The sequence below is a fragment of the Ochotona princeps genome, chromosome 7 (genome assembly GCF_030435755.1).
Source record: "Ochotona princeps isolate mOchPri1 chromosome 7, mOchPri1.hap1, whole genome shotgun sequence".
NCBI classification, from domain to species: Eukaryota; Metazoa; Chordata; class Mammalia; order Lagomorpha; family Ochotonidae; genus Ochotona; species Ochotona princeps.
The window spans coordinates 85,736,000-85,880,178 of NC_080838.1; the positions used below are offsets into that span (position 1 = coordinate 85,736,000).

The following is a 144,179-nucleotide window of genomic DNA, read 5'->3' on the forward strand; positions in this document are numbered from 1 at the left end:
AGTCTTGGAGTTAAGTGGGGTCCTGCAATGCACAGAGGAGAGTAGGTGGCCTGTCAACTCTCCAAAGCTAGGAGCATGTGGGTGTCTACCCCACAAGCCCAGGAGAGTGTGGCCTGCCTACGCTGAGAAGCTCGGGTGTGTGGGTCCCCAAGAAGTTGGGAGAGTGTGGCCTGTCTACTCTGAAGGTAGGACAGCTGCCTTTGCAAGGTGTTGGGTCCGTACTGTCTCCAGGTGCTGAAGCAAGGTGTTAAGATCATACAAGCCTCTGCATTCATCCTCAGCCGTCTGACAGCAGAGCTGGTTGCTGCAACACTCTCCAGTGATACATCTCTAGCATCAGCTTAGTGTGGCAAGAGGATGAAACCCCACGAGCTTTGACAGGTATTTCATGAGCCAGGAAGTCACAGCCACAAGAAATGAAACTATTGACATAAATCTCCATGCTTCAGGATGCCTCTGCAAGTCAGATAGTCATATGGATGATACTATTTCTCTATTTGCAGTCTCATAATACATTTAACTAAAATGGGATTTCTCTGAAAGAATTCATGTTTTTTCAGAAAACACAGTTCTTCTGAAATCTGTCCCGATATTACCTTCTAGAACGTTCCTTTTAGGCCTACACCCTCTTGACAGTCTCCACTCTGTGGCTTTCTTGGTCTTTTCTCGCTTGTGCATTCTGTGCTCTTGCCTGGTTTTCAGAGCCTCTCTCACAGAACAGGTTCTGGGGGACACAGAAGCCTCCCTCTGTGAGCAACTCAGAGGGACAGCTCTGGATGTGTTCATGGGCATTCTCATCCAGTATGAACAACTTCAGACACTTTTCTATACCAGATGTACCATGAATAGGTACCCATTGAGTGACACCAGTGGGTGAATCGTAGAACTGTTCCTGTTCTCCAGTTGCCTCAGGAGAGAGGCCAGGAGGAAACAGCTAATGGAAAAATTTGGTGAATTGACCACAGGTAAAATAGCAATATCAAGTATCTTTGACCTGCTGGGCCCAGTGCCTGCATTTTTGTATATGACACAGAGGTTGAGATTTCTAAGGACCCGGGTGATGAAGTGTTTTATTGAGACAGGGACTGTGGGAGGAGAATGGAGCTAAGGAATCACTGTGCCGTTTTCCCCAGGTTGGGCTGTTCCACGTTCTTCTGCAGCTTGTCTCTCAAAGGCAGGTGTCTCCAGCCCACGCCCCCTTCCCTCTGTCTCCCAGTCAAGCTTCCCTCTCACTGGATTATCTCCTTGGTCTGTGCAACTGCCCCAAGCTATGTTCTAGCTACAGAAATGATTATTGCTTCCCTCTGTCATGGGCATCAACCAGGAAACAGTGACGTGAGTCTGCTATGATGTAACCACCTGTGCCTTCCTGACAGCAAGGACATCACAAACAGCACTGTCCATCTTCTGATGCTGGCTTGGATGACTGCATTGCCTAGAGCAATGGCAAAGTCTGTTTTCCATGAATCCATTGTGGCTTTGCTGTCAGGATTTTTAAAGATTTATTTTTCTTATCTTATTTTATCTTATCTTATGTTACTTTATTTTTGTTGGGAACTCAGATATACAAAGAAGAGGAGAAACAGAGAGGAAGAACTTCAATCCAATGATTCACTCCCCAAGAGGCAGCAAAGGTTAGAACTGAGCCTATCTGGAGCCAGGAGCCAGGAGCTTCTCCTCGGTGTGCAGGGTCATTGAATGCTTTCCCAGGCCACAAGCAGGGAGCTGGATGGGAAGCTGGGCCACCAGGACATGAAGCTGAGCCCATATAGGATCCTGGCAAGTTCAAGGTGAAGACTTTAGCCACTAGGCTACTATGTCGGGCCCTGCTTTTCGGTTTTAAATTATTGATATGTTTATTTTTAAAGGTAGAGTTACACGGAGAGATAGATAGAGAAAGCAATTTTCTACCAGTTAGTTCACTCCCCAAACACAACGGTTTGGGCCTGGCCAAAGCCAAGTGTCTCGAACTACATCTGTACCTTTTTTGCAGATAGTAGGGGTACAAGAAGTTCCTCTCCTTTCCAGTAGAATTATTAAAAAGCTACATTAGAAGCTTGGCCAATGAGAATCAAGATGGTGGAACAGGGTATGGGCACACTTAAACAGACAAAGAAACATTTAATCAGGATGAAGCAGAGAGAGCACATTCCAGGAAATAAGAGTACAGAACAACAGCAGAGACATCTGGAGACTGACAGACACAGGAAAGCTGCAAAAACAATGGAGTGTTGTTGCAGTGACTGATACAGCGGATGGTGATCTGAATTGCAGCGGCAGCTGGAATTCCACCAGCAACCAGGTGGGAAGAGACTTTTACTGCGGCCACAGCAGGTGACAACAGACAAAGAACTACCCATCCTGCTGGTCTGTTTGATTTGACCAGGAACAGAGACAAAGTGGCAGATCCCAGATGGGCAGTGCAGAAACAAGGTGGATTTCACAGCTCAGTCCACCCTCTTGGGACCGAATCAGGTATCATCTTGTCAAAGGAAGAAAAGGCAAGAGAAAGGACTGAGCATACACTGAGCTGGGAGTGAACCTTTTGCTGAATTAGTGAACTACAACAATGTGGCATTCTACAGGTTCCACCCAAGACAGGTCCAGGTAGCACACAGACCTGACAGCCAGCAGATCAAGAATTCTAGTAGTGGCACATCAGGTGCCATTTTGTACACTGTGGCAAAAGCTTTAGGACTGCAGGGGACAACAGTGAACTGTGCAGGTGCTGATCTGGCAAGAACTCACTGAGCTCAGTGCATTGCCCTGGTCCCACAGGAAAATAACAGACATGTCAAAATAGGTCCATGTGGCCCACAGACCTAATGATCAAAATGTTCCTGCAAGATTACCAGCACCAACAACCAGGCTATATAGGACACCTGGTGTCTCCCTAAACCTGGGACCTGCTCCAAGCAGAAGTGAGAGGAAGGTGATACAGACAACAGTGCAGCCTCAGCAGTGTCACAGGAGGTGGAGACTGGTGAGCCAGGAACTGGAGCTATGGATTCCATGGTGGAAATCTAACATAAAAACCCAGACCTGGAACTCTTTGGAGGGAGTGGCACAATTGGCTGCAAACAAAGAGCTGTATACCAACTGTAATAAGTAAAATCTAACTGTAGAGTTGTAGGTGACACAGCTTAGAAAACCTGCCCCAAGGAGAAGATTCTGTTAACCAGAAGTGCAATGACCAAGAGCAAAAGAAGAGACACAGTTAAAATGAATATGACTGAAGACTCCCCTGCAAAGGAGTAAAACCCATTGCCAACCTCAGAGTTAACTGAGGAAGACATCGAAAAAATGGGAGATACAGAATTCAAAATACTTGCTATAAAGGTTCTTATTAATGACGAGAAGCACGTAAAGCAGGCATTCAAGGAGTTTCAGGAATATGTCACACTGGAAATGAATCAAATGAAAGCTGATACATTAGAAATGAAGAACACAGTGGAACAAATTGAAAGTACAGTGGAGAGTCTCCAAAATAGAATGAAGGAGGCAGAAGAAAGAATCTCATAATTGGAAGATATTTCCTGTCACCAGGGGGAGACAAAAAGCTGGAAGTAGAGCTGGATCAGCCCCCCCCCCCCCAAAAAAAAGAAAAACTATTCAAGAATTGAAAGACACTATTAAGCGGTCTGATACAAGAGTTATGGGAGTCTCAGAAGCTGCAGAAAGAGATATTGGGATTAAAGGTATATTCAATGAAATAATAGGGGAGGACCTGGAGTGGTGGCCTAGTGGCTAAAGTCCTCACATTGAACGCGTCAGGATCCCATATGCTCGTGGGTTCTAATCCCTGTGGCCCCGCTTCCCATGCAGCTCCCTGCTTGTGGCATGGGAAAGCAGTCAAGGATGGCCCAAAGCCTTGTGACCCTGCACCCTCATGGGAGACGTGGAAGAGCTCCTAGCTCCCGGCTTCACATTGGCGCAGTACCAGGTGTTATAGTCACTTGGGGAATGAATCGTTGGACAGAAGTTCTTCTTCTCTATCTCTCCTCCTCCCTGTATATCTGACTTTGCAATAAAAATAAATAGATCTTAAAAAAAGAAATAATAAGGGAAAATTTTCTTAATCTAGAGAAACAATTGGGAAACAACATCCAGGAGGGGCACAGAACTCCAAACAGGGTTGATCAAAAGTGATCTTCACCAAGACACATGATAATTGAGCTCTTTTCAATCCAACATAAGGAAAAGAACCTTAAGTGTGTATGTGAAAAAAAATCAATTAACATATAAAGCAATGCCAATTAAACTCACTGGAGACCTCTCACAGGAAACTCAACAGGCCAGAAGAGAATGGAGCAACATATTCCAGATTCTAAAAGAAAAAAAAAAGTTGTTGGCCCAGGATAACATATCCAGCAATGCTTTCCTTGGTCTTTGAAAATGAACTAAAATTCTTCCACAGCAAAGAAAAGTTAAAAGAATTTGCCTCTTTCAAACTGCCCTACAAATGATACTTAAAGATATTTTCTTGACAGAGAAGAGAAATAGCACCCAATAAAAGCATAGAAAAATATGAAAAACATCCCAGTTAAATGGCAACAGAAGACTAAATCAATGAACAACCTATTGCTAAAGTGACAGGACCAAATTACAACCCATACATATTAACCCTGAATGTAAATGACTTAAACTCATTCAAACATCATAGATTAGCAGACTAGATTAAAAAAAAAAAAAGAAAACCCATCTGTTGCTTACAAGAGACATATGCCACAAACAAAAATCAATGGAATCTATATCTCATGGATTTTTCTTTTCTTGTTGTTACTTTGATCTCTTCAAAACAGTTTCTTGTGGTCAAATTCTTCAGTGACTCATACATAATACAGTAATATTTTCTTCAAGAAGGTTCTTCATTTTCTTTTTCATTTCTTCAGCAACACATTAGTCATTCAGTAGCATGTTATTTAACTTCGTGGTGTTTTTGTTTTTTTTCCTTTTTTGAGGGGGGAGGTTTGTTTCTTTTGTTGCAGGGTCAGATGTATGCAGAGAGGAGGAGAGACAGAGAGAGATATATTCAGTCAGATGATTCACTCCCCAGGCAACTGCTGTGGCAGGTGCTGTGTGGGTCCAAAGCCAGGAGTCCAGATCCTCTTCTGGGTCTCCCACATGGTGAGGGGTCCTAGGGCTTTAGGCCATTCTCGAGTGCTTTCCAAGGTTGCAGGAAGGAAGCTGGATGGGATGCGGAGCTGCCAGGATTGGAGCCAGTGCCCTATGGGATCCCAGCATGTCTGGGGCCAGGACTTTAGCCCCTAGGCCAAGGTGCCAGACCCCATGGTGTTGTTAATTTCTTTGTTCTTTCTGTTGTTGATTTTGTCTTTTGGCTTTTCATTTAAGGGAATGTATAGTAGTTGTGTAATGGAGGCTCTCATATCTAGTAACATTTAACTTCATGATGTTGTAGATTTCTGGTTTTTTTCCTATTATTGATTTCATATTGTGGCTCTTCATTAAAGGGGATGTACAGTAACTGTGAAATGGAGACTAACACATCAAGCTGTGAGGATATAATGCAGTGTGCATCTCTACTTCCAGACTAAAGATGGACTCCCAATGAAACTGTTTACTATATGATAATAGGAGGATGAACTCTCTGCATTGTCCCATCCCACAGTAATGGACACATAACTGTGTATGAAGAACTATACTGTAGTAATGGTATAGGGCAACTCGGTGGCAAGGTGGTTGGGGAGAGGATAAAGGAAATCCCAGGAGCCTATGGAACTGTATCATAAAATGATGATGATAATAATAATAATAATAGAAGATTAAAAAACAAGAAGTTTGGCTAACATGACTCCAAATGCTGGTTATCACAAATAGAGGCTTAACCCACAGATCTCCAATGCCAACCTGAGGTCTTTGTAAGTAATTAGACTCATCCAGGGCATAAAGCAAACAGAAGGCTTAAAACCAAGTAAATATTTGGGTATTTCCCATCTCCTCCTGGTTAAACCTTTCTGAACATTGTTGCAATAATTACACTCGTGGGCCCGGCGGCATGGCCTAGCGGGTAAAGTCCTCACCTTGAAAGCCCCGGGATCCCATATGGGCGCTGGTTCTACTCCCGGCAGCTCCACTTCCCATCCAGCTCCCTGCTTGTGGCCTGGGAAAGCAGTCGAGGACGGCGCAAAGCTTTGGGACCCTGCACCCGCATGGGAGACCTGGAAGAGGTTCCTGATTCCCAGCATCGGATAGGCGCGCACTGGCCCGTTGCGGCTCACTTGGGGAGTGAAACATCGGATGGAAGATCTTCCTCTCTGTCTCTCCTCCTCTCTGTATATCCGACTTTCCAATAATAATAAATCTTTAAAAAAATAATAATTCCACTCATGTCTAAGACACTATACTCTGTTTCAGGAGACACTGTAACAGCTTTTACCTAGTCAAAATCAAAACATTTGGCAAATGTGTGTTAGCAGGAGTCAGCAGGAAGATCTGTTGACTGCAAGATCAGAAGAGATTCAGCAGCCAGTGGTGTTTTTAGGAGATTCATCAGGCAGTGATATCTTGGGAAGCTTATCAGCCAGCAGTGTTCTTGGGAGACGCATCAGCCAGCAGTTTCTCAGGAGACTCTAACCAGTGGTTCTTTACCCAGTGGTATCTCGGGCTGTTTCTGTTAACTGCTTTGTACTCAGAGCTCCTACAGGAGTACAGTGTAAATTAATTACAATGTATTTTATGTGCAGTGTAAATTAAGTACAGTGTATACAAAGAGGAAATGACACTGGTTTAGCATCCAGAGGAGAAAGAAAGGAAGCCGGTAACTTGTCGGTGACTTTTACATTATATGGATATGCTTATCCATATTAATTTATATGCATATGTTTACTGGGTAAATAAAATAATGGGGACCACCTCAGAAAAGACATGTAGAAATTTAACTTTATAGTGCTATAGCTATTGGCTTATATAAACTCTGTTGTCATTCAGAGATAACAGGCTCTCAGCATCCTAAATGGAGTTGCCAGTTGTCACTCGTGACAGAAATGCAGGCGGCAAAATAAGATGGAGTGAATATTACATGTGTCAAAAACTATTATGTTACATTTTGCATTTATGGGACAGGTCAACAATCAGCACATGCTGGTGGGAAGATTTAAACTTCAAACAATGTCAGATCAATTACTCTTTTATGGCTGTTGCAAATTGAATAAGGATTTGGGACTTGAAAATCCCAAACACGCAAAAGGAAACTTTTCAAGGCGAACACAGGGAAGGGAGTGCAGATTAGAGTAGCATAAATATGGCTTGTACACGTCTGAGCACTCTACATACACTCTACATACACACCCTTATTCTTAATTGATGTTGGCCATTTAGAGCTTTTTCTAGGAAACAATGTGATAATTCAGTTACAAACACTGTGCAGTGATCAACTTTGTTTTTAAAATATCCTAAATTCTCTCTACTAGCTGTTTTGAAACACACAATCACTATAGAGCATTAGCAGTTACCCCTGCTCTGTGCCTGCTCCCTGAACCCATCCACATCCCCTCCAACCTGCCAGCACTCATGCATATCACCATGCTACTCTCCAATTGTTTCTCATATTTTATACTCCATGTGTGAGATTGCGCAGGACTTCTTCGGTAGTGACTAATTTCACTCAACATAATGATGGACAAGCTTAGCCAAGTTGTTCCCAATGACAGGATGCGCTGTTTTTATGTTAAGCACTGTTGCTGTGTGTGTGTGTGTGTGTACGGTGGTAGAGAGGGAGATTTTTCTTTCTCCAGCAGTGGGGAGGTTCTCTGCGGCTCAGGGAGCTCACACTGCTATCCACTGTGGCCCTCCACATCGGCATGCTCAAGTGCAGGACCCGTGATGCCCTGTTTCCCCACGCCCTGGCCACTGGCCATGGCCGGCGCTTGGTAGTTTTTTGCCTCTTTGATGATATCATTCTCATTTAAGTGACATGGTATCTCACTGTGGAGCTGATTTGCTTTTCTCTGATTATTGATGATGCTGAATATTTTCCATGCATTTCTTGGCCATTTATGTTATCATTTTGAGATATCTTGGGTTAGGAATCTAATTTTTTTAAATAACATAAATTATAATTTGCTATTGGAAAAAAAAAAAACTCCCAAGTGAAATGTTCTCCAAGATGATGATGGGACCAAGAGACACAGGCATACTGGACACACATGCTTTCAGGAATTCTGTAGAAAAAAAATCTACACTGGAAAAATGGCAGAGGGGAAAAGAGGGGGAAATGAAGGGGAGAGGGAGGGAGGAACACCCATACTTATACAACTGTATTATGGGAAATGCAAGTAAACTCTCCCATATTGTCCAGTAAATTTTTCATTTTTGTGTTTTAAACTATATGTGGAAATGTTCTACTAAGTAGGCGTCTCTCAGTATTTTACCTAAGTAAGGAGAAGTAAAATTTTTAAATTATGTTTTTGAAACAAAAATAGAAAAACAGACACAGAAAAGAAAAAGAAAAAGAAAAAAAAGACGAGGAAGACAAGGCAGAGGGAAGAGGGGAAGAAGTGACAGAGAAAGGGAAGTCTTATTTTCTTAAAATTGTGTCTATGAATTATACTGACACTAATTTCTTTGCAGTAGTATTTCATTGGCATGAAACTTGTGCTGTAATAGTTAGGCCTCTGCCATTACCCTGAGCAGCTCTGTGTTAATAGAGTCCTTACAGCTGTACAAGTGAACATCACAACTCCTCACATGTCTTCATCTGTTGCCTGGCTCGGACTGTCAGGGTAGGAGAGAGGAAGCAGAGACCTGGGGGCGTGTCCCTGGACCGGCCAGCATGCCAGGGAGGTGGGCGTGTCCCTGGACCAGCCAGCATGACAGGGAGGTGGGCGTGTCCCTGGACCGGCCAGCATGCCAGGGAGGTGGGCATGTCCCTGGACTGGCCAGCATGCCAGGGAGGTGGAGCTCTCTGATGGGTGATGCTTTTGGCTTGTATCTGCAGTCACTGCCAAGCATGTCCAAAGTGACCCGCTGGGTACGTTCAATAGCCTTGAAGATAATCTGCTAGAACTTATTTCAGAATGACTGAAGAGGAAATGTCACTTTTAGTCAGGCCTTTTCTGGTTTTGTTGTTTGTTTTTTGTTTTTTAATCTTACACTTCAAACTAGAAATGTTGAGATGTCCCTGTTAGTCCACTTTGTTCCTTTTGATGTAAAACTTCATGCCGAATCTCCAGGAAGATTCTCACATCTTAATGTTCAAGTCTAATTCTGATTCTTTGACATTGGGTGGAGATTCCAAAGCAAAAGGCAAAGTGGAACTTGAAAACCATTGCTTTGTTCTTGTAAACTGGATCCTTAAGATGGGCTGAGGAGTTGCCCAGCCTGGTGCCAGGGTGCTCTCTGTGGATACAGACAACAAAGGGGCTGTGCAGCTTCCTGGTGGACACAGGGTCTGAATTCCTGCCTCTCACAGGCAACTTCTGAGCTTAGGAAGAATGGTCCCGTTATGATTCTCGTCCTACCGTCAGGTCAAAAATAAAATCAAAAAAAAAAAAAAAAAAAAAAAAAGATCTATTGTTACCTATTTCATGCGCCTTTCCCAAGAAATCAAGAAGGTAAAAGGATTTCATTTTGTATTTTCACTTTTTCTGGCTTTGCTAATGTCTTCAGCATACCTCCCCACCTGCTATTGTCACAGTGGTCATCTGCTATCTCATCTTATCTCACTTAATAAGTTAGATAAGGTTGTGAGCACTTAACTTCCCATGGTTGCAAGTCCCCTGTCTGTAAAATCGGGACCCTGATGAGGAATCAGAAATGCACTAAGATTTTATCTTGAATATTCTAAGTTGTGCATGGAAAGTACTACAGTGCTGTGTTAACTGTTGTAGGGTTCCAGACTTGACATGTTTGCTGCGTTTACCACTGTTTCCCAACCTGGGGCTCTTCCTATTCTAAGAGCTTTTGTTCTGAAAGAACCTGAAAAAAAAATATGCCTATTGGGCTCGGCATGCTGTCCTAGCAGCTAAAGTCCTAGCCTTGAACATGCTGGCATCCATACTGGCACCAGTTCTAAACACGGCAGCCCTGCCACCCATTCAGCTCTCTGCTTGTGGCCTGGGAAAGCAGTTGAGGATGGCCCAAAACCTTGGGATCCTGCACCTGTGTGGGAGGTTTGGAAGAAATTCCTGGCTCCTGGTTTCAGATTGGCTCAGCTCTGGCCGTTGCAGTCACTTGGGAGTGAATCAAAGGATGGAAGATTTTTCTGTTTCTCCTCCTCTCAGTATATCTGACATTTCAATTAAAATAAAAATAAATCTTTTAAAAAAATATGCCTGTGGAAAAAGGACAATTCCTTGGTTCCATTTTTATTTTGAAATGGATTTCTCAGTCTTACATCTAGGTATGCAATTTTTTTTTTTTTTACAATATTGAAAAGGTTGCTTCTTGCAGAAAATCTGGGTTCTCAACTGGTGGGATATTTTTCCTTTGCCTATTTTCTAGACTTGATGCAGGCAGAGGATACTGCCATTTTGGGAACCTAGGTCAGATTCCATTATCAAACCCAACCTGACATGCACAGTCCCTGAACATGCTGACTGCCGGGGGCCAGGCACCTTTCTCTGTGGCTGCCTCTACTTCGTCTCTTTCCGCATGTCTCTACAACAGGCTTGGACTGAATCTCTGAATGTCTCAAAACAGGCAGTGAATTTAGGTTTCCCATTTTTAATATCCGTAAGTTATTTGGGATGTGTTTGCATGGTTTCTTGAAATGAGCTCTCTGCATTCTTTATTTTTGCATGGCACTTGTAGCTTGATGCCTCGAATAGAAATTTCTCCCAAAACAACAATGATGACTATAGTGGCTTTAGTAAACAGAGGTCCTGTGTCCGTACGCTGAATTCATTGTAGCTGTGAACATGTGCTTCTTCATTGAGGAATCTGAATAGCAGCCGCTTATTCTGATTTGGTGAAATGACTTATATTCTGCAAGTTGGCCATTTGAAAGCCAAGCCAATGAAGTATAAAATTGACTTTATGAAAGCAAAGATGTCGGCATGCTTAAGTAATGCACCAGAGAGTACAAATCTCCAAAGAATATTTAGTCCGGTAAGAAATAATATTAGGAAAATATTATCCAGAGAGAGAAATGTTCAGCTTCTCAAAAAGGGAGGCATTAAGGAAAATCCGTTATGCACTTCTGAGGTTTGATTTAATGAGTCAATCATGATTCAAAGAATCTCATAGATGAGGACAGATAAAAACGTAGCTAGAAGGACTGAGTGAAGAATTGTGTTCAAATCACAAAGTCAGCAGTCTTAACCTGAAATCTGAACAAAAAGAAAGCCATATGTGGGCTCTTTTTGCTTCCTGCACCTTTGGCCACACTTGAAACAATGCCACATGCACTGAACAGGCATGCCCTTCCTTTTTCCTGGCTTGTAGAAGTGACACAAAAGCATGCATTCTGCCGCTAAATGTGCAGAGGCCTCGACAGAAGCACACTTTTCACTCTAGCATCTGGAAGTCAGAAGCCTGAGACTAGGAAATGCTGTATCCTCATGCCATGGAAACAGCACAGCTTACAAGTTGATCAGTGAAAGAGCTAACCCGCCAGACCTGGGAAGGATCCATGTCCGCACTATGAGTTCCTTTGGCAAAACTTAGAGAGCTGTAGATTGTCATTTGTACCTGAAATAGAGCTGGCCAGCACAAGGACCCATGAGTCTGTGGAGTGACACATCTTCAGTGCTGTCAGAGAAAAGCAAACTCTAGCTCCTGGCAGCCTCTCACAAGTGCCCGTTTAGTGGGACTTTAACTTCGTCTTTGTATCTGCATGTCGTAACAAACACAATATTAATCAGAACCACGCTGTGCAAGCAATTGTGCATTGTGCAGTGTGTTCTATATTTCTGGTTCAGGACCTCAATTAATTCTGGCAGAACCCCTTAAAGACTGGCATTGCCACTGCTCTGCTTCTCCTGTGAGTAGGCGTTTTTGCAAACACAGGTGACAAGGCACTCCTGCCTCTGTGCTTTATTCCTAGTGTAGATCTAAGTGCTATCCCCACGGAGTATGCACTCAGCATTCCCTACTATAGCGGTCCACATCTGTTTCAAAAGCAAGAACTTCATCACGCTCCCCAAATCTTATCACACTCATCTTCACCAATACATGCTTTCTGTGTGTTTTTGCCTCCTGTGGCCACCGTTCTTGTCACATACTTGTATACTTGTTCTTCATAGCCTAGCACCAAAACCTGAGCACAGATTTTCAGGTCCTAGTACAATCCCCAATTGGTTGGTACCTACTGAGTCATTATCATAGAAGGGTTTTTCTTAACACACATCAACGTCTTGGTAAAGATAGGACATGTTTTTCATCAACAAATTGAAAAAATAAGTCAAGTGATCATCTCAATAAATAGAGAGAAGGTATTTGATAAAATCTAACACCACTTCATGCTGAAAATCCTAAGCAAGCTAGGCATAGAGAAACCTGCTACAACACAATCAAAGCAATTTACAAAACAAAACAAAACAAAAACAAAAGCAGAAAAACAGTGCCAGCATCATACTAAACTGAAAAAGATTGGAAGACTTCCTACTAAAATCTGGAACTGGACAGGGATGTCCATCATCACCACCACTCTTGAATATAGTATTGGAATTCAGGCTCAGAGTTATTGGGCAAGAAAAGGAAATTAAAGGAATATAAATTGGAAATGAAGAACTGAAATTATCTATTTGAAGACAACATGATTCTCCACATAGGAGAACCAAAGGACTCAGTTAATAGACTATTGGAATTTATAAGAAACTTTGGCAGGGTAACAGGATACAAAATTAGTAAACACAAATCCATGGCACTAACATACACAAATAATTCCATGGCTGAGAAAGAAATTGTAAGTACAGTCCCCTTTAAAATAGTGGAGACGAATCATAAATACGTAAGAATTAAGCTAACTATGTGGAAGACCTCTATGATGAGAACTATAAAACATTAAGAAGGAAATAGAAGATATTGAAAAATGAAGTAACTTACCATGTTTCTGGATTGGCAGGATCGACATCATCAAAATCTTCACATTACCAAAAGCAACATACAGATTCCACACAATCCCAATCAAAATGTCAACAACATTCTTCTCTGAAATAGAAAAGAAGATACAAAAGTTCTTCGGGGAACACAAGAGACTAGAAACAGCCAAAGCTGTCTTATAAAAATCAATCACAATTCCAGACCTCAAGACATACTACAGAGCAATGATTATCAAAACAGTCTGGTACTGGTACGGAAACAGAAAATATCAATGGAACAGAACAGAAACACCAGAAGGGAGCCCACACATGTGTAGCCAACTAATCTTTGAAAAAAAAAAAACTGAAAACAATCCAGGGGAAAAGGTTGGTCTATTCAACAAATGCTGTTGGGATAACTGGATAGGACAGTGGCTTACAGAATTAAGAAGCAAGACCCAAACCTGTCACGTTATACAAAAATCAGCTCTAAATGGTTCAAGGACATAAGTCTACACCCAGAAACATCAAACTATTAAGGGAAAACCTAGGAAGCACTCTCCAAGAAATGGGACCTAGGAAAGACTTCTTAGAAAAGATGCCAAAAGCACAGGCATTTAAAGCCCAAATAAACAAATAGAACAACATCAAACTAAAAAGCCTCTGTACAAAAAAAAAAAAAAAAAAAAAGGAAGCAATTAACAAAGTGAAGAAGCAAACAACAGAATGGGAGAAAAAATTTGTACACTACACAAGTGATATGGGACTAATATCCAGGATTTACAAAGAGGTTCAGAAACCCAGCGACAATAAAACAAACAAAATAAAACAAAAACTGTGAAAACATGTGCAAAGGAGATGAAGAGGCACTTTTCAAAAGAACAGATTCAATTAGTAGACATATGAAAAAATGCTCAGGCTCCCTAGCCGACATGGAGATACAACTGAGAGCCACATTGAGGTTCCACCTAACTCCAGTGAGGTTGGCCTACATTCAGGACTCAACTAACAACACTTGCTCATGTGGATGTGGGGAGATAGGCACCTTCCTTCACTGCTGGTGGGAGTGCAGGCTAGTACAACCAATATAGAAATCAGTATGGAGAGTGCTTAGAGACTTGCAAATAAACCTGCCATACAATCCAGCTATCCTGCTGCTAGGAATATACCCAAAGGAAATTAAAACTGAATATGAGAAGGGGACCTGTAATCCTATATTTGAAGCAGCACAATCTGCAATAGCAAAGACATGGAAGCAACACAGGTGTATGTCCAAAGAGGAATGGATAAAGAAACTGTGGTACATCTACTCCATGGAATATTATTCAGTCATTAAAAAGAATGAAATTATACAATTTGCAACTACATGATCCCAACTAAAGACCGTTATGCTCAACGAAATAAGTCAATCCCAAAAGGACAATACCGCATGTTCTCTCTAAGATACTGTAACCTCATGCAAATTAGGCCTTTGTGTTTTCATCCATGCACTGGCTATTCAGTTGCATATCTCTTCAACTCCATGGTTCTTTAATTTGTTGTTCTAATTCATACTGGTTATTGACCTTATTTCATGGCTTCTCATCTAAGGGAATGTATAGTGATATAGTGATTGAAACTACCATATTTAGATGTGAAGATACATTGTAATATACATCCATGCTTCAAATCAAAGATGAACTCCCAATGAAACTGTTTGACACACGTAGGAGGACATTGTGACCACAGAAGGTCAGTGAGCACAGGACTACAGTTGGTTGGATGATATTTGGAGAATAACCAAATGGCTATCTTTTGTATACCTTATTGGATATCATTTGCATAAGAACAGTGGAGTGGAGAGTATGTGTATGAGAACACCTGGTGGGATATACAAGACAAAAGAGTTCCAAACGAAAGCATTGATGGTTTTGTTGATGAGCTCAGTACTTCCTCCCTTATCCTGTATGGCCCTCAGTGTATAAAGTTTGATGCCACTAATAAACTACGGCTTTTGACCATCAGTCAGGGTCCGTGTGTTATTATCGGCTGCGTGCACCAAGTCCATCGCTGCGGGACAGCGACAGACACATCTAGAAAACAGGATGCTGGACTGTCTGTACCAGCAATATTGGGGCACATGTAAATAACATTGATGGAGTTATAACACATGAAGGAGGACTATACTATTTTCACAATATGGGGTTAGGGGAGCGTGGATGGGGGGCATTGTACCATAGCATTCAAAATTCAAAATAAAAATAAAGGATATATTTGTAGTTTAAGAAAACTGTGCCCTTATTTTGGGTCAATTTTCTGACTTCTGAGGAACATAGAATTTCTTCTTTCCCCAAGTGACCACATTGGTCACAGCTGAGATGATCTGAAGTCAGCAGCCTGGAACATCCTCCAGGTCTCCTGTGCAGGTGCAGAGTCCCAGGGTTTGGGACTTTCCCAGGCCGCAACCAGGGAGCTGGGTGGGAAGCGGGGCCGCAGGGACATGAATCAGCTTCCATATGGGATCCCCACGCATGAAAATGAGGACTTTAGCAGCTAGGCTACTGCACTAAACCTGCAAGTAGGTAGATCTAAAAAAATAACTTCATATACATTTATTTCCATTTTGATTTCAACAGATTTTTTGAAGTATCCTTATGTATAACCTAAATTATTATAAACAACTGAAAAGCAGCTGACGGTTTCCCACATTTGTTAGATGTGTGCAGTACTAACACTTCGTATTGAGGAACAATTATCAATAACATTTCCGTGTTAGTTGAAAACTGACAAACATGTTAATTATGCCGATTGAGTAACCCTTATCTGAAATGCTGAGACTTAAAATGTTTCAGGCATTAGACTTAAGTTTTGGCTTTGAGGATATTTGCATACCCATTGAACTATGTTTTAGGAATGAGTCATAAGTTAAAATATAAAATTAACTCATATTTCATATATGCCATATGTACATACTATAAAGGTAATTTTATAAAATATGTTTAGTGCCCCTACATTTTTTCTGAGAGCAGCATGCGTTCAGAAATGGAACTGTCCACATATGGTCCAATGCCAGTGCTCATTCTGTGTTTTGGAGCTTTTAGGGAGTTTGGATTTTTAGATGAGAGTGGTTCAACCTGTTGTCCCCTCACAATGGAGTGAAAGAAAAGCACCTCAGGTATTATTTCAGCTTTAGAATTGAATCAAGAAATTGATCATTGATTATTTGTCCTGTAATTAAGTACACACTTCCGATATTTAATGATGCTGGCTTCAGAGAATATACTCATTGAGCAATTGAATTCTCAGTGGCATCAATTAAGAGAAATCCAACCAAGTAATACAAATATTTATTCATGAGCCTACAGCTGTTTAAAAGGCTAGCTTCTATTTTTCTAATCACTTGGAAGAAGAGCAGGGGAAAAAAAAGAGCCCTACAAACCAGTGTGTTTAGTTGCATCTGTTTACAATTGCTCTTCTAGGTAAATTGATGTGAGGGATTATGTCTTAACAAATGTACATGTATGGAACCAACAAATGAGTTCTTCAGCACGGAGCACAGATGCTTGTCTGTACAGGGTTCTGAAAACCTCATTCGCTCCCCTGTTTTCACTCAGCAGAGTGTGAGATGGGAGTGGATTTTGAAAGAGATTACAGCAAAAGCATTTCTTTCCTCACCTGTTAAACTTTAATATTAATCTAGTTTCCAAGATAAAAACAGAAATAGCAAGTCCCTCTTGCAAAGTGTGCTGAGAAGTCACCCTGGCTATGATGATGCCATGCCCTGCAGGGAAGGCTTGTCCGGGACGGTGGTCCTTGTTCCCTCCAGAGGAGCACACGCAGCAGCTCAAGGGGCCTAGTGGGGCCAGCGGATGACCTGGAGTTCAGTCCATGTGGGTCCCCAGGTCAAACTGGCAAATTTGGAAACAGCACGCTTCTTCAGAGCCTCTTCAAGAAAGGGTTCTACAGAAATGAATCACAGAACACTTGCTTTTGTTCTACTCACCATTTGGTTCTTGGTTGTGAAACTCTTGCTATTGAGTTTGTCTCCACAATGATTGTGTAAGAAAGGTTAAAACAAGATTTATATTTTTTCCAAATTGTAAAGAAATAAAGTGAGTCAGAAATTTATGCTTGCTTTTATGTTTGCTAATAAGTTTTATTAGACACTTCACAAGATTTGATTGAATATTACATTTTGGTATAGCCTCTGATATACCTGAGTAGTCAGTGAAATGGGTTGAAATTTGATATTCGAATAAACCATTCTAGTTTTCTCCTATACCTCAAATATTTTAATTAGCGTCTTAAAACATAAAAATCATTAAGAGGGCCCGGCTGCGTGGCCTAGTGGCTAAAGTCCTGGCCTTGAACGCCACGGGATCTCATATGAGTGCCGGTCCTAATCCCGGCAGCTCCACTTCCCATCCAGCTCCCTTCTTGTGGCCTGGGAAGGCAGTTGAGGACGGCCCAAAGCTTTGCGACCCTGCACCCATGCGAGAGACCTGGAAGAGTTTCCTGGTTCCCGGCTCAGGATCGGTGCAGCACCGGCTGTTGGGGTCACTTGGGGAGTGAATCATTGGATGGAAGATCTTCTTCTCTGTCTCTCCTCTGTGTAGATCCGCCTTTCCAATAAAAATAAAAAAAATCATTAAGAATTTCAACAACATTATCAAGCGTATTAAGCACACAAAGTTCACATAAGCTCCAAATCAGTTGACATTGCTTTGTCTCGCTGTCCACCTACGGACTTGCGATACCCTTATCCCACAGCAGAGTGTCGGTCCCTGTTGGAGTCCAGATTTCTGTGAAGGCACAGCCTGGGTGAGAGGTCGTGATGTTTCGGAACGCCCTCCCCACCCCAACATCCGCCTGCGACACCAGGATTGAGTTCCTGCTCCGGGCATCAGTGCGGCCCCTTCGTGATTGTTAGGAATATCTGAGCTGTCAGCCAGTTCAGGGTGTGTGTGCTAATCTCTTTCTGTTCCTGTCTCTGCCTTTATAACAAATGAAAGAAGCAAATAAGAAATATTGAAACATTGTATATGTTAGAATTAAAATTAGATGCATTATTCCAATAGAAATATCAATAACGCAAAGATATGTGTAGTCTGAAATTGTTTTTTACCTTCTGTGTCATGTTGCACAATTGCTCTCTCTGAAACTAAGTTCCTTTGATATCTTCCAAAACCATTTGCAGACACGAGGACCATAGGTGTGTGCCTTTGGATACAGCTCTTTGAGAGACACAGGCACAAGCGTTGCCGAGGTGCACTTCTGTATGCCAAGAATAAGCTGCATGCTGATTTGCTGTTGGGGAACCAATGATAGCATGCATGTCCAGGTGCTGTGTGTCCACCCTGTGAGTGCTGTGTCTCTGCTCTCGGCATGTGCAATGCTCCTTCGTGGTTTTCCCTTGTGCTGCTGTGTAGTGTGCTACAGGATTTCACATTTATTCCAACTTTGCAGATATTAGCACTGCTGTGAATCTTCTAAATAAAAGGCATTATCAATGTAGAAGCGCTTCTAGATACATCAGGAGAATTCTAGAAGTTAATTTTCTGGGTCGAGAATTTCAGCATTTTTAATCTTGAGAGATGTGTCCAAATTGGCCAAAAAAAAAAAAAAAAAAAAAAAAAGCTGGTGAAGTAGTACTTCTAATAGAGTGCACGTTTCCTTTCCAGTGGTTTCATCAGAGCTGTTTTATTTAGATGTTTATATGGCTATTTTAAATGTATTATTTTCATGCTAAGCAGACCCATAAAGGCTCATATTATACAGTTCATGTTTTGTGTGGACAATATATGATTTGGCATTTATAAAGCTAGTGAGTCATACTATGTAAATGGCAATACTAGTGTCCTTTCCATGCATTACAAAGCGGAGAAGGGGACAGTGAGAGCTTAGGGGTACTAGTGTTTTGTTCTTAATATGAATGCTCTCCATGAGTGGGCCCAGAGGAGCGAAACTGATTCATTCATGGACTGATGTTCATTTCATGACGTGCTTACTGTATTTTATTGACATGCATTTCTTTTATATTGGACATGTTAATAAAAGTAAATCTTTATTCAAATCATCTTCAGAGTGAGCTACGCAGCAAATTCAAGTGTATGTGTTACATGCAAGAGGTCCATCAAAAGGGAAAGGTCAGAGAACTGAGCTCAGAGTAAAGACCATTGCAATACAAACTCAAGGAGATCAGTAAAGACACATGGCTGCCATGAAGGGGAGACAGAGTGCATGTCATTTGCGTGCGACGGGGACAACTCAAGGCCACTTCCATTCCTGCTGGTAAACCCGCTGTGCCTTCAGCACACTTTTCTATTATGCTGCTTTCACATACAGGAGAAACATGTGGCATTGTTGTGTCTGGCTTATTCCACTCACCTGGCACTCTACACTTCACCCAGTGTGTGCCGAGGTTGGGTTTCACCCTTTGCGACCCGGCAGCATCTCCTCCACTGTGTATTTCTTTGATCACTTCACTGATGCTAGAGGTTGGATTGCTCTGCTTTCTTTGCTGCAACAAGCAGAAACACAGACATCTTCAAATGCTGGCTTCATTTCCTTCGGATGTATTTCCAGAAGTACAATATTTGGATCATGTGATATATCTGGTATTGGTTTTTCGAGGAATCCCAAACTGTTTTTCAGAATAGCTATACCAATTTGTCTTTGTACAGAGCATTAGAGTTGCCTTTACCTCACAGCCTTACTCATTAGTCATTTTTTGTCTTTTTTTTAATAAGAGGTGCTCTGGTTGTAGGTAGAGGATTCCTCTTACGGCATTTCGCTGATGAGAAGCGGCGCTCAGCATCTCATCATGTCGCTATGAGCTGTTCATGTTTCTTAAAAAAATAAAATCCACATTCTTGTACTGTTTCTTCACGGAATTGTTATTTTTTGTTGATGAATGGTTCATTGTTTTATAGATCCTGGCTGTTAATCCATTCTTAGATGAATAGTTTACAAACATTTTGTCTCGTTTTTATCAGTTGTTTTTCCTTGTTGGTTATTTTCTGTGCAGAAGCTTCTTTGTTTGCTCAAATTCCAACCGTCTGTGATTTTTTTTATTGTGTCAGTTGGATCTTATTGAAAGACCATGACTTGAAATTTTTCCTTTTTGTTTTTCTGTAGTAATTTATTAGTTTCAGGTCTTTCAGTCATGTTTTTGATCCCTGTGAAATGATTTGTTTCTGGTGTAAAAGGTGAGCGAACATGCTTCCAACTTCTGCACATGGAGGTCCAGTTTCTCAGCACTATTTATTGAAAACTCTCCCTGTTTCAGACAGTGTTAGCAGCTGTGTTTCAGGGAAGTTGGTTGTGGAGACACAGGTTTATTTATAGAGTTGCTATTCCGATTGGGATGTCTATTTTTCTGTCAGTACTCTTCTGTCTTAGTTACAGTAGTCCTGAAGTGCATCTTAAAATCTAGTGGTATTATGCATTAAGCTTGCCTTCACAAAAAATATTTATTTGAAAATCAGAGTTCAGAGTGAAAGAGAGTGAGGGAGGGAGTGAGGGAAGTAGGCAGGAAGGAAGGAAAAGAGAGAGAGAGAATGAGAATCTTCTATCTGCTCATTTTCTCCCCCAGCTGGCTGCAATAACCAGTAGTGAGATGGGCTGAGGCCAGGAGCCAGGAGTTTGTTCTGGGTCTCCCACATGGGACAGGGGCCCAGGGTCTTGGGTCATCCTCAACTATTCCCTAGGTGCATTAGCCAGGAACTGACTTGGAAGTGGAATAGGTTGCACACAAACCAATGACCACACAAGATGCCAGCAATGCAGGCAGCAGCTTGACCTGGTATGCCATAATGTGGGCTCCACAATCTGATTTCATTGTGAATGACAGTATTGGTTCTTTGGAGCTTTTTCGTTTTCATGTTAATGCTATTCTACTGTTTACATTTCATTTTATTTATTTCAAGAATGGCTCCTCAGTGAATAAGAAGGAGGGGGAAGGAAAGAGGGAAGAGGAATTGAAGGAGAGGGAGAGAGAGAGTTGACTGATTAATGATTGATTTTCCATCTTCTGATTCACTTACCAATGGCCCACATGCCAAGAGACAGAACACCGCCTGTGTCCTACGAAGGGGGCAGAGTCCTTTTTCCTGAGCCATCTCCTCCACTTGCCAGGATGCCTTAGGATGGGGCTGGATTGTAAGCAGGAGTGGCTGGGACTCAAACCAGATACTCCTGAACAGCACATGCATGTCCCAGGTGTCAACTTAATATGGACATTTTGGTAACATTGATTTTTGAGGTCCATAAAATGGGGAAGTCTTGCTTTTTTTCATTATGGAATAGTTGCTAATGTTTAACAATACTCCTGATTTTTATATGTTGATTCTGTATATTGTAGCATTATTGAATTTACTTATTTGGCACCTTTCTATATGATTAATGTTACTTGCAAAGAGGGATTATGTGACTCCCTCCTTTGCCATTGCATTTATGAATTATATTTCTTCTTGTTGCCTAATGGCTTTGGTAGACACTTCTGAACTCTATTCAATAGTGACAGGTGGAGTGGAAATCCTCGCTTGTGTCAAGATGCTAAGGTGGCTATTCCACTGTTTCCCATTCCGTGTGATGATACGGTCAGCTCGTGATGTAAAAGCTTTACTGAGTTGTGGCATGTTCCACCTGTACATAATTGGTTCAAGGAAGGTTTCTTCCTCATGTCACTAACTGATTCTTATGACTTATTTACTTTTATTTGAAAGGCAGTTTTACAGAGAAAGATGGGGGGAAGAGAGAGAGGGAGAGAGAGAGAGAGAGAGAGAGAGAGAGAGAGAGAGAGAGAATATGAATGAGAATCATCCACCCCATGCTTCATTCCCAGAATTGGTGCAATAACTAGAGCTTGCCCCAAGCTTGGGTGATGCAGTCAGGAACCTTGAACCTTCTCTAGTCTTGCCACTTGGGTGTAGCAGCCTGAGGATTGGGTTTAATCCAGTATTCCACAAGGCCTCACCCTATTAACTAATTTTTTTTTTAAAAGAGATAGGTTGAGTTTTAATGTTTTTCTTTTGTTGAAAAAATAAACTTTCTTTATCCAATGTGCTGGACTCTATGCTTGGTATATGTTTGCAAGGAAAGAATCTTGATTGAATTTGAACTGTAATACTGCATCAAGGTGGAGGAATCCACCAGGGGGGAGGGGAGGGGGAGGAGGAGGGGGATTCCCAGAGCCTATGAAACTGTCACATAATGCAAAATAATTAATAAAAACAAGAAAAAATTGAATAGAGTTTAGAAAAAAAAGGTAAAGTGGGATTAATTTCTAATTAAGACTAAGTTAGGTTTATCTGGTCATCAAATTTGCTATTAACTAATTTTTAAGCCCTTCCCCTATTCCTTCCATTCTTTTGGGAACTCCAAAAGCTCAGATATTGAGTTTGTGTTCTGGCATTCAAGAAATCATGGAGGTTGTGGTAACTCCTCTTTCCATTTATCTTTCTGCTTTTTTTTTTCTTCTCTTTTATTTCTTTTTTCTCCTCTTCTTCCTCTTTCTTTTCTTGGTTTTGCAAGATTGAGCTATTTCATAATTCCTGTCTTCAGAATAAGACAAAACGAGATTTTGTTTTCTGGGATCTGATCTGTTGTTGAGACATGGTACTATTTTTTTTCATTTATGCAGTTTTTTGCTTCTAATACTCATATTTTTATTAAAGATGTCTGTCTTCACTGAAGTTCTCATTAATATCATGCAGTCATTTCCTATTTTTCAGCAGTATAGATTATTTGATATTTCTTTGAGTAGTCTGATCATTCTTTTCAATTATTTATCAGGCATTTTGCTAATGTCCCCTTTTCCAAGGCATGATGCTAAGATGTCATTGTGTTTCCCAGCACCACTGTATTCACATTTCTTGTGTTTCTGGTTTGATATTTGTGCACCTAAAAGAGCACCAGCTTTTGAGACCTGGGGAGGACAGTTTTCATGAACTGAGGATTTTTTTTTTATTTATTTTTCCCTAAATATGTACCTTTGGGTGTTGACTTGACAGTTACTTTGTCTTTCATCCCAGTTGAATCTATTACTGTAGTTGCCACACACCTCTTTTTGACCGTATGTATTAGCAGAAGCATGAGCGGGACCTGAACATGGAGCTCAGGGGACACACAATTGTTTTTGCAAGAGCCACCAGCATGTGGTGCACTGAATCAGGCAAGTCTCAGAAAGTCTGTGTAGATTCCCAAGGGAGGAAATGTAACTCAGAACGAAGCCAATGTCAGTACAAAGGGCTGAAGTGCCAAGGGCGCAGAAGCCTGGTCTGTGGAGGTTTCCCTGCACGGTGTTGGATGTCAGGCAAAGCGCACTGCTCCAAGAGAGCTCACTGTCTAGAGTGCACAGTACCCTCAGTGCGTGCTCAGATCTGCTGCTGTGAAAATTGTGCCCAGGACATAGTGTTACTGTGGGAACTGAGAGGTAGCATCTTTTTATACATAGATTTCATCATCAGGAGTAATACTGAGGTGGTGGTGAAGGGCAGAAGCCTTCGTACATTTAGGATCCTGGGAGCTACCTTTCCAGAGTTCCCATTTCCACTGTTCCCTGAGCTGCAGAGAGCTTAGAGGACTAGTGAGCTAGGTATTATCTTTGATATCTTGAGCCTGCAGTTGGAGTGTAAGGACGCCTATCGGGTCCCCAACAGGAGATGTGAGGAGTCTTCCAGAATGGTTTGGCACCAACAAGGACATGTTTCTCAAGAAGCAGCTCAGAGGGATCGGGCAGGGTTTCTTACTGAGCTGCTGGCTCAAGATGACCAGGTTTCTCTCTCGTCAGCCCTGCAGATGGGCTCTGCTAAAACCCCTCTGCTCATTCTTGCCCCCGCAAGTGAAGGGACCCTGGCCATAAGGCTGGGGCTCACATGCTACTTGTCTTCATTCTTCTTTCCACTCTGATGCCTAGTCTCTGTTCTGCTATGGTCAGCTGCTCAAAGGAAATCATCTATAAGTCTGTTTCATAATTAGCATATTCTGTGTATATGTACATAACAATGTCGCCTCAATTTTCCAATGTAAGCAAGTTGCAAAAGGCAAACAAATGTTAGAAATAAGTTAAGTGACAGGAATATCTGAATTATTAAACATTTTATTAAGTAACAGACATACGCAAAATATATTATTAACCTATAAATATTATATTTATATTAATTTTTATAATTACTGTTATTTTGAAAAGCCATATTACCATATTGATTACCATATTAATTTTGGCACTGCTGAAAGGTAATTTTCAATTTTCTAGTTGTTTTTAATTTATTTAAGAGGAGCAATATGCTTCAAACAAAGTATCTCAAATGAAATAAGCTATGCATATAATAAAATGGATGATTTTATTAAATAATTGAAACCATTCTTACTAAAGCTCAGGGGGAGCAGAAATGTTGATTTTTAATCAATTAGTTATTATGAACTGTATGAATCATATGAACCATTAGTATGAACCATATAGTATGAACTATGTAAGACAACATCTTTAATACCTACTAGCAGCTGAGATTTTGTGAGAAAGTATAATTTATAATTCAATACTACAATGAGAATTTTCTCAACAGTTCTATGGTTGATACACAGAGCAGAATGTTTCATAGTCTCTTTGTTAGGCAGACGTTCACAGGTAACTGTAAACAATCTCAAATGGGAATTAAGGCCAAAAGATCTTGCATTCCTGCGTCAATTTCCCGGAGCTCCCAGGAAATAATAGCTTCTCATCTGGGATAATTAATGTGCATATATAATACCAGAAGAGTGGCTATGCTCAATGATGCCTCTCCAAACTCCTGGTGCACCCACAAGCTTCAAAGATGGGAAGCAAGCTGTGTAAATCCAGTGAGTGGTGACTTTCACGTTGACTCTTCCCAGGGTCATATGCAGTGGAACCGAAGCTTTGGCCTATTGCTGATGTGGTCAACAATCATGTAGCCCGTCTGGGTATGATGATCTTTGTTGTCTACCAGTTTCCGGCATATTTGCTTTGAAGTGGCATACCTTCATGGGAAAGGAACATGCAAGGAGTCCAGAGATGGGCGCCCAATGTATCTCAGACACTAAGTACATGAGTTTTTAGGTGAAACTCAGGTGTTTAGATACGACTGTGCTACCTTTTTGAGTGTCTGCTGCCTGAGGGTCTATCCATGTTTGTGTTATTTGTCAGTACTAGCTGAGCTAGCACAGACACAGTAATTCTTCTTGGAGCACTGTGTGAGCGCTAGCAGGAGTGTAAAGTGGAAAACAGATGGTGCCGGTGCAGAGGTGGGGACCAGCACACTCCTTGAAAGCTACGAGGCGTTCCTTGATCCTGTTCAGATGTAGGTAGTATCCTGGCCTTGACATTCTGTGGGAGTTTATGAGGGCTCACCCAGAAACCACCTAAGCCTGGAGGGTGAGTCTGGGGACACAAGCTGGACAAGTGCTGTCCAGGTGGGGGCATCTGTGCTCCCATGGAAAGGGCACACGCTGGGCAAGCTGCCCCATTGTCCAGGCAGTGTGAGGGTCTTGGTCAGCCCATGAGGGTGCCCACAGGAGTCACCCAGACAAGGATGTCCTTCTTGGCACTGTAATCATGGCACTTGAGCAGCCTCAGCAAGTATACCCAAGAGGAGGGTATTAAATGCTGGGATGCTTACAGGCACAATGTGAAGAAAGGGCTTTTTGTGAAACTCAGGCTCACAAGACTGGAAGAAACAGACACTGGTAGAATATGAGATAAAAATATTCTCCTCAAGTGTTCAGCTCAGAATAGCTACTGACATCTGTAGTGTACATATGAAAAAGCTGAAAACTATACATATGACTAGATGATGACAATCTTGAGAAATGAAGTTTTTTCTTAAGATTTGCTTCTTTTATTGAGTTTCGGATTTATGGAGAATTATGTGGAAACATCACCAATGCGCATGATCCTGCCTTGAGAGCTTCCAGAAATACTTTGAGATTTATTGCATTTTAAAAATAGGCTAACATTTTTTTTTCAAACTACACATTCATATTCTAGTTACATGACACGAAGATACTGGTTTATTTTCTTACTTCAAAAATATGTACTGGTTCTGAGATCCTGGAGATACATTTATCTTGGTTTCTTTAATGATAAAGCAAAATTCTGCTCCATTTATTTGATTGTGATCACCATTTCAAACAACGAAACAAACAAAGGCCTTAAAAAATATAGATAAGTCCTGGTACGATAGCTAGTGCCTAAAATCTTCGCCTTCAATTTCCTGGGATATCATATGAGCTCCAGTTTATGCCCCAGATACTCAACTTCCCTTCCAGTTCCTTGCTTATGGCCTGGGAAAGCAGCCAAGGATGGCCCAAAGAGTTGGGACCATGCACCTGTTTGGGAGACCTGGAATGAGCTCCAGGTTCCTGTATTCAGTTCGGCTCAGCTCGGGCATTTGCAGCCACTTGAGGGAGTGAACCAGTGGATGGAAGATCTTCCTCTCTGTCGCTTCTTTCCTCTGTAAACTGAAATTCCCAATAAAATTAATAAATAAAATCTTTAAAAATATATATTGAAATCAAGGCTGCTGCCATGCAGTAGTAGGCTAAGCCACTGCCAGTGACATTAGCACCCCGTATGGGCACTGGCTCGTATCCCAGCAGCTCCACTTTTGATCCAGCTCCCTGCTCATGGTCTGGAGAAGCACCAGACTATGTCCCAAGTATTTAGAGAGCTGAACCCACACAGAACTGGAAGAAGCACCTGTCCCCTGGCCTTAGGTGGACTCAGCTCTGGCTGTTGGGTTCATGTGCCAAGTGAAGCAGCAGAACGATTCCACCCCCCCTCCATATTTTTAGTTTGCCTTTCAAACTAAAATTTATACAGAAGTGAAAAAGAAATATAGATACTAATAGCAGTTTTCATTTTGCTCCCCTGTAGAATTCCTAATGAATCACCCTGAGCAAACATGTCTTATTCTCATTCTCGCTCACGCTGAATCAAGCAGTTCTGAAAAACCCAGGAAGTGTGATTCCCATGCATGGTTCAGGTAATGAACCTACAGTCAGACAGGGCTTCACACAGACACAGGCCTGAACTCCCTAAGGTGGATTTCACACATGCGTTGGTCTAAAGTATGTGTGATGTATGCATGTATGTATTTGAATGGCAGAGTGAAAAAAGGGAAAAGACATGGGGAGACAGATCAATTTTCCATCTGTTGGTTCACTCCACAATTACCCATGACATCTGAGCTAGTGCTAGAACCAAGCCAGAGGCAGGGACTAATTACATCTGGGTCTCTCATGTGTGTGGCAAGGATCCAAATATGTGCACCAACATTCAAGAATATTAGCAAAAAAAAAAAAAAAAAAAAACTGGATCAGATGTGGACGAGCGCTCCAGGTCCACATACTTTGTGACGGAATGGAAGTGTCTCACAGAGCGGCTCAGCCTGCTGCAGCATAATGCCTGCTCTACAAATATGTGATTTAAATAAGAATCAATTGTCTCGTACAGTAAGAAGGTATCATGCCTGCAACACTTTAGATATCACCAAGTACCAATTTCCACAGGACAATGGGATCCTGAGATCTAATTTTCTCCATATCCAAGGCCTCTATTTCTTATCTGAAATGGAGAATATATTTAGCTTAATGTGATGTGTTCACTTCATTCTGTAGCGTTGACACTGTAAGATCCGTGGATGACCTCAGTTACACCAGGTTTTAATGCACTGCTATGTATGATGTTAATTCAATACGTTCTTTGAGAGAGGAAATAAAAAGAAGTCATGAAACTCAATTTCAGAATATGAGTGTTGGCTCAAATTTGTATCATCACACATCAAATCTGCACACGGTGCCCACTTTACTGCCACAAAGTGCCCATTTCTGTCACTTCTGTGATGCAGCCTGAAGTCCACCTAACACTGTAAGGATGCAGTGGCCACCCGTTCTTCTTGGTGCTCGAGAGTTTGAAGGTTTTTCTTAAGTCTCATAGCCAGAATAACCCCTTCTGCAAGTCACATGTGTGAACACAATTCTGCCTGCCTGTCAGTGGTGCACATGGCCTAATCCCTAGAATCAGTCTTAAGCCTCCTCTCCCTCGGAAACATCATTCTTAGTGTTGCTAACCCAGAGCTGCATTGTGGAGTGAATGATGGAGACCACAGGTGTCTGGATATTCATGTGTCAGACAACAAGGCTCTGGGCTCGCAGGCTGGAAGTGGTATGACAGCAATAGAAAAACTCATCGTGACCATAGGATCCAGGGAATTAACACACAGAGAAGGGCAAGCCAGAAGACAGGTGGTTGATTTAGCAAAAATTTCCAAACCATCTGTATTGTGTCTGCCCAGAAGTTTGGTCAGAGTTTGATACTAATTGCCTAAATGAGAACTCAGCAGTTCCTAATTCTGCATCTCATATGTCTCATAATAACAGCCCCCAAGTCAGTTACTACACAGTCATTTATGTGCATGGAGAAAACTAATGAAATTACTGACAAAGTGGGTGTTTTTCCAAGGCTTTTTTTTCAAATATTAGGCAGTTTGATACAATTGTATATAATTTCACATTCTGTTTTGGAGTCTTCACTTCTTTTCAGGGATAAACCACTAATCGTCTAAATATTATTTCATCTTATTTCTAGCATCTGCTGTTATTTGGCAATCTTTCTATACTAGCAATATGTTCCATAGAAGGTTATACAGATTGGAATTTCATTCAACACTATACATTGCATAAATATCTCCAGAATATGTGAAGGATTAAGTCATATCAATTTTTCCAAAGGAAGAGAATTGGTTTCAATACCCATTCCCATTTTTACTTATGCAATTTGCTGGAAAAGCCGGTGTTGTTGGTTAGAGCCACAAACTCATGCCTCTGTGTTGCTGGAGGAGCCAGGGAAAGGTGGGGCTGGCAGTGGTCCAGGACAGGTGTGTGGGAGGACAGCATGATCCCCATCCAAACAGCTGAGTCCACAAATGGAAGAAGCTCGTGCCTTTCTGTGTCTGTCCAGTCAAGAGAACAACAGATCAGGCTAATCCTGTTTCTTCCAACTTTGTTGTCTGCTTAGACAATCCTACTTCAAAAATTTATAGAATATGGAATTAAAATTAAGGCTATTTCTGTACAAAGTTTTTTTCCCTTTTTAATTACAGCATTGTTATTTTCACAATTTAGATTTGCTAAGAGCCTATTAAAAGTGCTGTATTTTTGATGGAAAGGTTAGTGCGCTTCATCAGTGCCAATGCTATAATTTGCTTCCTATTTTCCCCTGGTTCTCGCCTACTTAGGGACATTTTCTCAAGCTGTTTTTTTTTTTTTTTCCAAATTAAGAAAAAAAATTGAGATATATGGAGACACACAGAGTGATCTCCCATCTCTTGGTTCACTCCCTAGATGGCCACAACAACCAGTGCTGGGCCAGTCAAAGCCAAGAGCTTCGTCCATTCCCCCTATATGGATGGGATGGGGCTGAACATTTGCTCTCCCCAGGCCATTATGAGGAGGCTGGATTATAAGTGGCATAACTGGGACACTGATCAACACAATCTTAAACACAACACTTGTGGATATGGTAGGTGTTTTCTTGTTGTTGTTGCTGTGTACTCACTACTTCCTCTTGTGCACTGGGGAAATGGGCCCTCTTGTGATTCAACCATGACAATCCAGTTAGAAGTGTCAATCTGGCTCTGGGATCTTAAAATCTCTTCTTGTTTGTGTAACGCCCCATGCTGTTAGTTCTGAGATTGAAGGAGCAAAATGCGTGTTTTTGAGCCCAAATATGTAAAACAAAAGCCGCATGCATGTGTCCTGTTTTTTCTCCTCCCATATCATCTCAGCTCCATGAACAAGTCCCAGGAAAACACAGCTGACCACATGCATTGTGATCGTCCTCTTATTCTTCCTTTTGCCATGTCTTAAACAGCTCTGCTTCTCAAAGAGCTGACTGTGTACAGACCGTAACTGTCATCTCTTAAATTCATAGGGTGCAAACAATTAACATTCTATTCAATTGAAACATAGAAAGTTTCACATTTGTGTTTATCCAATGGGCAAGTATAAAGAGACAGTTCTTTCAGACAAGGGCACAGAAAATATGGCAGAAAATCCAGCATTCTATTGTCCAGATGAATTTAGTATTTTCATTGGGAGTTCATCTTCGATTTGGAAGTAGAGATGCGTACTGCATTGTATCCTCACATTTGGATACAATAGTCTGTACCACACAGTTACTATACATCTCCTTAGTTAAAACTCCATGACACAAAATCAAAAGCAGAAGGAAAAAAACCCCAGGAAATTTGCAACAACATAAAGTTAAATAGCACACTACTTAATGATCAATATGTCACTGAGAAAATGAAAAATGAAAATCAAAGATCTTCTTGAAGAAAACGCTGTTATTGTATGACCTATGAGCAGTGAAGAAATTAATAAGAAGAAGCAACTCTTTTGAAGGAATGAAAATAAAAGCAAAAATACTAAAACACATGAGAGGTTGCAAAAAAATTCTCGAAAGGGCTATTGATCTGCTATTTTGCATGAAGGTTATCTTTTATCAGAGAGAAGATATGGTATTTGACCTTTTTGGATTGACTTATTTCACTGAGCATAATGCTCTCTAGTGGGACCATCTGGTTGCAAATGGTTGAATTCAATTATTCCTAATGGCTGAGTAGACATATCATAATTTCCTTATCCACTCCTCTTTTGAGGGGATTCTGGGTTGTTTACATGTTTTTTTTTTATTATTTAACTTCATTAATTACATTGTATTATGTGACACAGTTACATAGATACTTGGGTTCTCCCACCCCTCCCCAAACCCTCCCACCATGGTGGATTCCTCCACCTTGTTGCATAACCACAGCTCAAGTTCAGTTGAGATTCCCCCATTGCAAGCATACACCAAACATAGAGTCCAGCATCTTATTGTCCAGTCAAGTTCAACGTCTTCTTAGGTATACCCTCTCTGGTCTGAAGACAGAGCCAGCAGAGTATTATCCCAGTCAATTGAAAGCTCCATACTGTAAATGGTGCTGCTGTAAATTTAGGACTACAGATCCCTTTCTTAAATGCAGATATCATTTCCTTTGGATATATTCCTAGGAGTGGGAAAGCAGGTTTACTTACAGTTCTCTAATAACTCTGCATACTGATTTCATAGTGGTTTTGCTAGCCTGCACTCCCACCAGCAGTGAAAGAGGGTGCCTTTCTCCCCACTTATAGGCTAGTAGGTGTTGTCAGTGGAGTTCTGAATGTAGGCCAATCTCACTGGAGTTAGGTAGAATCTCAATGTGGTTTTTGTCTGTATTTCCCTGACAGCTAGGGAGCCTGAGCAGTTTTTTTCAGGTATCTATCTGCCATTGACCAAACCTGTAATGTCAGGATACACTTTAAGAGCTAAGTAATGGGCTAAGGACAGCCTGTGAAAGGGCTATACAATTGCAATATGGGGGGGATCAGTGGAGGACAAGAGCTTTGGGGAGAGGGAAAAGGAAATCCCAGAGTCTATGTAAGTGTGTCATAAAATAATAATTTAAAAAATTATATTAAATAGGAGAGAACATAAGTTGCATCATTCTGATAGTACAGAGTAAAGCCAAAGGCAGTTATGTGGCTTTGGTAAGTCCTTGGCCACGCTGGTGTTACTCATCTCATTCTGCAGTGGAACAGGGATGGTTCCATGGGGTTCACTGGTGCTGAGGAGGCCAGCAGCCGTACTTCATTGGTGGGCCTCATGCTCCCTGCGTGTGACCTCACTGTCTTCAGAATGGCCTGTAGTGCCTCCATGGCTCTGCTTCACAGGCTGAGTCACTCTATCTGTCTGTCTGTCTGTCTATCTATCTATCTATCTATCTATCTATCTATCTATCTATCTATCCATCCATCTATGTATGTATATATAAAGACTCATTTGTTTGTTTGAAAGGCAGAATTAGAAAGAGAGGAAGGGAGAGACAGAAACATCTTCCATCTGCTAATCAGAAGTCAAGAATGAGGATCCTGTGGGTCTTCCACATAGGTTCACGGGTCCAAGCACTTGGGCAATCTTCAGCTGCTTTCCCTAGCAGATTAGCAGGGCACCGGATCAGAAGCAGAGCAAGCCAGCACTCCAGTGAGAGTCCATACGGGATTCTGGCACCACATACAGTAACATTAACTGCCTCACCACAGCCTGGGCCACAAAGGTTAATTCATTTCTTAAGACTTATTTTTTTTTTTTATTGTAAAGTAAGATATACAGAGATGAAGAGAGACAGAGAGGAAGATCTTCCATCTGATAATTCATTCTCCCAAGTGGCTACAACTTCTGGAACTGAGCTGATCCAAAACCAGGAGTCCAGAGCCTCTTCCATGTCTCCCTCATGGTGCAAGATCCTGTGCTTTTGGGGCATCCTCAACGGCTTGCCAAGGCTGCAAGCAGGGAGCTGGAGGGGAAGTGGAGCCAGCAGGATTAGAACTGGAGCCCATATGGAATCCCAGTGCATGCAAGGTAAGGACTTTAACCTCAAGGCTACCATGCCAGGCCCCAAAGGTTAATTTCTGTATTATCTACACACAGATTTGCTTTCAAAATTTTTTTCAGCTAAGTATAATTTTTTGTTGCAATATGATTTTTGTTTATATTATAGCTGTCAGTGCTCAGGGCACCAGAACTTGGGCAGGGGCGGGGAGGAGTTAGCACAAGCCCTGTGAGGCAGTCCAAAAGGAAGTATAGCTAGAGAAATAACAAACTGAGTAGAGATTCTGATAGAATATGCCTAGGGATGGAGTGGCCCTAGGGAGACATGCATGAGCCTTTGTTGCTGGGGCTGGGCTGGGGCTCAGAAGGGCAGAAAGGCCCTAACAGAAGGGCAGGAAGCATGGGAAATCCTGGGGCAGTGGAGACAGGGTCTGTAAGTGGTGTCGTTCTGTTGTCATCATGAAATCACATCAAGAGGCTGAGACTTCACCCTCAGGGGCAAAATCTGTTTCCAGATATTCGCTTCCAATCATGTATTGCAGACACTGCAATTACGAAATAACTTTCTGAGAATAATTTGGTGCCTTGATAGAAAAACAGGATTGGTGGAATTAATTCTCAGCAAATTTGTCTCAAGTGCAATTTGGGGGAAATTTATTTTTCTAGAGGCATTTTTATTAGAGTAGAATCCCTTAGGAGGTAATTTTTATTTAGTGCAAACTAGGATTCTCCAAGTACCCTAAATCACTACAACCAGATAGTTTTCCTCAGGAACAGCAGGGAGCAGGAATGTGGGCAGCAACACACAACCCAGGAAGCTGAGAGACCTTGGATGACGGAGCCCCTGAGAAGCTCCACATCCACACAGTGGAGTTTAAATCACTGGCCAGTGTACACAGGTGACAGTGCCAACCCCAGGAAGGGACAGGAAGACAGGATTTGTTGTTGCTTTGTGGAATCTGCACAGTTGCCATTACCTAACCCAAATGGCCATGACTGTTGTGAGTGCTCTAATTATTTCTGGTGGTCTTGTCAATATTGGCTGCTGTCCATACTGCTACCTATAGGCAGACGGCCTTGAGGGAATACCAACGCTCACCCCAACTCAGTGCACTTTCCTTCATTCTTCCTTTCAGTGTCCTTGCCTGCCAGGCAATCACTGTCATGGAAGTACAGCTGGCAGCTAGAAACACAAACGAGAATGTCTCGGTTTCATTGTCCCCACAGCAGCCATGAGCTTCTGGCCAGAGGGTGGGCGTGGGATGTTGAGCCCACACTTATGGGTGCTAAGCCTTTTTCCATGTAGTAGACATTCTGTTATCTCGCATGTATAGTGGGCTCTCCTGGAGCTTTTGTTCCTTAAGATCTTGGGATTTAGGGCCCGGCGGCGTGGCCTAGCGGCTAAAGTCCTCGCCTTGAAAGCCCCGGGATCCCATATGGGCGCCGGTTCTAGTCCCGGCAGCTCCACTTCCCGTCCAGCTCCCTGCTTGTGGCCTGGGAAAGCAGTCGAGGACAGCCCAGAGCACTGGGACACCACACCCTCTTGGGAGACCCGGAGGAGGTTCCAGGTTCCTGGCTTCGGATCGGCGCGCACCGGTCCATTGTGGCTCACTTGGGGAGTGAATCATCGGACGGAGGCTCTTCCTCTCTGTCTCTCCTCCTCTGTGTATATCTGGATGTAATAAAATGAATAAATCTTTAAAAAAAAAAAGATGTTGGGATCTGGGGCCCTTCAGACTTGGACTGCTGGGGACAGGCCACCCCCCATGCTGAGCTGCTGTCTGGGGTCTACTTCTGAACCTGCACCTGCTCTGCCTCCTCCACTGGCGTGTCTCCTTCCTGCAGGGAAGTTAGTCCTAGCCTTTATCAATGTTCAGACTGTAATGTGAGTTTACAAATGAATCAAGTAATATCCACAGTTTTGCTATCGCCAGGAAGAATAGACAATGTACCAAACTCCGCATGTGCACAACCTATTCTTAAAAGGAAGAAGACACATTTTTCCTTATACAATGGGCACATATTTTGTATATTTATGTATTTGTATGCATGACTATGTATAAATATATCTATACAGATGTGGCTTTTGAAAAATGAAAACTAATACTCTATATAATATATACACATATACACTTTGTAAAAGTCAAGAATTCATTCTTTTTATTGCTGAGTAATAGTCCATCACAGATGGCATATTTTACTTACACAATCATCAACTGAAGGGCGTTTGGCTAACTATACTTCTTATTTATTGCAATCTGAGCTGCTTGCTATAAACATGGGGGTTGCAGATTACTCGTGTTTTCATTTAATTTTGGAGGGTGAATTCATAGGGGTTAAATGCTGGATCATATGGTAGACATATTTTCTGATTCCTGAGAAGACTTTAAATTGTCTTTTGTAATGATGATATGAGTTTACATTTCTGCCGAGTGCCTGTTTGCCCACATTCTCAATATCATTTCCTGTTTTTGTTTGTTGTTTGGATGGTGGCCATTCTAGCCGGGATGAGGGAAAACCACCTTGAAGCTTGCACTGCATTTTCCTGATGCCTAGTGATCTTGAGCATGCATTCATGTTCTGTCACTCTTTGTATTTCATCCTCTGGAACATTCCTGCTTGTGCCCTTTGCCATCTCTTAACTGGACTGTTTGTTGTTGTTGAGTTTCTTAAGTTCTTTATGGATACTGGATACTGAGGATCTTTCAGGTTTATAATTTTCAATCATTTCCCCATTATGTTGGTTGCCTCTTCACTTTGGTGAATGGGTCATTGGGTCTACGGAAGCTTCCTAGCTGGATTAATTTTACGTGTATATTTTGCACTAATGGCCCATGCTTCAGGGTTTTTTTTCCTGGAAGTCTTTGCTTATGCCACTATCCTGCATGGTATGCCCTGCATTTTCCTCTAGTAATTTGATACCTGATCCATTTCAGTTGGTTTTTACAGATGTAAGGCTGGGGTCTTGTCTTATACCTCTGCATGCTGAGATCCTGTTGAAGACACTGGCTTTTACCCAGGGAATGATTTTAACTTGGTGTCAGACTGGTTAGGTATGGATACATGGATTAATGTGTGGGCTCTCTAGTCTATTTGAATGGTCTACATGTACATTCTAGTGCCAGTGAAAAAGATGTTTTAATTATAATTATCCTGTTACACATCTTGAAATCAGTTGCTATGATGTCCCCGGCTTTATCTATATTGTCTAGGATAACTTTCATTATTTGCCACCTTTTGTGATTCTATATAAATTTTAGGGGCAGTTTTTTTTTTCAGATCTGAGAATACCATCTTTGAAATTTTGATTGCAATGAATCAACAAATTGCTTAGGTAAATATAGAAATGTTGGTACTGAATCATCCAAATGGTGACATGAAAGGTTTTTTTTTTCTGTTCTTTGGTGTCTTCTACTTTTCCTTAATGTTTTCTAATTTTCTTTGTATAGATCTTTCACATCCTTGGTTAAAATTATCCCATGGCATTTAAGATTTTTGGAGCTAATGTGAATGAGAGTGACCTTGCATGTTCTTTCTCAGCTGTGCATTGTCTGTGTATATAAGGAATATTATTTTAGGGAGTTGATTTTTATTCTAAAAGTTTACCAAATTATCTTTCAGCTTACATAAGCTCTAAGTGAAATCTCATGGTGCCTCGATGGGAAGGGTCATATCACATACAGAGAGGAACATCTCAATCCTCTCCTTTCTCGTTTGCATACCTTTGATGTTTTTCTCATACAATGGCTCTGTATGGAATTTCTAGAAGCATATTAAATATTAATGGTGAGAATCTGCTTTGCTGTTTAGTTCTGGATCTTAGAGAAATGATTCCAGCTTTTCCCCATTCAATAGGATGCTGCCTGTGGATTGTCATAGTCCAGCTTGTTTGTTTATGCTGAGGTATGTACTTTCTACACTTCATCTGCTTAAGGTATTAAAGTATTAAGATATATATATATATATATACCTTAAGCAATATAATATAATATAAATGCTTCCTCTGCATCTGTTGGTAGAATTAAGCAGTGAAATCATTCTTCACTCAGCTTTTCTTTCTAGAAGAAGCTCTTTATTACCACTAATCTCCTTTTTGGTTATTTGTCTATTTAGGTTTTCTGTTACTTCATGACTCAGTTTTGATAGACAAACAAGGGCAATGCTTAATAATTAAGGGATTACTTCAGTATGAAGATGCAGACATAGTGTATCTGCACCCCAGGCTGGTGAACCTGACTACTAAAACTAAATATTAATACATCTAAGATTAGACATGGATTACAGTGCAATAATAGTGAGGTAGTTCAAACCTTGCTTCCATTCATGGTCACCTAGAGAAAAAAATCAGCAAGAAAACAGCAGAGCTAATCTAAAATATTAGTCAAATAAACCAAATGATATCTACAGAATATTTCATCCCACAGTTGCAGATCACACATTATTTTAATGGGTACATGGAACCTCCTTTAGGATAGACAAATGCTAGGACATAAAGCGATTTTAAACAAAATTTAAAGGTGAAATCTTTGATCTCTTTTGATCAAATTGAAGAAATTGGAAGTTAACAACTTAAGAAATCCTATGTTGGGCCCGGCGGCGTGGCTTAGCTGCTAAAGTCCTCGCCTTGAAAGCCCCGGGATCCCATATGGGTGCCGGTTCTAATCCCGGTAGCTCCACTTCCCATCCAGCTCCCCGCTTGTGGCCTGGGAAAGCAGTCAAGGACGGCCCAAAGCTTTGGGACCCTGCACCTGCGTGGAAGACCCGGAAGAGGCTCCAGGTTCCCAGCATCGGATAGGCGCAGCACCGGCCCGTTGCGGCTTACTTGGGGAGTGAAACATCGGATGGAAGTTCTTCCTCTCTGTCTCTCCTCCTCTCTGTATATCCGGCTTTCCAATAATAATAAAATCTTTTTTTTTTTAAAAAAGAAATCCTATGTAATACTCAAATATTTGGAGAATGAATAGTAGTTCATAGAAGAAATCCAAGGGAGATGACCAACAAAAGTTATCGAAACAAATTCCATGACGATAGAACTTATGCAAATTTAAGGGATACAGCCAAAGCTGAGATAAGAGAAAAGATCATCTAACTATGGTCTACATCAAGACATCGGAAAAGTAGTGTTTTTGTGAGGTCCTGCCATGTGAGATGCCCCTAGAGCCATGTAGGAAAGAGTGAAGAGGGCCTAGAGTTTTACGCTAACGAAGGTTGCTTTTCATGCACTTCTGTGCCCTTGGAGGTGTGCTTGCTGCCTTAGCATAGGTAGTGTTCATACTCCTGTGGGAGACAGAGGTTGACCAGCAGTGAGAGGACACATTGCAGCCTCCGCACGTGCCAGTGATAGGACAGGACAAGTGCCTTTCTGCTTGGTGGATTGTTCAGCTTTCACTGTTTGCCATCAACTGAACAAAATGCGGCTCTGGTGACTTCTCCCTACCAAATCTTTCTCTCCCTGGGATAAAGAAAACAAAAAACCAGACATTGGAGAAGCATCAAGCAACTAATCTAATCATGAATTTTAATGGTTTCGTAAAATAAGAACAAACACAAAATTATTCAGAATAAAGAAAAATAAAAGAAACAAAATGGAAACAAAAATAAGGTCTGTTTCTCCGTTTGTTATTTTTTTTCTTATCTTTCTCCAGCATTCTATGATTGTCACCGCTCAGTCATGAACTTGCTCAGTCAGGTCACACCCAAGGTTTACATTTTGGTGCTAAGGAAAATAATGATGTATTTTAAATCCCAGTCCCTACGTGCTTATTTCTGGTTTGTAGAAATACAACTGCCTTTTGTGTGATCAGGGTGTATCTTCCGCATTTGCTTACTTAGCAACTATCTGTGGAATTGGCTTATAGTATCTGTGGTATTTTCTGTCTAGGCAATGATGTTTTATGAAAACAGTAACGATATTATTTCCTTCTTTCTGATGGGTCTGAATTCATGTCCCTCTCTGACTGTTTTGCTGTAGTATGACCTCTCACCACAGTTGAATGAGAGTAATAAGGGCAAACAGCTTGAGCGATGCGTTTTGTCTTCCATCAGCCAGTGCCATGTGTAGGTTTTTGGTGGATATTCTTTATCAAGTGGATACTATTTTCTTCACTCCTAATTTACTGATACATTTTTCCTAACTCCTGAATTTGTTGAATGTTTTTCAATATTCCACCCGACTTGTTGACCTTGCAGTTAGCATGGAGGATGTCAGTGATTGTCAATATGGAACTGTCTTCACATTCCTCAGTAAACACGGTTGAGTCGTGTTACACGATCATGCCATAGGTGACTCTTACCTGTATTCATGAGGGGGCATCGATCTCTGACTGTTTTTTCTCTTTTCTTCTGCTTTGTTAGTTTCTGGTTGGGGTCTTAGGCCGTTTGGCCTGATACCATACCTATGTGGCACCAGAAATTGATTCTTCCATCTTTCTGGAGGCTTAATGTCTGAGAGTTGGGCACCAGTATGGTTTCTTCCTGAACTGTGGACATGACATGCTCACAAAACGTTTCATGACTTTCTCTCAGTGCCTATCCCAGTGAGGTATGAGTAGGGAGAGCTTTCCTGTTCTTGTAAATCAACCGGTTACATCGTTTCCCATCCTTTAGACTCCGTTAAACCTTAACTAAATCCTCAGAGTCCCCTTTCCAAATACAGCCACGCCTGGTGTGAGGATTCAACACAGAGTCTAGTGGGGGAGGAACAATTTAGTTTACAGGCAAGAATGACAATATCAAAGTCAGGAATCAGTGTTTTGCGTTGCTGGATTACAATGCGCAACTGCATCTGATAGGGGCGCTGGTCCTCATCTCGGCTGCCATTCCCCAGGTCCATCTTCTTGCTAATGTGTCCTAGGAGGCATTAGAAGATGGTTCAAGTACATGGGTACTTGCCTGCATAGGTAACCTGGGTGGCATTTCGGGCTCCTCCTAGGACTGTGCCCATCCAGTACGTTGCAGGCATTTGGGGATGAACTATGGGGACTTAACTGCACTGTGTCTGTCTGTCTGTCTGTCTGTCTCTCTCTCCTTCTCTCTCTCCTTCTCTCTCTTTCTCTCTCTTTAGGCTAGATAAAAACAAACATTTAAAAAGACAGAAAACTGTTCTATCCACTTTTATTTTCTGGAAGAAATTGTGCAAAATCTGTATTAATTTGTCAGTGATGGAGGAAATCTCAATCTCTTGGGGATTGAGGTCTCCTTTTGAGAGTTTTAATAGCTATCCAGTTGTTCACAGGAGTAAACTCTGTGGTAGTTTGTGCTTTAGGAAGGAGTGCCTCATCTCACCTTGGCTGACATGTGTGGGGGCTTCAGTTTTGTGATATCCTCTTACAATCTCTTGGATGTCTTCCTGGTCTGTAGTAACATCTGTCATAAGAGCCAACATCTGGAATATGATGTCTTCCTGGTCTGTAGTAACATCTGTCATAAGACCCAACATCTGGAATATGATGTCTTTCTGGTCTGTAGTAACATCTGTCGTAAGACCCAGCCTCTGGAGTGTTTGCACTTCCTGTAACCCATGCCTCCCTCTCCCTGTTCTCTGTTAGTCTTTCCACATACTAGCTGTTCTTATTGATCTTGACAAAGAACCAACTATTCATTTGATTATTTTATTTATTAATTTATTTTCTCTTTCAACAGAATTTATTTTTCCATATATGGTTTTTAATTTCTGTTCACTATAGTTTACTTTTTTTTTAGGCCTTGAAGGAATAACTTGGATTGCAGACCTGACAATTTTCCTCTCTTAATGTACACTGTGTAACTGCATTTGCAATGGTTCTGCTCATTGGTTTTGGTTTATGTTTTATGTTTTGGGCTTCCGCTTGTTTCTGCAGCCAATTTAGGTTATGCTGATCAATTTCCCACTGGTTAGAAATTTACTAGTCATTTGTCTCTTACACATTTCTAATTCAATTCTAATATATTCAGAGACTAGAGTATATTGTTGCAGTTCTTTCAAATGTGGTGAAGTTTGTTTCATGGCCTGGGATATGGCAAAACTTGGCAAGTGTCCCTGGAGTACTTGAAGGAACTGTGTTTTTTTCCTCTTGTTGGGTGGAGTAGATGAATGTTGATTGGTTCATCTTCTTGTGTGGTGCTGACAAGTTCTGAAGCTTTTCTGTGTTTGCATCACGGGGAATCTGAATTTAAAGTTGCTGACTTTCATTTCTGATTCAATATTTGCTCCTCTAAATTGTGTTTTTTGTTTGTTAGGATGTAGGTACACCACACACCCTAATGTCTGCTAGAAGCACAGGTGGTAGTCACTGGCTGCCACCATGTCACTATGTCACTGAGATTCCATTTGTGTGAGTTGTCGGGATGGACTGAATCAGTCACAATATAAAAATTAGGAGAATGAATGAAAGATGGTAGGCGATGAAATGCATGTAGGAGTAGTGAACAGTGCAAGTGGACATGGTAATCTCTACTGCGCCATGCATCATGGCAGTGAAGACGATACCAACTGAGACGGAAAGGAGTAGGCAGAGAATCTACATGGAACCACCTGCAACGAGATCACCCAGGATAGAGGAGAAGAAGTAAAAACAAAGTGAACGATTAGGCACCTTTGGGTTTTGACAGGAAAGATGGGCAGTGCCTCACAACATGTGCTTTGTGGAACTTACTCTGGTAGGGCTCTCAGAGCACACAGGAGACACAGGTCTTACTCTCTTCAATAACTCTTAGCCCTGTAGACCTGCTTTGGCTATACCAGGCTCCCATCCCCCAGGTGCAGCTCTTCACGAAGGGACACATGAAATTTCCTGGACCAACTCATTGATTTTCACTGTCTTCATGTATGAATTCATAATGTTCAATACATACATGTTTTCCTTGCTATTTTAATTTTAATTACAAAAAGCAATTTAAAATACATTTGATCATCTAAAACAAATTATTTTGAGGTAGCTTTTCTAATGCAAAAATATTTTAAAAATATAACAGAGAACTAGAAATCCTACATGACTTGACAAAAATAATTATGTATGAGCTTTGTACAGAGCTTATGGAAAATCACAGGTGAGATTTTACATTTCTCAGCACCAAAATGTGCTTAAGCTTTAATTCCATTTTCCCGTACCATTTCAAGTACGCCGGTGTGCTAAAGTCATGAATGACATACCACAGGAATGAGCAGCATTAGCACAATTACCCTTTCACTTAAATGGATCTCATTTTGATGTTTGAGGACAATGGAGCTGCCATTTGCAGTCTGCGGTTATTTCATTATTTGGGCATGCCAAATCACAGTGATTAGGTGCAGAGCACTGGTTGTGCAGCCAACAGCAGCTGTGCTGAGGTGTGCAATGTCACAGAACGATGGACAGGCCAGGATGCTCAGGTCAGGAAGGAGCTTCTCTCAGAATGACTCCTTTTGTATCATAACTTTGTGTTCAGACTGTACTGACCCTCATGTCTGTGGATGAACCCACTTAATTAGGAAACTTTGAGTAAGTTATGAGTTGATAAAGTCTCTCATTGACCTTTCGAAAACCAGTTGGGTCTTAAAAGTGCTTTGCATATTATTACACCAGTTCACTCATGCAGAGCTCTAACTTTAATTACATCCAAACACTGTGAAAAATATTTCTTAGACTCTAAAAGATCTGCCTTTGAAAACAAACATTAAGATCAGTTTATTTGACCTCTGCCCAAGGTTGTCATTTATTTTTTTATTGTGCAAATAAAATGAAGCTTTTGGGTGGAGACATTGAGAATAAGCAGGTTATATGAACTATGGCAACTGAATATGTAATAATACATGAAGGCAAGAATGAATGTAAAGACCCCATGTATGTCTGTGTGGAATGGGGACTTTGCTCTCTCTGTCTTCCGTGTGTTGCTTAATTCAGTGATATACTGGATCAATCTTTACCAAAGGAATTTTCTCAAACGTTGTTTAAATAAGCACATTCTCATACTTGAGAGTCATTAATTTCAATCACTTTGCACAGCTGTATGTTTGGATTGGCTGGTTGTTTAACGGTGTACATAAATAGGCCACAGTTAAAAAAAATTGTCAAACTAGTTTAACAAATTCATGCTTTTTAACTTTCATATATTGAACTTTAATTCAGATCTATTGAGCTTCATGCCTTTCTTTTTTCCATCTAGATTGTCGGGATTTCAGCTGCCCTCCTCGATGGTGAGCACAGGATCTATCCTCACTCTGTGGTTCACGACTGACTTTGCCGTGAGCGCCCAAGGCTTCAGAGCACTGTACGAAGGTAGGAGACTGTGCTTCAGCCACACCTTCACTGTTTCAGTGGCTGAACACATGCCACTCTACATTAACAACCTTAATGGAAAACCAGCCCCTCTCTCCCCCCTGGATGCATGATGCAAACGTTTGATGTGTCTATGATGGTTTGATGTGGGTAACACCATTTGCTAGAATCAGAGCTAAATTTGATTTTCTTTGGCTGGTACTAGTTTACTTTGCTGGATCTGGAAAGATTTTGAATTGTTTAGTTGCACTCAAAGGTTAACAGTAGATTTTTAGTCTAGAAGTTTGACTGTTGTTTTGTTGAAAACCAATATGAACAGCTGTTGTTTTATAAGAGTGTTTCATTTGAGGAGTTTTTGTTATCAAAGTTTAAGTTTTTCACTGAAGAATGTAATTTGGTTTTATTGCTGTGTGGCCTTTGGAAAGTAAAGGGATTTTGGTCATGTTTGTATATTGAGTTATTGAGCTTAGATGTGTTTGTGGTCCTGATATTATTAAGGCTTTTGGCTGGGAATTAATAAGAACCATCATAGACTGAATATTGATGGGGCAGCTGCTCATTTCAACATTGACTTAAGATATTAAAACTGTAACATATTATCTGTAAAATGCTGGTCCAGTCTATTTTAATTTTTTCTGTTTTGGCAATTTCAAAAACTTATTTGTATCAAAATATGAGCAACACAGGAATTTTGGGAGTGGTATAGACTGATTCTATTTACAAGTTACACTTGGCAATTGACATTCTGTTCTCTGCTAACTGATAGTGTGCTTATTACAAGTCGGGGCATTTAGGGGAAAACCATTCTCTCTGGAAAATAAGGTCCCCATGTCTTGCATGTAACTGGATTTACTTGCAGTAATGTTTAGTGCACAGACGTGCAAGCGTTGCAGTGCGTGCTCCCCTTACAGTGTTTGTGCTTCGAGGTTGAGGATTGTATACCCCTCTGAATCTTGCAGGCCACACATCTTACCACACACTAATACTAACACCCAGGATGACTTAATTGCCTTTAAACGGATTACTGCATAACATGGAATAATTTAGTCTTGGAAAACAGAATAATTTAAGAAAAACAAGTGGCATTTGCTTTAAACTTCCTTATTTCTGTGCACCATTCCTTGTGAATTATTACTTGAAATCGTCAAGCTATATGCTAAACATAGAAACAATAAACGTAAATATTCTCATGGGCTCATTCAATCATCATCTAATTTATCTTTGGAAATATCATGGAAAGTTGTACAGATACCACATCACTATTGCTCACAGCTGATGTTTGACAACAGATACTTCCAAAATCTGAACACATTTATACATGTTAGTGAAATTAATATGTATTAATGAGTGACTACAGAAGAATAATGACATTGCTTAGACTATTTCGTAATATATTGTTTCATAGTTCTGATAATTAGTATTATTTCTTGAATCCAATATTGTCACAATTCTCTGATAAGTTTACAATAGCTGCTACAGTCATTTGGAAGGTTTGAGAAGAACATTGCAAATGTTAGACTTGAGAACATGATATGATGATGTGAATATCCCACGCATAAGTTCCTGTACCTGTGAGCTTCTATTTATTTTGGTAGAAACAATTGTCTTTTGTCTAATACTAGTCGTGCTTACTGCAAATTAAGTTGAGTAACACAAATGCTAGTAAAGACATGATGGGAAATTTTGGACTGAGTATTATTTATATTTTCATGAAGTTTCTTTTGAAAAGGTATATATTGTATACATTAATTTTTCTGAGTTCAAAGGCATGAAAAATACTTTGTAATTTATTTATATACTGACTTCTAATAAATATTTTAAGTAAATATTTAAAGCATTTTAAAATGTATTACTCACAAATTATAACAGCTCATATTGATTTTCAACATTTTTTGTGTGATGTGCATGAATGGCATTGTTGGAAATCAAATATTTTGTGGAAATTGGAATATTTTAAATAATACAACTTATATTTTTGCATAGCAAACACTAGCATAGTCACTTAAAGTAACTGGTCATATGTTAACTCATCATAGCGAGTACTTGCAGGACAGTAGGAGTGTAAAGTGATTGCTGTGGTGTGTCAACCTGTCTTAAAGGATAAGTCAAGTCTTTATGTATAAGACAATAGGCCTTTGAAAGAGATATTAAACAGTATCTATTTTGATGGAGCTACTTATGTTAACAATAACCAGACTGGCAAGGCAGAGGGATTCTTGGCTAAGGCACATGTGGTTATAAATGGCAGGGATTTACTTTCATTAGCAGCAATTTGAAATTGAAGACTGATGTGGTAATTGGAAAAGAATAAGTTCTGAAACACAAAAACTGCAAAATTTGCAAATGAAGTGTCTCTTTCACCTGCCAGGAATGCTGCTTTTAGGCACACTAGCCTTCGTTTCAGGCACAGAATCTGTAAGAAACTAAAAGTGATAAGCATATTTTCAGTGAATAATGGAATATATTGAGGAGGCATTCAACACTACTAATAACAAACTTCTAATGATGTGAAATTGTTTTTCGCATGAACTAATGAGATCATTTGTTGGATTGCGCAAAGCAACTGTCCATAGATTTAGTATAAGTGACTCCCCGGGCTTTCAAGGAGTATCTTATGCATTTTGTTGCTGTTGGCAATTTGTTGGTCACACAATCATCAATTCTATCCGTTACAGCATATTCTGTTAGGGTGTAGGTATCTGTGACTACAAAGATAGAATACGAGATGACAGGCTTGATGAGTAGCTTGATACACAGCTGGGTAGATGGATGGGATATAGGAATGCATAAAGCTAGTATATGCGATTTCGTATTAGAAACTTATAAGAAATGTATGAGTTAAGTAAAATTTCCCGATAATATCAGAGGAGAAATTCAAGTAGAGAACTCTAGTAATTTAGCTTCCCAATATTCCTTAATATAAAGAAATGAATGCAACAATGAAATATATCATAGAGCTTCAGAACCTGTAATTCTTAACTACTCTGTAAATCCTGTTATGTGTGTAATATATGTTTGTCTTTGTATGCCGACACACACAGATGACTCACAGATACCTACACAATCTGTATGTCCACATGTGTGTGGATGTATTCATTTACCTACAGACAGGAAAGAGGGAGTGTGTGGATATACCAGTCACGTGGTCCCTCACTTGTTGGCAAGCCATTCATGGAGTGTCTAGCAGAGTGCCAGGACTTCTTCGTGTAATAGGAGGTGCTTCCTGGGTGACAGAGTGGCCTGCCTGTGTGGCCACAGCGCTGTCCAGGGAGAAGCATTGGGCTTAGCCCCTGCCATCACCTCTGACACCTGGTGCACCTTGAGCTGGGCCCTCTGGACCCACCTGGGCTTAGGAAGTGGGGTTTACATTAATGCATCCGTGAGGGGAGAGACTTTATGAGGCTCATCAGCATGGCACTGGACTACTACAACTAGTGTAGGTGTGTGTGTGTGCGTGTGTGCGCTCACGCACTCATGCACGCTTCCATTTTATAATCTCATCATATTTTACCTTTTTAAATAATAGAATTGACATTCAAAATACTTCCAGAAGAAAGAAGCATGGATTCAACAAACTCTGCATTCTTTCTTCATTTTCCATCTTCAGTCATGAATGCCACTCAGTGTGCCTTCCCCAGAGTAGGGTTTCTTTGTGCCCCTTACTGCAATCATGGACTCCTCTAAAGATTTTTGAATCCTTGGCATTTGGCATGGGGTAAATTCTCATTTATTTTCAGAGTGTATAAAAAGAGATGGGTGAAGAGGTGCAAAACTAGAGTCAAGAGGGTTCTGTTACACAGTGGGTGAGGGTGACTAATGACACTGCGTTGAATCTTTCCAAACAGCTTGAAGGGAGGACTTTCACAGGTACTCAACACAAAGAAATAATAAATGTAAGAGGCAATGGAGGTGGATGAAAGGCTAAGTATCTAGATCTTTTCTTATTATAATTTATACATCTATAACAAAACTTTCTGGTAGACCCCATAAGTACCTTTTTGCATATACTTATTATGTTCTTTAAAATTTTGAAAGAAATATTTTCTCAATCCCAATATAATCTTTTCTGAAGTAGATCAAATTACTTTCCTTCAGAAACTAAAATAAAAATTGCTGCTAAGTGTCCAACTGAAAGATGCACATTTTATTTTCTTCCTGATGAATGCAGCTGCTGGCACAGAGGTTTCGATAAGGATTCGAAAGTGGCTGAAAGACAGAGGTTATATGATCCACAATATAGACAGGTGGGTTCGATCTGAAAACTCAGAGCTTCACCTATACCATTAAGTCAATCACTTCCAGGCTGAAGAAGAACTAATACTCCTTCGTATTTAATTTATGCGAGTGGATGGAAGTCCTCCCTGTTTCTATTCTCCTTAGACTTTTACCTGAGAAAAGTGTATTTGGACTGCTATAGAGTCCTTTCTCTCCCTGTGTCACTAATTAGCTCCAGGGACGGGAGGGCCTCCTGTCCCAGTGTGTATCTTTGTGGGCTGAATTTATTTGGCATTTCCCTCTGACACATCCCTCAAGCAGAATTTCCCTGCTTTAACATCCATGGATCTGGATTTAGAAAGAGCAGCTTGATTATGACCCTCGGGCTGAAAGCTTTATTTAGAATGTCAGCACTGATTTATTTCCCGCTTGAAGTGATTACCCCAACTCCAGCTGACAGAGAGCGTGCCATAGCTAGGACACACCTGGCTCCAGCAAACGCTCTATCCTCACTCAAGAATGGGATTTAGCAGGCGCTGCAGCGAGCTGTCCACTGGCCGCCGTGGACTGATCGCTCTGACAGAGGCCGAGGAAAGCACAGAAATTAATTTGCTTTTGACTGCTCAGGAGGCCCGGGCCAGACTTCCCTCTGCAGGAGCACCTGCCTTCCTTTTGTGGCAAGCTGAGTTAACGCCTTCCGCATGAGCCCATCTCAAGGCTCCGTGTCCAGAAACTGCTCTTTGTCTTGCAGTTGAAGCGTCTCTCAACACTTTAATACCAAGCAAAACTTTTGTAAGTTTCAGAGATCTATAGTAACCTTCCTGGAGTCACAGTACTATTTTATATGTTTAAGTTTTATTTGCTGTTTTGTATGCTTAAGTGCCCTTACTAGAGTAAGAAATGGAATGTTATACAAGCAAATAACGTTGCTGTTGGTAAGCAGTACTACTTCTCTGGAAAGCGCAGATATGGGAGAGAGGTGAGAGCTGTTAAGAAGTCCCATGTAAGGCACTCGCATCCTAGAGACCAGAGAGAGGAGTCGTCACCAAACTGCCGCAGACTCAGTGGATCTGAACAGGGTTTTGTTTTCAGTTGTCTGGCAGTGTACGTAATGGCAGAATGAGATGTGAAATTCAGTACCTTGCATGGGGTGACGCTCAGCATGGACCAGGGGAGGCCTCGGCCAATAGCTGTTTACAGACCCTGTACCTGCTGCTCACGTGCCTGGGCGCCGCCACCACTGAATTAACGTCCTAAACCAACACATCTGCTGTGTTAACCATGAGATCAGGGGAAATCCCTAAGAAACCATGAAATGCAACCACGAAACATGTATAATTTTGAATGTGTACATGTTTCCTGGGAAATACGTTTTGTAGACTTCAGCTAATTCTAGAAAGCTGTGTACTTGATGGGGGATGGGCCCTGTCATTTATACACAAGTTCTGTGGTATGAGGCATTCAGACCCTTGAATCGGCTCTTATTACTATTGCTGCTCTTTGCTCCACAAATTTCTCTTCTGGTTACAATCTGTTTTCATATGTAACCCGGAGTGGGGGAGGATGACTATCCTAGCAGCGTTAATATAAGCAGTATCTATTTCCTCTGATTTGCTGTTTGTTAATGTGGCATTTTGATTTTTATGTATTAGTTATGTGAGCTGAATTAATGTGTCGTTACCCTCTGAGAGATGAATCTGCTCTTCCTGCTACAAAGTAGAATTTGTAATTAAATAGAAACAGATCATTGTAAATGCATCCTGAAAAAGTCTACTTGATAAATCTATTATGATACTGAGCTGACCTGCCACCCAAGTCTCTCACACACACATCTCTCACACACGTGTATCCTCTGACACTCACATAAACACACACAGCTCTCTCACACACACCTCTCTCTCTCACACACACACCTCTCTCTCACACACATACACACCTCTCTCTCTCACACACACACACACACACCCCTCTCTCTCTCACACACACACCTCTCTCTCACACACACACACCTCTCTCTCTCTCACACACACACCTCTCTCTCTCTGACACACACACCTCTCTCTCTCACACACACACCTCTCTCTCACACACACACACCTCTCTCTCTCTCACACACACACACACACGCACACCTGCCTTGTAAAACTGCTCTGAAAAGCTTGCCTTGAAGCATCATCATGAGGAAATGTTTGCCATAATGGAAGGACTCAATGGACAAGAATCGCTTTAAACTTGTACACACTGACCTGAAAGGTGCCACATGATCTGTTTGGTAAGAGCAAAGATAAAACTAATGTGCAGAGTCAATACATGTGTTAATGTGTACATTTCTGTCATGTGTGCTTATCATGTGTATGTGATTGTGCGTATGTTCAGGAAGCAAGTGCGGGATTCCTGATGTTTTCATGTGAAGTTACTGTGCAGGGAGGGAATTGGAATGAGAAGAAGGGGGATTGCTAGATTTTATTCTAGCATTCGTGATTTAGCTTGTTGGAATGAGCATGGAAAAGGTTAAAACTCTGAACATTATCCGCTAAGAAATATCTGAAGCTAATATGAAAGCTAGGATTCCCAATCAGATCTCTGGCCCTGAACTGGGAGTGAATGAAAAGGGAAGCAGCTTCACTGTGTTTTCTCAAAGATTTTAGGTCCTGAATTCTAAATACAGTATTATACTGGAATTTTAAAAAGAGGAGACATGTACTTGCTGGAAACCTGCTTACAGAGATAGAACCCCATCTGAAAGTAACACAGTTAAGTGCAAGTTAATTCCACAAAAGAACCATTTCCAAGTCATTTTTGAGCAAAGCGACAGAGTTAATTCATACTTGGATTCGGTTGCCAAAACAGCTGGTGATAATAGTCTGTTTCATCTTGATCACTAACTCACATCCTAAGAGTTTTTATCTAAATTGTATTTCCAATGTTATGTCAGAAATAAATTTTTATATTGTGTGTAACAGATAATGATACATATGATATATATGATACATTATACATAAGTGTTTGTAATAGTCAATAATACGTAGAGTCAGGTAATGATTGAAAAATATCAATCACTTCATTCAAAGAAAATTTTAATGTAAGATATAAAAATGATTCTATTTAGAAATGTTTTATTTGGAGCCCTGGGTTACAGAGAGAGACAAAGACACAGAGACATCACTGGAAAGCAGAGGTCACCTTTGTGAGGTTTGCTCCCAAGTGCCTTAGTCCGCCTCCGCAGTGCGGGGGTCTGGGAACGCATGCTGTCCGCTGGGGCTGTGAGAAGAAAACAACAAAACACACGGGAGACACAAACATTACACATTTAAACCAGTAAAACTGTATGATGATTTCAGAATAAATTAGACTCATTTTAATTTAGAAGATAATTAAAGAAATATCTCCCTTTGAAGGCCTTTCTGTGAAACACACACATATTATATTAAATAGCAGTCTATTGCCATTTGTAGATGTTAAGATTTAAATACATTTTGATGTCTGGCAAATGTGCCTTCAACTGATAAAAAAAGATACATTTATTTTTTCTGTAGAATTCTTAAATTGATCTACAGAAGACTCAGAACTCACTTGCATTTCTGAATTACCTGTACTTTTTGTAATTTCTGCAGTTTTCTACCCAAGGTTGATGGGTCACTGGGTATCAAGTAGTCTGTGTTCCTAAGCCTAAGTGGAGTTTTCCAAGGGCACACTCGTCTGAAAGTTCTCTGCATTACTGTGCACCTCCCTGCTTTGGTTGTCATCTCTAGGGAGGGCTGGGCGTGGCCACCTCCACTCTCCTTTGGACACCAGCCAGGCACCTGACCTCTGCAACATTTAATTACTAAGATGATGAATTGACTCTTGGTTTCAATAAAAATAAAGCAACGGTTTTATGAATTAGCTTGAAAAGGTGTCATATAGGACTGCTGTATGAACTTGCATGTTTTCTACAAATAGATTTTTATCATACTGAATGTTTATGTCAGTTCAAATTCTTTAGTGATTATTGGGGATAATATACACCTAAATAACAAATACTTTCATGAAGTTTTAATCAGCAGGCAAGAATAAAATATGGAAGAGAAAGTCAATTTTTAATACAAAGGAAAATGACCCATTTAGCTGTTTGTATTCTCCCGAATTGCTAAAACAAAACGAACTGATCAAGAAGGATGCTTGCGGAGTAAGCTAACATGCCCACATCTTAACAATTGAGTATGGGTGTTCTTTCTCTACAGCTTCCACGTTCATTCCAGCCACTCCAATGAAGACATGTTGACATTGGCTTTTTTTCGTGACATATCTTTGCATTGCCTTCATATCCCTAAGGATACATGGTAGGACAATGGCAGCATTAGAGATTGGGCAGGGGTCTGGGACCTGCCAACCAGCGTGTAATTTTCATTCTTATGGTTAAACTCGATAGTCATTTTCATCAAATACGTTGTCTAAGGTTAGCTTTTATTTTCCACTCAGCCATGTATTTTTCCTCAAACATGTTTTAAATATTAGAATAATGGAATGGGAAGCTGTGTTCCGGGAGGAGGGGGAGTGGACAGCTGGTGTGTGGGACCCTTCTGTTGCTTCCTGCCGCTCTGCTGGGCGTGGGAAGGAAGCAAACATGGAATGTGGATTTCGTGCAGAACTGACACATGGAGCGCATTTCAGCTTTGAAGGCGCCTCCCACACTGACTCAGCGACAGGTCTTCCACATTGCATGTAGGATTTTTTTTAATTTCTTCAGACTTCACACTTGCTCAGATCCTTCCCATATGTCATAGTGCCGACATGTGGATCCATCCAAACTCATGTGTTTGACGACTTGCTTTTGATTTTCTGCAAGGAAAGCTTAGATGTCGAATTCTGAACAGCCTCAGCTTGGTTACTATGAGTACACTGACAACTAGTTTGCATTTGTATTGTTTAATGTTAAATGAGAGGCACTAGTTAACACATGATTACATTTAATCCTCAAGCATTTATCACTGGTATTCCCTACAAATTACATAAAATATCATGTCCTTTATGAATTAATGCATTAACTTGCCCCATGATTTAGAAATTTTAACAATACAATAAATATATGAAGTATACTATCACATTATATTATTGTACACAGCACAACAGTTCACTACAAATTTTGCATTGAATTTTAGCCCATTTAATTCGATGGTTTCAGTTCCAGCAAGCTCAGCACAGGATGCCGCCCAGCTCATTAAGCCTGAGGCACCCTGACAATTCTGGGGCTCACCACAGGATGCTATTGCAGGTTACTTCCCATTCATTCTGGGCATGTTATGGGTTGGCACTTTATTCCTTGACGGCTGCTCTACAAGGTAATTTCTAAATGTTACATCGACATCTGGAGGTGGTGAATGGCTGAAACTCAGTTCTTCTGGCAAACTTCCAAAAGGAATCAGAGCGTGAAGGTTTCTGGTCCCACTCAGTCTGTGTTGCAAGTGCTAAGCTCTGTCGCTAAGACGAGAAAATGGCACGGTCAGCAAAAGCACAGGAGTGAATATGACTGCTCTAAGAAAGATACAGGCACAAGAGCTGTGTCCTTCTCCAGGAAGCATGTTTTTGTTTCTTGTCTTCCTCTGAAGTTTTGCTTTGTTATTTAAAACTCACTTAAAAACAAGTGAGTCTTCCTAGGAACAATGCCTGCAATGTCCGGTTGTAAATTACTAGGATATCAGCATTTTGCTGGTTGGCCTCATCCGACGCTAGCTGACTTAGGATTTCTAAGCTAAATCACATCTCCCTTCTATGCATCTATGACACTGTGTAACTCTCTCTTTACATCTATTTATATCCATGTGTGTGGATTTCTGTCATGTATTTATATTTGCATTTTTTCTACCTGCCCCTGTCTTTCATTTTCCTCTGTGCATCAGCTGCCTGTATTCGTTGGCACTCTCTTCTCATACTATTACTCAAAGAGCTTATTGGTCATTTGTGTTGGTGATTTCTGTGTTAGAAGTGTCGGTGTCTCTTCCCACATGGCCCAACCTTGGCTTCAATGGTTTGGAATTACACTCTGATTTTCTCTCAAGAGCACTCCATTGTCTTCTTAGAAAGAAATAAATTGACACATTGTCAGCCTCCTGATTTCTGTCCTATTACTACTCACAGGATAGACATACAAATATTTTTCAGAAAGAATAGTATGTCTACTGTCACATCATTTTTATAATATTGAGTTGGGTACAAGTTTGATTTCATGACCATCAATCACTTCTATTTCCCTAAATTTTGTCATTTTCTAAAATTTCAATTAATTATGTGCCAGGGATATAGACCAAGAGATGGAGAGATGAAAACAGAAATGTCTTTCATCCTCTGGTTCACTCTCTAGGTGCCCACATCAGCTGCACTGGACCTCCCTGCAGCCACAAGTCAAGAATTCAATCAACTCTTGGGATAACCTTCAAAAACCTAAGTTCTGGAGCCACCACCTGCTGTAAATACATCTGCAGGGAGCAGGATCTGAGGCAGAGTAGCATCAATTATAATCAGATGCTCAGATATTAGATTCGAATATTTCAGCATCTCAATTCCCCCACCAAGCACTCACCCCAGTTTGTCACTCTGGATGTGTTGAGGCACAGCAGGAAGCCCAGTTGCACATGGTTTAGGCATTTCTTCATTGTCCAATGTGAGGCAAGTGCACAATGAGTGTTTCACCATTTGCAAAGTGCTTGCCACACTTAGCCGTGTAACACTCACTGCCCATGGCAAAGTTCTGCACCGCCTAACCGAATCATAGCATGTGCATTCTCATGCTCCGGGCCACTTGACAGCTGTTTGGTTTCTCTGTGAAATGAATTGGTGCTGTCGTTTTACTAATAGACCAAAAATAAAATCACTGGCCTTGTTTTCAGCAGCCAGTTCTCACAGAAGCCAGTCTAAACGAATTGCTGTCTCTTGCCATAGTCATGCCTGCTATAGGAAAGACTATCAGAACAGGAGGTATCACTCAGAATACCAGCTGAGGGAGTCAGCACACTTCACAGAGCAAATAGTACCTCGAGTCGCTTAAAAATATCCACACCTGTTCCATGTGCACTGGTGCAGGGCTGCATGTCTGTGGCACGTCAAGCCTGCAGTGTTGTTTGTGTGCTGCGCTGCCCCAGCTGCATGCAGCCATGGGGCACTCCCTCTGAGCATACTCATGTGTCTTGCTTGAGGCACCCCTACTGCTCTGCCAAAGCACTCCTTTCTCTCTGTGATCAACCACAGAATAGCTGATCTGTGTGGTGTGATTTTGAAGCCATGGAGTTTTGATTAAAAGCTGTGCTCACTTTCCCATTTCCCTGTTTAAACCACACGGGTCAAGACGAGCATGAAGTCTTCCTCTGACTAAGGAGAGTTGAGGGTGAGGAACCTGCTTACTCTCACATAAGGAGTGGGTGGCTCGCCCCAAGATGTGAAATCAGTCCCACTCTTAGAACATTGAGAAGCCACACTGCTCAGACTGCAGCTAGGTGGCAGTGCCTTTGACATAGGAATAAAATCTTTGTTTCCCTTCATGACTTATCTTTTCCAAGCCAAACATCCCCAGTTTCTGCAAGCCATCAGTTGGTCTCTTTAGAATAAAAAACACCATGTCGATTTGCACTTTTGGGAGCTAGGACATCGTGTATATTACAGCAGAGACAGAAGCGCAGGGAGCGTGATGGTCTGGGACACTTTTTCTGAATCACAGACATTTCTGGGCAGTGCAGTGCCGCTGCAACACATGGAGCAGCACAACCGGCCAAAGTGCTGCAGTGCCAAAGGGCTCTGCAGCTGGCCTTGGTTCACACCCCAGTGTTATCACCGAACCTGTGCCTGAGCCAAGTGACTTGACTGTCTTGCCTTCACTCTCCACTGCAAAAATCCAGCATCAAAATCACGACTATGAACCGTATATAGCGTCTATTAAAAAAAGAAACAAGTGATTGCACTAAATCTGAGATGCTCAGAAGAGGACCTGCTGCATGACAAGCAAGTTTCTTTAACACAACTCGCTCTCCAACCAGTAGAACAGGAGCATGCTTGCTTCATTCTGTCCTCCTTGCATACAGATACTAGTTAATATGGAGCATCAACCAAGTGGATTTCTACATGCATACAACACACAATCATTGCATTGCAAACATAAGTAATATAAATATGAACATGAATTTGTATAAATTCATATCTTACATAAGCTGGATTTTATGGTTTAATTATACTAGCATCACCTTAGTTAAATCCATTTCATTGCCCCCTCCATGTCTTGGTGCATCTGTCAGTCAGTGCATAACTGTGCTTGACTTGGGTATGGGATTTTACTAAATGTCCAAGTGAAGATGAAATTTCTGAAAAAATGCATGTTTCAGTGAAGGGAAACCATCTTTCCTCCTGGCTGAAAATCTGATGGAAAACTGCTTCTTTGCTCTCTCCTGTGTTATACCATGGTTCTTGGAAATTCCATACTCCATGGGGATCCTTGCAGCCACTCTGCATAAATTGTGTCATGAGTTCATTGCTCAAGGTGCAGTGTTTGAGAAAACACACATTCCAATCTCCTCATCAATTCCCCTCTCCTTCCCTTTCTTCCTGAACCCCACAATTGTCCTTTCAACAAAGATAAGCCACAGTCACCTTGGAGAACCCTTGTGTGTTTCAGTTGCTGTGTGCTAGTCACCTGGGTCTAACTGTGGCCTCCAAACTGCTTTGGTGTGCATGGAGATGTGTTCGCATCCCAGGTAGCAAAGAATAGTACTTTTGAAATTATTTCCCCGTGGTCTCCTTAGCAGTAGGGATGTAGTCCTCAGTGCTCCTTGGTGAGGATCTGGGAGTCTTTAGGATTGGGATAAAAGCCTCCTTCTGTCTGCTTGCTCCACTCTGGGGTTCCCCCCTGCTCTATGCGTATGACCTCCTATTAAGAGGTTGTTAGGGTTCCTCCTGATTCCCCCATATGCCTTTGTAGTTTTGCTATTGTCTAATGCTAATTCGAGTCTGTTGTCTATGAGTTACCAGTTATGATCCTGATAGGTTATATTTCCCATCTTCCTCACACCTTCTAGGGTGATGTAAGATTTCTCTGCTCTCCCTCCCCATTTCCAAGTATCATGGGGCACTGAAATCATGCTTCAATGCTATAAACTGCTAAAGACTAAAATTAAAATAGGCATGAGACAGCTGAATAGCAATCTAAGCCATTTTAAGGTGTATAGAATACGGTTGAATGTAAACCAAAATTGAAATGTCTATGAAGAAGTCACAGGTTGTGGTTGAGAACCTGCATTTTCCTATTAACATATTGGTTAATCAATACCATGTCAATGAATGCCATAATGTTGTAAATGGTTGGAAATATTATGTTGGGACTTTTAATTGATTGGGATGATACTCTGCCGGCTCTACCTTCAGACCAGAGATGGTCTCACCAAGAAACCATTGAACTTACCAGGACAATAAGATGCTGGACTCCATGCTTGGTAAATGCCTCCAATGAAAGAATGTCAACTGAATTTGAACTATGGAAATGCAACAAGGTGGAGCAATCTACCGTGGGGGGAGGGTTTTGGGAGGGGTGGGGGGAATCCCAGTGCATAAAAAAATGTATCACATAATGCAATGTAATTAGTTTTTAAAAAAAGGAAATGCAATAAAAATATATGTTAAAAAATAAATAAAATTATTTGAAAAGGCCTTATTTGGAGAGTGTGTGAAAGCAGTGTGCTTCAACAGGAAGCTGTGTCACAGGGTGCAGGAAATGACACCAGCTTCACGTGCAGCCTAGGTGAGCAATCTATGCTTGGGCAGCCAGATGCCTGGGCATCTTCAAGGGAGATGTGGCGCACTGAGGGGCAAATGTCGATTACACACCCAAGTAAAGGGCTAGCAAGAATTATAGTTGAATGGAAGGTGCCAATAACAGAAAATGATTATTCCTAACATAGGGGTGTTGAGTAATATTTGAAAAGTTTCATTTACATATATTATTCCTGGAAGTTGCTGAACTAAATGTAATTTTAATAATTCTTTCCTATAAGTGTTTTTTCTTTTCAGTGATATTTAAATTGTAATCATTTTCATATAAGCAAATAGAATTATTAAGCTATTTTATACAAACAAAACTGTTGTTGGGAGTAATGTAGTCAAAGTGAACAGTCATAGGTAAGAATGTGCATTTCAATTCACTTGGAATTTGAAATATCCAGTTGTCCCTAAAATTCTTAGAGCACATTATAAATGATAAATTTATCATTTATGATAAATTTAAAGTCTCTCAAATAGCGATCACAGTGTTCTCATTGATTGTGGATATCAAAGCTGACTGAACACAAACACTAACATTATGTTTGATACCTCATAAAACTAATGTTTTTGTTGCTCAATTTTATAACAATAAAGTATATTGGACATTTGTAGAAGCTAGAGATAAAGCATGAAACAAAACAGAATCCCTGTAATCTTGGCTCTTACATAAGCAAGTATGGAACTAAAATAGATGGTGTGTCCCACGCTGATGGGTGACAGGTGAAGGCACAGTGAGCCAGGGCCTCTCAAAAGGGCTGTGGTCATCTAAGGAAGGCTCATCGCTCACAGGGGCAAGGGAGCAACATCCTGGAACTCAGGGAACTCCAGATGCAAAGAAAGGTTCTGCAAGTTGGAGCCAACAGAGTGTCGTGATACCAGAGCAGTGGAGGAGCTGGGGTCGACTCTGGGATGTTTAGGAGAGGAGGTATCAAGGGAAGACTCAGGCTAATGGGAAGGGTGGGGATCAGAAGATCACTTGCAGCAGAGCTCAGTCTCAATGCTTGCCAGACACCCAAGCTCAATGCCAAGTAAGGAGGACTGCAAGTTCCAGTTCTGGAGCATGAGTCAGCAAAGCACCACACAGGACGGTGGTGCTAGCATAAGAATGAAGGAAGGACCAAGAATCAGGGCCGCCTTGCTGTTTTAGGCCCAGCACCCTACGAGGTGAAGGAACCCTCAGTGCTCCACCGAGGATGGGCAAGTGCAGAGCCCAGGAAACTGTCTTGGACACCAAGACAAGCATGTCTTTAAAGGAAGAGGTGACTGACTCCTGCTGTGCCTGCTGAGTTGGAGGAAGGATGAAAGGAATCCTCCACTGGGTGCACGCTGCAAGGCCGTGGGCATGAATGAGATGGGAACCAGGATGATCAAAAAGGAGCTGGAGGCAAGAGAGAGAGAGAGCTCTGAGCTGAAAGTGAGATAGGCACACTGGGGACTACAACAAAGGGAGGAGACCAATCGGCAGTGCCTGAGAGGAGAGGCTGAGCACCTTCATGTGCCTTGGAGACAGTAATTGATAAGGCAGGACAGGGGGAACTGGCTACACAGTATCTTCTTGTTCACAGCATTGCCTTAAGCAACAGTGGGCTCTTGCTGTCCAAAGTGCGCGGATTCCAACCACACCATGAAGAGCATTCGGAGTAGAAATGGGAACAGCTAGGCAGGTGAGGTGAGAGGCGCGTGTGATAGCCATCTTCATGTTTCTTCTACTTTCTCGGTGGCATGAAAAGCAAAGTCATTTCCCCGCAACAGAGAGGGTAGTAGTGTAGGCAGTCTTGAGAAATGTACAGCAACGCGATTTCCCCACCAGCAATGGCCAAGAATTAAAGGCATGTGGAACAGAGCATAGCAGTGGAGTGGCCATGCATTCCCGGGATTACTGTCACAGGCTGGCCCACAGCACCTGAGGCCTGCCACCCACGCTCAGAAGCGAGTATACTGCAGACCCAAGGTAAGGACCATGGTCTGAACCAGGGAATGACAATTGAATACAGAAACCTCCAAGAGAATGAGCATGATGTGAAGGCTGAGAGGCAGAGATGGAGAAGGCCACTGCGTTTGTAGGTCCTCAGATGAAAAGGAGCGATTGAGGCAGGAGCACAGATGCCTGAAACCGAGAATGTCTGAGAAGACCCGTGACTGGTGTGACCCAGTTTGGGATCTGACCACTTGAGTAGTTGGTGGAGCAGGATAGGGAATAGGATCTCTAGGGAAAGGTGGCTGGGCATTCAGGAAGCCAAAGGGCTAGAAGGAGCACTTTTGAAGACTTGGCACGTTCAGATCTCATTAGGAAAGGAATAATGATTCTGGTGTTGATGTCATCAAAGGTCAAGGCAGCATCAGACGCAGGAGAGGGCAGGGCGGGACTGATGCCTTCATGAGAGGGTATCTGGTATAATCTCATCACACAAGACCCGAAGCTGGGAACTCACCTGGAAAGGTCTGTGGGGAGCCACTGCCAGGGTCCAGAAGCAATATGTATGATGAGAAGCAGTGCTGGAGAGTGCTGGAGGGAAGTGGCATGCATCCTTCTGGGCAGTGAGCCCCAGGGGCAGGTTCTGTGGAAGGCAGAGTGCTGCAGAGGTCTGCTATGAGAATCCATTGGTGTGGTGGGAAGGGCACCCTGGGCATTGGAATGACTGTGGTAAGAAAAAAAAAAAGATAGCTAGCGGTTTGATGCAGCCTCAAGGCACTGGTGCTGGCCTGGAAGCTTCTGGAACCCAACCCTGTTCCTGTGGTCAGAATATATGCTAGAAATTAAACCCTTAATTACCAAACAGCTTCATATGCCGTATTTACACCCAGATGTAAGTAGCATTCGAATGACCTGTTTGTGAATATATTATAATGATACTCATGCTTTCTCTTAGAGCCCACTTTGTCTTACGTAAATGTTGCTGGAATACTTTTGCCCAATTATCGATTTCCAAACTTCATCAACTATAGTATTTTAAGTAAAACAGTTTGGGGAATGTTTGCTGTCATTCAGGTTGAGATCTTTGTGCTGAGGTCTTCCAGCCTCCTACCGGCTTCACGTGAAGCCCCCCAGAACTTCTCCCTCTGAATGCCTCCTTACAAAGCCATATGTTCACCATCCAGCATGCACCTCTCAGGTTCAGCACTGTCCTGACTCAAAGTCGGAACATAAGCAGTTCATTCTAAACATCTTAACTTGTTGAAATACCTTCTGAACAAAGATCACAAGACATGACTTAAAGTAAAGCTTTCAGTTGGCAAACTACACCGAACATTGAACCACACGAAAGTTTGACACCAAAGAAACCCGTAGGGACCTCAGTTCTCATGGTATTATGTAATAAATGCATTTCAAATCATCTAATACTGTTTTTAATACATTTTTATTTTGCATTCTGAATTATGTGGCAAAATTTCATATAGGCTGGGAAAATAATGTTTTAAAAGCATTAGTTTATCTAACAATTTAAAGAAGACTGCATGTACTCTGTCAGACTGTACTCAGAAGCAATGTGCCAATTTAAATAAATATGGTGAAGGGCCCAGCACTGTAGCCTAGCAGCTAAAGTTCTTGCCTTGCATGTATGGGATCCCACATGGGCACCAGTTCTAATCCCAGCAGCCCTGCTTCTCATCTGGCTCCCTGATTGTGACCTGGGAAAGCAACTGAGGACAGCCTCAGGCCTTGGGACCCTGTATCCATGTGGGAGATGCAAAGGACATGTATGGCTCCTGGCTTCAGATCTGCACAATTCCAACTGTTGCTGCCACTTGGGAAGTGAAACAACAGATGGAAGATCTTTCTATCGCTCCTCCTTTCTATATATCTGACTTTTCAATTAAGAAAAACTCTGGGGAAAAAAGGCAAACTAGCATAAACCAGCCTAATATGTAGTTTGTATTAAATGTGAAGACTTTAAGACTTCAGGTGGGTCTGGATCTCAGCCATGGACTTCAAGTCCTGCAACTATAACAAAAGTGATTGCTGGTGCAGCTGGCCACGTGCCTTGTGTGAACGGCAGAGAGGGCAATTTCCGCTGCCTCTTCTGGTCTTGTGATGTTGCTGCACATAAGAATCTACTTGGAGCAAATGGACAAGGATAGATACCTACACCCATGCCCGTTTGCGTGCACAAACATGTACCCTTGAAGCTAGACCCATAGTAGGAAGGTAAGTTTGCAAGTCCTGGAAGTCTTAGACACATTTATGGCACGTGTGGGTCCAGGGAAGCAGAGAACCATCTGACTTCTGTCCCACTTATTTCAGTTTAGAAAACCAGGAGCCAACACTTCTTTCAAGCTCCTTTCAAGCTAATTCTGTAGATGATCTCTTTCTAAGGAGCTTTGTTCATGGTTAGCGTTTAGTCATTCCTTACATTCTGATGTCCTTTGCCAAATATAAATATCTATAGAGAATATATGCTGCTTTCATTTAATAGCATATAAATGATACACGCATCATTGTGTTGTGGGGTGTGTGTGTGCCTGTGTGTCCATTCCTCTGGAGGCTTGGAGATTCCTCTACTTCAGTGCAGAATGCAGGCACTACAGCAGTAGACTCAAGAGGTGTATCCAGCCTCTGCTTTTCAGCAGACACTGAAGAGGTAAAATTCACCACAACAGGGGACTTTGAATCCAGGAACTCCACTCTCTCCTTGAAGGTTTAGGGCATTTGTTCGAACAGCTTACGGAAAGTAGACATCATGTGTTCAAGTCAGATACATGTTGGTGAAGATCAGAATGCTAATGTATAAAAAGAATCTCTTAATAGCTCCCTGCTTCCTTCTAAGTTGTATTTGCAATGATAAAAGTAGCTACAAAGTCCAGTACCCTGTAGTTGCAATTACAAAAGATCAAATCTGTAATTTTGGCTTAACGGCATTTGATGACGAAGCCAATAGTAACACAAAGGCAAAGAGGTGATTCTGAATAAGGATTAGGGAGCAGCAGACCTCACAGGCAATACTGAAAGACCTAGATTTGAACCAAAAGAGCATGGAAGATCCCTTTCTTTAAAATCCAGATAAGAGTTTTACGTGGCTGTATTGATCTCCTAAGAAAGTGCCTACCTTGCAGAACTTAACACTTCTTACTCACTAATAGTTTATTGAAAAGATAAAGAGCATGCAAGGGGTGGAGGTGAGAGAGACAGAGAGAGCGAGAGAGAGAGAGATAGGGAAAGTGAGAGAGAGAGAGAGAGAGAGAGAGAGAGAGAGAGAGAGAGAGAGAGAGATCATAACCACTGATGGATTTCCCAATGACTACAGCAAGCCTGAGCTGACCTGAGCCTGGAGTCAAGCGCTCTGTGAAGGTCTCCTGCATGAGAAGCAGGAACCCAATGACTTGAACCATCGCCCTGATTTCCGGGAAATTTGTGGCATCAGCTGGAGCCAAGTATCCAGTGGGGCACTCTGAGGGATGCAGGGTTCCTACCTGCTATCTTCACAATTCACTAGGACATGCCCTGGCTGCCCATTGAATTTAACATTTCAGTCCCAAGAGTTAGCACTTATACCTAGGATGACCTTATTTTCTAGTCCATTGTTATTATCTATTATTTGAACCATTATTTGCTAATCTCCATGACACTTACAAGAAATGTTGGCATTATCCCTGTGTTTGTAGGAAACCGCCAAACTCTGAGCATGGCTAGAGTTATCAAGTCACAAGCAAGTGTGTGTTAGAAGTGAAATCTCAAAACCTCCCTTTGACTTGTACATCAGACTGTATATTGGTCACTCTGTAGACAATTCTGACTGATACCTGAAGAATTTTATTAAAAATTTCCCAGAGTATGTGCTGGGGTTGTGTAAATGAAATTTGAATAAGGGAATTATTCTTTTATTAAAAAGGAACAAAAGTGTGCATTTTTTATTATTTAAAGCTTCCAAATTTCACCTATCAGTTATTTGAAAATAATTTTTGAAATACACAATACGGTGAAGAGTTGCACTAAGCAATGTATTTGGTAACTTAGAGCTGAATGGTAAATCTGTTAGAATTGTTTTGATGCCTATAGCCAAGTATCGCAGCAAGGAAATGAAAAAGAGAATATTTAGGGACTTTCAAAGCTACCAGTGTGTAAGGCTGTTGTTGACAACAGGGATGGGGGTGGTCCATTATGAGGAGCAGGGGTGACCTCAGCTCTTAGTCCTGTGGTGCCTGCCTGGCCAAGACTCTCCCACCTGCTGCAGAGCCCTCTTCACTACGGTGAACTGCTTGGAGATCCTGCATCAGAAAGCTGACCATTGTGGAGCCACCTGCTAGGAGCCCAGTACCAGATGCAGCATTTAGGAGCAGACAAGATTGCAGATCTATCCCCTGATTGATACTGACACTAATACCAGCTCTCTGAAGTTTTAAGTGTGATGCCAAATAAGAAATTATGACCAGTGTGTATGACCCAGCCAAAGGCTGCGAAAGTAAGTGGAGACCATCACAGCTATTAATTTAGTGTCTAATAACCCATTTTTCCTCCTCTAGCATGTTTTACAAGGCTAGTCAAAGTTGTGGACAAGAGCAGACAGCACAGTCCTGGGAGCAAAGGCTTAAAGTGGAGGAAGTCATATGCTGCTAATTCTTCTCTAGTGGCTACAAGTACTACAGGATTGTGGTGTAATTCCTAGATACAATGGTGTTCATTCTTTCCTTTTGCTTTGCTTACTGTATATTCTAAAATTATTTATTTTTATTTCAACCTAGCTATGAGTTTAAAAATAATCTTTTTATTTTGTGTTTTCAAAGTTTTTTTTGCAGATTATAGATTATACAATCTTTATTATAATGTCAAGACATGCAATATCTTTCATAGACAGCCATATAGTTGCAGTTTTTAGAGTTCACAGATACAAATGTACTCATTATTTCATAGACAAGTGATGAAAATTCAGGACCAAGATGCATGTGCCAGACGGCCCCCATTTTTTGTTGTACTTAATGAAATAATTCTCCTTTTACACTTAAGCTGATGTAAGTTCATACTTTCACATGGACAGTTGCTCTTCTGTGGAATATGCTAACACCTGCTAAATGCAAAGGCAATTTTTTATTGCTTAAATGATCCTGGCTCAGTTTCTATGACAATTTGAATTCTTGGTGCTGAGGGAACACAACACAAATGCTATCCCAAGGTCGGTTATCCACCTCTGTTTGTCATTTTATAGCGTAAAACTACCAAACACAAATGGAGATATGTTAGAAATTGCATAACAAATATACACCTATGTTAGTAGGAAAGTTCACTATAAAATATTACTTGCATTTAAATATTAAAAAGTAATGAAATCAATAGTTAATAAGATAGGTGTAGTATATGAATGTCTTTTTAATTATATTTGACTTGCTATCGTCATTTCAGTAGTGATTTTAATGCTTTTACTCTAGATATGCTGTTGATTAAGGGGCCATATTACTTTTCCTGGTACCACTGTCTAAGTGAACATAACACACTTGCCTTTTCGTGTTCTGCTGTGTGACTTAGCAAGCTTTCTGCAGGGCAGGGCAGCAGGTGTAGTGGGCGCGCTCACTCTGCTGACAGGCCAAGGTAGCCTGTGTCCTCTGCAGGCTGTGCCCAGAACTCCTCTTAGTTCAGGACCACCTGAGCTCTCCACAGCTCTGAGTGTGCGAACAGAGGCGTCCCCCGCCCCCGTCCAACTCGAACGCCTGGGAGAGTTGTCTTATCTGTATACTTAGCCAGCATGCTCAATCCAATGGCCACCGCATTCATCCCATTTTGTTGGAACTCTTTAGCTTTTACCCTTACCACGACGTACCTGGGAGCGGAACATGGCACAGCAGGTCCTAGTTTTCCTGTGTTGTGATTATTACACTCACCACGATGAGGGTTTTGCTCTACTTGTCCCCTGCCTATGTGCCACCTCCTCCATTACCTGAGGCGTGTGCCCAGAGCTGCTTGCCTTTCCTCGCAGTCCCTTCTGGTCTCAGCAAACTGCATTCCAAGTCACCTGCAGAAACTTACTCATTTTCACCTTTGGTGTCCCTGGGCAGGTTGGCACCAATAGCCCTCTGCTTCAGGTCTGTAGTTCTGCATGTGAGCCACAGTCTGAAGTAATCAATCACAATTTATCAGTCCACTCATATCCCTGGATTCATGCTATTGAGAGGAATTTAAGTTGTTAAACTCAAATATTAATTTTGAATTCAATGTCGGCTGGTTCTCGTTCCTCATCCTGTTTGCCTAAACAGCGATGGCCCTCATAGCAACACGCTGCTCCTTACGCTTCACGCACATGCATGTGACTGCCTCTTTGTAAGGAGTTCTTTTATCTGAATCCTTAAAAGCACATTGTGCTTGGTACAATCACCTGTTGTGCTCTGGCAGATTATTTTGAACTCAGTAACTTAAAAATTTGCAACAATAGCAATAAGCACATATTCTGAACAATTTCCTGGAATGACAGCCTGGGCTGTGCGCAGCAAGCATTTCTGATCAGGCCTGTGGTGCCCAGGCTGGGGCTGGCCGTCTTGTGTCATTATCTGGAGGTCAGAAATTTAGCTGGATGTTGGGTAATCTCCGAACCCGCAGAAGAAAACCCGAGGCTGAGTGAACGTGTAGGAACTCTTTATTCCACCAGGCAGCATGCAAACAGGAAAGTCATCTTCTTCTTCTTTCTCTCCCCTCTTTCTACCTCTCTCTCCAGGACCCAACTTGCTTAAATAGAACACCTAGCCAATCAGCTAAAAGGTCACCCCTGCACGTGGGAAGCGACCAATCAGCTAAAAGGTCACTCCCGCAGGCAGGACACGCAGCTGCCCCCAAGGGGAAGACACTTCCTGAACTTGTTTACCGCTGCCCTCATCAGGACCTTGGTCCTCCGCGCTGTCCTAGACAGCCCCATAGATCCTTAGGCGCTCTCAACAGTTGGACCTTGGTGATGACTGGATTTCACTCTTCGGGATGATCTGTGATGCTGCTGGTGGCATGTAACCTCCTGGAAGAACTCTAACAGCAGGATGGAGTGTAAGGGGGAGATAGACAAAGGCCACCACAGTGGAGATCAGCTGGAATGCCTCACTGGGGAGTCTCCCGTCCCTGCTCTGCTTGCTGATTCCAACGCACCTGCAGGGAGGGGCCAGCTCTGTTGAGGAGGCATGGAAAGACTGCAGATCTGGCTCCCACAGGGGCTGCTGGCACAGGGGAGTGAGAAAGAGCTGAGCGCACTAGGAGGCAGCCGTCGTCTGTGACACGTCCCCTTGCATGTTCCAAGTTAGAAACAGAGGTAAGAGGAAGTGAAGCTGATAGCAGATACGCTGCTTGTGGTTCGGTGTCTGGGCATACTGAAAGTCAGTTCTGTTTGAAGAGCTCTGTGTACTTGCAGAAACTCTGTCTCTGCCACCCGTCTCTCCATCAGACAGGCTATTAGGACTAGGCTGGCTAGGCCCACTGTGTCACTCCACCTGTGTTTCATGGGTAATGAAAGCACTGCAGGCCAGCTTAGCTTCTTGGGTGTAGGAGAGGTGGACCTGCTTCCACAGGGGAGGAATAGCACTCCTTGTTCCTTGCAGGAATGCAGTGTGCAGACACTGGAGCAGCTGATGCTGGGCTGTCCCTGGGCAGGGTGCACCTGACCAGTTTCTCTGGAAACAGCTTGGCGAGGCACAGTGGTACTTCCCAAAGTAGACTGAGCATAGCTGTTCCTTGGGAGCCTGGCCCAATCCAGGACTTCTTGGAAAAAAACCTATTTGTATCCTGGCACCCAGATCTGGACTGGGGCCCAGTACCTTGTGGTTTGCCCAGGACTGCAGATGACTCTGGTGAGCTGGTGAAAATGGAAAATGCTAATTTGTTAAAAAATTATGGAATTTGTTAGGCTCATTTGCAGCCTTGTGTCCTTGGCTTCCTGAAAGTGATGACACACGTGGAACATGCCAGGGAAGTTTTATAAGTTAGCATATGACATTCAGTGTTTGTGTGGCTTACCCATAACTGCCCTGCTGATGAAACAAGTCCAGAACAGAGCACTTGCTGGTGCTGTGACAGCAGATCTGCCTCTCCTAATCTGGACTCGGTTCTGGCTCTGCCTTTTGGAAATGTGGCACATCACTGATTTCTGTCTCTCTTTTTGCTCCAGTGTCTGATTGCTCGATGCTCCTCTTTGCCTGTTTAACTATTTGGTTTTGCTCTGTTGCTATTACCATATTTACTTAATTTGGAAGTTAGAGTTACAGTGGCAGACCTTTCATCAAGTGGTTCACTCCCCGGAGAGCCACAACAGCTGAGTCTGGGACAAGCTGAAGCCAGGAGCGTCATCCGAGCCTCCCATGTGGATGGTACGGCCCCAGACAGCTTACCTCTTCCTCTGCTTCCACTAGGAGATACGGAGCAGCCGTGGAGCAGCCTGGATTTATGGAATGCAGTTGTTTCAGGAAACGGCTGATATGCTATGCTACCACACAAGTCCCAGGTTCAGTTAGTGTGATTGATTATTCTTCACATTTACTGGGCACATATTGATGTGAGCTCAACTCTTTGCTATAGCATTCCCTAAAGGAACAGGCAGGCTTAGCCCACAGAAAATCCATGTCCCCAGACACCAGAGGTCAGTGCCTCCTCACCTCCAAGACACTCTGCAGCCTTCGATGACCAGATTCCTGTCATGCTGTTCTCATTCTAGTCCTCTAGACTTCCATGTGATTTTCCCTCTTGAAATATCAAGGTTACATGGAGACAGTTGAGGGTCCGAACCCATTCCTCCCAACCAACCTCCCAACTGACGGCTCTCAGGGTCCCAGCAGGAGCTGAGCTGTGTGGGTACTGGGCCCTGGCACGTGTCCCATATTCTGCTTCTGTGTGTGTACAAATCTTGCCACGCATCATGGTTATTCCCTCACCCATATTCCTTTCTGGTTAACTCAGCTCATTTTACCCTTCCTTGGTTTGTTTAAATGTCGTATTGTACATTATATATTATTGCTATACATTACATAACAACACACCATGAATTTTTGTACGCACCTCTGTGTGCATACAGTATTTCTTTGTAACATTATTCACTGCAAGGGTGACAGAATGTATATTGTGCAAAAATGGTCTAAGGTCATGCTTAACAGTCAGAATTAATACAGTACGCTAATGCATGCATTTTCTGCAACCTTTAAGCAGGAAAACAATATACCAAATAAATGAAACACATTATTATTTCAGTAAGAAAGGACAATTAAAACATGAAAAAAACACAGCATGAACACAGGAAAATAAGCAGAATAATTAGTTTATGGACATTCTGCTTTTTGAAATTAGCACAATAAACATGGGTGGGTGTTGTGAGCATCAATTAAGCCACTACTTCAATTTGCCCATATCCCATACCTGAGTACTGGCTTGAGTCTGTCCCAGCTGCACAGCTTCCAATAACATCATGCTAATATATGCTAAGAGGCAACAGATGGCATTCAAGTGTCAGGGGTACCTGTTGGAGTCCATGTGGGAGGCTGCCCTGCTGGACCCATGCCACCTGCTGACAGTATGTGTGATAGAACCAGCTGATGTAAGATCTCATTCTCTCTCTCTCTCTCTAATTCTCTCTCTCTCACTCTCTCCCTTTCCCTCTTTGTCTCTGTTTCCTTATGAGCTGACTAACAAGAGGATAAAAATCAATAAAAGCTACAGCATAAACTAAGTCAAAACAAATTGGTTTACCAACAACATATTCAGACAACATATAATTTAATGTTTGAGATTAATGAAAATATAAAGGAGTTAATAATGATAATATAGTTACCCGTTCATTACATTTGTATAAGAAACTAATTTGATGCAACTATAATGAAATTGCAAAATACATAAAATATTTAATGCCAAAATGGGCAAAATTATAGGGAAAATTAACAATTCTGTTGGGAGTCTTTAAATAAATTGCCAGAAATGGATAGATCAGAAACTCATAGTTAAACTAGGAAAGCCTCCTTAATGTTAGAAGAAGTGTGTGTCAATTAACTCATATTGATTTATTTAATGCTACACTTTATACGTAAAGAACTTTTTCTGCAAAAGATACATGAAACATTTTGAAGGCTGATCAAGCACTCTGGAATATCAATACATAGCCTGTGAAGTCTGAATCAAATGATAGACCATAAAAACACATAGCGCAACCAATGAAACAACTCCATATAGTCCATTTTATTCACTAGGAAATCCATTTCCATATGCCAGGAACTTGTAGAATGTAAAACTTTGAATTAATTAGACAGATGTATGTAGAATGAATACATGTGCTCCTGGGTAGGAAATGATTTTGGCAGAACAATGGTGTACTTTTCACAAACAACAGAGGCTGAAAAGTTGAAGAGTATCAGATCTAAAGAGAAGGTATGGGGTCCGTGTTGGGTTGCAGACTGTTTACCTGCTATCTGCAGTGCCAACATCCCACTTGACAACCAGACTGAGTTCCATTTTACTGTTTCCCATTCAGCTCCCTGCTAATGCAATGGGAATATAAGAGGATAGCCCTCGTGCTTGGTCCCCTACGCACACACGGGAGACCTGGCCTAGCCCTGCAAACTTAGTCATTTGGGGAATGATCCAGCATTTACAAAAGCTCTTTCTATCCTACCTCCCCCTTTTTCTCTGCTTCTAACTTTAGTCTTTTAAATAAATCAATCAAGAAAGGAAGATGAGTGATAGCCTGTGAAAGCAACAGGTGAGGAACATACAGTTGATGAAGGAATTAATGGACCTTAGATTACCAGAGAGAAGAGAAATGGATACCACAAAACTGAGCCACAGACACACACAGAAAAAAAAAATGTTTCTGAACATTCTTTCCACTTGCCAGGTAAGAGGAGTGAAAGTTACAAAGCAATGAGGTGCTGCCTAACTCACCTCAGAATGACAAACACGAGACTTCCTCGGAAACATTTAGGAAAATTGTAGCGGCGATAATCCCCAAGTTCTGATAAGGCCATTGCTGATACTTAACAAAGTTAAAAAATGCTTTCACAACTATAGAGCTTGTCATGTATTCGTGAACTGTGTAATGCACATACAGAGCTCTTCATTCCAGAATTGTTTGCAATTATGGGAAGTTCATTACAACCTTGTTTCTGAGCAGCAGGTACATATATAAACTCAATGATAATCATGTATACATTTTTTACAGGATTTACATGACTTTCGATTTTGAGTATGTCTTAAAAACCGGAAAACAAAAAATGTGCATGTGTGATTATTCATGTAAAATTAATAGTTGCATTTTGGGAGTACATCAGCATACATGGAAATGTTCACAGATAACCAGAGCCAAGAGACTATGAATATAGTGCGTGGATTTTCTGAAGATGTCTAAAGTGTATTTAGGAGCTATTCACTGCTAATTAACCATGAAGATGGATTTTAGAAAAGGCAAAGAGAATGCAGCATTTAGAGGGCAGTTGGAAAGCTTTGCCTTCACTCTGAATGTCTTATTTATGAAGAGAACCTGATGCTTATGTGATACAAAGGCAACATTTATATTTTCTAGTTTGGGACAGATGTGAGATATTACCCCTTACATTTTTATTTTCATTTAAAATATCTGTGAATATTGACCCATCATATTCTGTTCACCCTTCCTTCTAATTACATGGACTGTATTAATAATAATTCCAAATAATAGTACTAATTTGTTAGCATTTTGCTATTAATAATTTAATATGCCTCTTTCAAGTAAAAACACAATAAAGTCCAAAATGTGAGGTTGGTGGAATTCTGTAGTTACCTGTTTTCCATTTCTTGTGGTTCTATACGTGATCTTTGTTTATACCCAACATTTTACCAACTATGGGGACTAGAAACATTGATTGAAATAATCTACTTCCTCTGTAAAAGGTTGAAAGACAGCTGATGTTGTTTTATGTCATAAGTTAAATTCACCCAAAGTACTGTGATTAATACATGTGTTCCAGTGGTCATGCAGGCATTCTTTAGAAATACCCCATAATACAGATTAAGTGGATATTCTTGTGAGTAGGACCACACCAACTGGCTATGTGGTAGGAACTCACTGGACCAGGATGCTTCATTGCACAGAACATGGGTGTGGGACACTGTGCAAACATAAAGATGTCTGAATGGCTATGGGTTTCCAAAGCTGTAAGGACTGCGTGCAAACTTCTCCAGGCACAAGAAGATCAGGTGCTGACAGACGTTGAATGACTGTCTTGTCAGAGAGAAGTTGGGCTCATGCTCTGCTGCTTCCTCAGCCAGGTGGGGGAGTATACAGAAAGGCAGGCTTTTAAATCGTTAGGAGGGTGCGTTGGAACATAACTCTATGTAGCTGTGCAAAGATGGCTACGGGGCTGACTCCTGCCCTTCCTCCAGAGTAAGTCCATCCTAAGAGGTGCTTGGCTGTCAGTTAGGTGGGGTCAGAATGAAAGCCTGAATCTCCATGTCTCAGACCTTCCCCTGCATGATCAGATCACAAATTTTGAGTTACCAGACATAAAATTCATTGTCCTCACTCGAGTTTCCAACTTTGTGAAATCTTAGCTGATTTGGGAAGAGTGCCCACAGCTGTCATCCATGACTATAAAAAGAAACCTATATACTTTGAAGCACAAATGTATTCAAAAATCTTCCTTGGTTTTTGTAAACTTTCAAAATTAATTTTGTGTAAGTTGTATAAATATGTCAATTTCTGACTAAAACAGATTGTAATTGCCTCTAGGCTGCTCTTAGGAAAACCACAATTGAGGTAGGTTTTCATTTTTAATTATTGGAAATAAGATTCAGATTAAATTCTTTAAAATAACAGCAATAATGAAATAGCACATTTAAATCAACACACGTTTTAAAAGATAAGCTCACTTGGAAAAGATGTTTGGTGAGCGATTGTGTAAATATGACATGAGATTGGGCTTAGTCTGATGTAGACCAACCACATCTTGATATTTAGTTTTGAGTCAAGACTTATCTTAAAAGTATTGCAATGGATTAATAGAAAAACGAGCGAACAATTCTCACTGCTCGGTATAAGCTGATATGCCATTTCTTCTGCATCTTTTCTCAAGAATCAATTTTTAAAAGGAGAGTTGCTTATTGTTCTGTTTCTTCAGCTTGTGGAAATAACTGAAGCATGCATTATTCAAATTTCTTCAAAGAAAATAATACCCTAATTCTTGCTACCCACCCAATTCATTTTGTAGACTCATGTTCCAAATCAGCAAGCTTCTTTTCATTCTCCCTTCTAGAAAAGCCCATGTCATCCTAGGCTTTAAATTTCAGTATTGAAACCTTATTTTCTTGCTTCACTTCAATCAGAAAATCCCTTTTTCCATCCTTGAAGGCAAGCCTATGGCTTCTGATTTGATTGAAGTTCTCATGAAAATGTCCCTTCCCATTCTCTTTTTCTGAAGAACTCCCCATAACCAAGGAGACCTTCCTGGGAGGCTGGAGTGCCCTGCATGGGTCACCACACTTTCCTTGTCATAGTGTGTGCCTGCTCTGATAGAATTGGCTTTATTAAGAGTAGGCCATGGGGGCCCAGAGTGGTAACCTAGAGGCTTCAGTCCTCAAATGCATGTGCCAGGATCCCATATGGTGCCAGTTCCAGTCCCGGCAGCCCCACTTCCCATTACAGCTCCCTGCTTGTGGCTTGAGACAGCAGTTGAGGATGGGCCAAAGTCTTGGGACCCTGCATCTACTTGAGAGCTCTGAAGGAGGCTTCTAGCTCCTGGCTTTTGTTCAGCATGACTCTGGCCATTGTGGATACTTAGGGAGTAAATCAGCGGATGGAAGATCTTGCTCTCTGTCTCTTCACCTCTCTGTATATCTGACTTTCCAATAAAAATGAAATAAATCTTAAAAAATAAAGAGTAGGCCATGGGAGATTGGAGGTCGGTGGTTGTGCGGTTCCCCATATTTGTCCTAATCCAGTGTATCTGCTCTGACAGGATTGCCTCTTTTGTGAGCAGACCAGGAGAGAGTGGTGGACAGTGGTTGTGAGGGAGGTACACAGAGTGGAGCATGGTGCATGGTCAGGAGACTCCTTAGCAAAACTTAGGATCCTGGCTGTGGCTAAGGAATAGCCAGCACTAAGAAATTTTGTCCTGAAGAACTGGATGTGATGGCTCGGCATGACTAAGCAGTAGAAATCTTGGGATCAAGCACAAGTTGATGAGCTGAAAACTGGGCTTCAGGGAAGTGCTTCCTGCTCAGGCATGTCCCCTATACTTTTGAAATGTCATGAAAACAGATGAGAACTAGCTGAAATGCATTCCTGGGATAATGCAACCTTTATTTATATTCTAGCTATGTTTATATGTGTATGTACATAAATATATTCTATACATATTATTTATGTATTGATAATTTAAAAGATATTGAGTGATACAAAATCACCTTAAGGCTGATACCTCAATTAAAACTGTAAAAGGATACATAATCATTGCAGCAGGATAAATTACTCTTTAAATTTGAACATTTTCAGCTACATAATTTTGCTGTGCAAAGATATCAAAGTATACTACTGTAATTATCTTTTGTTTCATCATCTGACTTGCCTTCATGTTCATAAGGTCATGACTGCCATTAGTGAACACTGCAAATTCATAAACATATAAAAATGTTAGGAGAAAGTGGTACTATTCCTTAACCAGGACATACAGTGTACTCTCCAAGGTATGGCAAGATACTAGTGGTCCTAATTCTATCATTAACAAAGTTACCAGTGAAAAATGTCTCATTTAAGTGTCCATTTCATAAGGAGGAAAAGAAATAAAGCATACTTCTTAAGCAAAATTCACTGCTGTGGCTGGATGCATTGCCCTTCAAAGTCAATGTGTAGGTCAGTACTCAGCTAGCCATCTGTGCTAGCCAGAGTAACTTCATCTTTTCATCTGGTGGGACCATGGGAATCAAATACTGAGAAAGTCTGTTGAGAATTTCAAGAGCTTTCTTATTGCTGTAAGGATAGGAGAACACTGATTAATTTGGAAGCATTCACGATGTTGGATTTGATACATACCATCAGTTTATATAAGTTGCTTTGTGTAAAGCCAGACAGCAGCCTCTTTCCTCATTAAAGTCAGTTGGCGTGTTGATATTCAGTTACCTTGGGTTGCCAGTAATGAAGACTTGCCATGAAGGATTCTTGCATGTGTCTCCCAGCTCTGTAAATGATTCCTTACACATGTTTCTGGCCAGTTCAGGGGGAAATCTGTGATTGTGGGTGCTTTGAAGAGCCAAACTCAATCTTTTTCTTTGGCATTACTCATAAGAGGGTTGCTAATAGCTGAGAATAATCAAAATAGCAAAATGCTATTTAATAAAATATCAAGCATTTGATCTACACGTTAACAGATAGTAAGTATGATAAGGAATTCACCAAGATATATTCAATTGGGTATTATAGCAATTAGGGACTTGTCAAGTTAGGAGGTCCTTGAATGCTCATTTAAATAAAGAAAAAGAAAGTGGAATTAACAGGCAGGTTAGTATGAGATACACAAAGAAAGGAAGAAACTGCAAAATTGTCTGTGGAAGAGGTTGGCAAGAATAGACAGAAAAATGTCTGTTTATTTCTGGCCAAGATGATGTGATCCATGAAGGCCATTGGCCACTCGGTGCACCTGAATTACGTCAGCTCTAAGCCATGGGATGAAGGCCATTGGCCACTCGGTGCACCTGAATTATGTCAGCTCTCAGCCATGGGGATGAAGGCCATTGGCCACTCGGTGCACCTGAATTACGTCAGCTCTAAGCCATGGGAATGAAAGACCAGCTCATGGTCCTGAAAGTTACCATTTCCCTTCAGATGCACACAGAGGGAATGACACCCAGAATGAGGCTGGAGAAGGTACCAGAAAGCCAGGTACCCATGTGACAGCTGTGATGAAGCCTGACTTGACACCCTTCCACAACCCGCACCTCCAGGAGTGATGCGGGAGACCAAGCAGAAGGACAAGCGGGCCTGGAAGGCCCTGCAAGTCCACCTGCGCCAGCTTCCCAGCTGGGGCTGCCAGTTAAGCTCCGTGGCTCTTCATGTGGCTCACCACACTGAAAAAGCTGTCCTTTTGCATGTCTCTTGCAAAGCACTTAAAGTGAATCATTTTTAGTTTTGAAGAGGTTCTCTGATAATGTTTCTTCTATCTTCAGAGAACTATAATTCAACAGTGAATGGATGGAGGATGAAACAGAATTTTGTTTCATGGAGTACTTTAAGAATAGAATTTATTTGCTTGAGTCTTGAAGACTACTTTTTTTATTGTAGACACTGTATAAATGCAGTTTAATGTGTTTCCTCTTTAGAAAAAAGTCACCTGTCAGCTGCTGCTTTGGATGTTTAACTCTCAGTGTGTCACACATTTTCCTACACTAGTTCATGGGAGTATTTCTGTCATGATTGACGTGAGAGATTTGCTTTACCGTGCTTTGTTTGGAGCTTTTGGGTGGACGTCATGTGGTTGCTATTTATGGCTTGCATTGGCTAAGACTCTAATGTGCCTCTTTAGAAATGGTAGAAACAGCAGTTTATCCTGAAGCTGTGGGAACATGAAGTTTGGAGTAATATGCCTTTCTGATGGCTGTGTTGATGGTTCCCAGGGTTGGCACACCACTCCCAGGAGATGGAGCAAACGAAACCACTGTGGACAACAGCCAAAAACCTGCCTACGCCCCCTTTCTAAAAACTAGGAATCATGTTCATAATTGCAAATTCATGAAACCTTAAGGAACTTAAATTTATGAAGGGAGAAATTTTCATTTTTAAATTTCTATTTATTTCAGTGAATAAGCTCTGCTTTCAATAATCCTGGTGTTGGAACATTTGAAAAAAAATGAAGATTTCTCTTGAGGATGAAGCTTCTGATAGATGCATGCTCAAGTTGTCCTAAGATGGATTTTTACTAGGTCACCCACACTCTAACATTTTGATTTCTGCCTCTGGGGCATCTCTCTGAAAATTGAAGTATGCGGATGCCTCATCCTTGATTCTTCTCACAGATGTCTGTTGAAAACTTCCAGTCTTAGAGGCCACATAAGGGGATTTGAGCTATAGAAATATCTGTGATCCCAGTATCCCATTGCAATAGCCAAGGGTTGGTGGTGTGCTGTAATGAAACCACAGGTGACATTTATGAAATATTGGGAAGTATCATTGAATTCATTGTATCAGGTTAGACCTATGAGGAAGGCTATGCCTGTTTCAAATGCAGCTTAAAATGGGACTGTCTGGATCACACCTCCCAACGTAAAAATAATATCTCTCTTGTCATGAAATATGATTCTTCAGTGTACAGAATGTCTATGACCATTTCCTCCCCTTAGGAAGAGCTATACCCTTGATTAAACTCTGATACCTGGGATCCTTTTCTGTATCCACAATTGAGATAGATAATTGGTGTCTGCAGTTTCACAATCCTTGGGTATCATCTGTAACTACCACGAAATATTAAAAAACAGAGGAATCATGCAGTTATGAAGCTTAAGGTTTATGGAGACCATGAATACAGTGGGACCTAGTACTCCACAGAACAATACTTTCTGCAGGACCCAGTACTAAGTTCCATGTCCTGCTGTTACTGAAGCCCCAGAGACATTGTTGAATGTATACGTCACTGTTTGTGAACACCTCAATGAGACTTTCTAAGCCCTGAGCTTTGTGAAGAACCATGTGAAGCTGTTGTTAGGATTCAGCGAGAGCCTCTGCAGCATGGGACACTTGATTCAGCTGTTTCCTTTCAATCCAGACATTGTATGGATATAATTTGTTTAACTCATTGAAAGTTGGTGAGCTCTAATTTGTCCAATTTATGTTATTTATAAGAACTAATGAGAAGATTTGTTTTCCTGCACTGAAAGGCAGGCAGATTCCATTGTAGGGATGAGTTCTCTGGGAGATGCTTGCTGTGCTCTGTTAGACAATTACTATCTTAAGTCAGCTGTCTTCTGTATTAACCATAGAGTGACAAGTCAACACAGGCAGAAAAGGGCTGAAGGTTCTGCTTCTTGAGTTGCATATGGAATTCTCCAATGCAGCAGTTTGTGTCTGTGGGAGGCAGCTCAGACAACTTAATGTCACCTTCCACCTCCTGATGCTGTGTCTTATGGTGAGTGGCGGGCAGTGGGCAGCTTGGAATAGGCTGGCTTTCTTTCCTGGGACGGAAAGGAAGAGGTGGATTCCTCACTTGTACAGCAGCACCCGAGTAGAGCACAGGGCACAGGAAGCTGGAAATTCATACCAAATAATAGAGATATTTCTGTGCCTTTCCCCTGCCGCACAGAACCATGGCCTACGTGTGGGGGACAGCTGCTGGTAAGGGTTGGAGGGAAGGTGTGCTGTGGCATGGGGGTGAGAGTGAGGGTCCCAGGGGATTCCTAGAATGGTGAAGAGCTGTGGGGTAAACAAAACCCTTCCCCACCCATAGCCTTGACACGAGAACCAACAGGCCTGCCTGTCGATGAACGGGGAGCTGCAGACACTCCTCAGTCTGCGCCTCTTGGGAACCTGCATTCAAGTGTATCCTGTTTTGTCAGCTTCAGCTGGATCATCAAATGCCAGATACATCATTTTGGAAATGACTATCCAGTGTAGCTCACTCTTCTTCATCTCTAGCGTGCCGTTTCTAGAACTACAGAAGTGTCTAATTTGAGCATCCCCCTTCCTGCCCCCTATAAAATCCTGTTTAAGTTCCCTCAGCTCATCAGAGAGCTGAACTAAATACATCAGATAAACAAAGTTCCATTTAGCATTTATATCACTAAAATTGTGTAATCCCACATAGTTTAACCAAATAGGTTATCAATTGTGGACAGAATATCTAAAAATATATAAAAATAATTAGTGCTATATATTAACAAATTGTAGCAAGTATTTAGTAATTTTGCTATAAAACAATACTACATTAAGTATGGTGGAGCATTTTAAATCAATGTGCGTTGCTTGCAAAATTTAGTGTTTTAATATACTTTGTGTTTTAGAACTTTAATAGAAAACTGGTAACAAAAGTGTAGTGTGCACACCAACCCGTTTGCCCTGTTAGTAGCATCTTCATTATCATGGGACACCCATCACCATAAGAGAAGCAATATTGTTTCCTAACCAGGTCCACGGTTTCTTTAACTCCCTGGTGCCAATCCTCTTCCTATCCCAGGATCCCTCCAGGACCCAACATGGCATTTAGTTCACATCCTCTTGGGCCCCTGAGGGCTGTCACAATTTCTCACAATTCCCTTGTTTTGGATGGCTTGATAATATTGAGGAGTGTAGGTTAGGCATTTTGTAGGGTGACCTGTGTCTGTTTATTCCCTTTTCTTACATTTTTCTCACAATAAGATTGGGGCAGCAGGTTTTGAGATGAAGGACACAGGGTTAATGTCCCTTCATACCACAGTACATTGAGAGTACCAGACCCTGGCATGGCATCATTGTGGGTGCTGGACTAGCACCTCCTTGAGGTAGAGCTTGTCAGACTTTTGCACATGACCCTGTGTGCCTTCCTCACACGGCATGTCATGCCTGAGGCAGCCAGAAGGGCATGGAGTATGGCTGTCTCTTGAAAAAAGATATTTGAGTAATTGATAGCTCTGCATGGGGATTTGCCTATGCTATCTCATTTAGTCTCACGTCCATATATTTAAAACACTGTGCATTTGTGGATACCTGTTTTAAACAAAGAGTCACCCGGGTTCAGTTATTATTATTATTATTACTATTATTATTATTATTATTATTATTATTATTACTATTTTCATTATAAAGTTCTACAGGAACAAGCATTCCCTCTCTTTTCCCCACCCCTACACTGTCCCGCATGTTATTACGTTGGGAGTCCTGCATAGTGCAGTGTATCTTCACTTCCTGGCGTGCACACCTCCATGAAGACCCTGGTCAGGCCTCTTGGTGACAGAGATGATGTTTCTTTCAACTGTCTCCTGCGAAATGGTGCTGTTCCCAGTGCCTCTGCAGAGTGGCTGCCTCTGTGCCTGTGTGACTCCCACTGCATGGTGGGTTAGGGGACCCAGCAGTTGACTGGCCAGGAAGCTTAGCTATTTCTTTTTTTTTTTTTTTAATTAATATTTAGCATTATATGACAGTTTCATAGGCTTTGGGAATCCCCCTCCCCCTCCCCCTCCCCTCCCCCTGGTGGATTCCTCCACCTTGATGCAGTATTACAGTTCAAATTCAATCAAGATTCTTTCCTTGCAAACATATATTAAGCATGGAGTCCAGCTACTTGTTGTCCAGATGGGTTGAACAGTTTCTTGGGGAGACCATTTCTGGTCTGAAGTCAGAGCTGGTATAATATCATCACAGTCAATTAAGAGTCCCAATATAACATCAACAGCAATTTGCAATATTATGGACTTGACATAGTTTTGAGTAACCAGTATGTTAAAGAAAAAAAAACAAAGAACAAAAAAACAAAAAAACAAGTCCTAACCACAACCTATGATTAGCTCATTGACATCTCAATTTTAGTTTATATACAGGACCGGACCGGCTGCTATATACCCCGAAAAGGCCACTGGGTACCATTCAGCTGTCTCATGTCTATTTCATTTTAGTATTTAGCCATTTGTTGTGTTGAAGTATAATTTTGTTGATCTTGGCAGATTTTGGGATAATCCAGACTGGCTTTTAACTCTAACAAGATATTTGTCGACATTTAAGGTGCAGAACATTTTTTTTTTGTTTGTTTGTTTTTTTTGGGGGGGGGGTGTGCAGGGAAATCCTCAACACCATGGTGAGGAGTGACCAATCTTTGTGTCCCACCCAGCAAGGCATGAGCCAATCCATGCCAGCTCTTTCCTGTCAGATTTCAAGTTCTACTTTCTGTTGTTTGTCTATTTATTTTAGGGTTTTTTTTTTTTTTTTTTTTTTTTTTTTTTTTTTTTTTTAGTTTGTATGATTGTCTGTTTGCTGTGAGGGGTTTTCAAAGCGATCCCGATGGTCACTGCGAGGGAGGGCAGGGGTCCAGAGGTGGAGCCAGGCTCGGACCAGAGAAAGCTCTCCTCCCTGGTCCTGAAGGACATTAATTGTTCTTCTGTGTCTGCTGACCGCTCAGGGCTTCTGGCTGTCTTTCCGATGATGTTGATTTCTGCACGGTAGTGTTTGGACTTCTTCCATCCCCTGCGGAAGCTCCGGTTGGGGGTGGGTGACCTCAGAGTACTCAGCCTCCGAGGGCATCCAATTCCCTGTGGCCTCCTTGGCAGTTGGGGTATAGTCCTTGTTGCTCGTATTAGTAGTTTGTGTTGAAGATCTGGGAGTCTTCATGGTTGGGATCCAAGCTTCCTCCTTACCACCTGCTCCACTCTGGAGTGCCCCCCTGCTCCACGCACATGACCTCCTGTTAAGAGGTTGTCAGGATCGCACCTGATTCCCCCCTCATGCATTGGTATAGTAGTTTTATTGTTGTTTAGTGCCGCATTGAGTCTGCTGTCTATGAAATACCAGATTTGACCTTGATAAGCTATATTGTACTTTTTTTTTTTCTCTCACTCTTTTTATGGTCTTGAAAGATTTCCCTGCACTCCCTCCCCATTACCGGTTAACATAGCGTATTGAGGGTATAGTAGGTTTTACACTTTTTGATGTAGATCTTAAGTATTCTGACATTAATTGTTGTTTTATAGATTATATCGCATTATCTTATTGCATTGGATACAGGTTGTTAGAGATTGCACTAATATTACAATATACAGGTACTATCTTTCAAATTGTCATCTTTTCATCTCAGGTTAAGGCGAACATGTGGTATTTAACCTTTTGGGATTGGTTCATTTCTCTTAGCATGATGGATTCCAGTCGGGCCCATTTGTCCACAAAGAACTGCATTTCGTTTTTTTTAATAGCTGAGTAGTATTCCATAGAGTAGATGAACCATAGCTTTCTTATCCAGTCTTCTATTGATGGGCATTTTGGCTGCTTCCAGGTTTTTGCGATTGTAGATAGTGCTGCTATGAACATAGGCATGCATGTTGGTTTCTTGTGTAGGAGATGTTTTGGATATATTCCTAGGAGTGCTATTGCTGGATCATATGGTATGCTGATTTTCAGTTGTTTGAGTATTCGCCAAACTGATTCCCATAGAGGCTGTACAAGTCTGCAGTCCCACCAGCAGTGGAGAAGGGTTCCCTTTTCCCCACAGCCTCGCCAGCAAGTGTTGGTGGTATTATGTATGTGTGCCATCCTTACTGGAGTTAGGTGGTACCTCATTGTTGTCTTCATTTGGATTTCCCTTATTGCCAAGGAATTTGAGCATTTTTTCATATGCTTGTTTGCCATTTGGGTTTGTTCTTTTGTGAAATGTCTGCCCATTTCCCGTGCCCATTTCTTGAGCAGTTTGTTTGTTCTGTTGTTTTGGTTTCTCTGTAGCTCTTTGTATATTCTGGAGATCAGCCCTCTATCTCCTATGTAGTGTGCAAAGATCTTCTCCCATTCTGTAGGTTGCCTTTTTACTTTGTTGATTGTTTCTCTAGCTGTACAGAAGCTTCTTAGTTTGATGAGGTCCCAATTGTTTATTTTGGTCTCGATTTCTACTGCATTTGGAGTCTTTTTTAGGAAGTGAGGGCCTACCCCTAAGTGTTCCAGTGTGTTTCCAACATTTTCTTCCAAAAGTTTGAAGGTTTCTGGATGTAGGTTTAGGTCTTTTATCCATTTAGATTCGATCTTGGTGTATGGTGAGAGATGTGGGTCTATCTTTTTGTTTCTGCAGGCTATCAACCAGTTGTCCCAACAGCATTTATTGAACAGACCTTTCCATTTGCTTGGGTTGTTGTCTGTCTTTTTGTCGAAGATTAATTGACTGTATCTGTGTGGGTTTCCATCTGTTGTTTCTATTCTGCTCCACTGATCTTCCTCTCTATCTTTGTGCCAGTACCAGGCTGTTTTGATGACCACTGCCCTATAGTATGTCCATAGATCCGGTACTGTGATTCCCCCTGTTAAGTGTCTGTTCTTCAGAGTGGTTCTGGCTATTCGTGGTTTTTTGTGTTTCCAGATGAATCTGTGTATCATTTTTTCCAGTTCGATGAAGAATGCTGTGGGTAATTTGATTGGGATTGCATTGAATGTATATATTGCTTTTGGTAGTATAGACATTTTGATGATATTAATTTTGCCTATCCAGGAGCATGGGATGTTGTTCCATCTTTCGAGGTCTTGTTCTATTTGTTTTTTGAGTGTTTTGTAATTTTCTTCATAAAGGTCATCTACGCTTTTGGTTAAATTTATTCCCAGATATTTCATGCTTTTCTCTGTTATTTTGAATGGTAGCTTGTTGGTTAGATCTTCTTCCATCTTGCGGCCATTTGCATACACCATGGCTATTGATTTTTGTTCATTAATTTTGTATCCTGCCACTCTGCCAAATTCTCGTATGAGTTCTAGGAGTCTTTGTATTGAGTTTTTTGGTTCTTCTATGTAGAGAATCATGTCGTCTGCGAATAGTGAAAGCTTGACTTCTTCATTTCCAATTTGGATTCCTTTGATTTCTTTGTCTTGTCTTATGGCTTCTGCAAGTACCTCTAGGACTATATTGAATAACAGTGGTGATAGTGGGCAGCCTTGTCTTGTTCCAGATCTCAGTGGGAAGGGATCCAGTTTTTCTCCATTTAGTATGATGCTGGCATTGGGTTTTTCATATATTGCTTTGATTATGTTGTGGATTGTTCCTTCTATCCCCACCCTGGTTAGGGTTTTTAACATGAAGTGGTGAATTTTGTCGAAGGCTTTTTCTGCATCTATTGATACTATTATATGGTTTTTGTTTTTCAGTTTTTGGATGTGATGTATCACATTTATGGATTTTCTTTTGTTGAACCATCCCTGCATTCCCTGGATGAAACCTACTTGGTCTGGATGGATGATCTGTCTGATGTTTTTTTGTATTCTATTGGCTAGGATTTTGTTGAGAAGCTTAGCTATTTCTGGGTAGGGATTGTATTAGCACGAACTAGTACTCACTACTTACGGGATGGAAAGTGTTTTCCCAAACCTTGGGTCAAAGTTCCTAGCAGTAGACTTGCTTGCCCCAGACCTTGTAACTTCTGGAGCCTCTTGCCATGCTGTCTTCTTTGCCTTCATTCCCAGTGCAGCTGGTTTCGGGAAAGGTCAGTTCGCAATTGTTACTGAAGAGTTAACAAATCTCAGGGCTCAATATGCATATATTTTTAAAGCTTTTACATAAAAATTTTAGACTCATCCAGAATGCAAAAATAGTACAAACATTCCATATAACCTTCACTCAGCCCCCTTGGCAATTATAGCATCTTTCATAACCAGAATGCAATGGTCGAAATGACAAGATGAATGTTGGCATGGTACTATTAACTAAACCGCTGACTTTATTGAAGGTCACAACATTTTTCCACACTTTTCTGTTCTGGAGTTCCATATTCAATCTAGCCTGACCACCAACACCCAATATCTGTCCCCTTATTCTGTGATATCGTTGTCTTCCCTGGGGTTTCTTGACCTTGGATGCCTTGTTCACTTTTTAGTGGCATTCTCTCCAGTTTGCTTTTGTGTGATGTTTTGCTGTGGTTTAGTTGAAGCTCAAGATTTGAAGAGAGCATCTTAGTACACAAGATCCTGGCGAATGTACTGCATCTCTGTGTCTCCTCTCTCAGGCTCTTAACACTGATTTGTGCTAAAGACAGCACGGGTAGAATTTCTACATTGTGAATTTACTACTTTCTTCTTTAAATTGAAGAATGCCTTGAAAGAGATGCCCTCCTACATTCCATTTATACTGTCTTTCCTCTACATTTTGCCTTAGGATCCTTTTCGATCCAAGTTATTTGAAACTTATCACTCAATTCTAAGTCAGAAGGAATATGGGTTGCATTATGGTTTTCGTAATATTAGACAAAAAGAAAGCATGAGTGACAATGACAGTGAGAGAGAGCAGGGAGGAGAGTGAGAAAGAGAACATGAATAAATAATAATTTGCTTGGAAACTTGTTCATATCATATCAACCCAGTGCTTAGGTTCTAGGTAAACTGGTGTGAACATAGTACAGCTAGTTTCTCATGGTTATAATACAGATGTCTTAATTAAATTTCTAATATTTAATTTAGGGCTAAGTAATTTATGACAACTGTTAAGTTTATACAATTTACATAATCTAATGGCTTTTAGAGGCAATATGTTTACAGATGTAAATGGAGAAAGGATTTTTAAAAATCTCACTAATCTATAATAATGCATCTAATCGGTCGGCGACCTATTAGAAATACAATGTTTAGAAACTCTATCACATAATACAATGTAATCGATGAATAAAAAAAAGAAATACAATGTTTAGACTGCAGGTGAACAGTAAAAATGGGCGGAGATGCTGAATGCCATCCCAGACGTCGATTTCTGTCTCCTGTTCTATGCTTCCATATCACCTGCGGGGCTCATCATTGAATACATAGTGGGGCTCACATCCTCCTGCAGTCAGGAGTACTGAGAGCAAGCGAATTAGAAGTGAATTTAAACATTAACCAGAGTACTAAAATCCTATCACCTAGTCAATATTAAGAAATCATTTTACATGCTCTTCTGTGTAAGTAATGTACAGAGTAACTTATACTAAATCATTTAGGCACTGGCCACCGTTACAGCATGGCTCTTAAGGGAAAACATTCACTCATGCAGGTAGATGATTTTATAAAACTCGATTTCATATGATCAACCTGAAGGTATTACAAATCAAAATCTTACAAGAGATGGGTTGCTTTTAAGGCTTAATATAAATATATTTTTTAGCTAAAAAAAAAGCCTTGCAAGTGATCTCCCCCAGCTTCTAGTTTTATAGACAAAGAGCTGACACAATCAGAATTGCCTGACCTGTCTCCAAACCCTATGCTCTTTGTTGACTTACTTTGACATTGAATCAGGTTTCCACATTCAAGTGCAGTCATCAGGTATCCAGGTACAGAAGATGGAAATCTGATCCCACCCCCTTATAAAACATCAATTCAAAATTAATTGAAGACTTAAATCTAAGCACTAAAATTATGAAATGAACAGTAGGAAACATATATATGATCAATTCTCTAAGATATTGCTACAGGCAATAAATTTTTAGAAAAGACCCCAAAAGTATAAGAGAAAATAGAAAAAAAAGATTGCAAGCAAATTTAAGGAACTTTGCATGACAAAATAAACCATATACAGAATTTTTAAAATTCTGAATTATTTATCTGATAAGGTATTAATATCCAGACTAACTTGATATCAACAATTTGAAAACCCAGAAACAATGATACAAACATTCCCATTCAAGGTGGATAAATTATAATAAAAGACACTTGTCAAAAGAATAAGTTCAGATGCCCAAAAATTTTATTAAGACTAATAGACATCAAGAAAAAGCACAAGCCACAGTGAGGTAGCATATCGTTCCAGTTAGAATGGCTACTTCAAAAGCAAGGCACACTACTTGGTCATAAAAAAGGATGGAATGTTATCTTTGGCCACAATACGGATGTAGCTTGGACCTGCAGCACAGGATTCCATATGGGCACCCGTTCCTGTCCTAGCCACTGCGCTTCCAATCCCGATCAGATCCCTGTTTATGACCTGCTGGGAGAGCAGCTGAGGATGGCTCAAGTGCATGGGTCTCTACACTCACATGGGAAACCTGGAAGAAGCTCCTGACTTCTGGCTTGGTCGGTTCTGGCTGTTGTAGCGACTTAGGAAGTAAACCAGAGGATGGAAGATCTCTCTCTCTCTCTCTCTCGCTGTCTCGCGCTCTCTCGCTCTCTCTCTCTCCATCTCTCTGACTCTCCTGTCTCTAAAATCCACATTTCACAAAAAATAAGTATGTCTAAAAAAGCACAAGAAAATCCCAGTGGGGACTGTGCATATAAGAGATGATCTTTTAGATAACTTGCAATTTTCTGTTGAATATTTCTCTGACTTTCTACATTTTGTACAATGACCACAGGTCATTTTTTCCATCAGACATCAGAAAAACAGCTATCAGTATTGTCAAATACAAAAAAATGTGAAAAATAGATTGACAAAGAAAGCCAACTGAAATAAATTCTTTTCATATGATTATTAAGCGTACTTGATGTTAGAGCACAGAATCGGCAGTGTTTTCATTTGTTTTGATAAACTGAACTCCAGAGTTCTGATACATTAAATTATGGAAATTGTATTCATTCTGCAGCTTCCTAACAGATTGCAAGACTTAGAGGCAAGTCCTGGCTGCTGAGATATTCCCTTTTCTGCTCTCAGAGTCCCATCAGCTGGCCCCTAGGCCCCAGGCCTAAGAGTAGTTGCTGTGCTTTGAGAGCCAGGATCCCCTGGCCATTTCTCAAGCATGTTTTGCCTCTGCTGAGATGCATACCTGAGCGTCAACTCTTTTCTCCAGATAAGAGTGAATCTGTTTCTATCTGAAGTCATTGAGCTGTTGGAAATGCAGAGAAATGGTGTGTATATGTGTGGTGGCAGTGGTGTTGGAAGCAATCCAGCAATGTGTTCATCCGGATAAGGCAAAATGTAACCTAATATAATAGCATGGGGAGAAAGCAGACAGCTGGTCTACCCAAGGCTGAAGAACCCCCTGTATCTGTCCCAGCCATTTTCACCAGCTCTCAGCTAATGATGCCCATACTCATAAGAACTTGTTAGAACAAAGGCAGTCCCACAAAGAAGCTGGCACACTGTTCTAGGCTACACAATTTACTAATGTCATTTTTTGATGAGATCATAGTCACAGAAGTTGGCAGGAGGTGCCTGCTGGGGCCAATGCAGCTCCATGCCTGGCTTCCCTAAGTTACTGTGAATAAGGCTTCATTCTCCTTTGAAAGGGTCTCCTGTGTGGTGATGCCAAGCAGCAACCCTCCTGCAAACCCAGGTCATCGGCGCCACTGGATAGCTGATGTCATTTCCTCCTTCCTCACACCCTTGTAATAGACAGTCACACACTCTACTGGGCCCTGAGACCTCCCCATGCAGCTGGACTAGAAAATACTGCGAATTTCTCATAGTTATCAGTGGACTCTAATAACACGTGGTGGTGGTGGCAAGGAACATATGAATTATGGTAACTTAATAAGACTGCTAGACCTAACTTCGTATTTTGATTGATCCTTGGCCATTGTCTTAGCATCAGCTTATCACACCTGTCAGTTAGCTTGTCTGAAAGTCCTCCCAACCTTTTCTCTTGACCACTGGGCCTTCACCCTCAGGCTCTCTGCAGGTTGCTCAGGCTGGAAACCTGGGGCACACCATCAGCTCTTCCTTCAGCCTCATTTCCTACATTTAATTATGCCCCTAAACCCTGAGTTCTTTACATTGTCTCCAGACACCAATTGCCTTTCTTCCCTGTGTGGCTAGTCTATAGACGCTGCACAGTCTTCAGAGGGAACCTCACTGGGTTCCTACCTTCAGTCCAACCCAAATAGTGGCCCAGTTTGTTTTTCCTGTTAAATGTTGCTTTATCTTCTCTCTCTCTTTCTCTCTCTCTCTTAGTGGACTCCCACTTTCCTCTTTGGTTTTTCCGGTGCTGCCGCTGTCCCTGGCCAGTTTTTCCCTGGCCTAAGGTCCTCATGCTCTCCTCCTCCAACCCACAGATGAGCTCATCCCATATTTGCTCCAAAACAGCACAGTTCCCATGTCTTTCACAAAAGGATTTCATACTACTTTATCCCACAATGTCCTTTGTAACTTTTGCTTATATATCCTAGTGTCTTTAAACTGAGCTTCACAATGAATGAACTATGTGTCTGACTCCACTCTTTCATTAAATATTCATTTTATTCATTTTAACTCTATGATATTACACAGATAAGAGGCCTTCCATCTGTTGATTCTCTCTCCAAATGTCTGCAAGAACCTGGGCTTTACCAGTCCAAAGCCAAACGCTAGGGATTCCCCTGCATGGGTAGCAGAGCCCCAATGACCTCCACAGCCTTCTGAGACACTACAGCAAGGAGCTGAAAAGAGAGTGGATTACAGGGTCTTGAATGGGTATTCTGAGAGGGGATGCTGGTGTTGCAGTGGCAGCTTAACATGCTGTGCCACCACATCACCCCCACCACACTGACTCTAATGTCTCGATACAGATGTGACCGTTCTCTGCTTCCAATTAGGAAAACATATTCACTCCCACATTCATCTCTATACTTGGATGATCCATCCAGAAAAATGAAGGGGACATTTGTGTGACACATGAGGCGATAAGGTAACACATGCGTCAGCTATGTTTCTGTCATATATGATACAGACTCGATGACCGATTGTCAAAGCATTTCAATTCCGTTTGGTCACGTGTCTCTACTCAGAATGACTTTTCAATGTTAATCTTAGAGACTTTCCCTTTCTAGCATGCATCAAGCTTATTTAGAGGACAATCAAAGCCTTCTCCAAAAAATTAATGAGAATTTTCTTGCTGAGGTCTGATTAATAGCTTGTGCTTTAGACAAATGGAAAAATAAGATATTTTCTGCATGTATCTTCTTCTTGGCTAGCCCTCTCTTCCAGGGTTCCTTGAGCACAGCAAATTCATCAAAGAGAGAAAGTGCCTTGGGGAAAACCTGCTAATAATATGATACCACTTTCTCTCCCCAAGGGAAGGAAGAGAGGATAGAAGTGTTCCCTTTTAATTTAATTAAAGTGAAATCTTTCTTTAAACTATCATAGCTCCCATAATATTTTTAGAAAAGAAATCTTTGGTATGTTCATGAATCACCATCACACATAGGAAATTTAAATAAGATGAAATTAAATGATAACGATTGAGCACTTAATAGAAGTGAACAGACTGATGCAATACTTTCAAAAGTTTTTAATAAGCTTTATTAGAATAGTTTCAGTTTCTTAGAAAAACTGCACAGATAGAACAAAATTTTTATATAATCCCTCCAATGCTCCTCCTATTAATATATTGTGCAGTTATGCACCTGTTGCAATTAATAATTTAGCATTGACACATTATTATTAACTAACTATGATGCTTACTTTGCTGTGTTCCTCCCCAGTGTCCTTTTTCTATTCCAGGATTTCATCCAGAATTCTGTGCAGTGTTTTGCCTTCAAGTGCCCTAAGGCTCTGTCGGCTATGATGTTCTCTCAGACCTATTTGCAATGACCTTGAAAGCTTGTGACACTGCTGGTCAGGTCACTTTAGGATGTGGCACACTGCAAGGTGTGTGATATTTTCCCCGTGCTTTGACTTGGGCAAAGGATAGGGAGACAGACCAGTGGGGTCAAGTGTACCTCTCGTCACCTAAGCACAGGTTATCTACTGTGAGCAGGGACCCTCACAGTCCTTGATGCATTGATTACCTGGAAGGCACAATGCTTGCCAAACTCTACCACTTGGTTCACTTGTGTCCTATGCCCTTGCTGGCAATGATTGGAAGCTGACACAGTTCAGGGTCCACACTTCAGGGTGGACAGAACATTTTAAAAAATTCTTTTTATTATTCTATGCAACACAGTTTTGTAGCTCTAGGGATTTACCTATATTTTGCTCCACTTTCTCCCTCTCCATTTTCCCCTGCCAACATTGTCCCCCACAGAGAGGATGGGTATTTTGTGAGTGTTTTGATTTGTACTGAAAATTTGTCTTCCCATCCCATGGTTCATGTCAACAGGTGCACAAAGATACTTTGCTTGTTCTTGGATTATAATCTGATGCCACTCTTTTCGGCTCTAATTCTCCAAATATGATCCATGGGAGGGTTTTTCGTTTGACCCCTGTGTCCTCTGATGCACGTATGTCCATGTGAGTTCTTGTTCTTGTCCCTAGCTTTTTGGGAGGGGAAATATTTCTCCACTTCCTTGCACTACATGTGCTAAATCTGTGTTTCCCATGCCACACTCTTAGAATCAGGCACTTCCTCAGAGATTTCTGATTTATTTTCCTGGAAAACATATCTCAAACCAGCTTCCAGGTTTGTGTCCACACTCCAGTATTATTACCTGTTTCCAATTATTAAGTCATCAGTCCATTGTGTGGAAAAATATATGTGAAAGTGAGACACTGTAATTATGTTGGAAACCAGCAGTGGAAACAGGCCATTGGATGCAAAACATTAAGAATCCTTGGTTCTAGTTTATTGCCACCAGAAACTGCTCATCTGGAGTCTTTATTCAATGGAACCTGGAACTGAAATGAAAAGCAGATGCTATGAACACTTACTTTAAACAAGTTTTCCTTTTTCCTGCTTGAGATTAAACCATAATGGCTAAGAAAAAGACCTCATTTTCTGTCTTTGCACTAACAGAAGATTAGGGAAATGCAATCAGGAATGTGTTTATTTCCAGCAAGGGGACTTTGGATGAAGGCATGGCTTGTTCCACCCGCAGGCTACATCCCTGGCGCCTCCACCTGAAACTGTTTCAGCCCAGATCTGTGGTCGGGTGCCCAACCTTGAGCAAGCATCTTGGTTTCAGTCACAGCACTGTGTCACCGAGTTGTCCCTGTCACTGACCTGGCATCCTCTGTGGCCGCTCTCCTGACACTGCCTTGTGTGCTCCACGCTGCCCTTGAGTTCATCTTCCTAAGTGTTTATTTTGATTCTCCCAATCCCCTCGGACATTCTGCTCCATGATTCTTGCCTGACTGTACAGAAGCATAACTGAAGAGTCAATGTTTGCCAGATATGTATCTAAAGCAAAGTACAGCCAAGCACACTCATGCATACACACATCAGTTGTATTAACTGTGGAGGGGAAGACAGAGGATGGATTCAACTGAGCAATAACATAATTTTATGACTTTCAAGATATGGATGAGACATGCATTGTTTTAGCTGTTAATGGTGGTGCTATATTCCACCCTTGTGTTAAGAACTTTTGCTTTCACACTACATGTTTTCTTGTTCAAATTTCCTCCATAAAACCCCCAATGAAAATGCTTTCAAAATATTTTCCATATCTATCCTGAAGGTTCACATTTAAAACTGTAGCTATGAGGAATACAAGCTGTGAGAGGTGCAGGGCCTTTTCTCTAGCGGGAATGGAGGAGACAGAATGTCTACATTATGCTTCCAGAACACTCAGGCCTTGGGCGTAGGTTCGCACACTGGAATCAGTGGCTCATTTCTTGAAGAGTGGTGTCAGGTTCATGGTAAAGGGCCGATCTCAGGCTGGAGCTGGCCTAGGTGGGAGTAATGAGTAGCTACTACCTGTGGTAGCCATTTTGGTTCAGGGCAAATTCATCAAGCAGAAAAGGAAATCTGTGGCTATCCAGTGAAATCTTCCAGTAAGAGGTAGTCCCTCAAGTCCTGACTGTCTGTGCTTGGGAAGGGTTGGATGACCATGCTCAACTTGCAGGCTGCCCACAGCCAGCAGAATTGGCTGCACAAGAAAAACAGCCCCAGACCCTAGGCAGAGCCGGAATTTAAAACAGAAAAGATCCAAAATGGAGAAATGTGAATAAAAATGATGAATGCTTTTGATTATCTTGGCATTCCAATTAGCTGTGCAATTTTCTGAGTTGGGTGTAATCCTAAACGCATTTGCATTTACATAGTTCTTTAAGAAAGTAAAATTAAAATTCCTACTACCTATGAGGTAAAGCATTAAAAAATATCCATTTCATTTTTATCTATAGACAAAGTAAAAAGTGTTTATTTTGGACAAAATTACCAAGTTAAAAAGAAATGTATGAATATTCTCTATATTCTTTCTAAAACAATAAAAAATGAGCTTGTTCTATGAATTTATCACCATTGTAGATTAAAATGGAAGAAGTCTTTACTACTGAAAAAGAATATACATAATAAAATATCATCTGAGTTCTGACAGAATAAACATTCTCAAATAAAATGTAAATACTTGAATTTCATTGAGATTTCTATTTAGTATCCTGTTTCAGTTGCCATCTTGCATGTATCACTTTATTTGCTTTAAGGCTTTTCTTCATTTTAATTTATTGTTGGTTTTAACAGATTCAATATTGATTGCAGATACAATCATAAAAAACATATTCCAATCCTCCCTCAATACCCTCTTCTGCTCTATCATCCCTCTTTTTTGTCATTTTGTGATTTTTGAAATAGCATCTTTTAAATTTCATCATAGTAAATAACCTTAATACTTCAAAAATACGAAGTGTAGCAGGTAAAAAGCAGAAAGGTCCCAGCGGGAACATAGACAATGTTTATAAAGGATAGCTGAAAGGAAAAAAAATGACCATTTCAGCTGCACAGAGCAAATTTACAGGAACCTCGGGGCACTAGAACTACAGCACTCTAAGATTACTAACCATTGGCTTGACAAAGATATAAAATGTGTTTTTTTAAATTTCTATCCTTATTTTTTATATCCCAGGTGTGAGGAGGAGTGTTTAGTGTTTCTCTTAGAGATCTGGTTTAGTGCACTCAGTTTGTTGTCCCACCGTTGTGTGCACAGCGCTTCCAATGGAGGGATCACAGTCCTTATTACACCTGCACAATACTCTGCTGTTCCGTTCATCTGCTGATGAGCACTGTGTTTGATTCCGTATCTGCTCTGTTGTGGACAGATATCTCTGATACAGTGTGTTCATGTCCCAGCAGTGTGATGGCTGGATCATGTTGCAAGACTACTTCTATTTTTTTCCCAAAAATCTCTATCTCCTTTGCTATATGGCTCAGTAACATACATTCCTACCAACAGCATGAAAGCATCTCCCATTCTCCACAATTTCATCCACCTTTATTAGTCACTGTGACAAAATAATGTGATATTTCATTGTGGATCTGACCTGTACTTTTTCCGATAGTGTTGTTGAATGTGTTTTCATCTATTTGTTGACTATTGGTGTTTCTTTTCTTTGAGAACTATCGAAGTCCTGTGCATTATGGAATAGGTAGCTTGGACATCCTTCCCCCTTCTGTTGGCTGTGTCTTCATTGTATTCATCATTTCCTTTTGTGTGCAGAACTTGTAGATTTTGAGATGGTCACATTGGTTTAGTTTTTGTTGATGTTCTTGTTGTTGCCTGTGCTTGGAGTTTCTGCCCTACACAGATATTCTGGAGGTTTTTTCTCAGTTTTATTCCAGCAGCTTCATCAACTCAGATCCTAAATTTAGGCTATTGATCCACCTTCAGGTTATTTTTTTTTTCTTACGTTTGTATTTGTGTAATCTCTTCTGGCATAACCATTTGCTGAACAGATTACCGTTATTCTAATATGTGGTCTAAGAACTTTATCCAAAATCAGATGATTATGCTACATGGATTGATTTCTGGCCTTTCTAGTCTTTTCATTGATGTGGTAATCACTGTTTCTGCTCCAGTTACTATAACATGATATCATGCTCCAAGGTGAGGCATAAGTGAGGCCTCCAAGCTGAATTTTCTTGCCCAAGGTTGCTTTGGACATTACAGGTTTTTGTGATTTCACATTAATGTTAGGATTTTACATGTCATTGATAGATTGTTGGATTTGTGTTTTGAATGCAAAGATTGCTTTAAATACTTTTTCTTTATTTTTGACAATTTTTACATGATTAATTAGAGCACAAAGTGACAAGGAGTATAGGAAAGTGGGTAAGACTATTATTTCCACATTCTCTTATTTTCTGTGTCTGGGGTAAAGGGGGAGATAAAGGGAGAAGCTCGACCGAGCCTCCCACCCATCCCAGGTCTCTGATGTGGGGCATGCTCCGAGAGTCATGCTCAAGTGGTTTTGATAGTTCAACAGTTACGAATTGCTGCCAGTCTCGCCATTCCAAGCACAATGAAGTCACTGCAGAATCCAATGGTTGACATAGGCCATCTTAGAATCCCTGGTTTTCACTCCAGTTCTTCACTGTAAACATATGGCTGGGGTAGTTGATTGATTTGTTCTGTCCTCTGTTGCGGTGCCAGGTGTCCTCTGCAGGTTCCAATAGACTGCCATATCTTCCATGTGCACCTAATTATGCTGTCCACTGCTCCATCTGAGCCTCTGAGGAGGCTAGGCTCTGGTATTTGCACTCCATGGCGGACCATGGAACCTGCACTTCTTTTCATTGTTAGGGTTTAGAGTCCGGCAGTTCGATTTGGGAGATCCCCAAAGAAACTTTGTCTGAGATGATCTCAGACCAGATTCTTGTGTATAGTTGTGAGTACACAGCCCAGCACAGTCTATCACCTTGATCAACTGGTGGCTGCAATTGCTGCGTTGGTTCTATTTCCAGCCCTGTTTTCCACTGGAATCAATGTGTGTTGCAGTTCAGCCTGATTCTGCCCAGCACATACTCAGCCCTCACACAAACCAGTGGCAGCCTAGTCGGAGCGACCCCCAATAACCCCCACCAGGCCTGAACCCTGCCCTTGTTAACATGCTTGCCAGTAAGTACTGCCAACTAGTCCAGTCTGTCCCATATCCCATTCAGCTCTCATACATGTCAATGGGCAATGTCAACCCAACCAACTACACTATCTAGCCCACACACATGCTGGTAGGTGCAGTTCTATCCAGCCACCCCTGCCGCTGTCCTGGTTCCCATAGTCTCCAGTGACAGTGATAACCCAAGAGGGAGGTGCCCGCTATTTCCCTCCTAGGCCACTCCCACTTTCCGGATGGTTCTGTCGGTTAACTTGACGGATCAGTCACCGGTGCCAGTATCTGCTATCTGACGCTGCGGCAAAACCCAACCATCCCTCACCCATTCTGCTTTGTTTGCACCAGTAGGGATAGTCTACCAAGCATGGCTCTTCCCAGATCTGGCTTACATGAGGCCCACAGGTGTTGCAGCCCTGCCCGGTCTGGTCTGCCCCCATCCCAGCTCATGCTCTCCAGTGTAAATTCTTTGATGATATCAAATTAGTCAAGCATGTGAGCAGGAAATACTTTTCCATCTTACATGTGTCCTTAAAGATTTTTCTCTAGTGATGTTTTTTTAATTTTCATTGTAGACCTCTTTCATTTCTTTTGTAGATGTATTCCTAAATATTTGATAAATTTATAGTAATTTTGGATGGTGTTTCTTAGCATAAACAAGCTACTGTTTTTGCAATTCTATTTTGAGACATAAGGCTCTACTGACTTGCTTTATGGATTCTAACAGCTTTGTGTTGGCTTATGGATGTTTTTCCCTGTACAGCATCAAGTCTTTTGTACAAATGGATAATTCAAATTTTGATAAGCTTTATTTCTTTATCCTCCCTCATTACTTGTGTTAAAGCACTGAGTAAAAGTGGTAGAAATGAAGCATGCTTGTTCCACATCTGAGAGAAAGTGCGTTCAGCTTTCTCCATTCGGAAAGCCATTGGCTTGTGTTATATGGCCCATTTAATGTTCATGTGTGATCCTTCTGTACCTACTTTATGGAGGCTTTTCCTCATAAAGGGGTTTTCATCTTAGCAAATGCATTCTCTGTATCTACAGAGATGATCTTTTTGAATTCCTAATTATTTTGATTGTATTCATATAATTTGTTGATTTGCAAATGTGAAACCAATTGTCATAGTTCAGGGATAAATATCACTAGATTGTGATGTATGATCTTTCTTGATGTATTTTTTATTTAATTTGCTAATATTTTGTTGAGAATCTTTGCATCTATGCTTATTATATATATATATGATTTTCTTTTTGCATTGTGTTTTTGTTCAATTTTTATATCAAAGTGATAGTGATTTAATTTAAAAAAAAAAATAAAATAAACTTTGGCAGACATTCCGTGAAGCCACAGGCCTCAAATCTTGAGTACCGATGCTGCCTCAAAGGGAGAAGCCCAGACTGACTCCAGGCTTCTTGGGGTCTGCCCAACGGAGAACAAGAGCAAGAAGCAATTGGACATATTGATGTGGTACAGAATGAAATAGACTTAATGAATAGGCTAGAAAGACTTTGAAAGTACAACAGAAATATAACAAACTCTGCCAACTTTTTTTTTCAGAAGAGGTCAGAATTGATCACCAAAATCCAAAATTTTAGGGTAGCAACATTTGTCAACCATCTGCAAGTGTCTGCACTGCTGGGAGAGGAGCATGAGGAGGCGCTGCGTTATCTGACCAGAGTCCAAGCGACAGAGTTTAAATCAGGTTAATTAAATTAAATCAGGTTACAGAATAGATTATTATTTTAATGAAAACCCTTACTTTTAAAATAAAGTTCTCTCATTGATCTGAATGAGAGTGGGAGTCCATACTCAAAGTCCACTGAGATCAAATGGAAAACCGAAAGGGAGCTGAACAACGCCAGCAGGAGGGGCGGAGCGAGCAGCCTGAGAGCTTCTCCACCTGACTCGCCTGGCTCACCCACTGCTCTGACACCTGCGCCCAGGAGCTGGGTGAGGTCATCAGCATTGACTTCTGGCCGAACCCGATGCAGTACTACGGGCTCCAGATATGGATGATGAAGACGGGGAAGGAGGAGATGAAGACGGGGAAGGAGGAGACGAAGATGCGGATGATGAAGGATTGGAAGACATTGATGAGGAGGGGGAGGAGGATGAAGGTGAAGAAGGTGAAGCTGATGAAGGTGAAGATGACTGATAGAAAAGCACTGACAGATTCCAACCTTTTAATTTTTTTTTTTTAATTTTCTCCAGTCCTGGGGAGTAAGTTACTGTCTTCTTTCTAATTTTAGTGTGTGTGCTGCCGAAGCGATCATACTGTCTTCTTTTTATCTTGTTTTTCCCTCTCGTGTTTTTGAGGTCTGATTTCTCTACTCCATTATTCTCATCGTATTGTGGGGAAATACCTTGTACAGGATATAATGGGAAAAGAAACCTCTTACTGCTGTCTGTTCCAAAATCATTTTCACTTTTCTTGTCTCCACAAATTGTTTGGGATCAACAGCTTCGTGTTCTGTGGGAAAACCAAACATTCTGCTCCCCTAGCTTGGCCACAGGCTGGAGGTTGCTTGGCCCCTGTGCAGCCGAGCATAGAATTCTAGCTTTTTCTCTCCTTTTTTCTGTATATTGGACTCAGACATCACTGAATCTGTATGTGGATATGGACAGTTAACATTTATCAACACGTGTCTGTTCACTTTCTCTTGTCTTTAAAAAACATGAGAGAAATAAACTTTAAAAACGAGATGCTAGAAGTTTCATTGAAGTGTGGATTGAGATGTTTGTGTAGGTTGTGTGTGCAGTCTGACACAATGTTTAATTCTGACGTTTAACAGACACCTTTACAGCAAGATGACACTTTAAAAATAAAATAGAATTCTCTCCTGATGATAACTTGAGCCCAGACACTCAATGGGACAATCAGCAGAATTTGTAGGGTTTCATTTGGAATCGACATTCTCTGCTGTAATTCTGTTCCTGTTTATTTTTGAATTTTCTTCTTATTTCACTGGAAAAGAAAAGATGATGCTCACTTTTAAAAGCTAAAAGTGTGCATGTTGCTGTGTTACAGTAAAACTATGTACACACACAAAAGTTTGGCAGAGTTCCATCTGATTCAATATTTGGAATAGCTAGGAAATATTGGAGTTACTTGTTGTTTAGATGTTTAACAATCTTTGCAGGTAAAGCCATTGGATCCTGGTGTTTTCGGTGGATTATCACCACACTCCCATTGTTTCGGTCCCATTTAGATTGTGTATCTCTTCTGGATGTAGCCATGGTGGGTTTTGTGTACCCAGGAATGGATACATTCAGCATATCAGCCTCTAGTTTTTCATAGTAATTTCTTATGATCTTTTGAATTTCATAGATGTCAGAGTCATGCCTCCTTATTCATGTCCAATTTTCTTCGTTTGAATGCCTTGTCCTGTTTTCTTTTCTCTTTGATAGTCTCGATACAAGTTGATATGTTTTGTTATCCTCTGAAAACTTCAACACACTACTTTTCTGGTCTTTTGTATATGAATTAGTTTCATCTTCATTTATCTCTTCCTCCTGCTGATTTTGTGTTTTTGTATGTTCTTGTTTTACTGAATCTTTATGATGTATTATTAGATCTTTAATTTGGGGACATTTCTCTTTTTATGTAAACACTTAGTACGAAGAAGCTGCTCCTTTTTTTATTTACGATTTTTGTGTTTTCTTACAGGATTGAGTAGTTTGTGTATTTTCACCTGTTTAAGGAAGCTTTTACTTTCATTTGCCATTTCTTCATTGACTTGTTGATGGTTCATAACATGTTTGTATTAGCATTCTTGTTATAGATCTCTAGTTGAATTCCTTTTTGAGATGAGCAGATACCTGGTATGTTTTGAGGTGTGTGTGTGTGTGTGTGTGTGTTCAATTTGCTGAGACTTGTTTTGTGGACTATTAGTTGGTCTTTCCTAAGACTGGTTCTGTGTGTTGATGAAAAGTTGTTGTAATCTCTGACGGCTGGCTGGAATGTCCTGTAAATGGGTATTAGGTCCATTTCCTTGACAGTATGTTTCAGCTCTAATGTATCTTTACTGATTTTCTGCTGGGTTTTCTGTACGTCGATGGGGGAGAGCTATTGAGATCATCTCTGCTGTACCGCAATCTCTCCTCTATGTCTAAGCGTATCTGCTGTGTATGACTGAGTGAGTTGGATGCATGGATATTTAGGATTAATATGTCTTCTTGCTGAATGGTACCTTTTGTTACAATGCAAAGTCCTTTCATCTTTTTAGTTTTTAATATGGAGTGTTTTATCTGAAATCAGCAGAGCTGCTCACTTTTTCTTTCCATTTGCCTGATGTATCCTCTGTATCTTTGCCTTCAGGCGGCTTTCAGCTTTGTTTGTGGTGGCAGCACATAATGGCACTTTGGGTATTTATGCATTCCGTCAACCCAAGTTTGGCTCTGGAATTTACTCTATCACATTCAGGTAATTATTAATAGATAAGAATTAATACCTGCCATTGTGCTGCTTAGGTACTTTTTCTATCTGTTCTGTTATTGAATTTGGAGGTCTAGTGTACTTTCATGATATTTGCGTCTAATGGGGGACACTCTTTAGATTTTTTCTAAGACTATTCTTGTGGTGATGAATTCTCAGTTTTTATCTGCACAATACCTTATTTTTAACTCATTCTTGTTTTGTATTGTTAATGTAAAAACAGCACAATTAATGTATTCCATTGGTACAATTCTGTGAATATGAGAAAGCTTACCTCCGTTCCTGCCTCCCTCAAGATACTCTGATATAATATAATATAATATAATATAATATAATATAATATAATATAATATAATTACTAGGCTTACTTTTTTAAATACCTGTAATATATCACCATATACTCTTTTGACCTGTAAGGTTTCTTCTGAGAAATCTGAGGTTACCATACATATACCCTTCACTTGCAACCCAGTGTTTTTCTCTTACAATCTTTAAGATTCTCTCTTTATCCTTAAATTTTGACACTTTGAATATAATGGTCTTTTGAGGAGATCTATTTCTGTTGAGTTAGCTTGGAGTTCTTTGACCTGAATGTTCAATTCGTTACAGAGATTTCAACCACAATTTCCTTTAGCATGTTCTTAAGGTCTTCTCCTTCAGGTACACCTGTTATATGAATATTCCATTGTAAAATGGTATCCCATATCTCATGCAAACCATCTTCATTCCTTTTAATTCTTTCCTGTTTATTTTTGCTACACCTGGGTGCCAGATGTTCTCTCTCTCTCTCTCTTCTGGTCAACTCTGTTTTCAAAGCTTTCAATCCTACCTTTTTTTAAATTTCGCTTTGTAAAGATTTCATCTTCAAATTTTCTACAGGGATGTTCCTAACGAGTTCTATCTCCTTAATAATTTTTTCATCAATGTCGTGAATTTCCTCATTTGTTTACATTTTTTGATATTCTCTTCTATCTGAATGAATTTGCATAGCATCATTCTTTGAAATGCACATCTCTCATTTCAGCAATTTCCTTGGTTCCAGAATTCTTTCTCATAAACCTTTATTTATGTAAAGTGCACCCATTTCATGTATTTAAACTTCTGGCTCAGGAGCACAGAGATGGCTTCCGTCCTATGGCTGAGGTTCTTGCTCTGCAGGATTGTGTGAGGTCTCATGCTATCTTGCTTCATCATTTCTCCTCTGTTCCCATGTTGTAATCTTGTAATCTGTTGGTGTAACCATCCCTTCTTCTTTATGGAGTATGTGGAATACAGTGCATCACTTTGCTTATTGTCATGGCTTTGCTTTTCAGTGAGCCCAGGAATGTAGTATCAGTGATTTCTTCTGACTTACACGATGTCAATGATAAGAGGCAATTTGGGTTAGTCTAGGGCAGCTTGTAAGCCTAGATGGTGTGTATCTTTGGTACAAAGGGGTTCATGAGCTAAACGTGGTAGCCAGGGCTGTGTTTCTTGTGCTAAAGAGGACAAGGGTGACTTGTCATACTGGCAAACCTAAGTGACGCTGAGGCTGTAGAACCAGCTGTTGTGGTTGTAGGACTCTGCGATCTGGACCTTCTCAACTAGTGCTAACAGCCCGAGCCCTTGCCCTAGAGTATGTGAACAGAACCCTGCTGCAGTCCTGCAGAGTGACAATCAGCTATAGAGGAATGACAGGTAGGTTCTATCCTACTCTGGGTAGACTCCACTAGCTCTTAAGCAGTTCAGATGGACCTGGTACAGTCCCTGTGTTGCAGGGCATGGAGGTGTCATTACCCAGAGTGTTTGCTGGCTGCTCACAGTGGTAGCCACCAGAAGGTGAGACTGGTTCCACTGGCCCATGAAGTGTGAGTGAGCACAGCTCTGGGCCTAATTCCTGTCAGCTAATACTGAGTGGCAGGGTGACAAACGGCAGCAGTTTCTTGCCTGGTGGTAACATGGTGGCTCATTCTGGTGCCTCTGCCAGGTCTGTCCTCTCTCCTTTCATCCAGTTTCGTTATTTCCCCAGTTCTTCCCCCAAAGTATCCATCAGTCTGATTCCTGGTAGTACATCCTTTGTAGTTCTCCTTTATCCTTCTACCTCCCAGAGTGGCTCAAGGTAGTAGGGCAATGCCTTACTTAGAATGGTTATCATTTTAGTCATACATTCCAAAGAGAGCATTCTTATCCTTTAAAAAACAAACAGGAAAAAAAAAACATAGAATCTTCCAGAAAGGAAGAGGGGAAAGTCAATAACTGAAATATGTATCTTGAGATGCAATTATAGAAAATGAGTTACGTTTTATAGTCTCAAGGGTAGTTATAAGAGGTGTAACTGTGAATAAGCAAAAAAAAAATACATTTTGGGTTTTTTTTTTGTGTGATATTTCTGGTTCTTTTAAAAAGGTTGGTAATAATCAACAAAGGGGAAGCCTTTATGTGCCCCTAGACTTGAACAAACCAAAAACCCAGTGACAGCTGAGGCTCTGAGATGTGAGCTGAGGCTGTCTGGTTCCCTGCTTGGGGATGCCTGGCCCTGGAGTGACAGGAAACAGGAAGACAGACAGACACCACACCTGAACTCATAGCCAAACTTTCAGGCCAAGGAAATTAGCTATAAGATCACTTGGATCTTATAGAATCTAAAATAATGTAAGATCTGTCATTGTGCTGTAACAGGTTAGGCTAATATCTGCAATGCCAGTGTTCAGAGGACAGAAAGAGTGCAACCAGAAAAAAAACAGCTGTCCATCAGCAGTGCAACCCTTTTCCTTGGAGAAGGGATTTCATTGCACCGTCCTCGTTTCGTGCTTAATTCACCTTTTGAGCTCTGGTATCTGCCTCTCCTCTGCCTGGCCCCATTGAAATTTTTGGAAAATCCCGTTCTACACTCTGCTCATTTAAACTGAATTATCTTCTGCTGTAATTCCAATTTTATAAAGCACTCCTGGGAACGTTAGCATAGTTCTCTTTGTCAATTTCAGGGAAGCCTTCTTGGGCGTCTTCACACACTCCTTATTCCTGTGTCTCATAGGCCCTGGGCTCATTCCTTCTTATTCTTCTACTGGGAAATGTCTTTAAGGGAAAACCAAATATGAAGAGGTGGGATGACTGAAGTTAGGAGTACAGAGGGAGCACTGTGAGTGCCACGTTCAAGCTTCTCTAATTTCTCAGTTGATGGAAATGTGGTCATATTCACTTGTGATGTGGGCCTCAGGTTTTCAATGTGAATGGTGCAAATGATCATAGATTGTGATAAAATAATATCACCTTGAAGTGTTTAAGAGTATAGTCCAGTATAAAAACTATGTTGAAAAGAATAAAATAAATTGAAATTACAGATGTTCATGCATGTCACTAACATTTCCAAATGGAGTTCTTTGGTTATTTCTCAACATGTAATAATTCTCCTTTTCTATGTATATAGTTTCTTTCTTATTTTTGTGTGCTTTACATGACACTGGAAACATGTGCTTTAACTTAAGCCCCTCAAATCCAGGAGGTGAGCCTAAATTTGCCCATGCCACCAGCAGCAATGCTAATGCTCAAGAATCCAGGGATAAGCTCAGCATCTACATAGATGGCTAATGGAGGGTGGAAGAGGTGTCTGCCAGGCACTGGAAATCCAGACTTTGTTTCCAGAAGCATTTGTATAAGAAAAATGTTCTTCAATGAAAACTTGAATTTTAATTGTCACCTAAGCACTAGAAAATTTGAAGAAAGAGGTGGAGTCAGTGGAGAATTCGATAATAGAAAAGAAACTATTTGAAAGAATAAAATAAAAATAAAATAAAAATACCAAGAACCCATGGGTTCCAGCAAAAAGGAAATGGAAACGGTTATTGATCTTACAATTTGCATGAAGGCTGCCTTATATCAGAGGGAGCATGGGGTATTTGTCCTTTTGGGATTGACTTATTTCAATGAGCACAATGGTGTCTAGTTAGGACCATCTTGCTGTAAATGGTGTGATTTCATTATTTTTAATGACTGAGTGGTATTCCATGGAGTAAATGCACCACAGTTTCTTTATCCACTCCTCTTTGGACATATACCTCGTTGCTTCCATGTCTTTGCTATTGTAGATTGTGCCTGCTACAAATATAGAACTACAGATCCCCTTCTCATATGCAGTTTACTTTTGGATGTATTCCTAAAAGTGAGGTGGCTGGGTCATATGGCAGGTTCATTTGCAGTTCTCTAAGCCCTCTAATACTAACACCAACAGTGAAGGAAGGTAACTTTCTCCTCACATCCACACCAGCAGGTGTTATTATTAGAGTTCTGATTGTGGGCCAACCTCCCTGGAGTTAGGTGGTACCTCAACGTGATTTTCATTTGTATCTCCATGATAACGAGGAAGCCTGAGCACCTTTTCATTTGTCTATTAGCCATTTGAATTTGTTTTTATGAAAAATATCCATGAATTTTCCTGGCCATTTCTTCATATTTTGTTTGTTTGTTTGTTTCATTTTGTTTTTGCTCTCCCTGTGTTTCTAAGCTTTTGTTAATCCTGGATATTAGTCTCATATAAGTTGGAAAGTATGTAAAGATTTTCTCACATTCTGTTGTTTCTCCTTCGCTTTGTTAATGATTTCCCCTATTGTACAGAAGCTTTTTATTTGATGTAGTCCCATTTGTTTATTTTGTCTTTGACTGCTTGTGTGTTTGATGTATTTTCCAATATGTCTTTCCCCATTCCAATATCTTGGAGAGTGCTTGCTATGTTTCCCCTTAATAGTTCGATGTTTCTGGGTATAGATTTAGGTCCTTAAGCCAGTTTGAGCTGATTCTTGAATAATGTGATAGTTGTGGTTCTTGCTTCTTAATTCTGCAAGTTGCTATCCTATCCAGTTTTCCCAACAGCATTTGTTGAATAGACCAGGCTTTTTCCCTGAATTGTGTTCAGTTTTCTTTTTGTGAAAGATTAGTTGACTACACATGCGTGGGATCCCTTCTGATGTTTCTGTTCCGTTCCATTGATCTTCTTCTCTGTTTCTGCACCAGTACAGGACTGCTTTGATGATCACTGCTCTGTAGTAGGTCTTGAGGTGTGGAATTGTGATTCCTCCACCTTGAATTTTATTCTTGAAAATAGCTTTGGCTATTTGTGATCTCTTGTGTTCTCAGATGAGTTTTTGTATCTTCTTTTCTATTACTGGGAAGAATGCTGTTGGGATTTTAATTGGGATTGCGTTGAATCTGTATATTACTTTTGGTAATGTGGATATTTTGATGGTGCTGCTCCTGCCAATCCAGGAATATGGTAAGTTTCTCCATTTTTTCATTGTCTTCTTTTATTTCCTTTTTAATGTTTTGTAATTCTTATCATAGATGTCTTGCACATATTTAGATAGTTTAATTCCTAGCTATTTAGGACTCCTCTGCACTAATTTAAAGTGGACTGAACTTACAATTTCTTCCATAGAATTATTTGTGTATGTTAGTGCCATAGATTTGTGTACATTAATTTTGTATCCTGCTACCGTGGCAAAGTTTTTATGAGTTCCAACAATCTCTTGACCAAATCTTGGCTTCTCTAAGTAAAGAACCATGTCATCTGCAAATAGGGAGAAATCAATTCCTGGCTTCCAGTTAGAATTCCTTTCATTTCTTTTTCTTGCCTAATAGTGCTGGCAAGAACTTCTAATACTACATTGTGGTGAGCGTGGACATCCCTTTATAGTTCCAGATCTTAGTGGAAAAGCTTCTAATCTTTCTGCATTTATTGTGATGCTGGTGTTGGGTTTTTTTTTTATATATTGCTTTGTTTGTGTTATAGAATGTTCATTCTATGCATATCTTGATTAAGGTTTTCACCATAAAGTGGTGTTGGATTGCATCAAATGCCTTCTCTGAATCTATTGATTGTTGTCTCTTTTATGATTATTCATTTAATAAGACAACAGAGAAAAAGGAAGGTAGAGGAAGACAACAAGAGAGAGAGCAGAGTGAGCTTCCAGCCTCTGGTTTATATTTAAAAGGTATACAGCAGCTAGGACTAGCCCAGGCAAGGCCAGGAGTCAAGAACTCTAACCACGTGTCCTGTGTGATGGGTACAGTCCAAGTGCTTGAGGACTGGCCCAAGCAAAGCCTGGAGTCAAGAACTCTAACCACGTGTCCTGTGTGATGGGTACAGTCCAAGTGCTTGGCTCATCACTTTCTACTTTCTTAAAGACATTAGCAGGAAGTTGGTCTTGAAACAATACAGCCTGTATGCAACAGGCATTCCAGTGTGGGATGATTGCATTGTAAAAAATGGCTTTCCTCACTCTACTACAAAAACAGTCAAAAAATACTGGTTTTGTAAACTAGTTTTTATTGAGGAGTGGCTCGCACAGTTAGTAATATAGCAAGTGAAGGCACAAAAGCCAATTCCCATTTGCCATGGGGTTGACCACACTTGGGGAATACCCTTAAAGCAATTCAGAGAGGCAACTTGGCTTCATCCGTCAAGCTCAGGTGAGAAAAACCACTTACTATAGTTATGATTCATGTCCTGTGGTCATCAGGTTACAGTCAGTGTGAAGCACAATGCATTCTCAGCTCATCTTCAACTCCAGCAGCAGCAAGGAAAAGGAAGTCACTTATCTGGGGTTGTCCTTGCCTGGACACTAGAGAAGCACCAACAGTGCCCTCACAGGATAGCACTAAATCTGATGTAAATGACTCTAAATCAGATATAGCAGTGGAAGGTGCAGCCCATAGTATTCTAGTCATAGTGTGGCTCTCAAATAGCCCACTCGTTTTTGCTGGATTTTGTTGCTTTAAACAACAATGAGATCTGTGAGCTAGTGACTATTGGGGTCATTTTTTGTGGAGTGGAGCCCATAGTGAGGCTCATTGCAGAATGTGGGAGAGGAAATGCAAGTCAACAGTGTGTGAGGTTTCACGTGCCTTCTCTGTGTTCTCACTGATGTGGGCCATCCGGGCCAAATAGAAGACCAGAAGATGGCCAGAGACAGCAACACCTGCATACCCAAGGCTTCACCTTCGGAATAACCAAGTGCAATGTGAGTGAGGTTCCCAGGCAAACCAACTAGGCCTGCAGGAATTCAGTGTTTCCCACTCTAGGCTATCTCCAAAGTCAAAGCACAACTCTACACCTCTCTCAAAGTGTGTGTGTGTGTGTGTGTGTGTGTGTGTGTGTGTGTGTGAAAGAGGGAGACAGAGAGAAAGAGAAAAACCCAGGCACCACTCCTACAACAAGATTCTTCGTTTGTATAAAGTTCAGGGAAATATATGAAAGACAAGGGCTTTCATATTTTCTTTTTTTAATTTTTATGCTCTTCATTTTTTTTCATGATATGGTCCCATAGTCACAGGGATTTCTCCTTTGCTTAGCCATCTTGTTTTCTACTCTTCATTACAAAGGTATAGTTCTTCAGCAACACACACAATTCCAACATTCTGATATTTAAGTGTATGAGAGCATTGTAGGTGTAGAAAATAATACAAAATCTAGAGTTCTATTTTCAAAACATATTTAATTTTCATTAGAAATCGTCCTTTTATTTGAGAGTAGAGATGCCTATTGCAATTTGTCCTCACTTCCTGGTAAGCTAGTCTGCATTACACAATTCAGATATGAGAATGTGTGTATATACGTGTTTACCTATATATGTATCCATCTTGTATTTTGCATGAAGATTGCCATATATCAGAGAACACACTGTGTTTGTCCTTTTGTGGTTGACTTATTTCACTGAGCATAACGGTTTCCAGTTGGAACCATTTTGCTGTAAATTGTAGAATGTCATTCTTTTTCATGGCTGAGAAGTATTCCATGGAATAAATATACCACATTTTCGTTATCCATTTTTCTTTCAATGGATATCTAGATTGTTTAAACGTCTTCGCTATTATAGATTATGTTGCTGCAAATACAGGGTTGCAGGTCACTCTTATCTGCAGATTTCCTTTGGATTTATTCTTCAGGTAGTGGGATAGCTAGGTTATATGGAAGATCAACTTTAAGTTTTCTGAGCACTCTCCATACTGACTCCCATAGTGTCCGCATTACCCCTCACTCCCACGAACAGCGACGTAGAGTACCTCTCTCCCCTGCATTCATGTCATTAGGTGTTTTTAGATTTCTGAGTGTAGGCCAATCTCACTGAAGTTAGGTGGAGCCTCAATGGGGGTTTTTAAATTTCATTTCCCTAAAAGTTAGGTAGCTTGAACACTTTTCATATGTTTATTAGCCTTTTGAATTTATCCTTTCTTTTATCTCTTTTTTATTGGAAAGGAATATAGACAGAGAGAAGCAGAGGCAGAGAGGAAGATCTTCCATCCTTTAGTTTACTCCCCAAGCAGCTGCAACAGCTAAAGCTAAATTGATCTGAATCCCGTAGCCCGGAACTCTTCTGGGTCTCTTATATGGGTGCAGGGTCCCAAGGTTTTGGGCCATTCCTTACTGCTTTCTCAGATCACAAGCAGGGAGCTGGATGGGAAGTGGGGCAGCTGGGACACAAAGCAACACTCACATAGGATCCCACCAGTTGCAAGATATGGATTTAACCACCAGCCCATTGTGCTGGACCTGGATTTGTTCTTTGATGAAAAAAGGTTTATCATGGGTGGCATGGTGGCATAGCAGGCTGATTTTCCTTCTACAAACATCAGAATGCCATATGGGTACTGCTTTGTGTCCCAGCTGCTCCATTTCTGATCCATCTCTCTGCTTATGACCTGGGATGCAGCAGAGGATAGCCGATACATTGGACACCTCTACAGCTAGAGATCAGCTCAGCTTTGACCAGTGTGGCCACTTAAGTGGGAACCAGTGGATGGAATACTTGCTTCTCTGTCTTTCCACTGTAACATCTACTTTTGAATAAACATACGTCTTCTAATAATTTTTTCTTGCATGTGTCAGAATAAATGCAGTTTGGGGAAGCAAAGGATCCTTAGGTAACATGCTGATGCCCCTTGAACTCCATAGATGCCATCTGGAGGCTTGCTATTCACTTGACTTGCAGCTGTCCTGACCCTACAGATAGTCCTGCTGCATGTGGTGCCGACCCCAGTCCTGTGCCTTGGGAGCACCATCTACCATTGGTTGCACTATTCCCAGATAAGAGTGAAAGGACTTACTTAGGAAGGAGAGGGTCCCTCCTATGGGGGAGGGGGGGACAAAATAAGACCAAAGGTATCTGTTACCCCATTGAAGGTCAACTGACTGATTGTTAGTACCTGAGCTGGAGCTGGTGTCAATTTCGTACCAGATTCCCTGGCACCGAATCAGCATTTCATGCTTAGTTTACTGAATATGCCTCTATGTGTATGCTTGTATCCATGAGAGTACTTCAGAGTTTGTAGGAAGTACAGACTGCTGAAAAATCCATGTATTTCATTTTTGCTCTAAAACAACTTATAATTTTATTTTCTATTACCTTTTACAATATTCTTAATATATATGTATAAATTACCAAGTACATATCTGAGTCAGCACATGTGTGCTCTAAAGGTTATCAAACAGTTATGCTGCATGTGTTAATCATTCAGTTTTTTAAAAAACAATCTACCACCCTGTTTTTGCACAGTTTTTGATCACTGCTAAAACTGTTGAAAAATCCTTCCACCATTGAAATCAATATGCAGTTATTTTAGTTATAATGTGCTTAGTGTTACCTCAGCTAAAAGAGCTGTTTTATAGCTAATTGGTTTTTGAAGTCATGCATAATAGTGACTATGCTAGACATACTCACATTCTCAAAACTAGCAAGTCACAAAGAATGAATTTATAACCTATTGTGTGATGTCATTTTGGCCTATTAGTCAATTCCTGCAATCTTTTCCCTTAAAAAGAGAGGTGGTAAGTCCTGGCACAGTGTCCTAATAGCTAAAGGCATCACCTTGCACACCAGGATATCATATGAGTGCATGTTCTAATACCAGGGGCCTAACTTCTCATCCAGCTCCCTGTTTATGGCATGGGAAAGCAGTGGATGACAGCCCAGAGCCTTGGGACCCTGAACCAACGTGGGAGACCCAGAATAAGCTCCTGACTCCTGGCTTCGGACCAGCTCCAATTATTGTAAATACTCAGAGAGTGAATCAATGGACAAAAGATTTTCCTCTCTCTCCTCGTCTCTGTGTATTGACTTTCCACTAAAAATAAATGAATCTTTAAAAAAGGACAGGTGGTCAATATTTTAATTTGGGGCCTGTTCCATAATTATGGCATCTATGAAACTGATATCAGTGGAAAGACAATCATTGGCAATGCAGAAACACACAAGTACATCTTGTTCTAAATAAATGCTGCGTTCAACAATGAAATTTAAATCTCACATACTTTTCACACGCAGAAAAAAAAAACTGTCATCTTCTTTTTCTTTTCAGTCATTTGACACCATAAAAACATTCTTAGCTCATGTGCCTTCCAAAATTAGGCTTCTATCAGATGGTAACAGCCAAATTGGCCCTGAATATACATTGCAATCTATAATTAAAAGAAAGTTTGACAAGGTCCACAGTGACAGTCAATGTGTATTTAAACTGCAGTTTAGTACTCCAGAAATACCCATCCCTGAATTAAGTCTTTTCTTTATAATGCACAATCATTTTGAGAAAAAACTGAGTTTTCTGTTCCTAGCATAGACATAGGTTCATACTTGAATAGATATAAATTAGGCAGTGTTCCTTGGGAGAAAAATTACACAAGATGGGAGAGTACGAGGTATTGATCCTACAACCCACATATCATTTGTGCATTAGCTATGTCACAATGGACTATTAACTCCCAAGTGTGCTTAGGCAGGCCATCACTGTCATCACCATTATTTTTGTATGAAAATGTCATCAAAGTTTAAGCTACTTTTACCACATTTTCATTTTGTACACTACTTTGGTATTTTAACCACTCCCTCTCACCATCTCCATCTCTTTTTTGAGATTTATTCATTTATATTGAAAAAGTTGTATCAAGAGAGGGTAACAGAGACAGAGATTTCATCCTCTGATTTACTCCCCAGATGGCTGTGAAGTCAGGTCTGGGCCAGGTCTGAGCCATGATTCTGCCACGTTTCCCACAGAAATGGCAGCAGCACAAGTTCTTGGGCCATCTTGTGGTGCATTTTCCAGGCTGTTAGCATGGAACTGGATTGCAGGTGGAACTGTCAGGAAATTAATTACCTCCACAGTTTTATAATTTAATTTTAGTAGACCCTCTCAAAAAATGTCCCCAAGTAACACTTGATATTGGAATGACTCTGACCATCTGTCAAGTACTTGAGGCCTTATAATGAAAAAAACCTTCCCTCCCTGCATCTCACATCTTTGGAACATGCTGACCTTCGATCCTGATGGACTCAGATTATGCAGCTCATGCTGATATGCAGACTTTCTTGCTAGATGGCACAGTACAGGCTAGCTTAGGTAAACTTGTGTCATGTCATGGGGGAGGGCTGTGGGGAGGAAATATTTCAAAATAGTTCAGGTTTGCATAATGTTGTTAGTATTCAGTATTGAAGCAATCTGTGTGAGACGTGGTGCCTCTGTTCTGCTCCCATGTGAGTGTTCAGATAACTGGGGGCATGCAGGGAGGCACACATAAGTAAGGAGGAAAGCTCCCGGTTAAACCTCGCTTTAAGGCTTTAGCCAGTGAACCTTGAATCCTCACAGCAGCGAGGAACTTCCCTTTGCAAGCCCAGAACTGCTCTAAGTACAGAGGTGCTGCACACGGAGGATCCCAGTGAGGATTCTGCTTCCCCACAGCCTGAGTTTGCAGTTTTGATTGACAGTTCAATCTTAGCAACAGTGTCATCCCAATCCCATTTGGAAAAGGGACCTTGGATCCCTACGTACAGTGGAACAATTTTATGGCAATTGAAATTCATATGGGGGTGCAATTCTTGCCGTGACTATTTTTATGATTCACATTTTCAAATGAAAAAGTAATATATGCAGATTTTAAGTGCTACATTCATTATAGCTTCAACCTCTGAATTTCACAAGAACACTGTTTATTAGTTACAACTTCACCCAGCATTCGTCTGTGGAAATGAGGGATGATTTAGGGGTGTTCCATGTGTCTTGTCCAGTGAAATCTCCAAGGAGTGTTGTGTTGTTTGTTTTCTCCTCCCTTGTCCTGGTGTTCCATGCACCCTGTTTGATTATCATTGTTTAATGATTTCCATCAAGAGTTGCTTAATTATCTCCACCAAGAATCACCTGAACTATGTGACGCAACATTTCCTCACATTCACATGATATGTAAAGGAAATAGGCTGAAGCTACCTGCACATTTTCCCAAAAGCAAAATACAATTGAATGTGGCAGTTCTTCAGGATTGACGACACTGTTGGGGTCATTTGCAGAGGCATTGGTATATACATAAACTGTATGCTGTGCTTGTCTATATACATACACTAAATAAATTACAGCATACAAAATGCAAGGTAGCTGGCTATTGGCACTTCAGAACAGACAGGCTGTAGGGGAATCATGATGTTCTGGGAATACAATCCCATGAACGTAGTGGGACACACATACGTGCAAACACACACACACACTGTGCTTTACTCATGGGATACATTCTAGTAAACTCAGACATAGGTTAATAAATTCTGTGATATGTAACAGGAACTTACGTGTCTGACCCATTTGCACCATGTGATGGTTGTGATGATAAAATACAGGGGACTTGGGGTGACAGAGTATATGCCTGAGTGGTTCATTTCTGATCCAGTTCCCTGCTAATGTCCTGGGCAACAGGCATAGCCCAAGTCTGACACCTGTCACTGCTGTGGAAGGCCCTCCGGAGACACTCCTGCCTTTTCTGGGCAGCCTGGCCAGCGTGGCCATCTTGGAAGTGAGCCGGGAGATGCAGGATTCATTCTCTTCACTTCTCTATCCTTCATCCTCACTCTCTTTATCTTTCCTTGTTTATCTGCAACTCTTTCAGAATCAATAAATTTTAAAAAGTATTTCCAACAGTAAAAAGGTAGTTGAGCATTGGCTATTTTTGAGTCTGCCCAGCCTTCACTGCACTTTGAAAGGTGTCATATTGAGTCACGGCTGAGCTTGGCATCTGTGTAAATGCCCATGCAGCCAGCGACTTGTTCTCCAAGACTCCTTGATTAGACATTCACGACTCTCATTTCCTCTCTGACTTTCCAAGCCATGTATTATAATTTTAGCTAAAACAGATGTTTGGTTTCTCTTGTAGCATGCCACTTTAGTTGTCCTATTGGCAAGCTGTGGGTTTTAATAGTTACAAAATGAGCAATGAGCAGCTGAGTGAATATTAGAATGGATTTTCCAGCCTGAGAAAAGATTGAAATGTCCCCTTCATCACCTTAATGCCTAAGAGCTGAAAGGAGCACACTCCATTCTGGAAGGCTACTGGTAACCCAGGAACATCGCGTCCAGGACGGGAAGAGTTTGGAAGAAATGCTTGCGGGCAGTGCCATCTGCAGATGTCCTGAGGTTTTAAATATTCACTCATAGGTCAGCTTAAGGAGCGTGGTGTGGTGGATTAGTGAAGTAATGTACAGATGTGTGGAGGTTGGTCTACAGAAGGAAAATGTGCAAAATAACCAGGCAGACAGGGAATCCCAGGGTCAGCCTCTTGGGGGCCGCTGCTGTCTCCTACCCTCCTTTGGATAAATGCTGTGTGTGGGCAGTATGCTGAACAGCCGCCTCTCCTTGGCACGATAGCTCTGAGCCAGATGAGCATAATTAAGTGTGGGTCACGCAGGAGAAAAGCAGCAGTGTTTAATGATCTGGCCATTAATAAGCCAGAAAATGAGTCCATCAAATGCGCTACATGAAGGGCAAAAGGAGATTTCCATGAACTCCAGTAAAAACTGTGTTATGCTAACAGAATTCTTTCGTAGGGATCGCAAATCTGAGAAAACCGCTCTAAGAAGGTTTCTCCAGCACCAGGGACAGCAGCTCTCCTCCAGGACGGGGCTGTTCTTGCTTAGGCAGGACTCAGCTCACAGAGGAGTGGTGCTTTTCTTCTCCTTGTTCAACCTCAACCCCCATCCCTACCTTTCTTTGCTCTTACTCCCAGAATTGAGACCAGGTTTCTGCCACGGAGCTATAGGTGGCATAGCTGTGTTCTGAAGAGAGGGGTTGTCCACACAAGTGCTGGAAAGCACATCTGGTAGACAGCACAAATACCTGCTCCCTGGCTTCCAAACTTTCTAGTCACAAGCCGTTACATTTCCTAGGAAAGGGTATGGTCATTTTTAATTTTTCTCATATTCTACATATCAATTTCCACAAATAAGACAAAATGTTGTGCTTGTCTTTTTAGATCCGTCTTATTTCATCATAGGCAATGGTCTCTCCATCGATTTTGTTGCAAATGCCAGGGTTTCATTCTTTCCATGGTTGCGTACCATTCCGTCTTGTATACATGCCACCTTTTCTTTCTCCAATCATCTTTTGCTGGACATCTAGGTTGATTGCCTGTTTTGTTGCTTTAAATTGAGCTGCTATAAACAGGGTAGTGCTGCATATGAAACCATATCCTGATTTCATTTCCTTTGGCTACATTCCCAGGAGTGGAACAGCTGGGTCATGTGGTAGACCTTTTATTTTCTTCCTTTTTAGTGTTCTGAGGAATCTCCATACTATTTTGACATTGTATTAAAATAGGAAGGATCAGGTTTTGACCAATTCCTGTTATAGAATCAAGGACAATTAATGTGATACTACCTTACAAGAAAATTAAGTACAAGAGATTAAAAAGTGTCATTTTATTATCTCTATATCCTAATATATAGTGACTTGGGGAATTGTCTTCTCTAGAAACTGCTTACAGCCTCAGGAATATTGTCCCTCAGTACATGATTGTAGTCACCATGGTTTGACCCACAGTCTCATCACAGATATTCATCCGTGCTTGCCATGTACTGCCTTGCTCTGTATTCTGAGGCCATCATGGGAACATCTCACACAGAGGGAGGAAAAAAAAAAAAAAGACTAGCTCTTGTGTGAACTGAGCTTATCTGGCCTAAAACCAAAGGCCATGTTTGCAATGTTCCCAAAGACATATGTCTGCCCACATACCCCAGCGAAACTTTCCTGAACAAAACTACCTTGATTTTGTCATTTTAGATCAAAAGTCAAAGTTGTCATCCATGTCTTTTATAACAAAATATACTGTAACCTTCATTCGGTAGTGTCTATGTGTCCCGTGAACAAGCGGTTGAACGTTTTTCTGACTTTGTTATTTATTCACCAAGTGAGCAGATGTTGTAATTATTGGAAAGCTTTTCTTTGTATATGGGAAGGAAGGAAGGAGACAGACACACAGAGAGAGAGAGAATGAGAAAGGGAGAGAGAGAGAGAGAGAGAGAGAGAGAGAGAATATCTCTCATTCACTGATTCATTCCCCAGATGGCCATAGTGACCAGGCCTGGGCCAAAGCAAGGGCAGAAACTTGGTCAGCATATCTTTTTTTTTTTTGCAGGTGGAAGCCCAAGAATGTGTGTGCCATCCCTGATACTTCCCCAGGTGTACTGGCAGGGAGCTGGATCATAGTTGTTGTAACCATGAGTTGAATTGCTGCCTGTTTGGGAGGCTGGCATCCTAGGTATTGATTTAGTCTTCATTGCCACAGCACAGGCCCCCATAATCATTTTTTTTGAGTGGCAAATACTGTCTGTGCTGGAATGGAATCAGCACTGATGTGTTCCAGGAGTGATTACTGTTCTCACTTTTTGTTGTGCTTGTAAAGAAAGCGTTTAGTAGCATTTGATGCTGTGGATCCATATATGTGTAGATTAACTGAGGCTGTGTGAATACTGATGTTCAATACTTGTAATAGTCTGAAGAGGGATTTTTTTTTCTTACTCTAGGCAAGGTCATGGACATATTTTGGCGTCCACAGTCACAAAAATTCTAAGCAGGCAGAGCTGGCTTGTGCCTCAGGCCACAAAACCAAGATGGCCCCTGTATGAAAAGGCACCCATGTTCGTAGTTAAAGCTGAGGGCCACCACATCCTGCTTGATGCTAGAAGTGCCCTTGCTGAGGAAGAGGTTGGGCCAAACTGGACGCCACAGACCCCCACCAGATCTGCACTGCTCCAGACACCTCCAAGTCCGTGCTTCAAACATTTTGTTTTGTTAAGTAGCAATTTTTGACATGGAAATCCAATGGTACACTATGGTGAATTGCTTTGTGCTTGGACTTGTACCATTTGTCACTGAAATAATGGAGTACCCAACCATCTCTTTACTGCAGGACTTGGCTCTGTCCCATGAAATGATGGAGGTCCTGGCCCCTCTCTGCTTGAGAACTTTGCTCTGTCCATGTAATGACCAAGGCCCTGGCTACCTCTCTGTTAAGGGCTTGGCTCTGTCCCATGTAATGACTGAGGCCCTGGCCCCTCTCTGCTTGAGGACTTTGCTCTGTCCATGTAATGACTGAGCCCTGTTAAGGGCTTGGCTCTGTCCATGTAATGACTGAGGTCCATGATGCCTCTCTACTAGAGGGCTATGCTCTGTCCCTTCCTCTGGAAGACTCAAAATTGTTTCCTGAATGACTCATTCCACACTTTCCTCACACCCAAGGGTGACAACTCCTTCAGGATTCTCCTACAAAATATGCAACAGTACCAGCTACATCTGATGTTTTGCTTCATCAGGACACCACCGTTTATTTGGGTTCTCTGAAGTTCTCTGCTAACTTGTTAAGTATAGCTCTATGTTGTAAATATTTTAGTACTCTTCTTCTCACACAAGAATGGTTATTAAGCATGAACTTTGACAGTCATCATCTTGGTGCACTAAGTTAACACATGGCCTGTGACACTGCCATTAGTATGAGTGCCCGTTCTAGTCCTGACCTGTTCTAGTCCTGACCCGTTCTAGTCCAGCGCCAGATCCCTGCTAATGTGCCTGCAGCAGTATTGGAAGATGGCCCAACTGCCTGAGCTCCTTCCACCGACGTGGTAGACCTGGATGAAAATCTTATCGCCTGCCTTTGGCCTGGTCCAGCCCTGCCGTTGTGGTCATTTTGGAAGTGAACCAGTGGATGGATGCTGGCTCTCTCGCTTTATCTATCTCTCTCTCTCTCTCTCTCTCTCTCTCTCTCTCTCTCTCTCTCTCTCTTCCTTTAACATAAACAAACAAATATGGGGCAGGGGAAGAACATGAATTCTGAAGGAATCGAGAGGGCAAAGGGAATGATAAAATCCACACTCTTTCCATTCAGTGCTTCACCACAGCTGGAAAACATCAGCCATGTCATTGGAAGGAGGGCATTTCATAATACAGACATCGTTCATATCCCTGTGGAACTACTTCCAGTGCCTGTTGGAGATACCCAAACCCAAAGATGCTCAAATCACCCTTATAAAAAAGTGCAGTGAGAATTCTCTTATCATTTGAATTACCTATGCCTTGGTTTTAATCACTGATAGTAATTTAAATGTTATGGAATAATTTGCTGTATTTCTGAGGGAATAGTGTCAAGATGAAAAGTACTTCTGTGTTCAGTCAAAAGGCATGCTTGGGTATGTTTCTCCATCCATGGTTAGCTGAATACCTGGGTGTGGAAGACTTGGGGATTCCGAGGACAACCTTATGTACAGCATGAGAGACTGTGTTAGCACTCTAGGACACATCTGTTCTTCAGGAGCAGAGACAGGACTTCAATCCCTAGCACCAGGGAGGCAAGAGCCAATCATTAAAATGTGAAGGTTGGAGAGCTGACAAAGGAAGCATGCGTGTGTCACAGAAAACAGTCTACTCTGGGCAGTGCAGAATGAGGCCCTCACCCCGAATCACAGAGTCTGACAAGTTGGCTACTTCAAAGTTACAGACAGCAGGCCATTTGGACTGAGATAATTGGGTGCTGGGAGTGTGGGAGGACAAGGAGTACCTGGCAGAAATCAGCAAATGGTCCCTGCATCTCAAGAAGGGGCAGGGAAGTTTTCAGAAGTAGGTCATCTTGGCCTGCTGCAGTAGTCTAGCAGCTAAAGTCCTCGCCTTGGCTGCATCAGGATCTCATATGAGTGCAGGTTCTAATCCCGGCTGCCCCACTCCCATGCAGCTCCCTGATTCTGACTGGGAAATCAGTCCAGGACGGCCCAAAGCCTTGAGACCCTGCACCCACGTGAGAGACCCGGAAGAGGCTCCTGGCTTCTGATTGGCTCAGCTCCAGCCATTGTGGCCCGTTGGGGAGTGAATCATCAGACAGAAAATCTTCCTCTCTGTCTCTCTTCCTCTCTGTATGTCTGCCTTTTCAATTAAAAAAAAAAACTTTTAAAAAAGTAGGCAATCTTGACATTGCTAATAGAGAGGAGTGCATCTTTGTGATAATAACCAGTAATCTATTATTGTTTATTATATGTATTGCATTGGGCTTCGAATACCTCAGCATTTACTTGCCAGTTGGCTGCTCAGTGTTGGTGATATTTCCTCAATTATTTTGAGACACTCAGAACTGACATCTCAGCAGAGTGAATGTTGGATCATCCTGCCCTGTCTCAGTCCTGACCAGGCTGGGGGCACGCCAGTGCCCAGGTCACCTGGATGTGAGTTATCCAGGAGTGAGGGGTACGTGTGACTTGGAGGATCAAGGTTGACAAGCCAGTATAGACGGCAGCAGATTTTCAGCTCTGCTTTCAGACATTTCTTGTTTGCCAAGTGCACGTGCCCTTCACTCATGTCAGCTCCTGAGAACTCAGCAGATGTCTGGCCTTCGCCCCTGGTAGACTTTCCTGAGTGAGACCCCAGGCTCCTTATGCTGAACTTCTGCTTCAAGCAGGCCTCGGAACAGAGCCCAGCTTTGGCGCAGTAAGGTCAGCAGAGGGGCTGCCTGGCAAGCGGAGCATCGAGACTGACCAGAAGGGACCACCACTGGGGACGCATCACAGCAGCCCTTGGTTGATCATGCTGAGCCTCTGACTTGAAATAAGCCACAAGCAAGCCTTTGTCATGAGGGAGGACCAAGACTGCAGAGCTTTGGGATGGCACTGGATGCCATAAGTCCACAGTGTACATTTGTCTTGTTAAGTCTGGCATCATGAAGTTCATTGTTCGGGTCTGGTATGGTAGCCTATCAGCTAAAGTCCTTGCCTTGCATGCATCAGGATCTCATATGGACATCAGTTCTAATCCCGGAGGTCCTGCTTCCCATCCAGCTCCCTGCTCGTGGCCCAAGAAAGCAGTCGACAATGGCCCAAAGTCTTGGAACCCATGTTTCGCTGTCTCCTACGCCAGCCCTTTGCAAGTTTGGAGAGGTATTACAAGAACCTACAGCAAAGTCTGTTAATGGAATTTTACTCCATACCATATGTGGAAGCACTGCAAAGTTTCTTTAGCTTTGTTTTAGAGAGAATCAAGGCAGTTTTATCTACTAAAAAGGACAAAAAAGATATGAATTTCATTTTGAGCATGTTGAGACTTCCAAATATAACTACTTCAATATGAATATGGCAGCTAAGAGTAGGGTTAAAACCTGAATGCAGATACCTTGATTATCTGAGCAATTTCCATACCACTTTTTTTTATTTGGGAAATATTAACTTCTGAAAATTATAGTTTTATTCCACACCAAGAGGGCTGAAGGTCGTGGTGTAATGGTTTCAGCTTCCTACGTGCTCAGAACCTGAAGAATTAGATACTCTCTAACTAAACTCATCTTTGGACTAGGTTGAGATGAAAACTGAGCTTCAGGCAAATGTTAGGGCTCAAGCAGGGTAAGGCTGAGTCCAGAGATGTGAGTCACAACTCAGTCTTTAGTCCCTATCTAACTTTTTCCTTAGTTGTGTCTCAGTTCTTACTGTTGCCTCTTGCTCTTTGTCTTCTGTCTCTCCTGTTATAAATTTGTCTTCATAATGCCAGATATCACTACAAACAACACAATACTTTAAATTAGCACACTCTCATGAAGAAAATGAGAAAATATCTGAAAACAGCAATATAGCTTTTATACATTGTTTATACATCTCTAACTCTGCACTTCTAGAGGTGGAAATTCAAACTTACAGCTTTCACATCTTTTGTGTGTCATGGTCATTTGTCCTTTGACTTTAATCTTTGTTGGTTAGGTATTTGAAAGTCAGGCATAACTCAGGATCTGTGCTTAACACACAAGTTACTGGCTTTGAGGGTGGACTGTCAATACTGACACAGGGATGGGAAATGAGCTGGTCTTTATGGAAGGGTGGAGGTCTTGCACTTGATCGCGCGTGAGGAGGTAATTGAGGGTTTTGACATGACCAGGGCTAATCTTCATACAATGAGAGTATGTGGAGATTCTATGTATTTTACTAGTGTGAGCTAAGCTGAATCCAGAGTAACCAGTGCATATGAAATGTGTGATTAGAAAACACTGAGTGAGAAAAACCACTCCATGTCTGTCTTTTCATCAACCATGCTAACTGAGCCATTGGGCAACCACTGACACAGCCCCACAAGCCAGCTACTGACTCAGCCCCATAGGCCACCTACTGACACAATCCCACTGGCCACCCATTGGCAGCCTCACTGCCAACCTACCAACACAGCCCCACAGGCAGCCTACTGACACAGCCCCACAGGCAGCCTACTGACACAGCCCACTGGCCACCTACCAACACAGCCCCACAGGCAGCCTACTGACACAGCCCCACAGGCAGCCTACTGACATAGCCCACTGGCCACCTACCAACACAGCCCCACAGGCAGCCTACTGACACAGCCCCAAGGGAAACCTACCAACAAAGTCCCACGGGCCACTTATTGACACAGCTCCATGGTCCACTTACGGACTCAGCCCAATGGACCACCTATCGACACAGCCAATCTCAGAAGCCCTCAAGGCTCTGCAGAGCATAGTAATGCACAACCAGTGAGGCACTGATTGAATTTTCACCCCTCCTAAAGAAGCTTGTGGTCCAGGATATGTTCTCATTGCTGCTACATCTCCAAAGGGCAGGGGTCGCTGATACATCTTCCCACTGGCCACGGAGGTGATGCCCTTCACTGGGGAGAAACCTGGCTTGCTATTCTCCTGCTATCGTCCCATGTAACAAACAGATTCAGCTGCCCAAGATAACCTGTTCTCCACCTTCCAAACTATAATACCTGGCTGAGTTTCTAGGATGTCCTAGAAAGACACTGCCCAGTGGTAACACTCTGTGTTTGTGATGAGTGGACTGCTGTCTCCACTCATGCAAATAGAGGCCATCTGAGTTCCATTCATTTCAGAGGCTGTTCTGTAGCATTGAGATACTCCATTGTCCATATAGCTCAGTTAACATATATTTTTTAAATTAATTTATTTATTTGAAAAGCCAAGTGACACAGAGAACCAGAAAACTTTCCTGTATGTGTTTCATTTCCTAAATGGTCAACAGATACCAGAGCTGGACCAGGCAATAGTCAGGAGGCATGAGCTCCATCCTGCTCACTCACAGGGGTGTCAGTGACTGAAGCCCTTGGTCTACCATTGCTGTATTCCCAGGAACGTTGGCAGGGTGCTGTGTCAAGAACAACATAGCCAGGACTACAACTGACACTCCAGAATGGGAGGTTAGCACTACAAGTGCCAGCAGTTTTGTTGACTGAACAACACCGGAAATATGTTTTAAAGACTTCCAAAAATGATTTGAAGATCAGATAGTAATAACCTACACTGATGTGGACTTGTACAAAACACATGGCTGAGAGAGCCCTGGTATATTATATGTATGTTTTCTTGGACAGAAGAGAATAGGGCACCCCAAAGGATAGAGAGGCTTGGCTGTAGGAGCATGCTCCTCTAAGTTAATAGATTTTTAACACAGTTCTCTGTTTTTATCATGAAGAAAGTAGTATGTATTGCTTTAGTGTTGCCCAGGGGAATATTGAGAAAGAATGCACCCAGACTGTGCAGTGTGTCAAGTGCTGGGGAGACACACCATGCATGTTTCCTACAGATGGACAAGAGGCTGAGCGAATCGCTAATGGATGCAGGTAACAGATGCTTGTGTCAGAGGGAGCTCAGGAAAGATAAAAACGAAAAGAAGTAAAATTTCTCCCTGGAGACAGTTAAATAAAGAGAAATTTGAAAGAGGTTAGAAATGGATCGATAGGGATCTCTCAAGCTCTGCATGGTTTTTAATGAACCATTTACTCAGGCTGCCAAATGCTGGCAGATGAGGATCCATGTATTTATGCACAGCGTCCATGAACACAAATATTCATTTAATGGATATGTCACATTCACGACCCTAACCCCAGCATTGGCAGCATGTTCAGTGCTCACTCTACATGTGAAAAGCACTTAGTGTTTTTACAGAAGGGTTCTTGGTGCCAGCGCAGTGGTGTTGTAGGGAAGGCCATCGCCTGTAGCACTGCTCCTCCCCACTTCTGAGCATGGGTTCAAATCCTGAATGATCCACTTCTGACCCAGAAGCAGAGGATTGTCCAAGTTCTTGTGCCCCTGTATCCTCATGGGAAACCTAATGAACATCCTGGCCCCTGGTGTCAATCTACTCCAGCTCCAGCCATCGCTCCCATTGTATGGAGTGAACCAGCAGATCCCTCATTTTCTCCCTCACCCTCTCTCTTTTCCTCTCTCTCTCAATAGCTCAGACTTTTAAATGCACAATAAATCTTAAAAAAATTCTCATAGAAATACTGATTCTCATTTTTTTAATTGAAAAGGAGAAAGAGGGAGAGAGAGAGAAAAAGAGAGAGAGAGAGAGAGACTGATGTTGACTGGTTGATGGTCCATCTTTTGATTTCTTCAGTAAAGGACCATGATACTCAGGACTGAGCCAGGCTGAAGCCTGGGGCCGTGGACCTAATCCAGGTCTCAGGATTAGGCAGGAATCAAAACACTGAAGCTGTCATCTGCTGTTTCCCAGGGTAAGCCTTAGAATGTGGGTGAAATCAGATGTGGGTCTGAGATTTCTATTCAAGCACTCCAGTTTGATATGTGATCATGTTAAGTAAGCATTATCTTTTTCAATAAGGTTTATTGTTTTAGTTTGTTTTTTTGTGGAAAGACAGATATACAGAGAGAAGAAAATATAGATAGAAAGATCTTCTGTCCATTGGTTCACTCCCCAAATGGCCACAATGGTCGGAGCTGACCCAATCTGAAGCCAAGAGTTTCTTCTGCGTCTCCCACACAGGTACAGGGTCCAAAGGCCTTGGACTATACTGCTTTCCCAGGCCACCAGCAGGGAGCTGGGTGAGAAGTGGGGTGCCAGTATATGAACAGGAGCCCATGTAGGATCCTGGTGGGTGCAAGCTGAAGATTTAGCCCATAAGCAATGCCTGTTAGATCAAATGCCTACCCCCAAGGTCAATTTTCTTATCAGTGATTACTTCTCCAAAAACAGTCTTTAAAACAAAAAAGTGGATATTTGTGGCAGAATATGTGGGTGATAAATAAGGTAAAAAGCACAGCATCTCATGAGGGCTTCCCAACATGGACGTGGCAAAGGTAGAAAGAAGAAATAACTCCACAGCAACATGGAGTAAGAATGAGATTAGATATGGAGCATATCAGCTGTGCTGGAGGAAAGCAGGACTTACCATCATCATCACCGCTTGGAAACTTGGTAGGTGCTAATGGTGACTTGTTCTCATGGGTGGTTGCAGAAGGCTCGTTTACTAAGGCGTCATCAGGTTTGTGTTCAGCATTGTGTGCTCAGGTACATTTGTGAGCTGCAGGCAGCAGAAGAGAGAGGCAGCATGACCCCTTCCCACCTCTGGAGTGATTGCCACTTCACCATCTTGGGAAGGTGCTCAGTGGACACAGCTTAGGGGAACCCCAGGGGAAGAGAGACAGGCGTCGCAGACCACGAACCTTCTGTTCATTCTGTTGTACACCAAGGGAACCCCAAATCTATGCCCTTGGAGCTCTTGGGTGCCCACGCCACCTAAGAATAAGTGGTTGGCAGGAGTCTGGAAGTCCTGAGGGAAGCCCCAAAGAAAAGCTGTGAAGCCCTTGTTGCTGTGCCTGTCCCAGGCAGGCTGGGCCTCCAGACCAGCACAAAGCATGCAACATGATCAGACTAAGAAGGTGCTGTGTTTGTGATGGACGTGCTTAAACATGTGGGCAAGTAGGAAAAAAGGGTCTGTAATCTAGTAAGTGACAGAGACCAAGGGTTGGTTGTACCCCCACCAGCACCTAATTTCCAATATACACAGAAGCACTTAAATATGTACCATCTTTAATGGGATGAAAAATCTGAGATTGTAATGAAAGCAAATTACAAGGGTAAATCAATTTATCTCAGAGCTATGCAGCTATGATTTATGAGGTTTGGTAATGATCTACAATTCACCAGAATTTACCCAACTGTCAGAACAATTTTTCAAATACCTCTCAATTGATGCTTTCAGTGTTAAGATGTAAAAGGTGTGTATCATGCTGCCATGTTCATTTCATACATATGTACTATACCCATATGCATGTATACTATTTTTCTTGAAAACAGATATGAATGTCTCAAAATGTATGATTCATGACAATGTCCTTAATGTGAAGAAAGTGGTGTATATTGTCCTGTACATGGTATTTTGACAATATCTATGGCTATGTAGAAATATATCATCCACATGATTATTATTCTTAATGTTATCTTTCAGCCAGAAGAGAAAATCAAGTGGTATTTGTCTGGGTCTGGTTGATTAGGTGTAGCATTATGATTTCCAGTTCCACACATTTTTTAGCAAATGCTAGGATTTCCTGTTTATGGCTGAGTGATATTTCATGATATGTATATATACAACATTTTTTCAGTCATGAGCTGATTACATCCAGTTTTATTTGTTTAAATTAGTGCCTACTACTGGAATGGTTGCTGTCTACTGTCAGAATGAGAGTCAAGGTTTGCCTTCTCCAAGCTTGGTTTCACGTTTGTTTCCCAAAGTGTTTGGTGGCTTATTTGCAAAGCAGTGGCTTCCTCCTGGCACCACTTGTTAGTAGAAGCACGATTACTATGCTTAGGACCACGGGCGGTAAAAGACCTTTCATTCCTAACATGTAATAAGATTATCTAGATCTTCATGCCAGAATTTAATGGTCTAAACTAGATGTGAGGCCTAAATGGCTGCCCTCCTTAGAATATGGGAACTAAGTTACAAAGCAGTGACTTATGCCTTGCTTATATAAAGGTGGTGCAACCCTCTTCCCATAGTTTTCTGAGAATAGCATTGCAGCTTTCTCTGTAGTAGGTAGCATCTTGATTGGTTTCTGATACAGCATGGTTTCAGAAATATACCCAATAGCAGGATATTTCAAAATGCATAGCAGGAATAAAACAGCATGCGGAGCTGGGGGCTTCATGATGTGTTGGCATGTCTTTAAAATACTTTATTGAATAGTTCTGGTATTATGATCCAAACCTCCACAGGGCACCTGCACACCTAGGTTCACAGGGCAGGTTGAGTCCTTAACTGTCCACCAGGCTGATGACTGGGAAGTGCTCGAAGCTATACCCACAAATACAGCCTGCTACATTCCCATGTGCTCCATGTTAGCTTGTCAGTAGAAAGTAGATATTGAAAGGTAATTATTTTGTGAGCAGAGGGAGCTTCAACATTTGTTTTTCTGCAAAGATGAGGACGGACATGGAGAAGTAGCTTGATTTCATTTGAAAAGGGAACTTTTTCAAGCGCCAAGAGGTTCAGGTCCTGCTGTATTGCATGACTGAGCTACATTTTATTGTCCTTTCCTAAAACTTCATTTTTGAAAAATCATTACATTACTTGTAGAGATGTAGACAGTGTCATCCTCTTGGCTCACTATTTCTCAGTCAACCACTGCTTCCTGACGTATTTACATTGTTATTGTATCCAGGATGTTAAGAAGCCAATACCTGATTTTAATTTGAGCCTGGAAGAACTGCTCAAGCCCAGCAGGAATCTGAAGGTCTAGAAGCAAGTCCCTGTATAAGGTTCCCAATCCTGACCAAGCTGGGTGAGGCACCGAGAGTATTAGTGTGGGATAACAAATTCCCTACATCTCTGTTTCCTATGCAACAGGCTTAAACACCAAAAAAGGAATGACAGATGCATTCACAATGTGTTGATTTCACAGTGTCCTACCATTTTGTTAAGAATATCAACATGTGGATGCTTAGAATTAAAATCTACAGTGAAGTGACAGTAATAAGAGAATGACAGAGCAGATTTTCCCCAATAGTCTACTGTTCAAAGTAGTTTCACATAAATTTGCCTTATTTTGAACTGCACATCCAATGTAATATAGACTTTCAAAGCCAATGATCTTTATTGACAAAATAAGAGGCCTTAAGTCTTTGGGATGTAAGGCTTTACAGATTCCCGACATGCCCTCTGTCTGTGACTTGGAGGAGCTAATGTCAGAAACAGGTAATGTTCCAAGGAGGTGGCCTAGCTTGAAAGCACCTGAATCTGAGCTGTGTTAGGAGTCAGCCTGCCTAGGATCCCTCGCTTGCCTGGGAGGAGACGAGCCCAACATTCCAGGTATACATCTCCCTCCCACGCCATGAGCATCCTGTGTCGCTCCGGTGAAAGCCTGAGCAGCACCTTCTCTGATCAGCCCTGCAGCCTCTTCCGCATCTCTGAAAACTCGCAGTGACCTCTTTCCAGTTCCAGTAGAACTCATCCAGTCCTCCCACCGCGGACCACCTGGGATCCCAGGACACTCATAATGAGAAGCCCACAGATATTCATGGGCAGAGGGTGGGTTGATGTTCCATGTACACAGATCACCAGGGTACTTTGTTTGTTTAAGCTCCTGCTAGTTAGGATGTAAAGATTTTTTCAAGCTTTATTGCAGAGTGAGTGAAAATAAAATGTAATAAATCTAAGGTACATAACTTGATGCTTTGCTATACATTGAGAAATGGATATATCAACATAATCAAGCTAACTAACATATCCAGCACTCCATGTAGCTACCAGTTTTTCCTTTATTGTGAGTCCACAGTTACAATACTAAACAACAAGTCCTTAGTAAACCTCAAAAAAAGTTAAATGTAACTCTTGCTGCAATGCTTCATAAAAATTTCCAGGAACTTGCCTGCCTTACTATAAAATGTTTGCATTCAACTACTTCCTAACAGACACCGCAAGGACACATTGCTACCACAGTTTCAGCTACAGCAATGTGCTTTTAGTGTGTGGCCACTGTTTATGTTCCATGATATGTGTTGCTGATTTCCTACGGCTTAGGAACCTCTACCTGGAACACCCCTGTCATTGTTAAAGCCACTGACGTCATGATGGCACATCATAGATAATAGGTATAGGCAACAACACCCCTGGCCTTTCTCTGTTTCATGCTTTTCCAAAAGTTGTCTTCAATAGCTGCGGTGTGGTTCCTGCCCCAGTGTTGATGTGATGCTGTGGTACAAAAGAATGGTATTTCTCCCATCTTGTTAAGTCTCTTCCCTTGAGATCTGTGCGACTTTGGGACAATTATACTCCCCTGGTTAGTGTTGGCTGTGTTGTTGTCCCATAACAGTTTTGATTCTCCATGTGATGTATATAGACTGTCTTCATGTAGCTTATAAAGTCATCATCTCCCTAGATTTGTGTGTAAATAATTTTTGAGAGCAATGCAGATTTGAAAAGCATTAAGCAACAGGATCCTCTAAACCCCAAATTGCACCTGCACCTAGTCTCCGTTATTTCTGATAGAAAGCATTTCTGTCACATTGTTATCTCTGTCTCAGTAGCAAGAAGACAAGAAGAGTTCCCAGCATTTAGAGGGCTCTCGGCTTTTTTTCAACCTGTATTTGCAATGATACGCAAACATATGTATGTTTACAATAGTTTAGAACATAATACTGCACAGTACAATTTTGTGTGTATGGTCACACTGTTTTTTTTTTTTTTTTTTGAGACTGGCCTGTAGTGTAAATCTCCCCTGACATACACATGCATAGATGCCTTCATCCCCATGGTGTGTATGTGTGTGAAAACCCGGGGAAATAAGAATCAGACACGGTTCCTTGTTTTGGTGAGTGGTGGGCTTGCTGGTCTTAGCAGCGTTACCACAGAAACAAAGAGAAGTTGACGCTACCCAAGTTTGACAGATTTCTGGGTTCTCATGCCATTTGTGCCTGGAGACTGATTCATAAATGGCTATGGCGTGTGCACGGGGCCAAGCCAAGGTGGTGTGTATTACTACATCCTGCTAGGGCTTAGTGCTAAGATGAAGCAGGGACAATGAAAGCTGGCAGTAGGACAGCCATGAGGACAGCAGCAGTGGTGGCTGCTGGATGAAGCCCTCATCTGCTTTCCCATCCACTCAAGACCTGAGTGTTCCCCTACACGGTCTCTGCTCTTATCATCACCTGTGACCTCGAGCCACTGTGCATGCTGTGTGTTGACTGGGTCTTACATACTCCGTTAAGAGGTATTTTGCAAGATGTTCTTGTAGTTTAGCGTTTGTTAATGGGAGAAATACAGAATAATAGGATGGAAGTGTTTCAGCAGAAAAGCTGTCCTTTAGTGTTGCCTCCTTGAGAGTGTGGCTCCGTAGGCTTAGTGATCATCCTCCCTTAGTCTTTGCCCCTGCATTGTGAGTTCAAGGCTTCCTGCACTAACTTATCACCTACAACAACAAATCCGCATGTCAGAATTGAATGTGAAGGACTTGCAGCTACAGATAGCATTGATTGGTTAATACATTTAGGCCTGAAATACACCCATGCGACATACAACTCCCTGCTAAAAACTACTGGAAAATAGTTATGTAATCGCTGGCACCATGGAAACTTGCCTTCTTTGCATATTTGAATCCCCAAATATAGATGATCAACGCCTACCAATTCCAAATGCTTGGATAGGCCTTGTTCCCTAGGCAACAGTGTATTGGAAATGAGATGTGTGTCTTCTCTCACATTTTGTTTCCCAATTTTACCTTTTTACACTGCTTTGGAGTGTGGATTTTAAAGTTGAATACCTAATTTTCTGAAAAATAGGTTGATTATGACAATTTTGGAATCCATCAGCTTGAAATAGACCCTCCAATACAGAGCAGACCCTCCCAAATCTAGACCTCTCTCCAGTTGAGTTTTCATGTAGAGTTCAGATAATATTTATTAGTTCATTGGCAACAAACATGTTGGTATAATTAATGATTAATGATAGAATTTCTAAAATGGGTAAATTTTAGAACCACCAGCTTTCCATGTGTAAGTACCCATTCATGTGCAAGTTCATACCTTAGTTTTTGGGTTGACACTGCTAATGTGAATAAGTGTTGAGGAAGGTTGTTTATTTTAGAGATATTCAAAAATCTCCTCTGTTCAGAACTCTGATTCCACATGCTCCATTTCCTTCATACCGTCTTTCTGACCCGGTGAAACCAATGACACCTCTGCCAAAAGCAGTTTTTCTGCTGTCTCCCTTTAACTTTTCATGGAAGCATGGCACTGTTGCTTTTCCTTGAGATTGGTCAGATGTTTTTTCCAGGCATTCCCATCCAAGATGGTAAATTTCCTGAGATGAAGCTCATCATATGTCCCATAATGAAGGGTAGGGAAAAACATATCCAAACCTTTGACTGCACAATGACTCCTCAATTAAGTTATGAACTCCTTGCAGGATGTAATTACAGGTTTCCTCAAGGTAAGGATTATGGATATTTTGTGATTAAGTGCCCCCACCTATGTCTTAATTAAAAGTTATTTATTGGTTATTGGGTATGGCAGTGACAAAATTGCTCAAGAATAACTAAGAGGAAAACAAGCCAAGCTGAGTTCTTCCAATTAATGCTGCCTGGCTGGTTTAACTCCTCCAGTGATTCAGTGAATTCTGGTCAAGAATTAGGTTATCCAAAGAGAGAGCCAAAGACAAACATGGTAGGGGAGGGGGCTATAAGCAAAACACTAGCATGCCATAATGTAGTGAGGGCTGATTTTCAAACTGACGGTCACAGAAAATTTAAAAGGATTAGTAACATTTGAAAAAATGTTACTAGGCCATTTCATTTCTATATATTTCTCATTGAAATGACTCCAGGGAATATTCTGTCTTTCCCAAGCATTCAGGAAGTCTTCATTTTTTTCTGTGAGTATGTGTGTATGGGCGATGGGACACATATCTCATCCGGGGTCACACAAATCACTTTAGCAATGCTGTTACTTCCTTGTTTCATTTGGAAACTCAGTTCATATTTATTTTGAAGGTTCCAAGTTACCGTTGCTCATTTCTCTAAAGCCCTCACTTTTTGATGTCTCTCACTATTTTTTCCAACTTTCTTCTCTTCCATACTCATATCTGAAAACTATTGTCATCCATGCAAAGTCAGTTGGAAATTCTGTGACTCCTGGTCTGATCTTCCACCATGACACTTGTAAATTAAGGCATAGTGCAATTATATTTAAAACTGCATCTATCGAAGAAGGAATACTGCTGAGGGCTGTGTCTTACATAAACTGGAAACAACTCTATGGGGTAGAAATCATGGTCTCACACAATCAGGAAGCATATTTAAAAAGATGTGAAGAACTGTATCAGATGGTTAAATATCACACTCTGCATAGTGTAGGGACAGTGTTGTACTCGGTGAAGAGAACTTTGACTTTGAAGGAACCTGGTACCGTATAAAGACGGCACAGCTCAACCCTACAGGAAGTGCAGATGTTGCAGGGCACTGTGTGGCAAAGTGGGCATGCTCAGACAAAGAAAGGCTGTAAGAATAAACTGTTGATCAAAGGTGTGGTTGGAATGATACATATCGTAAGACTTTATTTAGTTTTCATGAGAATTTTCAGTTTCAAGAATTGATATGCCTCAATCTTGTTTTGCAGTTGAAATTATGGTGAATGAGTGATGTTAGGATCTGGGTGTTAAGTATTCTTCAGATGAACACAAAGGAAAAAACAGTTCAAGTACCATGACAGGTTGTGTTACAAAACACATCAGATGCAAAACAGGAGGCTATACTAGCAAAACTCTCTGAAACAGAACGATCTGTTGATAGGAAGAGAGGGTCAGAAATGAACGAGTGAGAAGCACACAGCAATGGCAGTTGCTGTGGAAACTGGATAAACTTCGATCCTGATGGCAGAGAGAAATGTCAGAGAAAATAAATGTTTAGCTGGCATGATGGTTGTGTCTTATCAGGCACACCAAGCCAGGGTTTTTTTTTCCTTTTTCTGTGGGTACAGATTGTGTGTCCCCTTTCTGAGAGGAAATTAATCAAAGTAGAGGTATGAATAGAATCACAATCAAACCATGGTAGTGTCCTGTGACATGCTCAGTTTCCGTGCATGTGGGGACCTCCTGGATGAGATGCAGGTCTGGAATGCAATAGCTGTGAGACCAGTGTCAGGACTGAGTCATTAATATGGAAAGAAAACATACCAAAGTTGGATTTTTTTTTATTTGAACATTGTATTTGGTATGTTTTCAGTAGCATCACATATGAGTAAAATTAAATAAGCATATTTCTGTATGTTTTCTAATATTGAGCTTATTATTGGAAAAAATTCTCCTTAAATTCCATGTTTATCACAACCTGCAAAGACACAGGTTCCATAGTTTCCTCCCAGGCTGGGGATGCCCACAGTGTGGGTGGAGTCAGCAGGCTCCTTGTGGAGTAACTGAACCCTGGGGAGAATAAGAAGCCTTGATATATATCCTTTCTTGATGGCTTCAGCCACAAGAGAACCTCTGAGTGTACAGCATCCAGTGTGTTGGCTTCTTTGTGCTCTGTAGCCTTTGTGTCCTGCACAGGTCTCTGCATATATACCATTCTGAAATGGCAGCCTTGCATAGGTTTATGTATGTATACCATTGTGCTATGGAGGCACGTTATGCTACCCACTTAAGGCCTTTTAGAAAGTTGAATGTAAGAACAGGCCATTTCAACACTGACTCTTGCAATGTGCTTCATAAATACATCTGTGTTTCCATGACTTTAAGCTCTGATGTACAAGCATCTCTGTGTGGTGTCACTGTTAACAGCTGCAGTGGCACTGTGAAGGTGCATGGGTGGAGGTGAGCCCAGGTCACACACAATTGGGCACACTGTTGTGGTCATGGTCCAGTCACTCCCTGCTCTCCAATGGCCACATGTGTACAGGGTGATCTGTAAGTGAATCAATACTCTGGTTATAAAACATTGTCACTTGCTAGGATGTGAACAATAGGCCCAGACGTGTCCATATGATTGACACTGAGTACACTGAGGCAGACTGAAAACCAAGGGCAAGAAATCTCATGGTGAACTCACAATGAGCAGCCAACAAAGCGTGGGGAGAGTGTTCACACTGCATTTTTATTTTATTTTTTATAAAAAAAAAAGACACACAGAGAGGAAGAAAGACAGGAAGAACTTTTGTCTAATGATTCATTCCCCAAGTGACTGCAACGGCCAGAGCTGAGCCAGTCCAAAGCCAGCCGCCAAGAGCTTCTACTGGGTCTCCCATGCGGGGTGCAGGGTCCCAATGCCTTGGGCCGTCCTCTACTGCTTCGCCAGGCCGCAAGCAGAGAGCTGCATAGGACATGGGGCTGCTGGGATTAGAATCAGAGCCCATATGGGATCCCAGTGCATTCAAATCGAGGACTTTAGCTGCTAGGCCACCACTCTGGGCCCAAGTGTTAACACTGTTTTCATGAATTGCTGGTTGGTTCATGGAGCCCCTAGGTATTGGTAAAATGATTTTCATGAAGGCATAAATAGTCATATGATTCAGAACAGGATCCCAGATCATAATCTAACAGGAGAAATGAAACTGTTGGGAGTAAATTTTAAACGGTCTGTATATCTCATCACAACACACCCACGTTGGTGCCTCCAGCACAGTACTTGCCTCAAAGTTCCCTGTCGTATTTGGCATGCACTGATGAATCAGCATGCCCCCCAGTGTGGAATCCATTCACACTCTAGTGAACCATGCAGGTCCTCAGCTCCTCCTACTCCTGAAAACACAGCCTTATGAATCCCGCTTACCCACCGTGACATATGATTAGCATACCGTTATCTTGAGGTGCCAACTCAGTCATGGTATCACAAGTTCAGTCCAGCTCTGTAACTCGTGGTTTTCTTGATTTTTGGCTCACACAAAGAATTTCATGTGATAGATTGCATGGTCATTATCAAATTGTGGAACAAGTGCAAGAATCACTAAAAATCCACAGAGGAATTTTAATTTTAGTCCTTGGAGAGACAGCGAGGCTGTTTCTTTGAGCTAACAAGATGCTCAGGGCTGCTATGGACGCCTTCAGCAATTGCCATGCAGTTGTGTTCACAAGTCGCAATCAACTCATCAGTCCCGAGCAGTGAGTTCATTAAAGACGTTCTGCTATCTGTATCCTGGAGCTGGTGTAGCATTTCTGCCCTCCAATCTATCTCAGGGCTATTGGCTGACTGTGTGTGTTTCCTCAAAAATCCCTTTGCAGGAGCCCCAGCTCCCCAGCAGCAACAACAGCATGTGATGGCTTCGGGCCATGACTAAATCACGAGAGCATAGGATTCACGATGGGACTGGCATGCTTCTAACAAGAGGCCCCAGAGTGCACCTGCTTTCCAGGTGAACCAGGAAGTGGCCCTTGCCACACACTAGTCAGCTGCATCTCCAGAATGTGAGGAATGTGCTTATAACCCAGTCAGGCTCTAGCCCATTGCAATAGCAGCCTGGATGAACCAGGGCACACACTACTCTGTTAGAACTATCTGTGATATCAAATACCTCTAGGAATAAAACAGATTTTTAATGGTAGGGTTTTGGTGGATTAGGCTTTGATATCTACAATCTTGGTAGCCACCAAGTATACTATGAATTATCCGGAATTTTCCAGAAAAATTGGTGGTATATGCTGTTAGTGATCACAGTACTGGGATCACTAAGGTGGGAGACCCGTCAGACTCATAATGCTGAGTGCAATATGATCAAGAATCCCAAAGACCTTCTGAGCAATAGTTTAGGAAATGATTCAGAGTACCATATTAATTAGATCAATGCATGATTATGTGAAGGCAATCCCATTAGAATCTAATTTACAGAAGAAGGAATATGAATCTATTAAGAGATGGAAACATGGCCTAGACCAAGCGTCCAGATGCTTCCTTGGGGCAAGAGCACCTGCCTACCACGGACTCTAGACTGCAATTCTTTCTCATCTTGTGGCTTTTGCAAAGAAGAGCTTACTCTGTATGGTGTGGTATCCATGCATTTAGAAAGAAAGGCCATTAAATAGTAGCAATAAAGAGAGTATCAGTGGCAGTAAGAGCGGCAAGTGCCCCTATTGTATGCTCACTGTAAGCTGGAATCCTTCCACTGTTAAAGTGCGCTAGGAAATATGACTAGTCTCTGGCATACAGAAGTGTGAACCTTATTTCAAAGTTATGAAATCAGAGGGCTGGAGACACTAATAGGATTACTCAAGGTTAGGCACGAGGTGTGCTGGGAGCCAGAAGTTCACACTGGGGCAGCCTTTCTGTGTGCCCCATGCAGGGAAGTCTTACACTACCCTCTCCTGAAACTCTAGTTTGACACAACCTGAGATTCCCCTTCAGAGGGTAGCTTAGCTTTGGTTTGATGGGCATATGGCCAGAGCCCGACACTAGAATGGTGGGTGAGATTTGCTTTGAGACTTCCTACTTTCCATCAAATGTGACTGGATTTCACCTGATATTTTTGACTCTTCTTAGCATAGTTTTAACCTGGAAAACACCAGTATCTATGAAACACCCCTAACAGTTCACAGGATTGCTGTGTATAGCATAAGATGTTATTGCTAATGTTGTTTCTAAGCTCTTCTATGAAATATTCTCCTTGAAACCATGGGCATGGAGCACAGAGATTTTTTTTTAATTTTCGTTAAGATTCTTGTGAAGAAAATGTGATAGAAAAGTACTTTTTCAAGCCCATTTGAAGAGTTCTTCTGTACTCTTAGGAAATATTTTTTTGTGTGTAATAATAGATGGCAGGAAGAAGCAGCCTTGCTCATCTAGTAGGGTTTCCCTGAAATCTTCACTTTTCTGCACATAACACCCAATTTTGAACTGAACAGCTTGTATGTACAATCACAAGGGCCGTGTCTGTAAGTCAGAGTTCACATCAAACTGTCCTCACTCTGCACTTCTGTTACAAGCCAGCACGTTTCTAGGGATACCAAACAGACAAGTTAGAGAGTAACACTGCCTGTACCTGGAGGGCTCTGGGTGTGGTTGTGTGGGAGGCACATATGAATGACTCGGCACGTAACTCTGTGTGTGTGTGGGGGTGTTCAAGTGTGTGCACATGTGTATGTGCCCACGTGTGTATTGTATGGGGTATGTATATGTGGGGGTGCACGTGCGTGCACACGTAGGGGTGCACATGTGTGCATGTGTGTATGTGTGGAGTGTGGGGGTGCTGGCACATGTGTGTATGTGGGGGGATTGTGCATGGGGGTATCTGTGTGTGCCTCTGTGTGTGTGTGTGTGTGGTATCAGGACAGAGGAATATTGCCAAGAGAAAGGACAGATAACAAGGAAAGAGCCAGTCTTTCCCTGCACCCAGTTGTGCTGACATTAAAACATTTCAATTTTTAGCTACTAGACCCTCCCTTCCTCCCTTCCTCCCTTCCTCCCTTCCTCCCTTCCTGCCTGCCTGCCTTCCTCTTTCCTTCCTTCCTTCCTTCCTCCCTTCCTCCCTTCCTCCCTTCCTCCCTTCCTCCCTCCCTTCCTGCCTGCCTTCCTTCCTACCTTCCTTCCTTCCTTCCTTCCTTCCTTTCCTTCCTACCTTCCTTTCCTTCCTTCCTACCTTCCCTCCCTCCCTCTTTCCTTCCTTCCTTCCTTCTATTTTTTTACTGTGGTTGCTTTCCATGATACTGTTTTGTAGATGTAGAGATTAGCCTTCTACTTGCTCTTCCTCCCTTCTCATTCCCACGGCTCTACTTTCCCCCCATATCATCCCCCCTCACATAATCACATTGTAAGTCCTTCACAACAGTCACAAGTCCAACATTCTGCTATTTAGGTGTGCCATGATATTCTAGGTACAGGCAATAATAGGAAATCTAGTGTTATGTTCCCAAGGTAAATTTAGCAGTTTCATTGGTCATCTCCCTTTTCTTCTGAAATAGAGAGATACCACAATGTGTCTTGACTGCTTGGTATGCTAGTCTCCATTATACAGTTCATCTGTAAGACTACATGCATATACATGTTTACCTACATATCAGTTTATCATGCATTTTGCATGAATGTTGTCAGAACAAGTGATATTTGTCCTTTTGGAATTGGCTTATTTCATTGAGCATAATGGTCTTCAGTTGGGATCATTTTGCTGCATATGCTGGAATTTAATTTCTTTCAATGACTGAGTAGTATTCCATGGAGTAGATGTACTACAGTTGCTTCATCCATTCCTCTTTGATGGGCATCTGGGTTGTTTCCATATCTTTGCTCTTCAACTGGTGCCTGGGAAAACTCCAGTCTCCACCTAGAGTGTGTTGCAATGAATTTGAGTGCTATGCTGTTGATTTTCTGGCTGTTCAGTCATGCTAGCATGGGCAGGAACAAAAGCTTTGCCTCCACATCACACTGGACACAGCTTTCTGGTCCCTTGGTGGGAAGTGTGTGGATAAGGTCCAGGGAGTGGTGTTCAGAGGAACCCACATCTGTTCAATCACAAACCTGACAAATTTGGAACACAGTTGCATGCAGTTATCCAAGTAACTTTACATTTTCACAGCACATTGAGAAAGAATTATGTACATAATTTGGCAAAATTAAACAGAAATGATTCAGTGGCGGCAAATAAGTAAGATTAAAAGAAAAAACCTGAACCATCAAACATCTTTCGTAGGCGGCCTGACTAGATTATGTAACCTTTCACTTGAATTTGACATTGAAAGACATATTTCAATGCTGCAGCATTGGGCCTTATAAAGATAATTACTTTGCGAATTTTTAAATAGATGATTTTCCTAATCTTTGTATTATGCATTGCAAAATACAAATATGGGATTTCGTGTAGTGACACAGGAGGTAAAGCCTTCTCCTGGGACACTGGCATCTCATGTGGGCCCTGGTCCATGACCTGACACTCAGTCTCTGGTCCAGCTCTCTGCTGATGACCTGAGAAAAACAGAAGGTGACCCAAATGCCTGGGTCCCTGCAGTGAGAAAAACAACAAAGCTACATTCCACAGGCTTCAACCTGCCCAGACCCTGGCTTCCATGACCATCTGGGGAGTGAGTCGTGAAGGGAAAATATCCCCTTCTCTATCTGTAAGTCTAACTTTCAAATAAATAAATACATCTTCACAAACAACAACAACAGATATTGCGTTGTGAATTCTGAGTACTAATCTCTTTCTTGTGAGAAAGATAAGGAGAAGCTTGCTGCAGAACAGACTCTAGTAAGTTCCATGCCAGGCTAAAGTTGGTTACTCCAGGAAGTCATGCTAGAACCTTTAGGAGAACAAAGGGCATGAATGAACCAAAGGAAGGGACTCCGGGACAGCACTGTGTTTAACATCACTGATTGCAACCAGGGCTTCCATGACAAGAACCAGCCACCTTCCTTTGTGGGTACCATGCCTGCCCTTAGTTCTCCAACCTGTACTGACCCAAGCCAATGTCAGAACTGAGAATGGGTGTGAAATAAAAGGCACAAAACTCAGAAAATATGTCAAGTTCTCCATGTCAGAAACCGGGGAATGTTTTTTTCTTCAAGTCTGAGAAAGAAAACTATCAAAGGGAAAGCTAGATAATTTTAACTCGAAAATGGAAGGCAAGATTACAGAGTTCAGACCAAAGAGAACTTATCCAGGAGACAAAGCACGTGACTAAGCCAGTCATTGCACTCTCCGATAGGCACACTGAAGAGTTGTGTTTTTGTTTGTGTTTTCATTTTTAATAGGCAACGTACACCAAGAGCTGTATTCGGAGGCAATTCTTGGGCTGAGCAGAAACCCTTGGTTCAGTGTCTGAGCTTGTCCCAGATGAGCAATGGGGCAGGGCTGTTGGCTGCTGACTTCAGAGGCTGGACCAGGTCTGTGGGAAAACAAGCAAGTTTTATCGTAGGCCTTCAGCAGGCGTGCCTGCCACCCCTTGCTACACCCTGTATCCTCTTTTGACATGCTCTACTTTCCTTCTTCTTCAAATAAGCCTTGCAAGTGGACTCTGACATTTTCTAACAGGTACTGGTGAAAGGAAGAGGGACAGTGGCAGTCTGTCTGGCACAGCAGGTCCTTGGACAACTACTCTGTCTTAGATCTCCAATTGATGATCTGGTTGGAGATGGGTGGCTGTTGGGAGACTCTAAGGATTATCTGTTCTGCAGTGAGACTGTCAGCAGTTTTGAATAAAAGCTTTCTGGTTATTATTGACAGAATTCAGGAGAAATTTCATAGGTATCCTAGCAGGTTCAAGTGAGAAGAATATTTCCATCTTGACACTGCATGGCTCCATACTGCAGGTAAGAACAGGTGAAGTATTAAGGAAAATCGTTTCACTCTGCGTAGTGCATATATGCAATAAATGCTAATATGCTGAGAATCACAACAGACTTCCCAGCTGGATATGGGTGTTCATGTGTCTGAACCCAATTATAAAAGCAAACACATGTGTAAAGTCATTCAGTGTAAGAAATTAGACAAATGTTACAAAGCTTTCTGAGACACACTGTGGTTCCTGCTATGTCAAAACCAGGGAGCTGGGCATCTGAGGAGGCAGACAGTAAGTCCAGGGCTCATGTGGTAGGGACTGACCTCAGGCACAGACTGCCCAGGGAAAGGCATGGAGGCAGCAGGCCTAGCTTGTGTGGGTCGTCTCCCATCTACAGAGGAGCTGCTGGAGGTACAGGGATGGGATACATCTGATGACACTGGGAACCATATGTACAGAATCATAACATCCCAGAAAATTCGCCAGAGATTTATCCAATGATCCAGATATACCACTTGGGAAAATGTATCCAGAGACAAAGAACCAGCATACACAAGAGTCACCCATTACTGCTGCAGTTATAGCAGCAAAATTCACAGTAGCTTTCATCACAGACTCAATCCGCAATCTATCGATTGGACGATTAGATAAACACTTGACATAAGTCTATGTACATATATAGATACAGGTACATACATGATTAAATTTTACCTAACCTTAAATATTGAATCCTACCATCTTCAATAAAGTGGATGGAACTACAGATGTTTATGTTTAGTAAATTGGGCCAGACCCCCCAAAAACACAACTCACAATTTCTCTGATTGGTGGAAGTTAGTATAGAGAGTGTAAAGTTAGGTGAATGTTATATTTTGGCATATAGCTGTGAATAGTTGTTCATTGAATCATACCATGTACCTGAAAATATGCCCTATTCTCCCCATAATTTTATCATTGCCTTGCATCACTTACTTTAAGACACTAACATTTCCAAAAACATATGTATAAATGTATAACTACATTTGAAGTGAAAGTGGCAAAATATCAAAGTTATCAAATTTTAAAACTAAAACCATTGGGCACCTCAACTAGAATTAAGAGCCTTCAAAATTCATGATTATTGCAGAAATATTCCCAAGCTCTGGTTGTTAAAATGACAGATCTCAAACACACTTCTTTGTATTTGAAGTGAAGCATCAGTCTCCAAACAAGCTATGCACATTGTTTTGGCTCCTGTTGGTTGTGATGCTGCAGCTCATGTGGCTGCATTCGGTTCTGTGTCTGGTTCATGTCTCCTCTGTGCTATTTGTGTGCAGCTCCAAATGTAGTCAGGTGTGGACTGAGGGATGAACACAGAATGTAAAAATTTTCTCTGAAATATTTAGGAATTCACATCTCTACGTTGCATGTATTTTGCAGCAAACAGCAAGTAGTGCGGAATGGCATGATGCCCATCCACATGAGCAGGCTGACTGCAATGATTTTGACCATGAGCAGGTGTATCAGGTGCGTGGGGAACCACAGCATCGTAGACTAGACTGAGAACCTGGATTTTCTTACTGTACAATATTTACTGTGTGATAATTTTCTCAGAGTGTGATTGACTTCTCAGCTCATGATAGAAGATAGTACCCAGAAGCCCAAGAGAGTTAATAAACATAAAAATAGCAGAACAGAGTGATGGTTGCTGAATTTGAGACTCCATTGCAAGAAAAAGCAAATGAAAATGCAATACCACCAAATATGCAAGCAAAATAAAATAATTAGGGCATTTGAAGAGACTTGCTTATGAATATTAATGCATTGACTGGTTAAATGTTTAAAACTAAAGAACTGATTTTTAAATTTTCTTGAATAGGAGACCTGGCATAGTAGCTGAACGGCTGAAGTCCTCACCTTGCATGTGCCAAGATTCCATATGGGTGTCAGTTCTAATCCCATTGGCCCCGGTTCCCATCCAGCTCCCTGTTTCTAGCCTGGGAAAGCAGTCAAGGACAGCCCAAAGCCTTGAGACCCTGTACCCACGTGGAAGACCCAGAAAAGACTCCTGGCTCCTGGCTTTGGATTAGTTCAGCTCCTGTTGTTGTGGTCACTTGGGGAGTGAATCATCAGAGGGAAGATCATCCTCTCTGTCTCTTCTCTCTGTATATCTGACTTTTCAATGAAAAAATGTTTATTTTTTTTCTTGAATGAAAATGCCTTGTAAAATTGCTGTCATAGTTTAAAGATTTGAAAGCCAGTGAGTGAAAGAGAGAGAAAAAATTTTCGTCTGCTGTTTCATTTCCTAAATGACTGCAGTATCTTAGGCTGGTCCAGGCTGAAGCCAGGACTGTAACTTGCAGATGTGTGTTCTAACTTGCACCCTTAATGCGTTGACACATTTAATCATTTCTTTTGGCTCTAGCTGCGGTGACCATACCTGCTCCACTGGCAGAATATAACTGCTATCCGGTCACCACATTGCTCTGCCTTTTCACCTTCTGGGTTGGGAATGTCTTTTTAGTGAGAGTGTGCAGGGAGCTGCTCAGGGAGGTTTGCATTCAGTCTGAGTCACTGACACATCACTCGGTGGCATAAGCATGCAGCAGAAAACAGAGAGAGGGTCTTCCCTCAGTACTGGGAGGCAGCAATCCGGAGGGAAAAACAGCCTAACTGACTTTGCAAGTGTTCTGTGACGTGCACACTGAAATACATAATCAGAGTTTTTTTTCTCATTTTCATTGACATTTCTTTTAATTCCTGGCAGGTTTTATTCTCTTTTAAAACTGTATTGGAAAAAGGAAGGACATCAAAATGTTAGGAAAAAAATTAAAAGTTGGACCAAAGAGAAGACATCTCTAATGAGAATGGATTTGCCTCCACTTCCAGTGCGGATTGTTTTATGTCATTTCTAGCCTGTAATGTGCCCGCATGGATTACACAGCTCAATGTGGTGTAAAAAGTACTGTGGTGTTTGTTCTGACTGTGTCCCCACTGGTCCTCCTTGCCTTCACTGGAAGGGGCAACAGCACATCCTTCATCTGAATTGAACCTTTGCCCACTACCATCCACCCAGCTCTTTCTTTTTCTCATCTTCCTCCATTCCCCCAATTCAGTTGCCAAGTGCGTCTGTGAAGCAGACCCTTGCAAAGGCTAGAGCCTCACTGCCTTCCTTTTCCACACTACCCGTTCATTTGAAGGTCAAAAATTCTGCTGAATCTTTTTGTAGAAAAGTCTCAAAGCCAAACCAGTGCCTCTTTGCCTGACCTTCCTGATGTGACACCATTTAAGACACTCAAATAGGACATTTCATCTATGTGTGTCCAGACATGATTTTGTCCCTTAATCTTGGAGCAGAGATTCAGTGAATCCTTTGAATCTGCAATTTTCTTCAGTTCCTACTTTCCTTTCAGGAGAACTATAGAACTCAGGGTTATTTCAGTCTGTCACCTTTGTCACACCCATTTGGTTTCCCACTAAGTTGTGTCTCTCAGGGCTTCTTCCTCATCTTCTCTTGAAGCTCTGTGTCAAGAAAATGTGTACGGTTCACCTCTTTCCATGGCTTCCTCACTTTTTCCTATCCTTCTGCCTACCCATAGGGATGATTGTCCTGTACCATCTCAGTGAGCGGACACAGACACAGCTATGATCTTGTTCCACATCTGCAAGGGACTTTTCCCCATTCCTTGCTATGAACAAGCCTCTTGTAATGTATTTTTGTTATTTAAAATCCTTTCTCATCTTTGGCCAGTGATGCATAAAGAGCTGTCATCAAGCCAAAAGCAGCAACATCACAAAGGAACCTGCATTTTCTGTCCAGTCTGCAAACCTAGTTCAGTTTAAATTCCAAGAAAGGAGCCAAGAGTCCTTCAGAGTGCAATGATGCAGGTTGTGATGACTGCTGGAGTCTGAGAGTCCTGATCAGCAAACTTTAATTCCATAAGAAAACAGATCCAAGTAACGATGACCGGCACCCTGCTCTAACTAGCTAAATGTGAGCTGAGTCTTCCCTCTCACACCCTGACTGTATCCTCAGACACCTGCTATGATAGCCACACTGGAATCATCTGTCCCCTCTGTATCACTCCAATCTCATCAGCATTTTTACATGGCCAAACCTGGATGTCAGATGGAGTGAGATGAGCAGGGTGCTGTCTATGATAATCAAGGACCATTCTGCAACCTACTGATGAGTGTGCTTGTTGAGCTGTTGGGAAAAACTCCAGACACATTCATATCTTCCTTCCTGCACTAATAGGCCCTTCTCCACAGGTAAAGCCCACTCAACAGGTATGCATTCATGTGCCAAGGATCCAAAATAAACATACAACAATTGTAAGAGAGATATAAGCTGCAAGGCATGACAGAGGACCAGCTATTACCACAGGATTTGAATTATTTTTTTATTCCAGTTTCCATTGACTCTCTTTTAAGACAATCACAGCAGTACTTAGCAACCAGTGCATGGAGCTGTCCTGTAGCGTGGTGTGTGAATTCTGTTCCTCTACCCGTGCCCTAGCCAAAAGCCAAGCGTTCAATGGGGAACTCCGAGGCAGCATTCAGTATGTCACGGATTGAAGAAGCCAGGCAGTGCTGGATTTCCAGCCCTGTAGGAATGGTTTTCCCAAGAAAGATCTGTTCCTTCTGTTTAAGAGGCTCTGAAACTAATTAGCCAAGGCCAGTGGTTTTCAGAGGAGCCGGGATTCTGCAGTGTGTGATGAGGGCACTTCCTGACTGTTGCTAAGTTTTCAACCTTAGTGAGGAGTTTCTCTGTGTCTCTTCACTTTGGGTATTTCCCATGGGGAAGGACCACCCACTACGTGGTGGCTGTCTTCTCACCCCTCCCCAGGCTGACTGTTGTGTGGTAGCTTTCATGTAATAGGACGTGTGATCCAAGAGAAGAGAAGATGCTCCCTAAGCTATTTCGTTGTCATTTTTGTTTCTGCTCACTCCATTTGCCCTCTGAGCTAGTAAGCATTTGTACACTCATGTCAGCAGCCTAAGCACAAGGTGGTCCTTGGGGGCTGCTGCTGAGAAGGTGAAAGGAATGCAGTCTGACATAAGCCCCCAGGAACTTTGCAGAACCACCTAGAAATACAAACCAGGTAAAGAGTGGCTTAAATCTTCATGTCCTGAATCATGTGAAAGTTTGAGGAAGGAATGTCACCATCAGCCCTATGGCTTATTGCTGGACAACCTGCTTCCTCTAAGCTCAGGTTGCCGCTCCCTTTAAGCCTTAGATTGTGTGGCTGCGTGTTACAAGCTGCCTTTAGTAACATTTTCAAACTGGTAACTTTGGTAATGTTGATTGGTAGCATCTCACCAATTCAGTATATAGTAAGTCACATTGGAAGGGATGGACAGTGGAGAAAACTGAGCAAGTCAGTGTGGCTTCGTGCTACTTCCTGTCGCATGCTGTCATCGCTCTTCACACACAATCTGTTGTCTTCGGGCACTGCCTCTGCCTGTTCTTGGTGCATTCTGGTCTCTGTGGGGTTGTTCTCTCCAGAAAGGTCACAGGGATGTTCCAATGGGAGACTTTAGATCAGTCCCATGGAGGAGATTCTCATGTCAGCTGATTGCATGGATCTTAGTTGGCAGAAAGCTCCAAGGACCGAAAAGAGTGACTGACGTGGAGCGATTCTAAACCAAGTGGAATGACTGCCAAGAAGCCAGGATCCTGCCTGGGCAGGAGGGGCAACGAGTTCTCCAGGCAAGAATTTGTTATGTCTCATATTTGTGATTGTGACAGACTTACTCCTTCAGACTGCAACTAGTACTCACATTTTCGCTGTGGCAGAATCTTTTAAGTTTTGATTACAAATGATTGCCACATTATGTTACATTTACAAAGGTCATTATAGAACATTAGAACTGGGAAGTGAGAGTCGGGCAGCTCTGCATTGCCAGTGTCCAGATGAAGAACGGGTAGAGGATAATCAACTACACCTTGTGGGGCTCTGGGCTCACCAGCCTCAGGTGGGTCTGCACCTGTTCAGGCTGACTGCTACCCATTTTCAACCTCCTCACCAACTCTTGGTGAGTGACGTCCTCTAGACAGAGTGTCCACAGAGATTGCTTTAAACCATGTAACCCCAGCATTTTCTTGCTGTTTCGTTTATCTACATGTTCAAATTTTCATCACTGAAAATCCTGCTTGTTTTCCTCCAGGCTTACCTGAAGTGTTATAATTTTGTAGGCCCTTCTAGATACTCACCATGCATGCTATTTCTACTGATCCAGTCTCCATCAGTAACGTTTCCACCACGATTGTGGCACTCACAAGCTTCTACCACATATAATCATCTTGCTAATGGCTTGTAAGTGTCTTGGCAGCTGGGGATTCTAATTCCACTTAATGCTTTCTGCAACATTCAGGTTGTCAAAAAGAGGTACTCAGTTCCAATACTTACTATGCAATTGAATCTTGATTTTTCTTATGTTTAAAATACTTTAAATACAGCATGTTTCAAAGAAAAATGAGAAATTAATGCACTCTCTATGAGGAACCATATATTCACAGGAAGTCGTGTCAGAAGACAATGAAATATGTTATTTTAAATACAAACATTATAAAATCATTGGAGGGTATAAATATCTAACATATTAAGTCTCCATATTTATTGTAGTCCATTTCAGACTGTGAATAAACTGTTCATGGGTTAGGTATTTTTAAAAATATGAACTAAGTTAATAGGAAAATTTTTTTGGATTTCTTGTTGAGGATGAATGAAAATCAGGTATTATAATGGCAATTTTATAGGAGAAATGGAGACGCAGAATAGTGAAAATGGAAAGACAAAACTTCAACAAGTCATGTTAATCAAATATAATGTATTTACTACTTCTGAGTAAATTATATGGAAACTGATTTATCTTACGAAAGTAATGCTCAGTGGACTACAAATAAAAACAACCTTTGGGACCCTGCACAATAACCTAGTGGCTAACGGCCTGGCTTGCATGAGCCAAGAATCCATACAGGTGCCGGTTTATATCCCAGCTACTCCACTTCCCTTTCAGGTCCTTGCCCAAAGCCTCTGGAACCTGCACCTACATGGGAGACCTGAAAGAAGCTCCTGGCTCCTGGCTTTGGATCAGCTCAGCTCCAGTCATTGTGGCCACTTGAGTAGTGAACCAATAGATGAAAGATCTTTATCTTCTTCTCTCTGTGAATCTGACTTCCCAATTGAAATAAATAAAGCTTAAAAAGCATTAATTTTTATAAATCTTTAGAAGATCCTTCATGAAAACACTTGTATTTAAGATGAAACTTTTTGGAAGTTTTTATCTCCAAATCACTGGCTTCTGTCATTTTATCAAAAGGAATGTTGAGTGGCACTCTTTCCTCACTGCTGATCCATGCAGCAAGGAGCGGAGTGATTGTCTGGGTACAGTAGTACACCAGGTGTCCATGCCTGCCTGCTCTTGGAAACATTCATGTACACACTGTGTTTCCCTTCACGCAATGGACGAGGAAAGAGCAGATGACAGTGAACACCCAGCCTGCTCAGTTATAAAGACTGTCTAACACTCTGCCCCACGGACTGCTGGACTCAAATCAGTCAAACACAAGCTTGATGGGATGTCGGGGAGGATGAGCAGAGTTAGTGGTAGAGTGTGGAAGCGAGGAGTTTACAGGGGACTGGTTCCAGGGAGTAACGCCCTTGCTGGACTGTAGAAGTGCCTTCGTCCCTACTGGGAGGTGATT

At 41.6% G+C, this 144,179-nt stretch overlaps 1 pseudogene; it reads left to right on the top strand.

Moving 5' to 3' along the window:
- Positions 1-40,839: 40,839 nt before the first annotated feature.
- On the top strand, positions 40,840-95,956 carry LOC131480732 (protein SET-like; annotated as a pseudogene).
- Positions 95,957-144,179: the final 48,223 nt, after the last annotated feature.